At 49.1% G+C, this 140,243-nt stretch overlaps 5 protein-coding genes and 2 long non-coding RNA genes across 16 annotated transcripts in view; 3 read left to right on the forward strand and 4 right to left on the reverse strand.

Annotated features, from left to right (window-relative positions):
- Positions 1-4,789: 4,789 nt before the first annotated feature.
- Positions 4,790-60,730, forward strand: PTPN5 (protein tyrosine phosphatase non-receptor type 5). 3 transcript variants are annotated; one of them, XM_060606187.3, is made up of 15 exons: positions 4,790-4,920; positions 22,109-22,199; positions 28,064-28,140; positions 46,533-46,726; positions 47,283-47,390; positions 47,638-47,715; positions 48,199-48,440; positions 49,628-49,817; positions 52,183-52,267; positions 55,974-56,053; positions 56,238-56,375; positions 56,867-56,977; positions 58,802-58,962; positions 59,054-59,167; positions 59,577-60,730. In XM_060606187.3, the coding sequence occupies exons 1-15, from the start codon at positions 4,893-4,895 to the stop codon at positions 59,668-59,670; spliced, it is 1,791 nt and encodes a 596-aa protein (XP_060462170.2). In that variant the 5' UTR covers positions 4,790-4,892; the 3' UTR covers positions 59,671-60,730. The 3 variants fall into 3 exon arrangements, with proteins under 3 accessions (XP_060462170.2, XP_060462171.1, XP_060462172.1); XM_060606188.3 differs by lacking the exon at positions 4,790-4,920 and adding an exon at positions 5,644-6,138; XM_060606189.3 differs by lacking the exons at positions 4,790-4,920; positions 22,109-22,199 and adding an exon at positions 5,644-6,138.
- A 3,623-nt stretch (positions 60,731-64,353) lies between these two features.
- IGSF22 (immunoglobulin superfamily member 22) lies at positions 64,354-83,602 on the forward strand. The gene is made up of 22 exons (XM_078433303.2): positions 64,354-64,586; positions 66,655-66,786; positions 67,014-67,150; positions 68,309-68,408; positions 68,490-68,529; positions 68,733-68,907; positions 69,687-69,800; positions 70,292-70,454; positions 71,096-71,368; positions 72,322-72,606; positions 73,353-73,477; positions 73,574-73,715; positions 73,882-74,178; positions 75,267-75,569; positions 76,320-76,493; positions 76,704-76,832; positions 77,680-77,976; positions 78,428-78,516; positions 78,697-78,889; positions 79,631-79,930; positions 80,697-81,026; positions 82,276-83,602. Exons 1-22 carry the CDS (start codon positions 64,478-64,480, stop codon positions 82,344-82,346), a joined length of 3,978 nt encoding a protein of 1,325 aa, XP_078289429.2. The 5' UTR covers positions 64,354-64,477; the 3' UTR covers positions 82,347-83,602.
- LOC144612943 (uncharacterized) lies at positions 67,445-74,002 on the reverse strand. The gene is made up of 4 exons (XR_013550159.2): positions 73,892-74,002; positions 73,333-73,491; positions 67,869-67,981; positions 67,445-67,669 (listed from the first exon to the last, which is right to left on the reverse strand). It is a non-coding gene; the product is annotated as an uncharacterized LOC144612943 (long non-coding RNA).
- Positions 83,603-84,621: 1,019 nt separating the features above from the next.
- Positions 84,622-88,195, reverse strand: TMEM86A (transmembrane protein 86A). Of its 3 annotated transcripts, none has more exons than XM_078433301.2 (3): positions 88,112-88,195; positions 85,607-85,871; positions 84,622-85,244 (listed from the first exon to the last, which is right to left on the reverse strand). In XM_078433301.2, exons 1-3 carry the CDS (start codon positions 88,163-88,165, stop codon positions 84,808-84,810), a joined length of 756 nt encoding a protein of 251 aa, XP_078289427.1. In that variant the 5' UTR covers positions 88,166-88,195; the 3' UTR covers positions 84,622-84,807. The 3 variants fall into 3 exon arrangements, with proteins under 3 accessions (XP_078289427.1, XP_060462168.1, XP_078289428.1); XM_060606185.3 differs by lacking the exon at positions 88,112-88,195 and adding an exon at positions 87,975-88,101; XM_078433302.1 differs by lacking the exon at positions 88,112-88,195 and adding an exon at positions 85,983-87,628.
- Positions 88,196-113,098: 24,903 nt separating this feature from the next.
- LOC132661536 (uncharacterized) lies at positions 113,099-114,172 on the reverse strand. Its single transcript, XR_009602271.3, has 2 exons — positions 114,084-114,172; positions 113,099-113,341 (listed from the first exon to the last, which is right to left on the reverse strand). It is a non-coding gene; the product is annotated as an uncharacterized LOC132661536 (long non-coding RNA).
- On the forward strand, positions 113,926-136,252 carry SPTY2D1 (SPT2 chromatin protein domain containing 1). Of its 2 annotated transcripts, none has more exons than XM_060606170.3 (6): positions 113,926-114,050; positions 125,417-125,531; positions 126,294-127,874; positions 129,570-129,741; positions 131,562-131,639; positions 133,041-136,252. In XM_060606170.3, the coding sequence occupies exons 3-6, from the start codon at positions 126,371-126,373 to the stop codon at positions 133,132-133,134; spliced, it is 1,848 nt and encodes a 615-aa protein (XP_060462153.3). In that variant the 5' UTR covers positions 113,926-114,050; positions 125,417-125,531; positions 126,294-126,370; the 3' UTR covers positions 133,135-136,252. The 2 variants fall into 2 exon arrangements, with proteins under 2 accessions (XP_060462153.3, XP_060462152.3); XM_060606169.3 differs by lacking the exon at positions 113,926-114,050 and adding an exon at positions 114,269-114,564.
- A 1,764-nt stretch (positions 136,253-138,016) lies between these two features.
- The window catches only part of MISFA (mitochondrial sheath formation associated), a 12,741-nt gene continuing 10,514 nt past the window's right edge, over positions 138,017-140,243 (reverse strand). For all 5 annotated transcript variants that reach the window (XR_009602270.3, XM_060606180.3, XM_060606181.3 and 2 more), the window contains exons 4-5: positions 138,775-138,812; positions 138,017-138,128 (exon numbers count right to left, since the gene is read on the reverse strand). The gene's annotated coding sequence lies outside the window, so the exon portion shown is untranslated. The remainder of the gene's footprint in view (positions 138,129-138,774; positions 138,813-140,243) is intronic.

A 140,243-nucleotide genomic window follows, 5' to 3' on the forward strand; every position in this document is an offset into this window, starting at 1 on the left:
CCGCATGGTCAGCTCCTTCTTGTGACTCAGGTCTCTGCCCAAATGTGATCTCTTCTGAGCAGCCTTCCCTGAACACCCAGTCAGAAGTGGCCCTCCCCCTGCCTTCACTCTCCATCACCTCGTCTCTTTTTCTTTTCCTTCATTGCTCTTACCACTATCCGAAATCATCCTTTTATTTGTTATTTCAACCCGGTCCATAGGCAGTGTGCTGCCACTAGAATGTACATTCCATGAGAGCAGGGAAGCTAACTGTCTTGTTTTCTAACAGGGACGCAGCCTCTAGAATAGTGGCCAGCTCAGAGGCGGCCCTCTGTAAAACATTTGGCGAATGAATCTGCGTCGTAGGATCCCAGAGAGAGACAAAGTTCTGACTCCCACTCTTCCTGACACAAGTGTTTCTGATGTTTCTTCCTGGGATTGGCAGCCAGGTGTCCTTGGCCTTCACCTTGAGCTGACAGGCTGGTGTCTGCGGCTCCCAGAGGCTCGGCCCGGATCTGAGGCCAGCTCCTACAGCAAGATCACATCACACCCCAACCCGCATCCACCCCAGCAATTGGTCTCGGCTCAGCTTCTCCTCTGACAAACCTTGTTAACGTCCTTGGCTTTTCACTCTTCAGGCTTGCAGCCAGGAAATATGACTCCGGAGGTGAGCTCTTAGGAACACAAAGATGTCCTCTCCTTTTAAATCAATTATTTCACACAAATGCTCCGCTTTTAATTTGCCCATCATCTCCGTCCCCACAGCATCTGCTCCAAACCCCAAGTCCTTGGGAATGCTACTTGGAAACTATTCCCAGACCCCTAAATGAATTACCTTTACCAATTTAGCTGTGGGATGATGCCCAGCTTTTGTCAAGAGACCTCATCAAAATCAGCTCCATGAATCTCATGTATGCATTTGCTTAACAATGACACTAAGGTCATTGGCCATGGGGTCCGTAAGAGTCTACCACCAGGAAAAGCTTCCTGAAGACTTGTTCTGAGAGCTTAGTGCTAGAGTTACCTTGAATTCTGTATGGAAACGAACAGGAGAAAAATAAAGAAGAAAAGAAAGGAGGAAGGAAGGAAAGAAAATATGAGCTAGAAAAAAAAAGTGACCTACTTTGCCACTTTAGACATCTTGGTCTCTTTTTTCCTCTCTGAAATAGTCATTCAAGCATTCAACAAAAATCTATCTATATAGCAGGCATTGTCTGTGATCCTTGGGAATCTATCAAGTGTTCCAAACAGTCAACAGTGTCTGCCCATGTGGACCTTGTATTCTAGTGGAAGAAGATGGACGATGAAACAGTGAGTATATAAACAGTTAATCTGTCTAATTTAAAATTAAAATAAATAAAATTCTTAAATACAGGTATTAATGAAGAGTATATTAAAGAATACCTTATGGCATATCAAACATACGATTCAGTTTACAGATTACCCAGTATGTTAGAAGGTAAAATGTGCCATCCTTGAAGGAAAAGGTAAAGGAGTATGGGGGCAGCTGAAGCGGGAGGAAGAATCAGGCTCTGCTATTAAGGAGAGTGGTCAGGGTGAACCTCATCAAGGAGGTACGCCTGAGCTAAGACTTGAAGGCTGGGAGGGCATTAGTTCCATGTGCTAACTATTTCCCTCTCTTTTTGACATCCAAGAAGATCAGAACAGGCTTTGAGGCTCCATCCCAGTACTCTAGAAGCCCCTATGGTCTGCACATTGGTGGTCTTTTGCCCCTTGGAGAGGCAGGGCAGGACAGGGGTGAAGGGCATGAGTTCCAAAATCCAGCTAGATTCAAATATTGGTTCTATTGCTCACTAGCTATGTAGCTTGGAGCTTCATAGCTGATCTCCCTCGCCCTCAGTCTCCTATGCCTCAAAATGAAGATAATAGTAACACTGAGCTGACAGGGCTCTTTTAAGGATTAAATAAAATAATGTACACAAATTCCTTTGCACTCAGGAAGAGCTCGATAAGAATCAGCTGTAATTACCAAGGCTTGGTCTTCTCTCTCAAAGTTTATTTACATTTTCCTTGGTCCTGATTCTCCGTCCTTATTGATATTTTAACATTGTTTTATGGTTTCTGCTCCTGTGGTAAGCTACCTCAAATCCTTTGTGGATTGGGGTGGGTTATAAATAAGTAAGTAAATAAATAAAATCTGGATAGGGGAACATTTTCACTGAAGCAAAACATTTCATTATCAGTAGAGTGAATTCCAAGTGAGACCAAAAGCAAGAAATATTGACTCTAATCTCTAAGAGCCCATCAAAAACCACCAGGAAGACACTCTCTGGTTACTCAGACCATCTTTCTTTCCTCCTTCCCCTCCTCTTTCGCAAACCTTTCTTCCTCCCTTCCTCCAGAGAGGGTAAATGAGTCACACAAAATGACCCAATAAGCCTAAATCCTCCCAATGCCCCATCGACTTCATTGCCGTGGGACTCACAGAATTCTCCTTCTTCTCCATCAGAGAAGAGAAAGGAAATAGGTGGTCTCACTCTCCACGCCGATAGGGTTAAGACACAGACAGGTGCTGCTCAGGGCACAGAGTCAGATATCGGCCAGAATCTCACTCCGGCCATTAATTAGGGAGTACTGAGGCCATGGGGAAGCCCCTGGACCTCTCTGGGTCTGTTTCCCAGTTGGTAATAACAGTGCCTCCCTCCTAATGTACTCATGCAGATGAAAAGGGTGAACACAGGGACATAACATGGAATATCTTGTTTTTAAAGCCTTTAATAAAAGTTAGACTTTCCTTCCTTAACTGCACCCTAGGGTACCCCTCGCTGGACAGTGGGAGTCTGAAACTCTACAACAGGAAGAGAATGCACAAGACAGAAACAAGGTAAGAAGACTAGTTTAGCTCTGTCCCTATGTGATAGAAATGCCCTACAAGGAGCAAAAGAGATCATTTTTTGAGCCTCTACTAATTCGTAGGTATATTCATATAGGTATATATCATGCAAGTATATTATCATATATATCATCACAGTTCCTCACAGCAACCCTTTGAGATGAACATTGTTTTCTTTTTTTTTTAATCTTCATTTATTTTTGAGAGAGAGACAGAGTGTGAGCAGGGGAGGAGCGGGGGGGGGGGGGGGGGGGAGACACAGAATCTGAAACAGGCTCCAGGCCCCGAGCCATCAGCACAGAGCCTGACGCAGGGCTCGAACTCACGAACCGTGAGATAATGACCTGAGCCGAAGTCGGACGCTCAACCGACTGAGCCACCCAGGCGCCCCGAGATGAACATTATTAATCACATCTGAAGCTAGGGCTGGGCTCGGAACCTAGAGCAGCCAGCTGCAAATGTCTGGGAAGCAGCACTGGCCTTCTGGAGTTGTCTTTCTGAAGGGCAACGACTAGCCTCCACCACAGGACATCCCAAGCACCATTGACAGAAACCTGTGAGGTCCTGGCCCTGCTGGACTGCCAAGCTTCTGTGACTTCTGAGCTGGGTTCAAAAAGAATCTGGGCCAGGCTGATCTTGCAGAGGCTCTCTGAGCCCTTTTCTTCCCCCATCCCCTCCATCAGCCCCCAGGGCCTTCACTGTTAAGGCACCCCTGCTCTATGAACTAGGGCTTTGGAATTAGCTAGATCTGAATTTGAAATACACACGCCCTCACATATCAACTGTGGGACCTTAAGTCACTTATTCATTCTGGTTCCTCTTCTGAAAATGGGGATATCAAAATGCCTGCCTCCCAAAGTTACCATGAAGATTAAATAGAGCAGCGCACTGAAAATACACAAAATGGTGCCTAGAGCATACTAAGTGTTCGTTTACGGTCGCTGCTATTGTTCCATGGACGCCATCAGGGAGAATCAGCCTTATGCTGAAGGACAGAGAAGATGCTCTTGGAGGGAGAGCAAGTCCTTGAGCAGCAACTGACATGTCTACCCACGCTTCCATACAGACCAACCATCACAGCCTGGTTATCAGACATTTGACCCTTCCCCTCACGCCACAGGCAACTACTTAAGGATAAGAAGGAGACCTAGCCTGCCTCTGTGCCCCTCCTAGGGAAAAAGACTAATCAAGATCCAGGCCTTCCAATCAATGCCTTTGTACACAAATATGTACTGATGGGAGAGATAAGAGACCCAGCCCTTTCCCAGGAGTTTCTAGTGTGCTTGGGGGGTGGGAGGTGGGGGGGGGGGAAGACAAGGAACTGCTGTCACAGCAGACAGGAATGAGTACTGAGTATCCCTGGGGATATGAGTGAAGGCCCCATAGAGAAGGAGGTATTTGAACTGGACCTTATAAACTAGGTAAAATACAGGGGCATGGCTTTCCAGGCTGAAAGCACAGCATGAACAAAGGTTAGAAATGGGAAAAATATAGTTTGTTTAGAGAACAGAATTTCGGTGAGCCTGGATGACTGAAACGCCAAAGGACTGAGGTGAGAGCTGGAAATGAAGGGCCAGGGAGCCACAGGAAACACACAACAAAGGTCATGACTACCATGGAGAAAATAGGGGGAGTAGGCCTACAATTTAAAATAGGATGGTCACAGAAGGCCTCTTTGAGGCGACACATTGAAGAGGTAAAGGATCAAGCCATGTGACTACCTTAGAGGAAGTTTCCAGGCAGAGAAAATAGCCGTTCAAATGTCCAGAGGCCACAGAGTGGGTGCCATGTTGGTGATGCATTTAAAAAAGCCGGTGTGACTGGAATGGTGGGAAGTGAAGTTAGAGCTCAAAGGGAGCCAGATCTTGAGAAGCCTTGCAGGCTGTTATAGGGGCTTTAGTTTTCGCCTGGATGAAATGAAGAGCCACTGTAGGATTTCCAGTGAAGGAGTAGACTTACGTTTGAAAAGGATGGCTCTGACTGCTGTGTAGAGAATCAACTGCAGGGGGCCAAGGGTGGAAGCAGGGAGACCAGTCAGGAGGCTATTGCAGAAATCCAGATGAAAGAGGATGGTGGCTGGAACCAGGGTAAGACCTGTGTGGTGGTGCGCCTCGGTTTCCCCATGTAGAAATGGAGCTTAGGATCCCGCTCTGCGTGCAGCCTGACGCCTCAAAAAGCCCCCATCTGGGTGGAACATCTGGAACCTCCGGCCAGCAGGGTGCCAGCCTGAGGAATATGTAGGATTGTGGGGTGCGTGGGCAGCTCCTTGCGCATCCCGGCCCATGGTGCCCCTGAGAAAGCCAAGACAGGTGCGCGCCCAGCGGCGAGCGTCAGGCGGGAGAGACCTGGTGGAGGACGGTCTTGCTCCCTAGAGACTGAAGAGGGAAGAGTGGGAAGGCAGGTGCCTCCTCCGAGCCCTGAAGCAGGTCCTGGGCACCCGGCGCCGTGTGCGCCCGGGTATGCAACCACTCTGTGCAGGTGTTGGCATCGTGCGGGCAACATCGGGGAGCGCCACCGCACCCTTTCCATGCATGCCCCCCCACCCCCCACGGCACTGACCCCTTTGTCTCGCTTTCCTCTACCCCCATCTGTCTGTACGTCCCGCATTGGGTTCGGTGCGCACGGCCCCGCTGGGGTCCCTCTGGCGGTCGCCGAATAGGCGCAGCCCGGGCCCGGGGCTCCCGTGAAGAGAAAATCATGAATGAAATGCATGCGGTTCTCCAGCTCCCCCGCCCTCCCTGTCCAGGCAACCTCCGCGCGGGGGCGGCGCGCGCGGGGACTCCGAGCGGAGTAGGGGGGGAGGGGGCTCCAGAGATCAGGGTCGGGGACTAGGGGTCCAAGATCCCGCCCCGCTTGGGCCCTGGGCGCTGCCGGAGCTCCCGCGCCCCGCCCGCCAGCCCCGCGGGCCCTGCGCAATTCCCGGGGAGAGGCGCCAGGCCGCCCGGGGGCGGGGCGGAGCCGGGGCTGGGGGGTGCCGAGCCGACCCGGCGGCTGCGCCGGCGACTCCGCAGCCCAAGCGCATTTGGTGGGGCGGCCGGGCTAGGGAGCGCGCACGGAGCGCGGGACGGAGCGCCGGGCGGACGGACCGACGGACGGACGCCCCCGCACACGCAGACGCACAGAGCTCGGCGCGGCCCCCGTCACACACACACAGACACACACACACACACACACACACACACACACACACACTCGCGCAGACACACACAGGAACACACGCAGACACACGCACACTCGCGCGCGCACATCCTCCCGCCAGCCTGCCCGCCCGCCCGCTCGCCGGCGCCCGGAGCCCGCTCTGGCCGGTAAGTGCGGCGCCTCCGTGGGCGCCTTTGTGTGGGGAGCCGGTAGGTGGAGGGCGTGGGGTCCCTCCCGGGCGGCCCCACGACCGAGACCTCCTCCAGCCCCCGGGGCTGAGAAGCCGGCGCCCGCCACCGCCACGCCCCCATGGGGCTCCCTGCGCCCCCGGACTGGGGGAGGGGGCCCCGCGCCGGGGAGGGGTCCCGCCGCTGGGTACCGGGGAGAGAGCAGCAGCCACTCCCCACGAAGCTCGTGCACGGCTCCCGGGAAGGATCGAGACGGTGGTCCCGGGTCCGAGCCTCGGCAACCGAGGCTGGTGCGCGGCTCTTGGCTGCATTGCCTCTCCAGGGTCTGAAGCCCCGGAGGGAGGCTGGAGATCGCAGCTAGCCTGCTGGCCTGTAAAACGCGGCTCCCAGCCTTCCCTTCGTTTCGCCTCCCCCGGACCAACCGTGTAGCTTAAACAACCCGCTCCCCACCCACCCCCAAAATAAGCGCCCAGCGCATTCCCCTCCCCCAGCATGCCCCTTTTTCCTAGATGAGGCCCAGGCTCCTGCAAAACCCGAGACTGTCCGAATCAGAGCCCTGAGGGGCTTACCTTAGTAAGGATCACTGGCTTAGAGGGTCGGGATCAGATGAACCTTTGGAACTCATTTAATCCCCTCACTTTACAAATGGGGAAACTGAGGTCCAGTGAGGTGGCTTGACCAAGGTCACCAGAGAGTTAGTGACAAAGCCTGCATTCGAATCTAGGGTCTCTGGCTTTCATACTCATTTTCTTCCTACATAATTCAATCCTATACCCATTGAAGCCCCTGAACCCCAAAATTCATCTGAGCTTCTTTGTAATTCCAGCCCTGTCTCTACTTGGAGCGGTAGGTGCCATTCATTTGCTACCATCCTTACTGGGGGGACGGGGGTGGGGGGGTGGGGGGGGAGGGTTGGCCTTTAGTTTGCCTCAGTCAGCCCCAAAGGAGAGCTCTCTCATGCAAGCAAACACTCCAGGTTTGGGATTTAATTTGGGAGAATGAAGCAGCTCCAGGCCAGAGATCAGATTCCATAGTGTTGGGTTCTCCCAGGGGTCACTGAGCTTGTGTCCTCAGTTGGACCGGTTGACGTGGCATTCAGGAGTCCACCCCTTCCCCCACCTTGACCTGACTCTATGCCATCCCAGTCACTCTCTCCTCCTCCTTAAGGGCCTGGGTCTTCTACTCCAGCCGGGCCCTTTTCATCATCTCTTTGCAGAGGTCCCCAAGTCCTTGATGTCGGGCCACCCCTTCCTCCTTCGTGTCTGTTCAATATGGCCCTTGGTGTTGCTGACAAAGCTTTGGTGGAAGCTTGAGCTACAGCCTCACCAGGCTCAGGTGGTAACTCAGGGCAAGTCTCCCCTCAAGGGCAGCTGGGTGTCCCCAGAGCTGAGCCCGGTGCCTGGCGCAGACAGGGTGCCCCGAGAGGTACGTTGAAGGAGTGCAAGCTGGATGGTGAATGGATGAAGTCAGTCACTTTTGAGGAGATTTCGTTGAATGAGATGGTTGGCAAGGAGGGCAGTGTTCGGCTTCTGGGGGCCTGAGGCTCTCGTCTCAAGAGCTGCCTTCCTGAGTGGGGTGAGCAGCCTGGCACGGAGCAGAACCAGGATGACTAGGTGGCATAACTCCAAGGACCACCACCCACATTGTGGTCCACATAAATGGCTTTGTCCTCCAGAGCCGCCATTGACATATACTCTAAAATGAGTGGTACCCCTGGATTTTTGCCGAGCAGTGACTCCCACCCTGGGAGTGAGGAGATCTCGGTTCCAGGCCCAGGTTCTTCCTCACTGGCTGGACAGTTTCGGTAAATGCTCATCACCTCTCTGAGGGTCTCAGTTTCCCCATCTGAAAAATAAGATCATTGGCTTGGAAATTTTCAGGCTATCTTTTAGGTCTGAACTGTTGAAAGGGTGGGGTGGGGGAGGGGAGCACTTATTTATATAACTGCTGTGGGCCTGACTTTCCTCTTCTATTACTCTGTGAGGGAATAAAATGAGATGAGATAATTTATGTAGGGTACTTAGCGCAGTGCCTGGGGCACAGGAAAAGCTCCAGAATCGGTAGCTATTAATACCATTAGGGCCCCAGCTTTGTGGATATACCCTCTGCTTCTTCCCTCTTCGGATTGCCTGAGGATATGGGATTTTAGGGCCTCAGAGTCCCTCTGCCTCAGAAAATCCCTTCCCCACTGACCTATTCCTGGATTTAGGGCTCATCCAGCAAGAGACCTCCATGAAACCTCCCCGGGACAAGTCACACTTTTGTTTACCCGTTGTTTAGCTGCTGATCATGACCGAATTTAGTCATTTATTAGTGCCAAAGCTTTTTTTACGCTGTCACTTACATTTAATTCCCCTAACACACCCATGATAGTCATAGTGTGATTGTTCCCATTGCACGAATGGGGAAGTTAAGACTCCAGAGTTTAATTTATCTAAGGGTGCATACTTTGTAAGTCTCAGACCCAGAGAGCTGTGGGTTCAGCTCAGATCATCTGAATCTGGGTTCTGAACTCTTTCTTCTACATCTCATGTTGCCGGTGCTTTCTGACACCTGCCCCAAAAGAGAAACAGATGACCTTTGGGAAAGAGTTGAGAAGGATGGACTTTATATTCTTCCGGAAAATCGGGAACCGCTTCTTGGAGAAGCTGTGTAGCGTTTGAGTTGGGTCTAAATGATGAGTACACTAGAAGAAAGAAGGGAAAGTATTTCAAGTATTGGAAGCAGCATGAGCAGGAAACAGGCAGTGGGGCTTCTAAGGCACATGTAGAAACCAAAAGCAGTTCGTTCCAACTGGAGCAAAAAGGAGAACCGAGGGGTTGTGAGACGGAAAGCTAGGTAGGAAGGTGGAGGCAGTTTCTGGGAGGATTGAATGCTGACCTAAGGGATTGGTCTTTAGTTTCTTTTTTTCTTAATTTTTTAAAATGTTTTTTTATTTTTGAGAGAGTGCAAGCAGGGCAGGGGCAGACAGAGAGAGGGAGACAGAGAACCCGAAGTAGGCTCTGTGCTGTCAGCGCAAAGCCCGATGTTGGGCTCGAACCCACGAACCGTGAGATCATGACCTGAGCTGCATTTGCCACCCAGGCATCCGGTCTTTAGTTTCTGGGTAGGGGAGAGATGTGATCAAGCCTGGCCATGAGGAAACTCATCCTGGCTGCCCTGTGGAGAACAGACTGGAGGGGAGGACTTGCTGGGAGGCAGCCCAAGTAGGAAATAATGACCGTGGTCTAGGTGAGAGATGGGGGGGGGGGGGGGCGTTGTAAGAATGAAGAGAGAAAGGAGTTGATGCAGGAGGCCAGAGGGTCACCAAAATTGGCAGTTATGGGTGCTGGAGGGACGGAGGAATGAGAAGTGGTGGCAAGGTTTTGAGCCTGAGTGGGTAGGAATGTCATTCACAGAGCGAGCCCAGCAGGAGGAGGAATGGGGAAGCCTGAGTGGGGGCCATGGATCTGACGGGGAGCCATAATGACTCCTGCAAAGCTGGCTCACTGAGCACCCCAGACTGTCAAGAGCCAGTTTGTTCATTCATTCATTCATTCAGTCTCCAGATACATATAAACATCTGTTATGTGCCAGGTTGTTCTGGGCTCTGGGGATACATTGCTGGAAAAGATGAACTTCCTGCCCAAGCTCTACCAAGGGAGACAGAAAATAAAACATAAGTAAAGATATGACATTTCAGGGGGTGAGCAGTGCTCTGGAGAAAAATAAAACAGGGTGGGGAGGAGGAAGAGTGAAGGAAGACTTTTGCCTTTAGATAGAATTGCCTTGGAGAAGGTGATAGTTGACCAAAGACCTAAAGGATGTGGGGAGACCAGGGGGAATAGCATTCTAAGAAGAGAAGACTGCAAGTGCAAAGGCCCTGGGGTAAGAATACCTTGGTGTTTTGAGGGGCTATAAGAGATAGGTGGAGAGGAAGTTTGGTAAGGGAAGAGGTAGGAGAGAGGGGCAGGGCCAGATCCTGTAGATGTTTACAGGCCTGAGGAATAAGAAATCACAGTGTTAATGAGTCCCAAGAGAACCAGAGTCCTGTTATTGTTGTATTCTTGATGACTAGCAGGCCGAGCCTGACACGCAGCAGTGGCTTACTAAATAGTTGTTGAATGAATGAATATTAGAAATGACCATTTGTGTATGAAGCTTCATACCTCGGAACCATACGAACCCCTAAATAAAGATATTATGGGATAGTAAGCTGCAGTATGATCAAAATGATAACACTCAGATGATTTGAATGTGCTGTCATTCAAGTATGAGAAGCCCTCAGTTTGCAGATTTGTTCAAGAGCAAGCATCTTGGTGAGAATTTCTAACTTTGGGCTAATGTAGGGGATAAACTGTTCATGGCCAAATCTCCTTGTCACTGTGATGGCAAAAATAAAGACCCTAAATTTGTCCTTCCTTTGCATGGTGAGGTGGTTGTTGAACTCATTAGAGAGGCTTCCACATGTCTGTCTTAAGAGTGGAAGTGTTCGTTCCCCTCTCCTGGAACTCTCTGGAAGCCACTCAGGGGGATTTGTGGATTTCATGTGGGTGTCAGTTCCAAAGATTGTATGTTTCATCATCTGCCTAAGGGTGTTGCCTGGCCTTAAAAAATGAATTGTATTGTAAAAATAACATGACCATACTATAAAGCAAATGTAAGGTTAGCCATGGGTTTAGATGTCCCATTCTGTTTCTTCTAAAGATCAGTATTTTTTTTTTCTTCCTGCAGTTTGTTTTACATATTTTTTTAATTTAAATTCTGGCTAGTTAACATAGTTTGAGTTTCAGGTGTACCATATAGTGATGCAGCACGTCCATACAATGCCAGGTGCTCCTCGTGACAAGTGCAATCCTTAACCCCCCTCACCTGTTTCACCCACACCCCACGCCCCGCCCCTCCATTAACCGTCAGTTTGTTCTCTATCGTTAAGAGTCTGTTTCTTGGTTTGCCTCTCTCTAAAGGTCTGTATTTTTTAATAGATGAAATCAGCCCACATCTAATTGTAGTACATTGCAGTTTTCACTTAACATTGTATCATAACTTCTGTGTTCCATCAGGATCTTCTTTTTAGCCTCAGTGGCTTTACTGTATTTTGCTTAACCATTTCCTCATCGGTCGATATAGAAGTGAACATCCTCAACCACAACTTTTCTGTCTCTGATTCTCAAGGCATCCGTTTTAAGCATCCTCAAGAGGGTAGATGATGGGACCAAGGGGGGTCTAAAGAGGGGCCCAAGGATAGGGGAAGGGGTGACTGTGGGAAAATGTGAGTTGATTTCATGGACACCAATGATGTGGCCCTGAGTCCTGGGGCAGAAAGAGAACAGGGGACACCAGAGCAAGAGCCAAGGAAAGGATGGATAGGGAGGTCATGAGTCAGGAGGCCAAAGTCAGTAGAGCATTGAGGGCATGGCAGAGTGGTACCCAGCACCCTCCGGTTCGAGACGGAGTCCCTCCAGCATTTTGTTGATTCAGTTCGGGGTGCTTTTTTAAAATTATGAAGTCCATAAAGTTGGCTCTTTTAACCATTTGTGAGCATACGGTTCCGTGGGGTTACGTACATTCACAGTGTTGCACAGCCATCACCACCATCCATCTATAGAACTCTTTTCATCTTGCAAAACTGAAACTCTGTTCATGAAATAATAATTCCTCATTCCTTCCCAGCCTCTGGTAACCTGTACTCTACTTTCTTTCTCTGTGGATTCACCTGTTCTCGGTCCCTCATACAAGTGGAATCACGCAGTATTTTGCCCTTTTGTGTCTGGCTTATTTCACTTGGCGTGATGTTGTCAAGATTCCTCCATGTTGTGGCATGTGTCAGAATTTCCTTCTTTGTTAGGACTGAGTAATATTCCATTGTACGTATATACCACATTTTGCGTATCCATTCATCATCCGTTGATGGGCACTGAGGTGGCCTCCAGCTTTCGGTTACCATGGACAGTGCTCCTATGACTGTTGATGAACACGCACCTGAGCCCCTGCTTTCAGTTTTTTGGCTATGGACCTAGAAGTGGAGGTTTAACTTTTTGAGAAGCCATGGGGGCTTTTATTAAAAAGGATTCTTGTGGGCCCACCATAAAAAAGGTCACTGACTGAAGTCTTAGGAGTTTGGAGTCTGGGAAGAAGCCATGAACGTTTAAAAAGTAGATTTTTGGGGGCACCTGGGTGGCTCAGTTGTTGGGTGTCTGACTCTTGATTTTGGCTCAGGTCAGGATCTCATGGTTTGTGGGATAGAGCCCTGCATCCGGCTCTGTGCTGATAGCGTGGAGCCTGCTTGGGATTCTCTCTCTCTTTCTCTCTGCCCCTCCCTTGCTCCCAATCTCTTTCTCTCTCTCTCTCTCAAAAATAAATAAATAAACACTTGGGGCGCCTGGGTGACTCAGTCAGTTAGGCATCCGATTTTGGCTCAGGTCATGATCTCACAGTTCGTGAGTTTGAGCCCAGCGTCGGGCTCTGTGCTGACAGCTGGGAGCCTGGAGCTTGCTTTGGATTCTGTGTCTCCGTCTCTCTCCCCCCATCCCCCACTTGCACTCTGTCTCTCTAAAAATAAGTAAACGTTAAAAAAAGTTTCTTAATAAAATAAATTAAAAAGTAGATTTTTATGGATTCTGCGTGGCCTTAGAGATAGCAGAGAGGAAAGAAGGCAAGAATGGAGTACAAATGAATCCAGCCTCCATTTCTGAAGAATTACTGTGATGTGGAGACATCATGGGTGGAAAAGAAAGCTCTCAGGAGAGGTCTTAGTGGATGCAGTTCATTCATGCATGCAAGTATTTACTGTGCCAGGGAATCCACACGGCCACAAGGACCCTGCCCACAAGGAGCTTACAGCTCTTAGGTGTGCCAGAGAAGTAACCCGGTGATCGTGCTCCATACTGCTGTGTGCTATGATGATAATGATAAACACTGACTTTTTCTGAGTGCTCATTATATTATCTCACCTAATCCTCATAACGGTTCAGTACAGAAGGTCTTTATTTCCCTCGGCTTACAGACTCCGAAGGCTTAAGGAACTTGCCAGGAACACACAGCACGTCAGTGGCAGAGCCAGAATTCAGACCAAGGCAGTCGCTGTCCTCTCGTGTAGGGCCAGTGGCTGTGGGATCACAGGAGAGATACCTGCCCGGCATGGAGATCAGAGAAGGCTTCCTGAGGGAAGGGGTGAGGCAAGCATTTGAGTGTAAGTCAGCTGTGTCCTTCTTTTGCCCATGATGTCAGGAAATGGTTTTTTGTGGCAGCAGTGTCCCGTCCCACTGCCGGTGACCTGATCTCCCAGGGCGCCCCTCCTCCCTGAGACTCCATTTCAGGGGAAGATGATCATTCATCATCCGTGGTGCTTATCATGAGGCCTGGAGGCCAGACGGGGGGCATTTCCTTTTCCCTCTGACATCAACTGTCTCTGACCACTCAGGCTAGCCTCCTTTCAGCCTCTTCTGGGGGGCCTCAGAGGGACGTGCAGGGCCCCTCCTGGGCCTGAGCAGCTTCAGGACAGCAGGCTGAAGTTGACCAAACACAAAGCCCCAGAGTGGCAGTGCCGGTCATAGGTCATTCTCCGCCATTTCACTGCCCTGAGATGCCTGGATCTCATGGGCTCCCATCATGGCCAAAGCCCCATCTTCCCCAAACCCAGAAATGGGCAGTTCTCTCTGCTCTGTAAACCCCTGGTGCTGCCTGTGGCCTGCACCAATACTTCCCAGTAGGGCCCCTCTTGGCCTTTGAGTGGGAGAGCTCTTCATTGTGAAAGCATCCCTGGCCCCGTCCTCTAAATGTTGCCAGCGGCACCCTCAGTCGTTGTGACAACCAAGAGTGCTCACACGCATTTGTGAGATATATTTTATGGGGGGACCTTGGGTGGCTTGGTCGGTTAAGCGACCAACTCTTGGTTTCCTCTCAGGTCATGATTTCACGGTTCTTGGGTTCAAGCCCCACATCGGGCTCTGCGCTGACGGTGCAGAGCCTGCCTGGGATTCCCTTTCTTTCCCTCTCTCTCTCTCCCTCCTGTGTACTGTCTCTCTCAGAATAAATGAATAAACTTAAAAAAAAAAAAAGAGGGGCGCCTGGGTGGCTCAGTCGGTTAAGTGTCCGACTTCGGCTCAGGTCATGATCTCACGATCAGGGAGTTCGAGCCCTGCGTCGGGCTCTGGGCTGACGGCTCAGAGCCTGGAGCCTGCTTCCGATTCTGTGTCTCCCTCTCTCTCTGCCCCTCCCCCGTTCATGTTCTGTCTCTCTGTCTGTCTCAAAAACAAACGTTAAAAAAAAAAATTTTTTTTTAAAAAGATATATTTTATGAACAGGGAGACATACAGACCCTAAATGTTGCCTTCAGTGAGTCTTGGCAAGTGAATGAAGTTATGGAACCATCACCAGGATTAAGATGTGGCACATTTCCAGCAGCCCTGAAAGTTCCCTCTTTCTCCCTTCCAGTCAGTACCTGCCCTCGGAGGTTAACTGTTGCTCCTGGTTTTGTCATTCTGGATGTTTTACCTGTTCTTTTTTTTTTTTTTTTTTTAATTTTTAATGTTTGTTTATTTTTGAGAGAGAGAGAGAGCTGGGGAGGGGCAGAGAGGGAGACAGAGGATCTGAAGCGGGCTCTGCACTGACAGCTGCGAGCCCGATGCGGGGCTTGAACTCACGAACCGTGAAATCATGTCCTGAGCTGAAATTGGACACTCAGCCTATTGAGCCAACCAGAACGGTTGTGTCTGTTCTCGATCTTCATATGAATCGTATCATAGATGTGGTCTTTGGTGGAATACAGCAGTTTGGGGGATCCACCCATGGCGTTGCACCCCCAGCATCACTGACACGGATTTCTAAATGCCAGCTCCAGTGGCGATACCTGCCTTCATCCTACTGAGAATAAGCGACCTCCGGGTTTAAGTCCGTACGCCCTAGCCTGCTGCACACAGCCGTCTGCCGTGGCGTGTGAGTCCCCTCTGCTGCCCACTCTCCAGCTGCACCAAGGTGCCCTCTTTCTCCTGCCGCCCTGCTCTTTTCATCTCTCCTGGTCTTTGCCCCAGCAGTGTTCTCTGCCTGGAATGCCTTCCCTGCTGTTTGCCAAACTCCCACTTGTCTTGAAGATGCTCGTCGTCTTTCTGTGCAGCTTCCCAGACCCTCCCATTGTGCCCTCCTAGGCACTCCTGTAAGACAGCCTCAGTTGACATTTAGCACATTAAAAAGAATTTTTTTTTAATGTTTGTTTTTGAGAGAGAGAGAGAGAGAGAGAGACAGAGTGTGAGCAGGCAAGGGATAGAGAGCAAGGGAGACACAGAATCCAAAGCAGGCTCCAGGCTCCGAGCTGTCAGCACAGGGCCCGACGTGGGGCCTGAACTCACAAACTGTGAGATCATGACCTGAGCCGTAGTTGGACGCTTAAGTGACTGAGCCACCCAGGTGCTCCTGACATTAGCTCCTGACTTTTGATTCGATGCTCTAGGCTGGCAGCTGGCTGAGGGCAGGGACTGAGTCTTAGACCCAACAGAACCTGAGAGTAAAGAAATGGGTATAAAATCATAGCAGGCCTTGTCTCAAGATTGTGTTGGAGGCAAACTGGATTCACAACAACTGTGCAAAACAAATCTCAGCCACCCTCTGAAGCTGATAAAAGAGACACGGTGAGACATCTCTGATTATAGATTATAAATGTAGAGTGAAACTCACCGCCAGTGAGGCAGAAACCTCCAGCCCTTCCGCAGAGGATCTAGCATCATGGGAAATGGCATCAGTGGGTTCAAAGCAGTGTAGCTCAGGGAGCCAGGGAAGAGACCAGAGTCAATCAGGGAAGGCTGCCTGGAGGAGATCAAGTTCCAGCAGTTTTCAAAGAGTTACATGATCAGGGGATAATTCACCGAGAGCCTTAAAACATGATCCAAAGCCGCCTAGATCCATCCTCTTGTGACCCTGGTCCTGAGTCTCACATGGCTGCCCTTCCCTTTCCTTTCACTTTTCACTCACTTTCTTCTTTTTCTCCCACTTAGTCCCCCCTCTCTGTCTTCCTTTCAAATCTGAGTGTACAAGGAAATGCTGGATGCACATTGCCCTGCCTCCCATCCCTCTTCCTCTGCTCTGGGCTCCGTGTCGTGGGCCAGATAGGAGGAAGCCTGTCCTTTGCCCCTTCTTAGCCTGGGCAACTCACGGAAGCCCAAGTTAAGGGCAGGAGAGCCAGGGAGCAGCCCAGGGTGGGGTGCAGGCTGTTGCCAGATTCTGAGTCACAAATCAAATCCTGGGAGAAGAATTTAGCCAGAGGAGAGGTCAGCGGGCCCTGGACTCACTGGAGAGGCTTCCTGAAGGAGGCATGGTGCTGAAGCAGGCCTTGGAAGGGCCCGAGGCCACAGCTCAGACAGGAGGAGCAGGGAGGCCTATGCAGGAAGGAGGAACAGGAGAGACAAAGGCTGAGAATCAAGAGTGAGCGTGGGAGGTGGGGCAGTTTTCCTGGTGAAGGAGGATTTGGGGAATCCTGTGAAGTCAGCCTTCCAGCCCCAAGGGTTTCCGGGGCTGACGAGGGGGACCTGGAAACAGCCCGGGGCTCTCCAGAGGGAAAAGGAGTCTGTTCTGCTGGGGAGGCCCTGCGTTGTTCTCATTAGCTCCAGAAACACCTGACAGAGCCCGAAGAGAAAGGAAACCGACCTTTGTAGCTGATGGCACTGCCTGGTACAAAGAGCTGGAGCGTCTCCTGTGCGGAGTTGACTTAGAGGGAGCCAGGAAATGAAGCTTTGAGCCAGGTCAGCTGTGATAACGAGGAGGCTGTCTGCCTCGGGTGGCCTGGTACTTTCTGTACTTCAGTCACTTGCACTTTACCACCACCCTGCAGCAGGCAGCTCTGTTGTTCCTGCGGCCCAGAGGAAGAAACTGAGGTTCAGAGAGGTTCAGACATTGGCCAGGGATCCCATGGGGAGAGGGTGGCAAAGCGCACAGCGTTTTCAGCCGGGTGTCTCTGCCTCTCAATCCATCCTTCTTCCGAGTGCCATGATTGCTCTAAGGTGTGTGACCTCAGAATGGCCAGCTGTCATGTTTCAAGGGATTCTACCCATAACTGAGGACATTTGTGGACAACCTGTCCTGGGCCCCAGGTCTCCAGCTGTGCAGTAGCACGAGGCACTGAGAGGACTAACTATCCTTGGCCCAGGACCAGGCTCTGTCCCGTCTTCTCTGTTGGCCATCTGAGCAGGACTAGAGTGACACTTACCTGCGCCTGTGCCGGTCCCTAACCCTTCCAGGTGCCGATTAGCTCCTATACGAAGTGAGGTAACGATACCTCTTTCACCAGGTGGCTGCGAGGGTCCAATGAAAGAAAGCATTGGAAAGCGCTTGGCGCATAGTAGGTGTGCGGCTGAGGTTTATTACATCTGAATTCAGGAGGTCAGACCCGCTTCCATTTAAACCTTGACTCCTGGTTCCATCTGGTCTCTTTCTTTCCCATTCCATTATACCCTCTGTAGTCTCTCCCGGCAAAGGAGCCTCAGACCTACCTGTTTCCAGATGCCGCCTCTGCCTCCCCTCTCTCAGGCCCTGCATCTGACTCTGTTTTCCTGAATCTTTCACCAAATCCTAAAGTACCAGGGTCTTCCCAGCCTGTGCTGTCACTGCTGGGGCCAGGCCTGAGCACAGTAGGGTTAAATCAGAGGCAGAGGTGGGGGGACTCTGGCCCTCACTGTGGGGTGTGGCAGGAACTGGAGTCCTCACTAGCTGCAGCGGGTGGGTGGGCGACGGGGGAAGCGAGGGACAACTCTCCCTCACTCTGAACTCCGGCTCTCCCCTCTGGAAGTGCATACAGGCCCTCCGAGAAGTGGTTTTGTAAGTGATGAAGAACAAAGCAGATAACACATGGGACCATCGTGGACGATCCAGAGCAAGGCAGAGGCACAGCTAGTCCGGGCCAGGGGTGGGCATCAGGGACACCTAGGGCTGAAACCAGAGGTAGGTTAGATACCAGCAGCACGAAACCGTTTGTGATCAGGGTAGATGTGGTGACCCGACACAGGCTAAGTGAGAATGCTGGTTCCAGGTGGGTTGGGGAGAGAGTCACAAGAGTGGACAAGGCCTCAGTCCTAGAAGGCAAGCGACCAAGGCAGAGACTGCCTGCCAGGGCATCAGGCGAAAGGCCAGGTGCTGGGACCAGGCCAGGGTCAGAACCAGACAAGCAGCAGTGAGTGTGGTTAACAGCTCCCAACAACCGTTATATCTGCTAACTCTTCCAGAGGATACAGTGTGCCAGGCATTCCTCCAGGAGCTTTAGCGATGCTATTTCAAAGGTGAGAAAACTGAGGCACAGAGAGTTGGAGTAAAACTCCTGACCTCCTCCAAGACTGGCAGCGTGACCCCTCACATTCATAGCTTGAAATCAGCCACCGTGGGATCATTTACACCAGGGAAATTGGCGAATGCCACTCATCAGGGCTCTGAAAATTCATTTATTTATTTACTTTCCTGAGAACCAATTTATCAGCATAACACAAGACTTATTCTAGAGTCTCCGTGGACCTCAGCTATGTGGGGAAAGAGGGCTGTATTAACCGAGAAACAGGCAACACCTGACGTACAAGATGGTGGCAGCTAACGGTTTTGGGAGTTTACTGGGCCCCGTTCTAAGCATTTTCCGTGTATCTTGTATCAAAACTTCTGGGAGGATCAAAATTCACTTAATCTCCTTAAGAATCCTTTGAAGTACACTGGTTATTCCCATTTTACAGGTGAGAAGACTGAGGGCATAGGAAATTCAAGGATCTTGCCCAAGACTGGGCAGCTACTGAGGGATCTGGAGTTCATACTTGGGCAGTCCAATCCCAACGCCTGTATTTGTGTGTGTGTGTTTTGTAAGTTTATGTGTTTATTTTGAGAGAGACGGAGCACTAGCAGGGGAGGGACAGGAAGGGAGAGAGAGAACCCCAAGCAGGCTCCACGCTGTTGATGCGGGGCTCCAACTCATGAACTGTGAGATCATGACCTGAACTGAAACCAAGAGTCAGGCGGTTAACTGACTGAGCCATCCAGGAGCCCCTGTACTTTGTGTTTTTTAGTGAGCCATTTATTCATGCTCGGGGTCTAACCTGCTTTTAATTTAGTTTTTCAAGAAACAGATCTTGAATATCTGCCTGGTGTCAGATAGAGTACAGGCACGGGAGACAGGGAGGTCCGTGTCCGAGGCCCTACACTTAGTGGTTTAAATAAACCCTGGGCCTCGGGTTGAGGCAAAGTGAGTTTGAAGCCTGGTTCTGCCACTTACCAACTGTGTGACCTTGAGCAATGACTCAGTCTCTCCAAGTCCCAGTCTCTCCGTGTGTAGGAGGAGGACGAGAACTGTGTCTAGTTGGTTGGGTTATACTGAGGAATCTGCACTCGTTGTAAAGCACAGGTTTGTGCACAGATACCCCGAGTGGGTTGGGGATGCGGGCACCAACAGATCAATTCTGAACAGAGACGTGAGAACCGAAGACGGAGTGCCCAGTTCTTCCTAAGGGACTCAGGGACAGTTCTGCTGAAGAGATGACGTTTGAACAGGATCTTAGAAGGGGCTTACAGAGCTTTCCAAGCAGGGAAGGGAAAAGGGAGCTTTTCTAGTGAAGGGAAAAGTATATTCCAAGGTGTTACAGGTAGGCGTGAGCATATAACTGAATGGAGATGCCAGAACACCATCACAAGAGGTACGATCATGCCTTCGCGCTGCTGATTGCCAGTTTTCCCCTTTAGTTTACAGCTAAACTCTGTAGCTGGGGCTTGGGAGGTGTCGAGAGAGGGCACAGAATGAGTGTTTTTCAGAGTGCTGGAAAACATGGTTAAACCAGATGACCTTTGAACTCTGAAATCTTCAACTGATTTTGGTGGGGGGGGGGGGGTGACTCACCACACAAATAGGGCCACCCACAGCAGATACTAATCACCAGAACTGGACGTGGCCTCTGTCAGTAACTGGCTAGGGTGGGAATCCCCCCACACACCTGGAGATTGGGCGGCCTTTGCCAGGCTCCATGGACCAAGGCCTTGTTTCCCTGCTGCTGGGAGCGCCCTCTGCTGGTCCCTTGTCACTCCCCTCCATCCGCCTCATTAAATCCACCTTGACAGCCCTGAAATTGAACTCGACCTTAACGCCCTTCAAAGCCATTAAATTTGATTCTCTTGATTTTCAGTTGGCACTCCTGAGACTCAGAGGAAAAGACTGGCCCAAAGTCACAAGGTGGTCTTGGGCAAGAGCCCAGGGCTGCTGGGTCCTTGGCCAGTGAGTGCATTTGTCGCTTCCGTAATGGAACACGGCTGCCACCATCACCTACACTCTTCACCCAAACCAGTCTCTCTGGGCTGCTTCTTCACACGGGGAAACCTGAGGCCACAGGCCAGGGCAGGACTTCCGGTCACTCCCATCATGGGGAAGGCACACAAAGCTAATGGCCCCTCAGAGTGAGCTCCTTCAGGGCCCTGGGCAGGAAGACAGGCACGCTAGCATCCACCCCTCTGGGTCCTTCACTAATTTGCCCACTGTGTGAGCCTGGAAGTCACTTGGCCCCCAAGCCTTAGTTTCTTCATCTGTAAAATGGGTTGCAGCCACATAGACCTATAGTGAGGATTTTTTTTTTTTAAAGAAAGTCTGCTGATGCGTTCGTGTCCGCTCTCTTCCTATTTTCAGAGCATTGTTTTCAACAAAGGCTGAAAGCCAGAAGAGAAGAGAGCTTAGGAATATGGGTGGCGAGGGGCAGATCTGTCATTACTAGCTGTGTGGCCTGGGGCTGGTCACTTCACTTCTCTGAATCTCCATTTTTTTCATCTAGAAAACATGGGTAATGAAAGTATGTTCCTCCTAGGGCTGTTTGAAGAATTAAGGTCTGTCTCACCTCCCTAGAAAGAAGAGGAGGGAGATGGAAAACAAGAAGGAAGTGTTTCACAAATGAGCATCTCAGTCAGTGTCCCCATCCCATGTCACACTCCATTTTCACTCTCCCCTCGTCAGACAGATTTTCTCTCCATCTCTTGTATGTGCCCTGATTTCTCTTAACTCCAGGCCTGTTCCCATGCCCTCCTTCTGCCTAGAACAGCCCATGTGCCCCTCTCACATTCCGTAGCCATTGACCCCAGCTCCTCCTTCACATCCTAAATCCCTTCCCGGGAACCTCTCCTGATATCCCCGCCTCATTAAGGGCCTCACTGGTGCCCCCACAGCACCCTGCACTTCTCCATCGGACTGGCCACCTATGTCACCATTGCCTTTGCTGACCTGCAGTCCCCCATTGTGCCTTGAGCTACGGTTCACGCCATGGCCTGCACAGAGAAGCTGTTTAATAAACACTTGTTGAGCAAGCGAATGTTCTAGTCCCTGAATCTGTCTCACAGGAAAGATGGAAAACTTCGTGTTGCCCGAGCCCCTCCACAGGCTGGACCTCTCCAGCATCCACCTTCCCTTCGCTTCTGCCACACCTACACCCCAGTCTCCCACCAACAGAGCAGGATGGAGAAGTCATCATTTATCTGGGCACATCCCAAGCAGAGAACACTCAGACCCTGTGTTTGGGATCCAGAACACTCCAAGTTTGCAGTCTGCTCAGACGTAGGGACAGATGGCTGGACAGTGGACAGCTGGGCAGGGAGGGTAGGCAGCTTGGCAGGATGGAAATAGCAGTGAACTAAGCATTGGGAGCCCAGGGCTCAGAGCCTATCTGTTCCCCAAGTTCTCTGCACACATCAGTCTGAGTTCTTTGGTAACCAGCAACAGAAACTGACTCAGACATTTAGGCAGAAAGGTCTAACACAGAATAACAGGTAACAGACCTCTGGTCTTGGGCCCTCCTGTGGCAACGGATAAGCAGGGCACCAGGAGAAGAGAGTGGTGACTCCCGAGAGGACATTTGGACTTTCTAACTCTCTGAAAACAGCTGTCCATGCTGTGTGATGTGCCGTCAGGCACTTACCCTCTCTCGCCTCAGTCCCCCATCTGGGTGTTCTAAAGCTGGCTTCTCTCCGTTCACATCTCCAGTGTGCTTTTCTGCGGAGGAACTTCCTGCCCTGGCCCCCGATGGCGCCTTTCCCCATCCAGACACCTTGGGAATGAATTATGAGGAAGCCAGGTGAGTAATGTGTGTGGGCTTCCCTGCAGCTCAACCCGTTGAGGAGGACAAGCCCTCTCCATGTGCATGCGCTGGGACGTGTGACTCATTTGCATGAAGCAGTCAGCCCGATCATTTGTCTTCCATGAAAGCAGCATGTCCTTGGCCCATGCGTGCTGAACACGCTGATGAACATCTCGATGGCATTATGGGCCACTTTATGATCCTGGTCTGGCTGTCTTCTTCAGGCCGGGAAGATCCTAGCTAGAGTCTGTCTTCCCAGAGCCCCCAAAGCCACTAACCCTAAGACACTGCCTTCCACTTGACCTCTAATGTGTCCAGCAATAGGCTCAGGCCCTGAACACCTGGGATGCAGAGGTGGCTGAGGGGGTGGGGATGCTCTTAAGTGACTGGAAAGCTGGTGGGGGGAGCAGGTGCATAAACAGCTAACTATAGCAACAGAACAAAGTAAGAGGCAGAGAGAAGTAGTGAGCCAGGAGTGTGGGGGGGGGGGGACCCCGAGATGGGAGAGCTTGATTCTCCCCAGGAGATCAGGGACTGCTCCATGAAAGAGGTCATGTTGAGGATGAGTAAGACCTGGCAGGAGGGGAGAAGGAAACTTCAGGCTGAGGGAAGAGTGGGAACAAAGGCCTAGAAGTCGGAGTGTACGGGGAATAGCGAGGTCTGGCGGTATCAGAGCTCTGGGAGGGTCATAGGAACTCCATGTTAACAGTGATGGGTGTCCCGGGGGCCCCGGAGTCCCAGGAGCATGAAGCCCAGGGTAGAGGCACATCTGCCTGCGTTGGGTCCGGAGGTTGCTGGGGGCCCAGGAATCAGGCTTTACCACCCTAGCGCCGCCTGGCCCCTCACCCACCCAGGAAGAGGATGCAGCTCTGCCTCCCTCCCCAAACCTGTCAGCTATTTCTCTACACTAGTCCTGGGCAATGCTGGCATTTATTCCATGATACCTCCCATCGGCACCCACCCATCCCCCATCCCACCCCCACCCCCCCAGGCAGAGGTGAGGTGCGCCTGGCCCATCCCAGACAGGCCTCTGTTAGAATGCTGACTCACCCATCCCGCAGCAGGTACCTGTCCCGTGTCTCCCCCACCAGCCATGAGTTCCAGGAAGATGAGGTGGGCTGGTCCAGGTCCCATCTCCAGCATCCAGCAGTGGTAGAATAGCTGTGGGGCACACGTTACCTTCACACACACGCGCACACACACACGTAAACAGAGGGCGGTGTTGCCACACAGGCTGCGAGGGGTCTGACCACCTGACGTTATAGATGAGGCTTCAGGGGCCCAGGGTGAGAGAAGATTCCCCAAAGTCATAAGTGTGTTGGAGGCAGAGTTTAAAGGAGATGTTGGGTTCACAGCAGACTGTTTGTAATAGCCAGAAGGTGGAAACAACCCTGATGTCGATTGCTTGATGGACAGATAAATAAAAGGTAGTGTATCCACACAGTCGCATGTTATTCAGCCATAAAAAGGAATGAAGTATTGATATGTGCTGCAACCTGGATGACCCTAGAAAACATCATGCTGAGTAAGAGAAGCCAGACACAAAAGACCACGTATTATATGATTCCGTTTATATAAAATACCCAGAACAGGCTAATCTATAGGGACAGGAAGCAGATTAATGGGTGCCAGAGGCTGGGGTGGGGAGGATGGGCAGGGGGGCTCCCTAATGGGTACGAGGTTTCCTTTTGGGGTGATGAGATTGCTCTGGAACTAGATAGCTGTGGTGGTTGTGCAACATTGTGAATATATTAAGTGCCACTGAATTGTACACTTCCAAATCGGCTAAAAGAGTGAATTTTATCTTATGTGTGTTTTACCATAATTTTAAAAAGGAGTGGATTGGGACTGGATCAGATACTACCGGCCAGGTCTGATGTCCCTTCCTCAAACACATGCTACTGGTCCCCTGTCCTATTATAGACCTCCCCTGCCCAGGCGAGGGGTGGGGAGCCCATGGCACCTCTCGGGTCAAGGGAAGCCCCATGGTCAAGTGGAAGGCTGCCTCACCAGGAAGGCAGGATTCCTGGTGGTGAGGCCTGCTCCTTACGTGCCTCTGCCTGGGGCCTAGCCCCCATCACCTACCCATCCCGCTGACCATCCTGCTCCCAGCTAGTGCCCGATGTTTCTTACGTCTCAGACCTCTGTGTCTTGCTCTTGCCGTCTGTGCCATGAAAGAAGTTCTTTCCCTCGTGACCCCTCATCCATGTAGAAACATCCTTTAAAAAGAAAAAAAAAGTCTTATTTATTTGAGGGAGAGAGAACATGAGGAGGGGAGGGACAGAGAGAGGGAGGCAGAGAATCTGAAACAGGCTCTGTGCTGACAGCAGAGAGCCCGATGCAGGGCTGGAACTCGTGAACAGTGAGCTCGTGACCTGAGCCGAAGTCAGACACTCAATCGACTGAGCCACCCAGGTGCCTCTAGAAGCATCCTTTAAGAACCTGCTCCTATCTTCCCCTTGCAGAAGACTGCCCCACACATAGCCTGCCCCCTCACCGCAGGCTGAGCTCCCCAAGGTATCTAGTGAATAGGTCATCCTCGATTAAAGCAGGTGTGGGTGCAGTCGGTCGTATTTGTGTGTGTGTCTTCCAGAGATGACTGGGAGCTCTGTTGGGAGGGGCCTGGCTTGTTTGTCACTGTATTCCTAGGACAGCTCTGGTGCCTTGCTCACAGGCCACGCTTGTTGAATGAGGCAGTGGCTTTGGGAAGGTTCTGTCCCCACCCAGATACTCTCCATCAATGAAGGAAGAACAGGCTGGGTAATCTCCAAGTCCTTTTCTCTCTGGGGCTGTCTGGCTGTAAGAGCAGCGGTGCGGGGCCAGCCCAGCAAGTTGCTGCCTGTTGTCGCAGGAGGCCAGTTTTCTGCTCCTTTTGCCCAGCTCCTAGAAATGGAAAAGGAGAGAGAAGGAGCCTGCAGTAATCTTACTGCAAGCAGCTATTTCTGCTCTTGGCAGGGGGGGAGAGAGGGCAGTGTCCAGAGACTGGGCTTCTCCATCCTCCCTGAATGGACCATCTCTTCTCTTCAGAAATCTCATTAAAACCCTTCCCCGAACAGCCTAGCCACGCAGGCTCTGGCCGGGGTCGCCTGGAGTCCTTCAACGACAAGGCCAAGCAGCGGGCTTTTGCTCCATTTTCCTCTACAGATGAGAGGTGCTACTCTTTCTGCTTTTCTGATTATGAAATTAGTCATTTTCTAGGAAGCTTATTTATAGAGTCCGCTGCATACATGCAGCCCTGAGCTATTCTGAACACGGCTTGGGGCCTGGGAGGCTTAAGGTGTGAAAACAGCTGTGAGTCACACATGGGTCCCCTTCCAGAGGTTTCTGGATACCTTGGTTACCTTTCTGCACCCAGCCGGGAGCCAACCCTCATGCTCCTGGTGCTCTTTAAAGAGAGAAAAGCCTCAGGATCCCAATCCCCCTGGCCACCAGCTTGATATATTACCCGGACCGAGTCAGACCCGGATTCTGTGCTCCATTTTCCTTCTCTTCTGAATGAGGGGCTTTCTGGATGTGTGATTCTGTGCCTGCTCTGGACGACAGCTGTGGAGGGGGGTTCCAGGTGGCTTCACAAAGACCTGCCCACAAGGCAGCTCAGATAATGGCCGTGTTTGAGGTTCCTGATGCTTTTTCCAAGAAGGTCAGGGCAACATTCACTTATTCAACAAGTGATTATTTACTTATTTATTGAATGCCTATGATGAGCCAGGCACTGTGCAAGACTTTGAAGACACAGTGGTGATTAAAACAGAAATGGTGGCCCCTGTCCTCATATAGCTTACAGTCTAACTAATGTTAATCTCATAATGGCATAAATTAAAATGAAATTTCAAACAGTGTCAAGTTCTAGGAGTGAAAAGTACCAGGAAGTAGAGCCGGGGCAGCTCTCTAGGCAGAGAGAAAAGCATGTGCAGAGGCCCTGTGGAGAAAAGAGCCTGTCCAGTGCAGCTTAAGTGCAGAGGACAAAGGGAAAAAGGGGGTATAAAATAAGGCTGGAGGGATAAATAGGGGTCAAATCATGCAAGACCTAGTAAAGCATGTTAAAGGATTTCTGTATTTTTTCTAAGTACAATAGGATGCCATTAATGTATTTTTTAAAAAGAAGCTTAGATGATAAAAGGTTGAGTTTTAAAACAGTTGATTCTAGCTCAGGCCTGCCCCATCCAGTTGTGCAGATTGTAAACTGCACAAACTATGAAGCCATATGTATTGGAACCATGTGGAGAATGTTTTAGGGGCCAGCTTGAATGAATGCCAGAGACCAGTTAAAAGACTGCCAAAGTAATCTAGGCAAGAGAGGCTGGCTTGGACCAAGATGTAGGTGGTGGAGAGGAAGAAAAGTGAGAGATTCAGGAGACATGTAAAGGGCCTTGAAGATAGCCGCCTTCTCTCTGCAGGAGGGCCAGGCTCCGAGATTTGAGAATCTCAGAGTCCCTGCCGGTCAGAATGAGAAGATAAAACAATGCAATGCCAGTTGAGAGCAGAAGAAGTCAGAATGAAAGGGGTCACCCTTAACCCTGTCTGTCTATCCTTAATTGTTTCAGATCTGCAGCTGGGCCTGAAACTGGCCTCAGGACCAGTCCGAGAGTCAGGATTGCAGAAACAGTGGGCAGAGAGGCAGCTGACCTCTTGGACTTCATGGAAGTATTATACCGGCAGTGCTGTATTAAAGTTTCTTTTGGCTGCCAATTTCAGAAATCAGTTCACACTGGCTTAAGCTAAAATGTTGGAATTTATTGGAAGGATCCTGGGGCATCAAGACTCAGGATGGGCAGAAATGGAGCGGCCCCAAGGCCCGCAGCATTAGCGGTTTTTAGGACTTTCTCTCCAGGGCACTGTAGCTGCCATGATTTAGAGCCAGCACCTGCAGACTCCAGGCCCCCCACCCCCCGGAATGCATTTGAAAAACACAGGGGAGAGGATCTGATCGACCCAACCTAGTTGGTGTGTCTAGCCTTGATAAATCAGCTGCTGCCAGGGATCAGAACATGAAGGGCAGACAGCCGCTGGAGCCCATAGTTGATTTCAGGCCATCCCCAGAGTAGGGGAACCCCTGCGAGCTGCACAGTTGCCCTCGGGGTATGTCTGCTCTGCAGACACTTGATGAGGTCTAGCTGATCTCCAGCAACCTTTTCCCAGGTCACGGGTTAAAGGAGAAAAGCTAGGCCCCATGATAGTCTTGGAAAGTGCCCCGGGTAGGCTAGAAAGAGGGCTCTCTGATGTCAGAAAGAAATAGAACATTTAGAATATGCAAAAAAAAAATACGTATAGCTACGTTTTCTAACGATTTCTGAAGAGTTCTGCGGGCCACTGAGGCAGAAGGTCTTTGCAGGCCTCGAGGAGCTGGACGTAGACCGTGTGTTACCCACACCCCCCTTCTTGCTCACGCATGGTTCAAACCCACAGGAGCTAGGAGGCACAGCAGCACAACAGTGAGAGCCTAGCCTAGAGTCGTAGACTGTAATCTCATGCCCCACTCCGCCCTAGTGAGCTGTTGTGACCTTAGGCAAGTTACTGAACTTCTCTGAGCCTGTTGGTTGATCCCTCATCCATGCTGGAGATTTAGTGTGATAAATTTTATAAGTGCCTGGCACATAGCAAGCCCTCCCTCCATGGCAGAGGTGATGGTGGTGGTGACAGTTGTAGGGAATGCTACTGCTGATTATTCCACAGGGAAAATGCCTGCAGAATTCTGCTCCTGCCTCTGCAGCTTGTCCCTTCTGTAGGTCGGTCCTTCTGTTCGGGTCCCCCGCTGGGGTAGAGTTATTCAGAGGGACGCAGGGCAAGCAAGAAGCCTTTTTTGTCTTTGTTCAGGGTTTTGCCTTGATCCCTGCTCATCTCCCCTTCTCCATCTGCTGCAGGAGTGAGAGAGAGAAGCACCCTGCTGATGACTCCGAGGGAGGGGCCCTGGACATGTGCTGCAGCGAGAAGCTGCCGGGTGAGTCTTCCTGGCACCCAGGTGCCCCCAGAGTTCCGAATGCAGGGAGAGAGCCCCGGATGACACGGGCTGGAGAAGAGCCCGCTTAGCTGTGAACTTGCTCGAGAGGAGTGACTCAGCTGTTCACAAGGTCTCCGTTTAAATGAGGATTTGTTTTTCTAATCCCTGATGTCTTTCTGACCTGTTGTCATATGAAGCTGCTCTGGGCTCCCGTGGAGGGAAGAGCAGGCACCGAGGGTGTGCCGGGAGGGGTGGAGGGAAGGGTGAAGAGCTGGGGGGGCCAGGGCTGCTGGGGACGTGACCGCCGGCCGGCGGTGTGCGGGGCAGACTTCCGGAGGTAAGGTTAGGAAACACAGACAGGCTGGGTCTGGCGTGAGCTGACGGTGGGGCAGGTAATGTGGAGAAACCACCCAGCGGCCCTGTTGACAGAGCTGCCTGCGAGTGTCAGCTTTGTGCCGCCTGAGTCTGGTTGATCGTGCTTGTGGGGAACCTGGGCGGCTGAACCACAGGCCCTTGCAGTCACCGCGGAGACAGGACCGAGGCACTCTTGCCTGTGGGGTGGCAGCATGAGGACCAAGTACCCAGGCCATGGAAGGAATAAAGGAAAGGAGAATAGGAGGAGTTTTCAACATATTGTTTTTTCTTTTTACGGAAGTCTTTTTTTTTTCTTACTTACAACAAATATCCGTTGTAGGAATAATAGAAAATCTGACAAGTGAAAAAAGTTATCATCATCCCATAACACAGTACGTTTTCATCTTTTTTCCAAACCAAACCTGTAGCTTGTCAGAAACCTCATGATCGGTGAGGAACCTTAGAGTAGAGTCTTCAGTGATACTCTTTAGGATGGACATTGAGAACAAGGAGGTATGACTCTGAAGCGATGATTCTTTACAATAGGTAGTTATTTTACTCACACCTTGAGCCAGTGGCCCAGCTACTAGGGAAGCTTTCTCAGGCCTCCAGGTAAGGATTGAGCCCTTTGGTGCAGTTCATGCCGTGCCCAGGAGGGGGTGCCATTGCTCAAAACACTTTGTAAGGCCTGTTGAGATGGTCTACGATGGGTGTCATCTTATAGGTGCCCTTGTGGGGACCCGAAACAGCTAGCTTGAAGAACAGAATTCTCCAGAGGGATATGAGAGCTGTCTGTGATTATATGAAAGGTTGTCTTTGTGGAGGGGGCAGCAGATTCGTACTGCGTGTCTTAAGCTTCTGGCATAAACCAGATACGGAGAAATTAAAGAGAGGCCTGCTGGCCCACGGGATGCAGAACTTTCTTCCTGACTCTGAAAGTGGTCCGGTCGTAGAGCTGGATAATTCAAGAGGAGGAAAATGAGTGTTCCATCACTGGAGGCATTCAAGTATTGTCTGGATAGACAGTGGAGAGGAAATTTCCACAATGGGTGGGAGGTCGAGATGACATCAAAAGTCCCTTTCAACTATTAAGCGTTCTGTGATTCAGATATGAGTCATAGAATTCAGAGATGATTGTACGACCGGGGATGGCCCGCTGGCTAGAAAAAATCCACGGAAAATAGGACATGATGTATAGGAGTCCAGAAAGGAGCACAGTGTGAAGGGAAGGGCAGCGGCTTTGGCATTTGAGTCTGGCTTTAGGCTGTTTATGGACAAGTCCCTTACCCTTTGCTGGGCCTCTAGTCCTCATTTGCAAATGGAAACAACAGCAATACAAGTGTTTATCATCACAGCGGTATATTTATCCTTACAGGGATTAAATAAACATAATCACACAAACATTCATTCCACAAATGCTTTTTGAGCACCTACTATGTGTCAGGTATTATCCTAGGTGCTAGGAATACAGTGGTGAATAAAACAGACTTGTCCTTGCCTGGCTGTGAGCCGCTTCTGGAAAATGGGGTGGAACCACAGGAGAGAGACTACAGTAATAAGAATAATAGGGTAAATTCCAATCTTCCCCAAAAGCCAGCAGCCGACTCAGAATGGAAGAGGAGTATTGGTCATCTCCTTTGGAGCCGGCACATTGCCTTCCTTATGACAGGCACTGTTCTAAATACTCTCACATACACATCGCACGTGATCCTGTCCACTGCCCTAAGTTGTTCATATCATTTCCTGTCCCAACTTAGAGATGAGAGGACCAAGGCCCAGGGAGGTGAGAGTCTGTCCAACGTCACATAGCTAGTGTTTGGTAGAGTGAGGGTTCACTTCGTGCAGTCTCTTTCCAGAGCCCATGCCCCTGGCCACTTCCCCATTCTGCCTCCATTGTCACTGTGGACACCCATCATTTTCTGGCACCCTGTGAACTGAAGCAGGAAGAGCTAAGGTGTGTCTGTCCCCAGGGAGGAGCCTGCAAGAGATGGACAGTGTCACTGTGCCTGCCTCATCTGCATTCTTCTTCTGGAAAGCACTGCCTTCCAAGGGCTAGGCAAGTCATAGGCCCCTCTAGACTCTCTCATGATGCCATTGTGATAGGATTTTGCAATGATGTTTTGCAATGATGTTTTGCAATGATGTTCTACCCTGCTTCCTCCATGGGACCATGAGTTCTTTGAAAGCAAATGCCTATCTGTTTCATCCTCCATGACCAGCCTTCATTCACTCATTTCTTCATTCATTGAATGACTGTTCGTTGAGCACCTGCCTGCACAGGGCACTCCTGTAAGCAGTAAAGATTCAAACAGAAAATCTCCACACTCATAGGGCAGTGTTGTGTGCTGAGTAAGAGCAGGGACTCTGGACCTAGGCTTGATTCCACCACTTGCCCCTGGGATGATCATGGGCAAGCTATTTAACCTTTCTGTGCCTTGATTTTACAAAATATAATCAAGAATACTGGGGTACCTGGGTGGCTCAGTCGGTTGAGCGACTGACTTTGGGGCTCAGGTCATGATCTCACAATTCACAGGTTCAAGCCCCGCATCGGGCTCTGTGCTGACAGCTCAGAGCCTGCTTCAGATTCTGTGTCTCCCTCTCTCTCGGCCCCTCCCCCGCTCACACTCTTATTCTCTCAAAAATAAACATTAAGAAAAATAAAATTAAAAAAAAGAATACTATTTACTACCATGCAGAGTTGTTGTAAGATCACATGAGTTAATGAAAAGCTCAGAACAGTACCTGGCACATAGCAAGTGAGCTATAGGCATCGCTATTTAGAGAAAGATAGACACTGAGTAACATAAATAAAATATTTAGCATGGCAGATAGTGGTAAGTGCTGTGGAGAAAATTAAAGCCAAGAAGGAGGCATGAGAAAGGACCTGGGGGGTGGTTTGGCATTGTAAGTAGGATGGTCCCAGAACCTGGTAAGAAGCAGATTTCCGTAAATGCTCATCAGTCAGAACCACTGACCTGAGCAGCAACCTGGACATAAAAGGAGAGGGGCGGTTATAAAGGCTGAGAGAATCGGGGTGCAAGGCCTTCAGAGAATGAGCTCACGGGCATTGCAAGCAATTGCATAATGATGGGGTAAAAATACAGCCCTCCAGTAATCTGTTCCCCTCCCAGCTGGCTTCCTGCGGGGCGAGACGAGGTGGAGTGAGGGCTAGCCATGCCTGCGTGACTCACGTGTTCCCACACGCACCGCCAGCAAGGGGCGGCATGGCCAACACGCCCGGCCACGGTCACCCGGACCTGAATCAGCACCAAGCAGGTCACGGAGTCCTCCCAGATTGAGATTTCTGGGTGGAAACATCCTCAGGCATCACCAGCACCCCCAGGCAGCCCGCAGCTGCCTCGGGACAGGCTCGCTCACCCACACCCCCCAGGGCACTGCCCGCCTGTGCTCACACGCTTGTCTTAGTGCTCACTTGTCCCAGCCCCGTGCTCGTGTGTGCACGTGCACATACCCACACGCAGCTCCCCGGGCACACGCCCCACCTCTCTCTGCCTCATGCAGCCCCACGGGCGCACACCCACTTGAAGCTCCCGCACCTGCGAGCCTCCTTCCTCTTGTGCACTCGGGATCTCTTGGCTCCATGGGGCCATCATCCAGACTGATCTGCCTGCTCCGTCATTCCCGCTTTAGGTCTCTTTTTCTTCCGCAGCCATGCCCCTTCTCATGTACACTTATAGACGAGCGGGCACACTCCTTCCCTACCATTCTCTACCCTTTGCCCAGGCCCTCAGCTGTGCACAGTCCCAGGCACTGGTGTCCCCTCTCTGCTCCTCTGTGCGTGCGTGCACACACACACGCGCATGCGCTTTCTTCTTCTCCCTCATGCACACAGTCTTGCATACATGGTCACTCTCCTTTTCTTCTCTCTCACTCCCCCTTCCTTGCTCATTTACTTGCTCACATTCACCCAAACACATTTATACATTCAAACTCACACTATCCCCACCCCCCCAACCATGTGTAGGTGTTCATATTTGCAAGAAACCAGCCAGCCCCGCTGATGCTGAGGCCTCCACTCCTTCCCCAGCCGGCACCACTGCAGTCCCAGCCTGTCACCAGCAGCTTCCTTTGGGGTACGGGCTGGAGGAAGGAGGTGGATAAGGCCACCGTAGGTGCTAGTGATGGCATGACATCACCAGGTGTTGCTCGCACTGTCTCCAGGGGGCGGCCCCAGGGCTGGCCTGCTCCTGACATTTGTAGGGACCAAGGCCACACTGCAGAAGAGGCCCCTGGTAGCACACCACCCTCTGCTGAGTCCTGCTCTGCAAGAGCCCTTGTGTGGCATGTGGGCACATCAGTCTGTGGGTCCAAACATGGTCCACATGCCACCCCGATGCAGCCCTTCAGCCACCCCTCAAACCTAAAGGTACCCAGGCAGGAGGCCACGTCCACCCACAGGAGGGTCTACCGCACCTGTACAGGCTTCAGGATGTTTGGTTAGAGAGTTCTAGTAGCCAGAGCATGGCCTGGAAGGGAAAGAGTGGGCACACCCACTGGGCCCTGTGGACTCCTTGCCCCATGGGGACTGGCATGGCCAGAGGGGAAGGGGCTCAGCCTGGGTCTGAGGACAGCTCTGCTTTTAGAAATAAGGTGCTCCCACAGCATCCCACAGCCGACAGCTGGCTGGAGCCATGACAGTCACCGCCACCCTGGGATTTAAGTGTGCCATGATTAACCGATTCTGTGCAAGGTTGTGAGTAGACCCTGAAGGCCTGAGTAGGCCATTGCCCAGCTGGCCTCTTGGTGACTTGTACTGACTCCCACCTGAGTGCCAGTGCCTTAAAGGCTACCTTCTTCCCAGCCCTAGGTTCTAAATCATCACGGGTATCAAGCTGACCCTCTTTGGAAGGGGACAATGTCTAGGTGTCAGCTAGAGGCCCACTGCCCATCCTGGGTGGCGTTTTATACAGTAAAGGGGATATCATTATTGAGGAAATCTTCATTACCCTAACCTGCAGTGACTGCCCCTGGCCATCACAGAGGGTCACATTATAGTTTTCACAGCTGTCCCATCATGACACAGACAAGGCCTTGGGCCAGAAACCAGGAAGAAGGGCCAATTGAAAAACCCTTTTATCGGGGCACCTTGGTGGCTCAGTCAATTAAGCATCCAACTTCAGCTCAGGTCATGATCTCATGGTTGGTGGGTTCGAGCCCCGCGTCAGGCTCTGTGCTGACGGCTCAGATCCTGGAGCCTGCTGCAGATTCTGTGTGCCTCCCTCTCTCTCTGCCCTCCCCCACTCACTCTGTCTCTCTCTCAAAAATAAATACACATTTAAAAAAAATTTTTTTTTTAAAAGAAAAGCCCTTTTATCAATTTGACAAACTTTTATTGAGCATCCACTCCATACCCAAGGCTGTGCCAGGCCTTGGTGACCCAGTGAAGAGTGAGACAGACCCTGGTTCCTGCTTTCAAGGAGGAGGGCACCATGGAAGGGTGTACCAATAATGTAACCTTATCTTGGGGCGTCACGGAAGTCTTCCCAGAAGAAATGGCCTTTAAATTGTCACCTGAAGGATGAGTAGGGGCCTGGTCCTGGTTCGTGTCTTTTGGGACCAGCTATCAAAGCATTTTAAGGAACAGATTAACCTCATAATGTCTCCCATCTACTCACCCTTTTTCTCAGCAAAACCCCTCCGACTGGTACCTAGTATTGGTTCACACTGGTCTAGTAGGAAGTGCAGGAGCCCAGATAGACAAACATAGAGAAGACAGGCCTGGGGGGATATAATTGTACTGCTGAGGGGTCTTGTGCCTGTCGACAGCAGCCTAGGTTCTGTTGACTTTTATTTCTTTGTATAATTGGGGTTCTGTTTTCATCCAAAGTTTTTAATGCATTTGGGATTGTTTACTGGCTAGCGGTACAGTGAATCGTCTTTGTCTTGAGTCTTCAGAATGGAAACTAAAGAAGAAAAAAAAAAACAACAACAACAACAGCATTTGGATGTGCTAAGAACCCTAATTGGAGAGCATTGTGTAATGATACCATTGTATTGGGAAAAGAAGTACCAACCCAGGTACTACTGATTAGTGATGGTATAGGGTAACTCGTCTCAGATACCAGGGCAGATATGGAGGGACGAACCCATGTAGCTGCGTCTTGGGATGCTGTGGGGAGGCAGACCAATCTGGGTTCGAATCCCAGCTCTGCCACTGACCAGCAGCGTCACCTCGGGTAAGTTATCTGACTGCTTCGGGTTCCATACCCTTTACTCTAAAAGGAGATAGTACTGTGATGAGATCTTTACAGAGATCTTGTGAGGGTTAAATAAGCTGATGCATGCTGAGTGCCCTGTAGATGCTAGCTTATAATGGTGGTGAGGATTGTTCCGGGATATGGAGTGTGAACAGAAAACCCTCCGCATATTCCCAAGGGCCCGGGCATCAAGTCTCCCGCCAGTCCTTCAGCCCTGGAATGGACAGTATAGCTTTGTGGGTCTTTCTTGACTCCCCGCCGCAGGCCTGAACCAGCACAGACACATGGGGGAGCGTTGTCTACTTGCAGAGTCAGGTGGGGAAAGGGGCCAGGGTTGCAGGGAGGGACAATCACCCATTTTCCTCCATCAGTATAGAAATGGTTCTGATATTCTAGAGAGTTATCTGGATGTGTGATGTGACTGGAGTCTTCACAATGGGAAGAAAGGCTATCTGTCTCCACATGGATTATTGCTAAAGACCTTTCAAACAAATGGACATCCGTGGCATCCCTAAGATATGCATTGACAGATGCTGGCCTCTTTCTCCTGGGCCTGGCCCAGGGACTCATCACTCCAGCTCCCAGGAAGTTCTTTATGCCTTAAAAAAAAAAATCTTGCCTTTTCATTTGAGCCCATTTCTTCTTTTCAAGTCCCAGCCTCTTGTTTTGCTTAATCTATTGCTATAGATTAATCTATAGCTATTTGCTATAATCTATTGCTATTTGCTTAATCTATAACAAATGGTCTCAAAGCTTTGTGGCTTAAAACCACAACCTCTTATTTGCTCATGATTCAAGGGGTCTTGGAGGTCCCAGCTGGGTGATTCTTCTGCTCATGTGTCTTCAACTGAGGTCACTCCCTCAGCTGTATTCACCTGGTGCTGGGCTGGGATAGAAGGGCCAAGAAAGCTTTTCTTACATGTCTGGCATCTCAGCGTGAATACCAGGAGGTAGGGATCGTTAGGGCACCTTGGAGGCTGTCTGCTATACTGCTTAAAAGTTGAACCCTTGAAATCCAAAGAGGCATATTCTAAGGATACGCCTCTATACAGAATGACTTATGAGGGAAAAAAATCCACCCACAAAGAAAGAAAAAATACCAGAAAATATGTCAAAAGGAAACCAGTGCCTGTCTCGGCGTGGTAGGATTATGAGTGACTTGAGTTTCCTTTATGTTCTTATTAGGGTTCCCCCCCCCCATATATTCCAAAATCATTTAAAAAATGATTAGCCACTCAAGAATATTAATTAATCCTTGCCAGGCAAGAGTGGTAGTTGGGGGTAGCGGAGGTTGTCTGGGGTGAGTCACCTCCCTCTAGGTTGGGTCGCTCAGCCTGGCGGGACCAGAATCTCAGGCTGACCCAACCCCAAGGGTCTTAATGGGGGCCAGTTAATCCTCTGGGGGCATCTGTGGAGACAGCCACTAGGCCCCAAAATCCCCCCTCCCTGGAGACATCCAACAAAATGATTCAGATAATATGTTGGTGAATGAGCTCAGAGAGAAAGAGGCTCAGGGGTCTCCTTGGCAGTTGGCTTTGCTTCAGCCAAGTCCGTGAGCCCTGCCCCCTAAAGAGGGCATCGATTCCCCGGCAGCCAGAACCTGCCATGGGGCCAGAAGAGCAGTGTCCCTCTCTTCAGCCCTCCCAGGTCCAGGACCCAGACAAGATGACAGGCCTTCCTTTCTTCGGCTACTGTTCTTTCCCCGTTGGGCCTTGATCCAACTTACAACTCGGTGGTGGGTTTGTTTCATGTTTCCTTGGGGGAAGCAGGCAATGATCGCTTTAGGTATTAGCGTGTTGTCAGTCATACTTGTGGGTGCACAGTCCCGTTATCCTCAGTGGTCTACAGGAGGCTCCTGTCTGGTTTTCTCCACTTATTCATTCTCTTTTTTCTCCCACTGCCATACTCCTCCCCGTAGTTAATGTGTTCTAAGGGATTCAGCGTATGTTTTCCACGTGTCTCTCTGTGTGCTCTTGCAGAATGGGCGGTGATATTTTGCGTGCGTGTGTTTTTAATCTGTATTCACTGGGTTGTGTTAGATCTCGTTCTGTCCACTCTGACTGCGCTGTTCCCGAGATCCATCGTGTGGTGCTGCCTGTACTCTGACTCTTTGCCTCTAAGGACTGCAAAGTACTCCCCAGCGTGTCCCCGGACACGGCCTGCCAGCTCCTCCAAGCGAAGGACATGGAGATCCTCCCACCTCTCCCACCCCTACCACAGAGAGTATGAGCGTACATGCCCCCTTAGGGACTGGGTGAGAATTTCTTGGAGCAGAACCACTGGTTTCCAGAACTGGCTTCCCAGGCCAGTTCCAGCAGAGGATCTGGAAGAAGCTAGAGAGGGAGAGCTAGGAATAAGGTGGTATGAGTGGAGGCTGGGGAGGTAAGCAGGGGCCAGCGCGTGCCGGACCTTTATTGTTGACCATGATAGAGTTTGGTCTTTATCCTAAGAACAAGGGGAAACCATTGAATTAAATTAAAGCAGGGACTCAGATTTGTTTTTTTAAAATGGGTGTGTGCCTTTAGCACTGGAAGGGCCCTTGAAGGCCCCTGGTCACACTCTTTGAATTTATAGAAGGCCTCAGAGGCCCTGGAGGCAGTGAGAAGCCCTGGGCCACGTAGCTCGCTAGAGGCAGAGGTAGGACTGCCGTCGCGGCCTCTCGACACTTTACCAACATTGTGAGGCTCCCCGGTTGCAGGGGGCCTCCCCAGGATGGCAGCCTCTAGAGGCTTGGGATTTGTGGACGCGGCTATCCTGAGAGTCTCCCTTCCTGCCACCTGGACTTTCCTGTACTTGCCAAAGAACCCCAAGCCAGGGCTCAGGCCTCTGTGGCCATAGGGCCTTAGGCCTCTGCCCTTCAGATAACCCACTGGCAGTGCCTGTGAAACTTCCCATGCTGGCTTCGCCAGCGAGCACAGAGTTAGAGGGTTAGAGACACACGTGCCAATCCTGGTTCTGCCTCTGACTCTCTGAACCTCAGTTTTCCTCAGCTGTGAAATGGGCGGTAGACTGACTCTCAAGCCTGTCCCTTCCTTGCCATGCGTTTGTGTTTAAGCCTCAGGCACTTAGGACCTCTGGCACCCCGTCACCCCAGGGCCTCTCTGTCAGTTCTTTCAGTTCTCAGCGTGGGCAGCGGGGGGTGGCCCGCACCCACAGAGTTTCATTGACCCTTTTCACCCTTGTCCTTCCGGGCCCCCGCTCCAGAGAGGCACAAAGAACTGAGGCTTTGTTTGTAGCAACAAAGCTGTTTGCAATTTCAGATAGAACCATTTTATTATATCCCATCGAAAGATTACTTGAGTTGTGTTTTGTTTTGAAAGCTTGTTAGCATTCTGGATTTAATGCACTGGCAGAGACAAAGATGCCCCCCTCCCTTCTGCCACCCTCAGTCCATGCCCACTCTCTCCACCAACCCCAGTTGCAGGCCGACAGCCTCACAGCTCCTGCCCTGGAGGGAGCAAGGCATCTATTGTCCTCCTGGGGGGCCCAGCAGGCAGATGAAAAGGAAGTCCTTACTGCTGCCCCTCCCTCCCTCTCCCTTCCCTTTCCCCTCTTCCTCCTCCTCCTCTCTAAATTCTGCTACTATTTATTGAACATTCACCATGTGCCGGGGCACCAGACTAAGCACTTGGCATGTTTTACCTTGTGGTATCCTCAAACTCCCAACAGGCAAGTCTTACTATATCTGTTGTCCAGAGGAGAGATTAAGTCACTTACCCGAGGTCACAGAGGTAGCAAATGGCAAAGCCAGGCATCAAACCTAAGTTGGTGTGGCTCCAAAGCTTTTGCCACAAGCCTCTAGAAAAGCTGCCTCCCCAGAAACAAAGCCACTTTTGGGGGATGGGAGGAACTACAAGGTCAGGTCCTGGAGATATTTTTTGTTACTTAAATCTGCCTACTGAGAGCATCCACTCATGGGTCCTATTCTCGCCTCTAAACACGCGCACTCCCCTAGCACAGTCTCTCAGGTGTCCGCAGACAGTCCTCAGCATCCCTGCCCACCCCACCCCTGCCTCCCCTGCTCCAAACTGAATGTCAAGGGAGACCTGAGTTCCCAGACCTCTGCCTCTCATCTACATCCCGATCCTGCTTTTCTCTGCCCACCCCGCCCTTAGAGCCCCTCCCACTCCCGACCCTGCCCCCATGCTGGGGTGTGATGGTGCTAATCTCCCCTCCATCCTGGGGTGGTCCCTGTCCCCTTCTGTCCTAGAATGGGCTGGAGCTCTTTCCCAGGCTGACTTCCCCTGACAGGCAGGAGGAAGAAACAGTGGAGGCCCAGGCAGAGGGCGGGCAACATGGGGTCTGGTCAGGAAGACAGATGTTGAAACACAGCCGCCTGGGTCTGAGGTCTGGCTCGGCTGTTCACCAGCTGCGATGGCCTTGGGCAAGTCACTTGGCCTCCTGAACTCCTGGTGTCCTGTCTGTGAAAAGAGGACAGTCCTCTCATCTATCTCATATGTTGGTCATAAGGCCTGAACGGGTTGGTATTTGTAAAGCAGTCAGGGGGTGCTAGACGCTGTGCTTTGCTAGGCTGGTTAAGAGGAAGGACAAAATCAGGGCGCCTGGGTGGCTCAGTCAGTTGAGCGACCGACTTCAGCTCAGGTCATGATCTCGCGGTCTGTGAGTTCGAGCCCCGCGTCGGGCTCTGGGCTGATGGTTCAGAGCCTGGAGCCTGCTTCTGATTCTGTGTCTCCCTCTCTCTCTGACCCTCCCCCATTCATGCTCTGTCTCTCTCTGTCTCAAAAATAAATAAACATTAAAAAAAAAAAAAAGAGGAAGGACAAAATTGAATTCTGTGGCTTGGAGGAAGCAGAGCTTGTATAGCCCAAACCTCACACCCACAGGCTTGCACTTTGTATTGATCTGAGAACCAGGGTCCCTAGCTTGAAGCAAGTCACTGAGGAAGGTTCTGGAGAATTCGGCATCAGACAGGAAGGAGAATAGTATAGCTGTCCACCCCCTCCTTTGTGGTACAGATTTCTCATCTTGTTTGAGGTGAGTTCTCAGAACGTCAGCTTTAAAACCAAAGTCCCATACATAGGGTAGTTTGATTATCAAACTCTAGGGGGCCTAAGGTGCGGTACCCTCTTGCTGCATTGGCCTGTGTGCTGAAGGTCAAGGTGGATGGTTTCTTTTCAGTATTCAAATTTTCCAGAGCACCTAATGCGTCTTAATGCATTCACCGTCTCATTCTCAAGTTTCCCTCTCTCTCTCTCTCCCCCCCGCCTCTCTTTCTCCCCTTGCAAGGCCTCAGGGTAGCTACTTTTTTTTTTTACATGACTGCTGAAGGTTTCCAGAGCAAGCGTCCAGAGAGAAGCAGCAAAGCTGTGAGAACTTTTCTAACCTAGCCTCAACAGCCACTCATCACCTTCTGCCACATTCCCATCTTCAAGGCCCTCATCTAGTTCAGGAGGAAGGGACATAGACTCCACTCCCATCGATGGGAAGAATGTTGAGGAACTCACAGACACATTTGAAAACCACTACAGGAATCAAGTTACACGGAGGTTAAATGGCCTGCCTAAGTCACGTAGCTGATAAATGGTGAGCACCCATGTCCTATTCCAGAATCTTCTTAGGCCAAAATTGGTTTCCTTTTCCCATCCTGCTTGCACTGCTGGGGAATGCAGCAGTGAACAAGACTTGGCCTTACCCTCGGCCAGCTTCCCATCTGGAGTACTTAACTCACTGCCAGCCCCAGTTCTTGTCATCTCACTACCTCCTTCTAAGGGTATGTCTGCCTTCTTGCTTGCTGATCAGCAGGACTTGTGCGGTAGACGTGTTGTAGGGAGCCAGTGCAGACTTCCAGAACCCCACGCCCACCATCAGTCTGCCTTTGCCCAGAGAGGCTAGAATTTTTTTTTTCTTTTTTGCCAGGGCTCTTCTCACGCCCAGGAGTCCTGCTGGTCAGTGTTAGGATTGAGACATAAAACAGCCTCAAGAGCCTAGGACAGGTGCTTGGTGAATGTCAAATGAAAATGTTGTTTTGGGGAATCTTCTCACCCTCCACCACATGCCCTCTGACTCCTAGTTTGCCTTTCACACCCACCCCTCCAAAAGGCAGAAAACGGAGACCACCACTCTAGCCTCTCCCAGGGGGGATAGAGTCCATGGCAGTGCCCATGCCCTTTGAGGCCAGGCTGTCCCTCTCCTAGCCCAGGACGTCGCTGAGGAGTGTGATAGTTATGGTGGCAGAAATAGCTGATTGGGCCTCTTCCTTCTAGACTCTTCCACCCCTTCTCTGTTCCCCTGGCAGCACCTACCTCCCTTGGTTCTACATTCAGGGCTTCCCCAAACAAAACCTCAGAATAGGCCTGAGTGGCCTGCCATGCCTCATCCTCTCATGGTTTCCAGATCTTTCTGGGAAATAGCAGAAAGATCATGGGTCGCGGAGGTCTACAGACCTGGGTTCAAACCCCAGTTCTGCCACTTCCTGGCCCTGAGTGAGCCACTCCCCTTCTCTGTCCTGAGCTTCCTTGTCTGAAACTAGCAGACGAGACCAGATGCCCCTTGGGGGCTGTCAGGCTCTGACTGTCAGCAATTCCAAGAGCCTGGTCGGGACTGAGCGTGATGTTCTGTTGGTCAGGGCCCCCTGTGAGTATGTGGGCATGGCTGAGAAGTCACTCGTGGCCATGTTTGGGGAAGGAAGAAAAGCTGAATGGGACAGAACCTCCTTCGTCATGTAAACAGGAACAGGCTGAGCCAGCCTCCTGTTCCAGTTCCGGTGGGCTGGCAGCCGGAGCGCTGGAAGGATGAGTCACTGACAGCAGCAGCCTCGGGTTCTGGAGCTCAGGCGGCGCCAGCCCCAGGGCACATGGTAGCTGCAGAGTTGAATGGTGGGATTCAGGTGCTAGGTGACAGGAGAGCGATCAGAGGGCTTCCATAAGCCCGGGGTAAAATCCGAAGGCTGTTTGCTTGCAAGCCTTACCCAGGGGCCCCAGAGCTTTGGCCTGGGATCCCGTGCTTCTTCCCTCCATACCGTGTGGCCGTTGAGGATCCGTCAGGGGGGCTTGGGCACAAATGCTGCACCCCATCCCCTCCCCCATGCAGCTGGTTAGGGTTCAGGATTTTCCCCAGACGCAGGGACTCCCTCCCAGGCTCTCACCGCCTCTCTCTCCTTTGCTGCAGTGACCCTTCCTGATAAGCAGTGTGGCAAAACGGAAGGCTCGGTCTGTGTCAGGAGGCCCTGGGTTGGAATCTCAGGTCTTCACTGACTTGGGCAAGCCATTTGACCTCTGTAAGCCTTGATTTCCATGCCTGGAAAATCCCCTTCACCCTGTGCAAGAGGCAAGCCCGTGAGGAGCCCGATGTTAAATCACTGTCAGCAAGCTGCCTCTGAGTCAGGGTTTCATGCGTGGCAGAGCAGCTACCTCGCTGTGAACTGTTGAAAAGCCAGCCCTTGACACAAGCGGCCGCCTCTCACCGACAAAACGGGGCCGATGATGAGAATGTCTACCTCACGGGGCTGCCGAGGGAAGCAAGCCTGCCTGGTGAGGTGACGGTGTCGTGCCCAGAGCGGGATAGTGACTGGAAGGTGGGCAGGGCAAGAACAAGAGTGACCTCATCTCTAGGAGAGGGACCAGGAGCCGAAAAGACAAATGGGGCCAGGACCACGGTGGTCCTTGTTGGCCGGCGACTGCTTTTTGTTCACTGTTGTGTCCCCCGGAGCCTGGCCCGAGGCTTGGCAAAGTATACAGTTGGTGCTCAATAAGTGTGTGTGTTGGACTCATGGCTGAATGAACAGAGACTAAAAGAGAGATGAGTTCCCAGACCTGTTCTACACCTCCCCTATTTCCACTACTTTCTATCACAGACCTCTACTCCAACCCCAAGATCAGAGGTTCTTTACGTGAAGTCTATGGATCCTCTCCAAAATTATATGCAGAGTATTCTGTGTGATTGGAAATGTACCTTCCTGGGGCGTCTGGGTGGCTCAGTTAAGCATCCGACTCTTGATTTCAGCTCAGGTCACTTCATGGGATCGAGCCCCACTCGAGTCTAAGCCTGCTTGCAATTCTCTCTCTATGCGCCTCCCCCACTCTCGTTCTCTCTCTCTCTCTCTCTCTCTCTGTCTCAAAATAAACTTAAAAAACTGTATCTTCCTGAATTAAACATCCGCTTTCTGCCCAGAAAAACTTCTCAGTAAACTCTGCTCTGAAAGGTGAACGTCTCCCAGGTGCTGAGTGAATGAATACCCATCAGTTGGATTCATCTGGCCCCCAGGACTGCCAGGTGCTCTCTGGATCTCAAAACAAAACAAAACAAAATAAAAACCAGCCTCACTTTTTCTCTTTGAGATGTGCATAGAGGGCCCAACCAGCCTGCAATTTTTTTTTAATGCTCCCCCCCTCCCCCCCGCAAGGTGCAAGGCAGTTAACCTGCCATCTTTCGTATGGAAAAGTGATGATCACGCGTCATCAGGGGGTTTGTCTTCTGAGTGCCTCTTACATGCTGGGTGGGTCACAGAGCTGTGTATATACTCTCTCACTCTCTTGTATCCCACCTTGTGCATTTAGGTGTGACAGTCAGGGCCCAGAACCTAGGAGTATTAACTAGGCCTCATGGTATCTGAACTCAGAGCAGTGATCTCTTTTTTAAAATGTCTCTTTCTCTATAAATAAATACATGTATCTGTGTACATGTATGTTTGTGTATGTATGTACATATATGTAGCTACATATCATTGCATGTATCTATTGGAAGAAATTTGTAATACGTAAACAATGAAAAAAATCACCTTGTCACCTCCCCCCTCCTCCAATGGACTGTTGTTAACACCTGGCTTCGGTTGGTCCCACTTACTGCGTACAACATTTATTGAGCACTTACTGTGTGCCAGGGGTTTGCTGGGCCGCATGCTCCCCAAGCACTGTCACATGTCAATGTCTCATCTTACGGTGGGTATTTGCCACCTTCTTACACGCACGTTTATACTTGCTTAATTTTTAAGGCCAAGGAGATCATACTGTTTTGTCACCTTGCCTTTCTCCATGCCATCGAAATTTCTTTCCGTGATATTAAATATTCATTTACAGAATCTTTTGTAACAGCAGCATGATGTTTTATTGCAGGCGGGTTCCGTGCTTCCCAGACTGGGGTGCGTGTACCCCTGAGGGCAGAGCCACAGGATAAATTGTAGCACATTTTCCTGAAGGAGAAATTTGATTCGAAGCTTTGGGAGGGGAAAAAGCCCATTATTTTAATATCAAAACAAGTACGATATACCGTAGTATAGAACACAGAGCACCCATGAATTTTAAAACAGCAAAAGCCCAACATTGCGTGTTCCTCTTATTCCACAAAGACCCATGGCCCCTCTCTGAGGATGGCAGAAACACCTGAGAAGCACCAAGTTCTAGGTCGAGCCCCTCTTTTTTGCAGAGAAGCAAACTGAGACACAGGGAGAAGGGACTGCCCGAGGTCCACGGAGTGTGATTGCAGAGCCTAGCCAGGTGACCCTGTACCCCTCCCACCCTTCCGTATGTGGCATCACACTTCGACTGCATTTTCTGAGGGTGTGAAGGGAGACCTTGCCACTTGAGTCATCCAGCCTCTGCTTCTCAACAGAGGAAACTCTCGGCTTCCTGCATGATCCGATCTCTTAGCAGCAGCTTTTCCTTTTTCACCTTGCTGGTCAGGATCTGAGCTGTCTGCTCATGTAGGTGGCCTCCATGGGCAAAAGTGGATAACCTTCAAAAGTGACTCCACCAGCACTTTGATTTTCCACGAAACGCACTGGATGAGAGGCACGTATCCCTTGTCTGTTTCACCCGTGAGACTGGGAGCCTGGCGACGGCAGGGGTTATGTGCTAACATTGTTGCCATCATCTGACATTTACTGAACACTGGCTGGACGCCAGGTGCCATGCGGAGTGTTTCATTTATAGTCTTGACTCTTTTCATCATAGCTTTTCAAAGAAATACGTGGTTATCCCCATTTATCTGGTAAGAAAACTGAGTGGAAGCTTAGCACTTGCCTACCATCATTCGCTCATTTGGTAAATATTTATTACAGACTTACATGCCAGGGCTTTGCTAGATGCTGTGGGCAGTCGTGATGAACAAAACTGACACCACTCCCACCCTCACGGAACTTACAGACAAGTGGGAGAGAGGATATTCAACAAATAATTTTACAAACCAAGGCCAGTGCCGTGTAGCCCAGAGCCCATCTATATGCCTCAGTTTGAACCCACCTCAGCCACTTATTAGCTAAGTGACCTGGGGAGAGTCTTGGACCCTCTCTGGACCTCCTCTTCCTCGTCTATAAAATGAGGACAGCTGGCATACTGACTTCATACGAGTGCTGTGCAGAGTGAACGAATCCACATGTCTAAAGCACCCACAGCAGGGCCTTGCACATTCCAGATGTGTCCTTGCTGGTGGTGGTTATGGAGAGGCACGTGGTGCTAGGTAAATGTGACAGAGGAGGACCTACTGTGGGTGACATCTGATTGAGTTCTATAAGGTGAATAGGAGTTAACTTGGCAGCGTGTGGGGAGTGGGCAGGGGAGGGAAGCAGGATGCTGGAGGGATGTTCCGGGCAGAGGGAATAGCGTTGGCAAAGCACAGGGGGAGGCGTGGGGAGCGGGGCAGGTAGGTGAGCTCACCTGAGGCACTGCAAGGAGTGTGGCTGGAACACATACGTGGGGGGCCATACCAGGTCAGCATCTAGGAGGAGGGGCCTGTGATAGACACAAATACAGCCGCCACCAGGACCTGGGCCCTTGGCACCATACCGTTGATCCGGGCCATGGAAGACGCTCAGGACGTGTCCAGTGAGCGAGCAAGCACACGGCCAGAAAAACCATTGGCCTCACGTGATCTTGGCTGTGGGTGTTCTATTAATCACCCAACTAGAAAAGGGGTCCATCGTCCTATTGACGCAGGGCTGTATGGACAGCCCCATCCCCACCGCCAAGCTGTCACACACCCACCTTGCTAGTCCCTCTCTTCTTGGCAGTAGATTAAAGCAGGTGGGTTCAAAGGAGGGCGTCCAACATCTGGGACTCCCTAACGTGGGTGCTGACAGAATCCCAAACTTCAGCCGGCGCCTCAGATGTAAGCCAGTGGTGACCACACGTTCATAGTAGCGGAGCCCCGTGTTGAAATTACCTGAGAGGAAACACCAGGGCTTCCTAAAGCAGGAGGAAATCCAAGGGTTGAGCTGAACCTTCGTCTCCCGGGTGTGGAAACAAAGCCCAGAGAGGGGGTGACTCTCCAAGGGTCACACAGCCAGGGACGGACCCAGGACTAGACCTTTGATACCAATTCTGCTACACCAAGATTTTCCTCCACACCCCACGGTGTGGCCTTGAGGTGGCGAAGGGCCGCGTGGCTGTGATCTTGCCCGGGGTCCAGCCTCCAGCCTCAGCCAGGGGGCACGGGCCACAAGAGACACAAATCCGGAGGGCGGGCATGGGAGGGCTGTTCAGGGTCACAGCCTGGTTACGCCGTGTCTTTTTTTTCCTCTCTCTCTCTCTCTTTTAATTGAGTGTGAGGTGGTTGTTTTTTGTTTCCTTAAGAAATGGAAAAGAATGGAGCTGTGTAAACACGGCGATGCTAACTCCCTGAAAAACCTCCTGCCATTTTAACTCTGTTACTGGAGAAATAAAAGAGAAATAATTTGTCCACCCACACTTAGCTCTTTCTGACGAAGGTAGGTGAATATTGCTTTGCTAATCGAGGGTGACGGCTGGAAGTGGAGCCACGCTGACTGATCCCAGATTGAGCGGAAGCCACAGCAACCCCAGAAGGAGCGGCCCGCCGTGGGTCGGCAGGACCCGAGTCACCGGGCGCGTGTCCCGCCTTCCACAGGTCTCCCCCAGCCGGTAGTGATGGAGGCGCTGGACCAGGCCGAAGGGCTCGCGGACTCTCCGAGAGAAATGCCACCGCCCCCACCGCCTTCACAGCCCTCAGAGCCAGCTCAGAAGCCACCACCTCGAGGCGTCGGGAGCCACTCCCTCCCTGTCAGGAACAGCCTGTGCCTGTTGGCCGCCTCCCAGTTCCTGGTAAGGATATCACAGGCCTTACAAGGGCCTGACTGAGGGCAGGTGGAGGGACGGCCCCCAGCGTCCTCCCCAGGATGGCCACCTGGGGATCGTGGGAGGTGAGGGGCCTTCTCGGTGTCCCACAGTGACTCCAAGCCCTCGGGCTGGTGTGTACAGGAGGCTGGAGTTCTCAGCTACAGCCTCAGCAGCTAAGACCCTCACAGCCTGCCTTCCCTAACCCGAGAAGCAGGACTTGAGGCCTCCCCAGCAGCCAGGCCTGCAGGGGTCTCTCTGAGAATTTCCCGTCTATGGAGATACATCTCTGGGAAACTTTTTACGTGGGTACCTGGTGGGGGTCCCTTCTGGGAAGGGTTTTATCTTGGCTCCCTCCAGTCAGCTTTTCTCCAGGGAGAGTCCTGAGGCCTGCTCTGCGCACACAGTACCTGGGCTCTTCCCTGAGCTCTGCAGTCTGGACCTTGGGGGGGCCGGGTTGAGGCTGCAGGTGAGCTCTGCAGGGGGACTATGGGGGCCAGGAGCCCAGGGTCCAAACTCAGTCCGCTCCCCCTGGCTGCCCCAGCTTGCCTGCGGGGTGCTCTGGCTCAGCGGCTATGGCCCCATCTGGTCACAGAATGCCACAGACCTCATCTCCTCCTTGCTCACACTCCCGGAACAGCTGGGACCCATGGTGAGTAAGCTCCAGGGAGCTCCAAGGTAGGAGGGAGCGACTGGGGACCTCCAGCCCCCCCAACCCCTGGATGGGGCTTCTCTGAGTTCAGAAGATACTTCCATGCCCCTGAAACCCATCTCCCTGCTCCCCACCCAGACCTGGTCGGCAGCTTTCAGAGCCTCAGTTCTGTCGCTGCCGGAATGAATGAGAACTTGGCCCCCCGCCACCACCACCCTGTGGTGACTGTCTGTCTCATGTTCCCCAGGCCTGGCTGGGCATTGGGACCTGGGAAGTCCCCAATCTGCTGCTGGTTACTCTGTCTGTGATCCTCATTACCACCCTGGTAAGGTACCTCCTGGCCTGACCTCCGTGCACCCCTCCTCTGACCCTGAGGCCCAGTCCCCCCCAGCTCCCACTTGATTTCTGAGCTAGATGTTTCAGGTCGGGGCAAGGACAGGGTATCTGTGCCCTTCCACTGGTGAGCCCAACCTGGGTTGAGGGACACCTTCTTTTCGAAGATGGGTTTGCAATGTTCTAAGCTGAGGGAAGGACTAAAGCCAGAGAAGACTGGTGTAGGTGCCCCACACCCCACCGAGAAGACCTCAGTCCACAAGAGACTGAGGGTTGGGGGAGGGTGGGGGCAGGGAGTCGGGTGGGGACTGGAAACTCCCATCTAGGTGAAGGGCGGTGCTATGCAGACGGCTCCCAGGAGAGCAGGGCTGCTCTAGACTCATTGAGGGCAGGGAACTCCATCTCATGGACACCCCGTCACTCAGGGGCCAGCTGACACGGCCCCAGGTCCACGATGCTGTGTCTTCCCAACTAGGTGTGGCACCTCCTGAGGGCTCCCCCAGAGCCACCCGCCCCACCGCGCCCTGAGGATAGACGCCAGTCCGTGAGCCGCCAGCCTTCCTTCACCTACTCCGAGTGGATGGAAGAGAAGGTCGAGGATGACTTCCTAGACCTGGACCCTGTCCCTGAGACTCCTGTGTTTGACTTCGTGATGGACATCAAGCCGGAGGCCGACCCTGCCTCACTCACCGTCAAGTCCATGGGTCTACAGGAAAGGTGGGAGGGGTGGAGAAGGGGTGGGCTCTATGGGCTTTTGAGCTCTCAGCTCCCCATCAGAAGGGCAGACGCCTGACATTGACTCCCAGGGCCCAGGAGAGAGCTGGCCTCTTAGTTTAGCCAGTGTAGACACATGCTCGTCAGGTCTGATTCCTATAGATCAGAGTGCCCCAAGGTAAATGCTGAGAAGTGCCGTTAGTGCACACGAGCGCATAGGCATATACAGGTGTATGTGTGTGCACACTCACACATACGCTGCTGTGCTCAAGTAAGTTCGGGTAGGTTTCCTTATTACAGGACTCGTCTGGGCCTGTAACATGCTTGCGTTCATTGTAAATCAGCAAGCAGGTAGCGTGTGGCATTCCTCAAAGTCTGCTGACCACTCTGCTTTTATAGAATGTCCCGGAGTATTCCCCAGAACATACTTTGGGAGGTGTCAGCACCTTTTCAGAGCCTCGTTGGGTAAGCTGGATCACACCAGGTTTGAGTTCTCCACATGATATCTTGGAAGAAGCCCTGGACGAGGAGTCAGAAAACCTAGCTTGTAGTTTCGGCTCTGCGATTCCCTTACTGTGTGAGCTTGGGCAGTTCTTGTCCCCTCTCTGGGACTCGCTTTCCCTTTCTATGTGGTCAGCGCCCTTCAACTGTTCTGTTGACGCTTTAGACACCGAATGGGGTAGAGCCTGTCCAGTGCAGACATCTTTGCTGCTGCTATGCAGCCCCGGGACTCCGTCTTCCCCTGACAGCCAAGGGGCCTGGCCTCTCCTGGATGAGATTTCCATGACTCATGGCCAGCGTCAGCCAGGACTGGCGGGACCGAGGCCATGATGCGGAGGGGTAGAGCGTCGCTTTCCTGCTCTAGTCAGGTGCCCTCTCTCATGAGCTTCCTGGGGCCACAGGGCTGGGCACTGCCTCTGGGCAGTGACAGAAGAGAGTCCAGGGAGGGCTGTGTTGAGGCCGCCTTGGATGGAACCTCTGGAACCGGGGCCCCAAGCCCCCCACCTCAGTTAGCATCTCCATTGCAGGAGGCAGGAGAAGGGGAATCAGGCCTAAGCCCCGGAGCTGAGACTCATGCTGCTCCCGTCAGGGGTGCTGTCACCCTCCCACTCCTCCCGCTGCCACCCTTGATCTCTCCCTCCCCACCTCCCCACCCCTGAGACTCACCCCCCCTTTCCCGGTCCTTCCAGGAGGGGCTCCAATGTCTCCCTGACCCTGGACATGTGCACACCAGGCTGCAATGAGGAGGGCTTCGGCTATCTCATGTCCCCACGTGAGGAGTCAGCCCGCGAGTACCTGCTCAGCGCCTCCCGTGTCCTGCAGGCCAAGGAGCTTCATGAGAAGGCCCTGGACCCCTTCCTGCTGCAGGCAGAATTCTTTGTGAGTCCTCCCGTGCCAGTCACGCCGCTCTGGGTAGACCTTTCTGCTCACACCGATCACGCACCTAGCAAGGCAGTGGTGGGGGTGCCCAGAACCCAGCATCTGATGGATTTGTTATTTCCTTATCCGCTCTCCCACCATCTTGGGCGAGCTGCTTCCCCTCTGAGCCTCCGTTTCCTCACCTGGAAAATGGGGGTAGAAATCATAGGAATGTTGCAAGGATGAAAGACATGGCTAATGTGTGCAGAGGGCTCCGCTGGGTGACGGGTGCTCGGTGGCGTCCCCAAGTCCTCACTGCCCACTGCGGTGCTTTGAAAGTCAAAGAATGCCTTCCTTCTGACTTCCTGTTTTCCCTCCCTTCACCCGGCTGACATCACCGAGCGTCGTTCATCCTCTGACATCCCTCCAGTCACCCCGTCCCCCTCTAGACCCCTTGCAGCAGCCTGGTCCAGCTGCCTCCTGTGGGATTTTGAGGGGCCCGATAAATGACATTTACCTGCTTTACCTGCCTGAGCCCTCAACCAGTCATCAGCTAAGACGTAATGACAGTGTCTCCTTTGTTTTCGTTGATGAAGGCAAAGTGTGAAATGAGGCTTAGGTGCGTCGTGATAGTGAGCTTTCTAATACTGAGCCCCAGAATTTGCAGATTTTCTACCCCCCCCCCCAGGTGGTGCACCCCACACCCCATGGGGGCCATCCCTATGTTTGTTTCTCTGCAGGAGGGTCCCCAAAGGAGGAGGAAGGAAGGGGCTTGGGTCCAAAAGCTGATTCCTCACTCAAACCTACCCATCCGGTAACTCACCAGTATGGGCAGGAATGGGAAAGAGGCCTTGAGTATTCGGGGAGAGGCCAGAGGGATGGGGAAGCCATGAACCTCCCTCAGCTCCCCTTGCCCAGGCCACCTTGTCTCCTACCTGGACTGGATGGCCATTCCCTCTGTGAAAACCGCAGTCACTCTCCGACCCACTGCTCCACATTCTCCAGGGCTGGGCATCGCCTGTCTTACCCGAGTTGGGCTAGCCCAGCCTCTTTGTTCAGCCCTATGCCCCCCACCCCTACAGCGACTGTCCACTTCAAACTGGACCACCACCTCCCCCTACCCCCGGGCCTCTCCTCCCATGCCTGTACTCACATCATTGTCCCACTGGATGCTTCCAGAAAGCCTTCCTTAACCACCCGAGCCTCAGTTCTGCTCTGTGTCCCCCATCATCACCTCCCCTTGAAGAAGGGGTTTGAATCCTCTCTGGTGTTTCCTGTTCAGTAGATTGTTGTTAAATTTGCCCAGAGAGAAAAGAACATGGCCTGCACACTCACTCCGTGGGCACTTTTGGACACGTTGGTTTTGGTTTTGGTTGTTTTTTTGTTTTTTTCAATTCTCACAGTAACCCAAGAAAGTGAATCTTTCTCAGTACTTAAAGCCCATACTTACTATGTCCAAAAACTGTGGACACTGTGAAACTACGTGTAGTCAGGCGCTGAGCAGCGGGGTCAGATGGAAGGGGGGGTGGTGAAGAAGCCCAAGGCACTGGGGAGTCATCCCGGAGAACAGTGGAGAGGGGCCAAGAGGTGAACTTACAGCCTAGGAACTGTTTGGACAGGTGGAGAGGGGTGGGATCAGGGCTCCCGACTAGCAGAGTCAGAAGGCACGCTGGGAGCTCAGACCTGGAGCGGGATGGGGAGGGGCGTATTTGCAGCACAGAAGAGACCTGCCTGTAACTAGAGAGCGGGTCACTGAGAACAACCCACGGTAAACAAAGACCAGATCCAAGGCGACCTCACATGCCAGGTGGAGAAGTGTGAACTTGGGGCTCTCGACACAGAGCATGATTGGGAGGTGCAAACATATCCTTGGGAGCTCAGAAGGAGGCTCTTTTCCCGGGGAGAATCGGGGAAGGCTTCTTGGAGGAGATGGCATTTAAGGTGGACAGGACAGAGGATGGGGTGGATGTTAACCACAAGGAGTATGGCACTGCCTGAGCTCCTGCGGTGGGGATGCCCTGGGTGGGAACCCGGATCCGTGAAGCCATTCAGGTTGGCTGCAGCGCAGGGAGTGTGATTGGCCAGGTCCCTGGTTCTCTCCTTGTTCTTTGTTCAGCAGCCATTAATTGAGTGTCTACTATGTGCCAGGTTGGCCCTTGATCGACTATAATAATAGTAACATTTATTATTTACTCACTACATGCCAGGTGCTATTCTAAATGCTTTTTATGTGCAGTGACTCATTTAATACTAAATGTTTACTGAAAGAAGGCATGCACTCAAGCAAACGTCTGGACTAGAAGTTAGGGGCACACCGGTGCCTGGATTCAAACGTCTGTGAGAGCCAGCCCACAGCTGCTAACTCCCCCGTGTCCTCATCTTGCAGGAAATCCCCATGAACTTTGTGGATCCGAAGGAGTATGACATCCCTGGGCTGGTGCGGAAGAACCGGTACAAAACCATCCTTCCCAGTGAGTACTCGCTGCCCCAGAAGGTGAGGGCAGGCTCACCCTCACCTGGGTGCCCCTTGCCCTGAGCTAGGCCTTCAGGGTCACGAGAAGGAGGGAAGGAGGGTTAGGGGGTACCGAGTGCCGGGAAAGTCTCCCTGCTCAGGGCAGAGGTTAGTTCTTTCCTTTTCCCTTGCCCTGGCTGTGCCTGGCTCTGGAAACCCAGAGAGAAAGAGGGAAGGTCGTAAGAGCTCCTAGACGGTGCGTGGTGACTAGAGAGTATTTTCACTCTCTTTTATCTCTTCAGAGTGGGCAGATTTTGAAGGGAGGAAATGAGGGCTCCGAGAGGTTAATTGGCTCATCCACAGTCACGCAGCCAGGAAGTTTCAAACTGGGCCTCCTTGACCCCCGGAACTGGGCTCTTTGGTCTACCTTGAGTTGACTTTGTTCTGGTTGTGAGTCCTCTCCCAGGAAGAGCCGCCCCACAAGGGAATGAGCTGCCTGTCAGAGAGCGAGCTCCACGTCACTCAGGGTGTGCAAGTGAAGCTGCATGGTCAGTCCCCTGGCGGGTCTGAGAGGGACAGTTAGACCAGGTGACCGAACGTTCCTCTTTCAGCCTGGGGTGTCATTTTCGGATAACTTTCATCAAGCCCCTGTCTGCCTGTCACCCCTGCCAAGTTCAGGCCCCAGGCCCCAAGGCTGGCTTAGGGGGTGACGTGTTGGAAGTGAGTCCCCACCAACCTACTCCGCTCGGTTGGTGGAGTAACGAGGCTTTAAAAAAGCAGTTTTCCCATCAGCATCTCCAACAACATGTAAGATGTCATGACTTATTTTTAACTTTTAAAATATCGACTTGTGGTTGCTATGGTTACACAGTCTCTAGGTAGTTCCGGTTAAACAAAGCACCATTTAAGGCCAGGATGCATTATTCAGGGCTGCTCACCTCGTCCCTCATCTTGCCACCCTCCAACCAGGCAGCCCCGCGTGAAGGGAGGGGCTTGGGTCCCCCAGAACCGGGGGCTTTGCTGGCCACTCGGAATGACCCCTGGGGGAGGCTGGGAGCCAGGCCATCGCTCCAGCGGTCCCCACTGGACTGCTGAGAGGCCCTGGGCCACTTCCACCATGCTCTGAGCCTGCAGGCCCTGGAGCTCAACAGAGAATCCTCTGTGGCCAGCAAGAATTGACCCTGTGCCTCAGAGCCCGGGATCCGCGCGGGGGTGTGTGTGACAGAGGACACGTCAGGCTTGGCAGAGGCCCACCAGATCCAAGACACCCCGAGGCTTGTTCTCTCATTCGCTTGGCCCACATTTGCTGAGCCCCTACCCCAGGGGATGAGAATTCAGGCATGAATGAGACACAGGGAGTTCACAGTCTAATGGAAGAAACAGATCCGTGGACAGTTACTAGGACAAAGTGACCAGTAACCCAGCTGGCAGCACTGAGGACAAGATACAGGGGAGTGCTTTCTGTCCATTTGCCACTGTGTCCCAAGTACCAAAATAGTGCCTGACACATAGCAGACATTCTGCTCCTGTTTGAATGAGGGAGGGAGGGAGGGGTGGGAAGGATAGAAGGAAGGGAGGGAGGAAGGGAGGAAGAGAGGGAGGGAGGAAGGAAGGAAATCTCGTATCAGCTCTCCCTCGCCATCCTCACTGCCAAATGACTTTTTGGGGTTCAGGGCTTGTATGTTGCCCAATTCCAGGGGTGCCATTTACATGGACTGCACTGACATAATGCCCCTGGAGTTGGGCTGGGCAATAATCTCCTGGCTGGTCTCCCCTCCTGTCCGTCATCTACCATTGTCCCCGAAATGGTGCAAAGCAGACATCCAGTCATGTCATTCTTCTCCTTTACCCTGTCATTGCCACCTTTATAATCCTCCGGTTTAGGTCCAGCCTTATAAGCATGGTTTATAAGACCCTTTGTCATTTGGTTCCTCACCACCTCATGTCACCACCCCCCGGCTGGCCCCGTGCACTGGCATCAGACAGAATGGTGTTCCCTACCCCTGCTCCTACAGGGCCTTCAGACCCAGCCTGGGTGCTTTCAGACCACACGCTGCTTGTCTGCCTGCCTGGCACTTGGGGGCAGGGACCGTGTCCTGTTTGCCGTGGAGTCCCTACCCTCCAGCACAGTGCCAGGCACGGAGGCAGTATTCAGTGGGGTCAGTAGAACCATTCCCGTTCCCACAGTGGTTCTTCTTCAACGCCAGAGGCCCTGGTGGCTGGTCAAAGAGGGGTGTGCCCACTTCTAGCACCTAATTTGGGCAGGCAGGGAGGTGGCCCCTCAGCACTCCCCGCTCCTCTCTTCTGCTGGCCACCCAGAGTCTCCTTCATGGACCCTCCCTCCTCCACCCCTAACCTCTCTGTGCCCCTGTCCACAAGGGGGCCCCACCCCCAGATCACCTGCCAGGACTTCCGGGCATGGGAGGGAGGAGAACTCGCCTCCCCATAAAACGTCCGGAGAACGGAGGCTTGTGAGGGTCACCTCCTGTTTCTCCTACCAGGTCTGGGATCCTCTCGACCTGTTAACCTACAGGGAAACTTGTAATAATGGCAGCGATCACAGCTACGTGCTGTGCGATACAGTGCGTGCTGGGCTAAGTTACTGGCCTGAGGACACCTGGATACCATTCACTCCTTTTATTTTTACAAGACCAGCAGGGCCATGATGGAAGGGATGTCTCCGGTTCACAGACGCGGCACAGGGGAACTAAGGCAATCGTGCCCGTTGGCACTCGTAGCAAGTCACAGAGCCAGGACTTGAACCCTGCCCTCTGGCTCCCCTGTGCTGCCTCAGAGAGCCCCAGACTGTATGCCAGATGTGCCTGTAGTTCAGCCTGTAGTTTCTCGGGAGAGAAACCGAAGCCCGGAGAAGGGCTAAGACCGTGAGCTGGTGACAGAGCCAGACCAGAGGCCAGGGCCGCGGGCCCCCAGCCAACTCCCTGCCCGCCTCACATGGCCTCCCCGTCCCAGTCCCAGCCTCTGCTGGCTGACAGAATAGTCAGTTCAGGGAGGCTGTAGCTGGAACAAAACAGATTCTACTCCAAGAAGAGGAGCAGGAGGTTGTGAGAATCTGCGGCTGTGGGATTTGACACGGGAATAGACTGGGAGAAAAAGGAAAAAGCCCTCTGTGCACACGTGCACCTGCTGCTAAGACCCTACCATTTCATCCATCCCTGGGCTCTCCCTTGGCTCTCTACCCCCAGATCTTAATAGCTCTTTATAAAGCACTTGACGGTTTACCTCGCGCTTTCACAGCTGTTTTCTCGTTTAGCTTCCCAGTAACGCTGGGAAGTGGGCGTGTCTACCCCCCGTATTACAGATAGGAAAGTCGAGGCTTAGGAAGGACATGTGCTTTTCAAGTGTGCACAGCACGTCAGTGACAGTGCGTACCCAAACTCTGCCACCCCTGCCGACCAGGATGTGCACTGTAGGTAATTCCTTTTCTGGACTTAGCCCACTCCTCTCCAGAACATGACGCACAGTGAGCCCGGGGCAGCTTAAGGGACACAGACAGGGGGCAGGCAATGATGCTATGGAAGTGGAGACCCAGGGTCACGGAGACGGGCCTGTGTTTTGCTAGTGGGTAGGCGAAGGAGGAACTTCAGGAGTCCCAGGAAAAATGTGGGTGCCCGGAAGCGGGCCAGATAAGGTGAGCCCTGCACTAGAAGGGTGCTGCTTCTGTCAAATACCAGCCTCACCTGTCTCCCCCCCACCCCGCACCCCAGACCCCCACAGCAGAGTATGTCTGACCTCGCCAGACCCCGATGACCCTCTGAGTTCCTACATCAACGCCAACTACATCCGGGTACGTAGCCCCATCCCAGCGACCTCTCCCTGAAAGGGAGGCCCAAGCCAACAGGATCTGACCTCCAGGCTTGCTCTTAAGCCAGCGTGGCTCCTGCCAGCCCCCCGGGAAGGGCCTGAGAGTGGGGACTGGGCCCAGGGAGCGCTGCGTCCGACCCTGATAGCCTGGACTTGGCTGGCCACAGGGCTACGGTGGGGAGGAGAAGGTGTACATTGCCACGCAGGGACCCATCGTCAGCACGGTCAGCGACTTCTGGCGCATGGTGTGGCAGGAGCAGACACCCATCATCGTCATGATCACCAACATCGAGGAGATGAATGAGGTAGGCACCCCATGCCGCTGCCAGGCGTCTGCTGCTTTGTGCCCTCGGCTAAGCATCTTGTTTCCGTATGAATCCTTACAACAGTCTCGTGAGGGTGGTAGTGTTCACGCCACTGCCAAGGGGAGGAAATGGGAGGCTGAGCGAGGTTAAGTCCAGGCCCTGCCCTCTCCACCTGCCCGGCTTATGCTCTGATCGGGTCCTGCCTCCCTGCCCGCTGGGGCCCACTCCGGCTACTTCTTTACCCATAGTAGCCCATTTAATCGAATCCCCACTAGAGTGCTTCAGAGTAGGCATCACTTCCGGTTTCCAGATGAGGAAACTGAGGCTCAAAAAAGGGAAGTAACGTACAGGTTATGAAGCTGAGGTTTGAACTGCCGTCTAACTGCGAACCTGTTGTCCTTTTATATCTTGCCCTGCTGGCCCTGGTGGGGCACTGGGGAAACCGGGTGGGGAACTGGGAGTGTATTGCAGCCTGGTCTGGGCCCCTGCAGAAGTGCACTGAGTATTGGCCGGAGGAGCAGGTGATGTACGACGGAGTGGAGATCACTGTGCAGAAAGTCATTCATACCGAGGATTACCGGCTGCGACTCATCTCCCTCAGGGTGAGGCCAGGGACTGGGCTGGGCCGGACTGGGCCGGACTGGGAGGATGGGGGACAGGGCCATGACCGGGGGCCTCCACAGATAACGGGGTCTGTAGCTGAAATCCAGGCCTCTGTCACTCTCAGGATGTACTGATAAACAGGGATGAGGGAGGGGTGAATGGACTTGGGGGCCAGAGGCAGGACCAGATATCAGTTGTATTTTATGCTCTTGGGCTGTCTCTCTGTCTACACTGTCATTCATGATGCCTTCCAACTCTGCTTCAGATACACTCAAGTCCAGAACTGCCTGGGTAAGAGATCTCCAAACAACCTCCAGTCCTTAGAATTGAAGGGTCCGTTAGAACTTTGAGATCCTGTAGTATTCAATCTGTCCACCAGAGGGCAGACACTTCTTGCTGCGTTTGGGTTGCACAGGAAAGTCATGGTTACACAAAAAGGGAAAAAAAAAAAAAAAGGAAGACGTACTAAATATGAGCAATACAAAACAGCCCAAAAGAGGGGGGAGGTATCCTCCCACTCTGAAGTGGTGCTTCTTCTAGGCTCAGCATAAGAGAGGAGATTGTTCCTTAGGAATCCTCTGGATTGGGTAGAGCCCAATGTAATAACCCCAAAGGCTGGGAGAGGTGAGCCAAGTACCAGGAAGCTTTCTGCTTCCCCAGAAAGAGAGGCTGAGGTGAGGTGAGGGCCGCCTCATTGTCACACTGCCATGGGAAGTATTTACTTTTGTCCATGAGTCCATGAGTCTCTACAAGAAGCCTCCCTACGCCTGGTTCTGGGTGGGTATTGGGAACACAGACTGTCCAAAGCCTGGACTCTGCCCTAAAGGAGCACCCCTAATGGTAAGTACCAGGCTAGAGATTGGCAAGAACATAGAAGAAGGCCACTCCATTAGCCAAGGTGTTCAGGGAGGGCTTCCTGGAAGTGGTGGTGCTGAATGGAGTTTGCAGGATGAGTAGGAGTTGACTAGGGGCAAACAAGGGAGAAAACATTCCAGGCAGAGAAAAAAGTTAAAAAGAAAGGCACGGAAGATGAAATAGCTGTGTGTGTGTGTGTGTGTGTGTGTGTGTGTGTGTGCACGCGCACAGCAGAGGTTTTATGTACAAACCATCTGGAGTGCAGGAGCACTCCAGATTGAGTACTACTCGTGTTCAGGGATAGGAGACGGGCTTGGAGGGCTAGATCCTATACGGTGTGTCTCATTTGCCAGACTGAAGACTAAGGAGAGTGGGTTTTATTCGGAGAGCAACAAGGGCTGTTGGAGAGTTCTGAGCAGGAGAGCAGCGTGTCCAGATCTGTGCTGCACACGGACCACGTTTGGCCACTGTGGGGATAAAGCAGTCAGGGGGGAGGGAGAGACGGTGGAGACACGATAAAGGGCAAAGTGGAGGTGGAGCTGGTGGAGAGGCAAGAACACTGACAAGACTTGGGGGTGGTGGCAGGCGAAGCATAGTGACGTGAGCAGGAGAGCCCCCAGGCTCCTGGTCATGAGACTGAGGGGTGACCCGGCTGTTTAAGATAAGGGAGCAGAGGACAGGAGCAGATCGGAGAGGGACTCTCTGCCTCTCTTGGAGGACCCTGGAGTTGTTGGGGCAGAACGGACGAGGGAAGACCAGTTGTCACTGAGCAGCTTCCACTACCAAGCTGGCTGTGGGTCTCTGATGCCACTGAGCAGTACGAGCAGCACGGTGTAGGTGGCAGAGGCCGTGGGTCCCACGCCGGGGTCTCCCCACTGTGTTCTCGCTGCTCCCTTCCCAACTTTGGGCTGCGTTGGGGACTCTAAGAGTTCACATGTATCTGGGGTGGGTCTCTGTCTCCTGGACAGAGCGGGACCGAAGAGCGAGGCCTGAAGCATTACTGGTTCACATCCTGGCCCGACCAGAAGACCCCAGACCGGGCCCCCCCACTCCTGCACCTGGTGCGGGAGGTGGAGGAGGCCGCCCGGCAGGAGGGGCCCCGCTGCGCCCCCATCGTCGTCCACTGCAGGTGGGTCCTCCCAGCCACCCACCAGGGCAGCGCAGCATCCCTGCTCCCCACGCCGGTCCGTTCCTTACCCCAGCGTCCCCTCTGCCCTCAGTGCAGGGATTGGGAGGACGGGCTGCTTCATCGCCACCAGCATCTGCTGCCAGCAGCTGCGGCAGGAGGGAGTGGTGGACATTCTTAAGACCACGTGCCAGCTCCGTCAGGACAGGTCAGCCCGTGCATGGGGGTGGGGGCGCATGGGGAGAGACTGAGGCACCCGTGGGGTGCAGGGCAGGAGGACCCACGGCACATGGACATGCTGGCGGATGGGGAGTGGAGGACACAGATGGGGAGAGGAGCTGGATCCAGACAGCTGCTGGCCGGATGAGGAGGGGAAAGGAACCCAGCTGGGGAGGGGGGAGGGGTGGTGGGGCATGTCCTCTCTGTCCCTGCTGTGTGCGCCAGAGCTGGGCGGGACAGGAAGGAGCAGAGGGACGTGGCTGGCAAGGGTTGACCCCTCCGCGCTACACAAAGACCAGGCCCCTCGCGAATGATAGGCAGTCATGGGTTTGGGGGCACCCTCCCGCAGCCCGTCGTCTCTCAACCATCCTGTCTCCGCTGTGCATCTCTGCCCGCAGGGGCGGCATGATCCAGACATGTGAGCAATACCAGTTTGTACACCATGTCATGAGCCTCTACGAGAAGCAGCTGTCACGCCAGTCCCCAGAGTGACTGCGCTCCTGCCCCGAGGTTCCTCTGGGCACCGCCCAACCTGAGTCTGGGCCCTCCGCCCCGGTTCCATGTGGGGCCCTGCCTCGGGTCCCCGCCTGCCCCCTGTCCCTGCCCCTCCTGCTTCCTTCTCTCTAGTCTGTTCCTTCCTCCTCCCTCCTCCGGCAGCCTTGGCCTGGCCCCTGCTCCCGAACATAGCTCTTCCTACTGTACATACTGGGGACTGGGGCAGGGTGGGAGAGGGATGTGCCAGGCCAGGCCTGGGGTCCCGGGGCCTGACCCATGCCATGCAGACCTGGGGCCTCAGTTTTTAATGATAGTTCCATTGCTACTTGATCCAAAACGTTTCTGTGCCGCAAGCGTCCCGCTGTAGCGTGTCTGTCTGTCCGTCCATCTCTGCTGTCTGTACCGGACACTGTGTCTCCTCGGCCCGGGGAAAGGGGTGATGAGCTCCAGCCCCACAGTAGCCCAGGCAGAGGCGCCTGCCCTGGGCCCCCACCCCCACTTCCCACCCGGCAGATTGCATTTTGCCCCAGTTACTGAGCTCGGGATGGGGAGCGCCTGAGGAATGGGCCGAGAGATCTCAGCTGGGCGAGAGGTCTCTGGGTTGGGGTGGGGTGAGTATCACAGCCAGGATGACCTCTTGGTGTCAGATGCCTTCAGGAGGCAGTGACCAGCCTGTGAGGCATTGAGGAAGCAGGGGACGGAGGGGGGCTGTGAACCCAGAGGACCTGAGCCCTGGTGGGTGGTGGGAGAAGGGGGAGCTCTGAGGGTGGGGTGGGGTCTGGGCCCCAGATCCGTGTGGAACACTTTTCTGTGTCACCGTGGGAAAGCCTTCCCAGAAGTCTCGCTGCGTGTAGCTCTGCGTGTGTTCCTGTGTCCATGCGTGTGTTGAGAGCCCGTCAGTCGGGCGTGCATGACTCTTGGCAACATGTGTTATCTTGGAGCCACGTGTTTTTATTGCTGACTTTAAATATTTATTCCACGGCAGACAGAGACATTTGGTGTCTTTTTATAATTTGCTCGTGGTCATTGAATAGAGCAATAAACGGAGCATTTTGAGCAAAACTAGCCTCCTGCGTCCGTATAATTGCCTCTCCCCTCCCTGCCTCTCTGTAATCCGGTCTTTGTGCATCCTCTACACACACACACACACACACACACACACACACACACACACACACTCAAGGTCCCTAGCGCCTGGTCTCTGTGCACCCTCTACACACACGCTCACACAACACACACACACACACACACACACACACACACACACACACGCAGAGGCACACCCTCCAGCTCCCTAGTGCCCCCCGTGGAGATTGGAAGTATGGGCCAAATCCATTTGATTTTGGCAGGGTCTCCTGCACCCTCACCTCCAACCCATCCAGGAGGCCTGGACCATGAGGAGCCTCAAGGGCAGGTATGGGAGGCTTCCAGAGAAGGCAAAGTGTCTGGAAGACCACCAGCTCCGACAGATGGGCCAGAGAGGCCAAGGCTCGAGCAGGGAGACTTTCAGGTCACACCCAGGCTCCTCCCTGTTGGCCAGCCCACTTATCCCATCAGCCCTACAGGTCCCAATAGCAGCTGCAACCTGGACGTTTCCCTTATAAGGCCTGGGCTGACAGTAACCTCCCCCCCAAAGCACCCAGGGACTCTGCCCCAGGGCTCAGATCCTGAGCCACCCGGACACTCCTGCTCTATTCTTACCCCTGCCCTCAGGGATGCAGCAAAAGTAGCCGTGATGCTGCTGCTGGCAGGCGGGGGTCACTCCAGGGCATGGGAGGATCCAGGGCAGGGCTACTGACCGATCAGTGAGTCCTTACAAAGCACCAGAACCTCATGTGGTGGTAGACTGTCCCAAGCGTGCAGACAATAAGGAAAGAACAGGGAGGGGCTTTGAACAGCTGGGATGCAGGTCCCAGAGCGGGGGATGGGCATGCTCTCCAGCCACCCTCCAACAGGAGGGTAGGCCCTCTTACCCTCTACCTGGATTAGAGAAGGATTGAGCTATAGGAGTGGGAAGGGGGAGGGGAGCTAACGTGTCTATCTCCTCTTCCAGGGTGGCCCTGTGAGGCCACTTAAAGCCATGCAGGCACCACACATAGAGTCTAACATGAACGGTGCCCCCTGGATGTATGCGAAGTGGCAGACTTCCCTGACTCCGGCCCCACTGGACTGTTCACACATGTACATATGTGTATGTATGTGCGTGTGCGCACACACACGCTACCCTGAGCCCCTCAGCTCAGCGAGGTCCCGCCCACCAGCAGTGAGAACCAAAACCTCTGGCGAAAGAGAACAGGAAAAGTAAGCCTGGACCACCACCCTCAGTCTCCTGCCCACACGCCTGGTCCCCAGCATTTCCTCCAGCCTTGGCTCCAGCCTTACTTCCCCCCTCCCCTCCCCCAGCAGAGCAGCGTGCCAATCTAGCTGGGGCAGCTGTGGAGGCTCAGTAAGGGATCGCCCCCAAGGGGCCAGACATTTAAGGGACCGGTGACTCCACTGTTGGGACAAAAGAAGGAGACTTGCCCGCCTACAGCCCAGGAGTAGCTGCACCCCCAAAGCCCTGGACACAGCATTCAAGGGTTAAGAGGGACAGGTCACGCAAAGGTAAGGCTCCCCTCTTTCCTCAAGGTAAGGCTCCCCTCTTTCTTCAAGAAGGGTGCAGAACCTGCTACCTTTGGAGCCCAGAGCAGGACAGCCAGAGTAAGCTAACTCGTGTGAGTTCGCTCCTTGGGGCGGGAGGGGGAGGAAGGGGGGGTCCCAGGTAGAAACTACAGGTGGGTAATCGCACGAAGGAAACTTTATTTGCAGCAAATGAGATCGTGGGGAAAATCTTCCAAAGTCATGACTCCCTGAACGAGGGTGAGTAGGTTTCTTTTATTTAGAATGAACATTTAGATGGGGAGCCATGTTGCATGCACAGGCGAGCAGAAGGTCAACGCCTGTTCCTTAAGGAAACATGCCCATACGTACATTGTATGTTACGTAAATGAGGCTGAGGCTCATTGGGTGGAGATTTTAGTATCATGAGGAGGTAAAGGTAACTGTAGGCCACGCCAGGGTCCATCTGCACAGGTGTGAGTCAGGGTAGGTGTTAAGCTTAAACTGGTCTGGGTGGTCTGGGCCACCAGAGCTCCTGTCCAGGCAGTTGTTACTGCTTGGGGTTGTTTCAGTTTCCATCACAGGATATTTTGCCCTGCAGGTCTTTTGCCTGAGTTAAGAGATAAGCTGGAAATAAGTCATACAGAGAAAGATACCATATGTTTTCACCCTTATGTGGATCCTGAGAAACTTAACAGAAGACCATGGGGGAAGGGGAGAAAAAAAAAAGAGAGAGGGAGGGAGGCAAACCATAAGAGACTCTTAAAAACAGAATAAACTGAGGGTTGATGGGGGGTGGGAGGGAGGAGAGGGTGGGTGGGTGATGGGCATTGAGGAGGGCACCTGTTGGGATGAACACTGGGTGTTGTATGGAAACCAATTTGACAATAAATTTCGTATTAAAAATAAAGAAAGAGTTTAAGGAAGAATGTGGGACAAAGGTCAGTGGAACCAAGCAGGTGAGCAGTAAAGGTCAGCTCTTGGGGTCTAGCTGGTGACAGTCTCAGAACTCAGAGGTGGAAATAGGCCAGGCAGAGATACGGGGGGTGGGGGAGATAAAGTTTAGCCTCAAACTTCCTGCCCAGAACAAGGCCCTTTTCAGAAGGGCAGTGGACTGGGAATCAGGAGGCCGGAATTCCAGGCTGAGTGACCTTGGACAGGTTATTTCTCGCAGACATCAGTTTCCTCACACACAAAGTGTAGGTGGAAAACTGCCGTGCTGGTTAAACAAAAATGGTAGGAACATCCATTCTTGGAAATACTGTGTAGTTGTTAGAACGAGGAAAGCCCTCATGAACCGATACGGAGAGATCTCCAAGATGGATTCAGTGAAAGAGAAAGGGCGGAATAGTGAATAGTGTGTACCTGAAGTGTAAAGAGGGGACGAGGACAAAAACATACGTGTCTCTGCATGAAGGAGCTCCAGAAGGAGCTGAGCGACCACGGGTGGTTCGTGTTGGGGGAGGGCCGGGAGATGGGGGCTCGGGAGGGAGCCTCTTCATATGGATGTGGATGTTGTTTCACTTATTAATGATGAGATCGAATTACTCATTTTTTTAAAGAAAAAAAAAATGAAAGAAAACCTCAGCCTCTGTCTTTATGGAGTCACAAGTGAAAGCAGGGCTGCAGACACACACTCTCATCTATCCGTCTTAGCATTCCAATGATGCCAGGGGTCCCCAGGGCACAGGAGGAAAATCCCCAGCTTCCTTCCAAGGCCCACTGTAGTATGGCTTAGTCAGGAAGTTCCTTCTTAGGTCTGACTTCATTGCCTCCTGATGAGACAGCTAGCACTGCCTCCCTAGTTCCATGTAGCTATGAATACGAATCCCCAGCTCCCCCTGGGTAAATCTCAGCCCTACATTCTCTCCCCCTGAGAACTTGGAATGGTTTGCGATTACTCGGTGGGTGACAGGCCCACTGGTCCTTGTAACCAGCCTGGGAAGGTGAGATACAATGGGAAGAAAAGAGAGGCCGGAGAGAAGCTTGCTGCCCTACTTCTCCTCATTCTCTCCTGTGCACAGTCGTCTCCCCTTGTGTTCACCTGCCCCGTGTCTTCCCCCTGCCACACACACACACACACACACACACACACACACACACACACACACAGAAGAGCAACTCTGGATCTCCTTCCTAGGCCCTTCCTTCATGGCCTCATCCTCTCCCTGGTCCTCCCAGGTGAGTGCCCACGCCTGCTGTCACCATGACGACCATTCACCACAAGCAGATGCTGCAGGAGCACGTGTCCATGGAGTTCTCCAGCTCCACCACCCACGTGCAGACCTTCTCCCAGACAACCAGGATCGTGGGAGGCAAGTAGAGTGGATGGGAGCAGAAATCGGGAAAGGGCAGCCTTTCTTTCTCCACATCCAGCCTCTGGGCGGCAACGGGGTGAGGGGCGGGGGTGGGCACTCAGCCGTTATGAGTTCTGGGCCCCTCGGGAGCCTAATATACAAAGGACAACCCTCTCCTAACCTGTGCTTCTAATCTGTACTTTGATAAAGCTTCAGCCAGTGGGATGCTTACCCATAGATCCGATCTCCAGGAAAACAGCTTAGGAAAGTCAGTCACATGCATGTGTGTGAGTGATTGATGAACTTAATTGCTTGAGGAGATCAGAGCCCGAAGCAAATGGATGTATCTCTGATGGCAGAATTTCAGACATGGGGGAAGCTAGGGAAGTAGCTACCTTATCTAGATGTGAGTAATGCTGACCCTGCTCCACTTCAGAAATAGGAGATTTAGAGCTGCCAGTGGAGAGGATGAAGACATAAACAAGTGACCTAAGCTTCCAGGCTCTCAACCCTTGGGGACCGGACTTGGGGGAAAACAGATCTAAGGGAAAGCTGAGAAATGGTCTCAGAGCAGAACAGATTGTTTCAGTCATGTCTCTAGTGAAAAGAGATTAAAAGATGGCCAGAGGCCAAAGTATCCAATATCCCCTCCCAGTCACTGCCCCCTCCCTCAAAGTCCTGGAGGGACAGAGTCCCTCAAAGTCCTCGTGCACAGAGGTCAGGGCCAGATGAACACTCTATCCCAACCCCTCCTGGTCAGTGAGGCCAGGCAAGTGGAACAGCTGGGCTCAAGACCAGAAGTTGCAAACTTACGTGATGATAGCAGTGATTCTCAACCCCGGCTTAGTGTAGCGGGGAGCAAGGAAGGGGAATGAAAAAAAAATAGTGATACATAAGTCTCACCCAGCTGCTAAATCAGGTGTATGGGTGTGTGTGTGTGTGTGTGTGTGTGTGTGTGTGTGTGTCTGTTTTTCAAGCTCTCCAGAGATTCTAGCATGTAGCCAGAGTTTAAAACCACTGGCCAGCAGTGTCCAGGCACGGAATATAAATGCAGAAAAAAAGACCGAAGTGAACTGCCGAGGACATCCCCCACCTCAAGGGGCAGCCGCGATTCACTGCCCCCGATCGTTGCCATATGGGGGGTATGAGCTCCATATTGAGAATCCAGAAATGTGAATTTTTATGTGAAATCTCTCATTTTTTAGATGTAGGGCTATTTTTTGTTTGACCATTGTAGACATTAAACATCTGCAGGTTATGGGCAGCCTGCACCCTGCTTGTTTGACCCTTCTGATGGCTACTTAAAAGTGCGTCGGAACACGTTTTTCTCATCTCAGTCCTTCAGGCCAGTGGGGATAATAAAAGCACCTACTTTGCTGGAGTATTGTGAGGATTAAATAACATAACCTCCGAACTGTGTTTAGCACGGTTCCTGACAAAAGGAACGCGCTCTGTGAATCAGAGAAATTGTTTTTAACTGTCAGCTCACTAGCCACCAAGACGGTCTGTAGTTTATACTGAAAAAACTTTTCATTTTCCAAACATAAAATGACATTACTGCATTGAATATGCTCTCTCAGATAAGGTGATTCCCACCCATAGCCCCTCTGGGCTGGGAATGTTTCCTGTCCCTCGCTCAAGAATCACTGCTGCTCCCATAGCAATGAATGCTAAACCGCAGAAGGGCTAGGGGAAGGCAGGCAGCAGAATTCAACTAAGCCACCGGGCCCCTCTTAAGGCTGCTGGGGGACTAGGATTTCCAGGAGAGAAGCCCAAGAGGCCAAGAAACCCCCATCAAAATAAATCTCCTTTTTAAAAAAGAAAAAGGTTGGGAAAAAAGAAAAAGAAAAAGAAAACAATTGGGACCCGGTAACGTGGCCCGATAAACGTGATTGACCAGAGGCCTGGAAGAGGAGGTCGCTCCCCCTGGTGGCTGAAACGTGCCATAACACAACGACCGACTGACGAAAGGTCCTCCTTTTCTGGCCAAAGTCCCCGCGCGGCCCTAAAATGCTCCACCGTCCCCTCAAGAAAAGGTCAATCCTCCAGTCTCGGGCCCATTCTGACCTCTCGCCTGTCACCACAGAGGAAGTCGTGACAAGGAAGTCCTCGAGCACTGTAGAGTTCTTCAGCTTGGTGACTCGGAATACTGACATCCCTGCAGGCGAGAGCGTCCCCGAGTTTGTGGAGAAGCCTCACCCGGTCACCGCGCCCGAGGGTGTGTCGCTCCCCGTGTGTCCCCAAGCCCCTGGCTGCTTTCTGTTCTTCTCCCGGTGCCCCAATCAGCACCACGACCCCACTGTCCCCCAGTAATGCAAACACTGGTGGCCCCAGGCCCAGGGGCGCTCCCCTGCCGGGGTGGACATGAGACCCCTGGGAGGAGGCAGGGTCCCAAGGTCCGACCTGGAGGCTAAGAGGTGAACTTGTGTCCCGTGCCCACTGCAGGGGATAAAGCTGTGTTCCGAGCCCGGGTGCAGGGGAACCCCAAACCCAACATCTCCTGGAAAAGAGAGAGCGGCATCCCCATCAAGGAGTCGGCCAAGATGTTCTATGACAGCATCAACAAGGAGCACGTGCTGAAGGTGCGGGGACCCGAGCCAGAGAGCCAGTTAGGCCGAGGCCAGAGGCAGGGACCCCAGGGCATGCCGCCGGCCCCATCACGGACAAGAGAGCCACAACTGAACGAACCAAGAAGGGCCATGGGGAAAGAAGCTGTCATTGCCCTAGAGGAGGGGCAGGATAAGAGAGGCCGAATCAGGAGCTGGGGCGTTGCTAGAGTGGGCAGGAGACCAAAATTAGGGGTGAGGCGAAGCAGAGCTAGGGCAAAGCCAAGGAGGGGCAGGAGACCCATCTCTTCCAGAAGGTGAGAGAGCCAAAAGGGAAGGGAGGCCAAGGCTATGGGCGTGGCTAGAAGGGGACGTGGCCGTAGTGGGTGGAACCAGGTTAAATCGGGGTGGCCAGGCACCAAGGGAGGAACTGATCCTAGCGAAGGGGTGAAGGTCAGGGTTCCTGGGCTCTTCAGGGGACACTTCTAGAAGACTCTGGCCAAGGGCTGATCATCCTTAGATCTAACCGGCTTCTGCAACCTCTGGTTCCAGACCCTTGAGGAAAAGGAGAGATGGGTCATGGGGAAACGTGTCCCAATTGGTCCTGCGAGGACATACCATTGTGAAGGGCAAAAAGCCTCCCCTCTCCCCACCATACAGAACGTTCCTTCTCCCAGTGGCCCCATTACTGGACCCTTAGCCCCACATAGTACACACAGGCTGCCCCAAGGTCCCCCTACTGGCCACCCCTGACACAAATTCTTTCATTCTGAGACCCCACTGGGCTGTGAGTGCCATGTTGCAGATACCACCATTCACCGGTTTCCTCAGCCTAATTCACCGGTTTCCTCAGGCTCAGTCCGGCACCTGTACCAAGGAGTAAATATGTGTTAAAGGAAGGAACACTCAGCCTAGTGGCAGAAACTGCACACAGTTACAACTCAGAGGAAATCCCTGTCGTCTAGCTCACAGCCAAGAGGGAGAATCCTGTGAAGAATCAGGCTACAAACACACACACTCACACTGATGGCTACCTGGAACCTCCACATCATAGAGGCTGCTCAGTCCTCCACACATATACCCACACTCAGTCCCACTCCCCCTCCCCCCCAAAAATGCCCTCCTTTCCCTCCTCACAGAAAGTCTCCCTGGGGTCCTCCTCACTCCCCCACTAATGGCTTGACTCTGATCCAGCTGGAGCCACTGACCTCCGATGACTCTGACAACTACAAGTGCATTGCAAGCAATGACCATGCAGATGCCATCTACACTGTGTCCTTGCTGGTGACAGAAGGTGAGCCAGCTCCCTCTTCCTGGTCTTTCTTCGTAGGGATCAGACTCCTCTGCCTGACCCTGTCCCCTTTTCTGTCTTCAGGTCATGAAAAAATGGATTTCAAAAAGATGTTGAAGAAGAGGTGAGGCTGGGAGGCTCCTCTCCCCAGGGTACTGTCCCTCCACCCTCCAGGCCAGAACTTCTCAAAGGCCTTTGGGGCCCTGAGTTAATGGCCCAGGCTCCAAGAACCCATGAATTAGGGAAGGGAATCTCAAGGTTAGGAGGGCCTCCCTCTGCCTTCAGAGGGAGGTGCTGAGCCCATGCTTGGTACCCACCCCCTCCCAGGGGACTCCCTGCTCCCAAGAAGAAGCAGAAGAAGGGGATAGGTGAGAAAGAGATGCTGGAGATTTTGTCCAAGGTACCCAAGAAGGACTTTGAGAAGGTCTGCATGGAGTATGGTTTCACTGATTTCCGGGGGCTGCTCAAGAAGCTCAAAGAGATGAAGAAAGTGGAGGTGGAGGTCAGTGACCATAGAGGGGCAGGGGTCTGCAGGCAGGGGTCTGGGTCTCTCCGAAAGTGCTGGTGCCTGTGTGTCTCCCAGTGGCAAGGTCTCTCCACCCTGTCCACACATGCTCAAAGGCAAGAGCAAGAAAGGATCTCTACTTCTCTCCCCACTACCCCCAAATGTGTTTGCATAGACTTTGGAGTAGGATAGACCTGGGTTCAAGTCCCAGTTCTACTGCCTTATTAACTGTGTGAACTGCCCCTCAGTTTCTCATTTGCAAAATGAAATTTCTACTTTCCTCTTTCATATGTTTTTGTGTTGTCATCATGCATTCACTCAACCGACTCACAATTATTGAGCATCTACACTGGAAATAGAGGACTTAGGTAATGGGTCCAGGTACATGGTGACTATTCCATGAATGGAGTTCCTTTCTCATGGTCCATGGTGACTATTCCATGAATGGAGTTCCTTTCTCATGGTCCATGGTGACTATTCCATGAATGGAGTTCCTTTCTCATGGTCCATGGTGACTATTCCATGAATGGAGTTCCTTTCTCATGGTCCATGGTGACTATTCCATGAATGGAGTTCCTTTCTCATGGTCCATCATATCTGTCTGCCCCTAAATCTTGCAGGCAGGCAGTGACAGGAGGTTGGGGGAGGCACAGCTGTCCAATCAGCCTAGTCATTTCTCCCCAAAACTTTAAGGAGCTCCTCCAGAATTGGGTTAACAGACTGGGCAGGCCCCAGATGTCCCTGACACCCGCCATTTTATTATCACAATCTCACAGACCATCCGGATTCTGAAGCCCCTGGAAGACATAGAGACCAAGATTGACACCACTGTGGTCTTTGACTGCATCATGGAGCTGAAGGACCCCAATGTCAAGATGATATGGATGAAGGTGGGGAGGGGACACCTCGGCAGGGCTTGCCCTTGCAATATCATTTCCTCTCTGCACCTCCTCCCTTCACAGACACTCTCATTATCTGTCAACCAGGTCCCTCTTCTATTCCAGCAAGAGGATGATGCCTCCTGGGATGACTGAAACTGACTGGGAGCTGGGCTCTATTCTTAGCTGTTTCATCACTTTGCTATTTGATTTGAGATACTTACTTTCCTTTCTCCATGCCTCAGTCTACCCATCTGAAAAGGATGAGTTAGGTAGTCCTGAAGATAACATTAAGAGTTCAGGTCTCAAGGGAGGCAGGGACCCAGGGTCCCGCTTAGCTAGATGATGTGGCTAAAGAGATCTCGGGGGCCTCTGGTGTGTCTGAGGATCTTAGAGAGGCAGACATCGTACCCTCCAGCTCAGGCTGGCCTTGGGGAATGGGGACCTCTGGAAGCCTCCTCCTAAACTCCTCCCTCAGCTTTTCTACCCATTTCATGAGACAGGATAATGAGCCACTGAGGATCCAGTACTCCCTAGGCAAGTATGATGCGAAGCAGATAGGCACCAAGTACATGCTGGTTATTACCAATGTGAACATGAACGACGCAGGAACCTACAGCCTGTCCGTGGGTGACAAGAAGATGAGAGCAGAGCTCACAGTGCTGGGTATGAATGTGGGCATGAGGGGGAACAAGGAGGATGCAGTCAGATCAGGGGAGGAATTGCCAGGGATGTGGGAGAGAGGACGGTGGGGCCATGCAGGAGAGGACTGCATGGGGATGGACATTAACGGAGGAGGGAGACATGGGGCACAAGGGAGAGAATGAGACAGTAAGTGCCATGGGGCAGTGTAGCATCATGGTTAAGTACACAGTCTCCAGAGTTAGACTGCTGGGGTTCAGATCCCAGCTTCTGTCGCTTAGAAGCTTGTGATTTGGGACAAGTTATTTCACTTCTGCTTGCCTCAGTTTCCCCATATGTAAAATGAGAAATCATAGTAAAATCTATCTATATGGGAATTAGATGCATCCTATGTGCACACTGGCTGGAAGAGTGCCTGGCACATATCTGAAACTACATAGGTACCTTTTAAAATTGCTGTGTTAACGTTACTGGGGAGGAGACCATATGACCATCATGGGAGGGGACTCCAGGATTCACAAGCAGACCAAAAGGAAGGATGCTTTCCCCAGTTGTGGGCTACAGGAGGCCAGTGACCCCTGAGTCTTCATGTCCCCTCCGTCACCCCACCCCTCAGGAGGGACCAGGGCTGCAGCCCAACGACTGCCCCTCCAACTCTTCCACAGATGAGCCGCTGAAGTTCTTGGGAGAGATGACACCAATGAAGGTGACAGAGCGCCAGACAGCTGTTTTTGAGATCCGCCTCTCCAAGAAAGTGCCCAACTTTGTGTGGAAGTTCAATGGGAAGGAGCTGAAGAGGGATGAAAAGTATGAAATCACAGTGTCTGAGGATGGTCTGACCCACACACTTAAAATTAAGGATGCCAGACTCAGCGATGCCGGCGAGTTCTCTGCTGAGGCGGGGGACCTGGTACAGAAAGCCCAGCTCACTATTGACCGTGAGTGGTTGGGCCAGAGCTTGAGGGGTGGGCCTCATGCCACAGCCACCTCCATGCGGGCAGTCATCCATCTATCCACCCATCCACCCATCCATCCATCCATCCATCCATCCATCCATCTCTCCTTGCAAAGCCCTGTGATGGGTTCTAGAAAGACAGAGGGTTCTCTCCTCCACTAACTCCTAGTGTAGTGGGGGAGGCACCAAATGGACTTGGAACATAAGTTCTTAAGCAAGGAGTCAAGACTGGGGTCTTATTACCAGCTGGGAGATCATGGGTCAGGAAATTATTAGCCTTTCCGGCTCTAACCTTATGTGTTATAGCACATCACTGTTAACCACTTGCATTCCTACATTAGAATTCGTTTGGAGAGTTACACGTGAGGCATGTCACACATGGGAACCGCACTTGACTCCTGTAACGTGGAATCATCATGGCTGTGGTGATGGGAGACACAGAGGCTGTGGGCACCCAAAGAAGGAGCACCACTTAGTGATGTCAGAAAGGATGTGATGAGGTGATGGCCAAGTTTTACCAAGAACCAAAAGGAGTTCATATTTCAGCAAATGGGGATGAAGACAGGAAATTCTCAGCAGAGGGAACAGCAGGTGTATAAAGGCCCAGACACCAGAAAGACAATGCAATTATGGCTGGAGTTCCAAAGGGCCACTAGAGATACTGACTGCAGTGCTGTGAGGGGGTAAACTGTTATCCCATTTTACATATGAAGAAACTGAGACTCAGAGAGTGAATGCATTGCATACAGTCAGCAAGTAAGGGGCAGAGCTGGGACTCTCTCTGCCGGTTACCTCTGTGGGTCACGTGTTGCACACAAACACATTCAATGCCACAAGTCCCTGTGTTTCTGGGACCAAAAAGAGGAGTAGGGCAGCATGTAGCTGCAGAAAGGGATGTAGGGGGTTGGATGCAGATCCCAGTCTATCTGTCCACAGGCATCCCCATCAAGTTTGTGAGAACCCTAAAGAACGTACGTGTGAAAGAGAGGAGCCGTGCATGCCTTGAGTGTGAGCTGACCTCCAAGGACGTGACGTTGTACTGGAAGAAGGATGGGCAGCTGCTGGAGCGCAGCACCAAGTACAGCATGAGCCATGAGGGCAAGCGAGCAGAGCTGGTCATTGAGGACGCACAGCTCAGTGACAGTGGCGAGTACACCGTGGTGGCCATGCAGGACGGAGACCCCACTGAATACTACAGTACTGCCTTGGTCACCGTGGAGGGTACGTGCTCACCCTGTCAGCTCCCACTGACCAATCCCCCCAGTCCTGGCGGTTCCCTGCCATGGACACTGATCAGCCCCCTACTGACTCCAGCCTCCTCAAATCATGGTCAGTTTCTACTTCCCAGTCTAATCACCCCCATCTACCAAATTCTGACCCTCTCTGACCTCCCAGGCCCTGAACATCTTTACCTCCTAGACCCTGGTCATACCCCATGTCTGGAACCCTATCCAAAATCCCTTGACTTTATCCATCCTTCACTTCCAGACTCTGACCATCCCCAGCAGCCCTGATCATCCGATCCTCCTTGACCTTGACCAGCCCCTGCTCACTAATCCTGATCGGTCCCCACTGACCCTGACCACCCTCAACTCCTAAAAACCCTGGGCATCCCACAGTCTAGCATAACCCCAACTAACCATCCCAACTCCTCTACCCATCTACATTCCCACCATCTATTCTCCTTCTTCAACTGAGCATCTCAAGTCCCCAGTGACCATCTTCCGATGAGCAGGCCCCCATTACCCATTTCCCAATGCTAATTGGACTTTTCCCCAACCTCCCACCTACTTGCTCCAGTTCCCTCCCTGACCATTCTCCTATCGCCCATTGACCATTTCCAAATCTCCTGCTCATCATAAATTATTTTGACAGACATGGCACCCCAGCCCCTTCCCATGGCCATCACCACCAGCCATTTTCACGTGAGTTCCTTTCACCCAGCACCTACTCCCTTTCTCCCCCAGAGCGTCTGGCCACGGTGAAGAGCGGGATGTCCGACGTGCATGCGGCCACCGGGAGCCCAGCTGAACTGTGCGTGGTGCTGAACGACGAGAAGGTGGAGGGTGTGTGGCTGAAGGATGGCAAGGAGGTCCGAGGCAAGGGCTAGAGAAGAGGGCCAAGGAGGAAGGGGTGGACTGGCCATACATTCGAACTCATGGCCGCCCCTTGCCCCTCGCCCCCCCAGATCACGGACTTGCCCGGCGTGCAGATCGTGAAGCAGGGTGCAGTGCACAAGCTCATCTTCCCCAATATGGGCCCGGAGCACGAGGGCAAGTACACCTTCCGGGCCAAGGGCGCAGAGAGCGAGGCCTCCGTATTCATTGCAGGTAAGGTCGCTGCCCTCAGTAGGCAAGACTCAACCCCTCCGGGCCAGCCCACGTGCTCAGGGCTCCTCCCCCACCCCCATGGGATCTCCTCCACCCCTCATCGCCCCACCCCCCACTCCTTCCGGGCGAGCCTGCCCTACCGCCGCCCCCCCCCCCCCCCCCGCAGATCCACCTACCATCGACCCGTTGGTGCTGGAGGCGCTGGCCGCGCACCCCGTGACTGTGAAGGTGGGCCACACGGCAAACATCAAGGTGCCCTTCCGGGCGAAGCCACTGCCCAAAGTGACGTGGTACAAGGACGGCATGGAGGTGACAGAAGAGGAACGTGTGTCCATGGAGCGCGGGGAAGACCAGGCGCTGCTCACCATCTCCAACTGCGTGCGTGAGGACAGTGGCCTCGTTCTGCTCAAGCTCAAGAATGACTACGGCACAGCCACAGCCACTCTGCACCTCAGCGTGCTGGGTGAGGGCTGGCCCCCCGCTGGGCTGAGCTGAGGTCATCTGCTGCTCTGTGCTCAGGGCGGGAGGCAGGCTGGGGATGGCAGCTGGAGTTGGCGGTTGAGAATGGCATCTGAGTGCTGGCTTTGCACCAGAAGCCCGCTTTCTAAGTTCCTCACTAGGTGGCCTTGGGCAAGCGGATGAACCTATTGAAGCCTCCGTTTCTCATTTGCCATGCGGTGATTTGGGGCTGGTTTTGGTTTTTGTTGTTGTGTCAGGAGTTTTGTTTTTAGTATCTATTTCAAGTGAATTTAAAGCACATAGCAGGGCGCACAGCACATAGCAGACCTTCCAGTGTTACTGACTTGGAGATGAGGACATGGTTGGAAATAAGGTAGAAATGAAGTGAAAGAGGGGCATTTAGGGATAGAAGCGGGGTTGGTGCGGGAGTTTTGGGGTTGGAAGTGACATGAAGTGAGGGTGGGTGAATGGGGTTGAGGACAAAATGAAGCTGGAAAGATGGAATCGGGTAGGAATGGGGTTGGGGATGGGTTGGAATACAAGAGATGAGGAGCTGACCTTAGTGAGCTCCTGGTCAACATGCAACACACACACACACACACACACACACACACACACACACGCCCATGCCATCAAGCTGTGGAGTGAGAAGGTTTGGGTTTTGACTCAATTCAGCAGCATGACTGAACCCCTCTTCTGTGTTCTCGGCTCTGAGGATACAGGGATGGAAGTATTCCAGCTGTTTCTCAACCCAAAAGGGATGAAAACTGGCCAACGTGTAATAACATAAGATAAACTATAATATCACAAAGCACTGGAGTTCTGGAAGCTGCGAGGAGGGGGAGATCTTGTGTGGAAGGGGACAAGGGGTGAATCAGCTGAGACAGGGGCTCCCCAGGTCCCCAGTCCACCTATTCCTAGGCAAGTGAGAGTCTCAGGTGGCCAAAGATCAAACCCTTTGGGCAAGTCTTACAAGGAGGCACAGCGAACACAGAGAAGGGTGAGGGAAATCTATGCCCCAGTTTGGTGGACCTCTGGCAAGTGGGATAAAGCCTTCCTGGTCCCTGTTGTGATGCTCTCTTCTGTCCTCAGACCGTCCGAAACCTCCCCAGGGCCGGGTGGAATTTCTGGAACTCTCGGGTAATTGTGTGCACATGAAGTGGAAGGCCCCCAAAGACAATGGTGGGCGGCCTGTGACCCAGTTCATAGTGGAACGGAGGATGGTCGGCAAGAAGTCCTGGATTAAGATAGGCGAAGTGGACAGCAAACTCACGAAATTTGCCACCAACAAGGTAGAAGAGGGAAAAGCCTACCAGTTTCGTATCCTGGCGGTTAATTCAGAAGGAGTGAGCGACCCTCTGGAAACAGATGAAGTGTTTGCAGGAAATCCCATTGGTCAGTGAGATAGCCCTGTGCTTAGTGGGAAACTCAAGGGTCGGGATGGAGGCCTTCGGCCAGTGAGGGAGGCTAGTCTGTGGGGAATTCTGTGGGGTCATCTCTGTGGCTATCCGATGAGACAGATGGAATCCAGAGTATGAGCAGAACATTATCTTGGGTAGGAATTCTCTACTTTTCCCAGTCAGATCACATGCACAAGACACCCCCCGTGTGTATGTCCAGAACTGCATTCAATTGCAGGGAAATGACTCCACTTGTTTCTCCATTCCAGAAATCACCCCAAATTCAAGTGAGAGTAGTGTTACTTTAGAGATAACCTTGAATCTGTTCTAACTTTTCCCCCAAAGAAGCCCCTTGACAACATGGGTATTTGAATTATGAAAGATAATTAACCTCTGGCAACACCCCTCCCAACTAGTCTCCATGTGTCCATGTGTCAAGACAGTACATTAGGAACTGTGGCTTTGGGGATGACAAGGGTCGAAAGAACCAAGTTGGCGATTCTCAATCTGGGCTCCACAGAATCACCTGATGTCTTTAAAAACATGCTCATGCCTGGCTTCCACTCCCCAGGCCAATTACATTAAACTCTCTGGAGGTAAAACCCAGACATTAGTTAAGAATCATTGGTTTAAGGTGTTTTGTTTTGTTTTGTTTTGTTTTTTTAAGGAGGGAGCCAGAGATCAACATGGGGTGGGAAATGTCTACATGCTCCCCCTCCTAACCTCTGCCCTCTGTCTCCCACAGAGCCCCCTGGTCTTGCCTCCCAGCCTCAAGTGACTGATGTAACCAAAGACAGCATGACCATCACATGGAATGCCCCTACCCAGGATGGGGGAGCCCCAGTGCTCGGCTACATTGTGGAGCGGAGGAAGAAAGGCAGTAGCCTCTGGGTGCCGGTCAACAAGGACCCCATCCAAGGTGAGGTCCTAGGGAGAGAGGCCCAGGAGGACCAAGAGAGGCTCTGCTGGGTGGACCTGTGTACTTCTACTGCCCTGAACATACTCTGTTCCCCAACTCCTTTGAGGATTTTCATAGCATCCCGCCACCCCCTAATCCATGCCCTCTCACCCTATGGTCTCCCATCTCATGGACCCCCTGGCCTCAGGACCCCTCAAACTCCCATTTCAGATACCAAGTGCACTGTGGATGGTCTCCTGGAAGACACAGAATATGAATTCCGAGTTATAGCTGTGAATAAGGCAGGCCCTGGACAGCCCAGTATGGCATCCAACTCAGTGGTAGCCAAGGACCCCGTCAGTGAGTATGGGGTGCCAAACCCCAGCACGTAGTAGAATTATCTGATGCAAGGTAGACAGCTGACTTCTTCTCTGGGAAAGCCTAACAGGATGACCCCTCCACACAGTCTCCACTCTGTGGGAGCTGCCAGCCTAATAGAGGGACAGGATTCACACATAAGAGAAAACCAACAAATAAAGATTGGGCAGGGTGGGAAAAAAGTTATCAAACTTTGAGCATTTCTGGTTAGGCGAGGTGATAGAGGCAGGTCTGAGGATTGGGTAGGGGGATAGTATAGTGTGGATGGTCGGGAGGGGGCTGAGTTTGGGAGATGAGATGGGGGTACCGCACACAAATGGAGGCGGTGGAGATGGTTGGGCTAAATTAGGGCGGAGTTTAGAACACAAGGAAACTGATGGGGTGCCTGGGTGGCTCCGTCAGTTGAGTGACTGACTCTCGGTTTGGGCTCGGGTCATGATCTCACGGTTCATGAGTTCGAGCCCCGCGTGGGGTCCCACGGCTGACAGCGCGGGGCCTGTTTGGGATTCTCTCTCTCTGCCTCCCCCCTGCTCTCGCTGTCTCTGTCTCTCTCAAAATAAATAACCTTAAAAAAAATAGAATAGAAGGAAATTGAGGCTGTAGGGTATGTTGAATTTGGAGGGTAGTGACTTCAAGGGTGAAAGTGTTGAGCCGGCGAGAGAATTGAACTTGGAGGTTGTTGAGTGCGCAAGGTTGGCCTTGAAGGTGTGAACTGGGTGTCAGAGGAAGAAGTGCTGACAGCTAGGTTTTAGGGGTACCGGGTGTGGGAAGGGGCACGGGGATGAGTACGGATGAGTTGGGAGGCCGACTCGATGTCTCTGCCACCCAGAGCCCCCAGGCCTGGTGCAGGGTCTGCACGTGTCTGATTCCTCCAACTCCAGTATCTCCCTGGCCTGGCGGGAGCCTGCAGAGGGAGACCCACCTTCTGGCTACATCCTTGAGATGCGGGCTGAAGACACTAAGGAGTGGTCCAAGTGCACAAAGATCCCCATCTCAGGCACCTGCTACACAGTGGGAGGCCTCACCGAGAGGCAGAAATACTTCTTCCGAATCCGGGCTGTGAATGAGGCTGGGGTTGGGGAGCCTGTGGAACTGGATGAGGGGGTTCGTGCCATGCCACCACCAGGTGAGGACGCAGAGAGAGCTGGGGTTTAGGCCTCAACATCCCAGCTCCATACCTTCTTCCCTAGGACCTCATCCCACAGGGGAAAACTGGGTGATGCTATGGGCAAGAAGTCGTCCATACTTGTGCCTGGACAGAGCCAGGCGTGACCCGCCCCCACCAAAAAAACCCCACTCATTGTATGCTAAATAGTATCTACTGTGTGCCAAGAGGGGTGTTGGAAATACAGAAACAACTAAGACACAGGACCTGCCCTAGAGTCCTACATACTAATAGGGGAAGACAGACGAGGGACAAATAAATGCTTCACAGTGTTGGGGCTGCTAATGGTCTGTATGGGCTCTAACAAGAGCATGGAGGAGAGGTTGGGAAAGGCTCTGGATGGGGAGGTTTAAAGCTGAGTCTTCCAGAGAGAGAGAGGTCCACGGCCCCACCTTGGTCTCTTCCCTCTCAGCTGCCCCCAAGTTTGACCTCAGTGCCCGACTGAAGAGTCACATGGTGGTTCGTGCTGGGACAGCCCTCTGCATCCATGCTGCCTTCTCTGTGAGTTGTTCCAGATCCTGGCCCCCAGATGCCCACCAAGATGGCTGCTGTAGCTATCAGAGTCTCTGTCTCGGCCCCTCGCCAGAACCCTGGCACTAGAGCCTGGCAGGAGACTTCTCAACAGTGGGAGCCCCAAATATCACCTGGGTGACCCCAGTGCCATCTCCTGTCACCACACAGGGCTCACCACCACCTAACGTGATCTGGCAGAAAGACGGCATCCCCACCAAGGGCAGGGAAACCATCACCAAGGGCAAAAACCATTCTCAGTTCCTCATCAACAGCACCAAGCGCTCTGATTCAGGGGTGTACCGCATCTTGCTCCAGAATGAGTTTGGAGAGGCATCCTATGACATCCACGTGCGTGTGGCAGGTATGACAGTAGGCAGAGGCCTTGGGGAGGTATCCTTGCACACACTCCAAAATATAACTCCCCACTGCTGCTCGAGTTCCTATCACTGCCAAGCCAGGCCTTAAGGTAGTGAAGTCTTGTCTGGCACCACAAAACAAGACTTTATTGGCCTTTGCCTTAATGGGGAGGTTTCTTTCCGCTTTTTCTCAATGCCCTGAAGCCCTAGAGGCATTGAACTAGGACCAAATCCTTGTTTCAGTTTCCACACGCATATCTGATGAGCTTTGAGGCATTTGCAGAGGATGGATGGCAGAGAGAGAGCAGAAAATGAGTGGGAATCAGGAGGGATAGATGGAAATAAGTCCATTAATAATTGCAGTGGCCTCATAGTAGTGAGGGCTAGAAGCTTTATAATAAAGCCTTAAACTCCCAAGGGATGAAGGGATAAACTTTTATTGAATAGTTACTATGTGCCAAGCACTTTACTCAGCATTTCTGTGATAGTTATTGTAAGCCCTATTCTGCAAACGAGGAAACAGGTCTCAAAAAAAGATAAGTAACTTGCCCAAGTTCACAGGGCTGGTAAATGGCAGAGCTATGCCTCAGAAATAGTTCTTTCTGACTCCAAAAAATACCAGCGGCCTGAGACTCAAAGAAGGGACATTCCCCGTCTCATCTTACATGGGGCTTGGCAGGTGGCTGTGGTGGGGCATAATTCTTCAGGCCCCCAAGGGTGGCTGTTGGACCTTGTGGTTGTTCCAGATTTTCCGCGGCCGCCCACAAACCTACAGTTGTTTGAGGAGGTCCCCAACACAGTGACTCTGACCTGGAACCACAGCCCTGACGTGCAGGAGGATAGTGAGGCCCACTATGTCATCATGAAGCGGGATGCCAGCAGCCCCACCTGGTTCACAGCAGCGGAGCGCGTCTTCAGCAACAAGTACACGGTGACTGGGTTACTCCCTGGCAGGAAGTACTACTTCCGAGTAGTGGCCCGGAACGAAATTGGTGACAGTGACCCACTCGACTCCAAGGATACCTGGCTCATCGTCAAGGACAAGAGTGAGTCAGGAAACTCCGGGGTTTGGGTTATATCCCTGATGGCAGGGATGACATGGGGATTGCCAGGGGTACCCGGGGTTTGAGGTAAAATCTGAGAACCACTGAGGCAGAAAAGGCTAACGTCAGGGATGCTGGGAAGAGAAGTAGTGATCCAGAAGCCTAGAGGAGGAACTACCTTGTACGTACTCTGAGGGGGTGGAGGTGGGGGGCGCCCTTGGGGGTGGGGATGACAGTGGAGGTGGGGGTGCCCTTGGGGACGGGGATGACAGGGGCGGGCTGGCTGTTTAGAGCTGAGACGTGGTCCCCTGAGCCAATGGGTCACGGGGATGAGGGCTGGGGATGATGTCCAGGAACCCTGGAGGGAAGGGGCTAGGGGTGGGGATAGCGTCAGGAAACTGGAAATGAAGAGCTAAATGGAGACTAGCAGAGACCACGGAGGCTGACCTGATGCTGGAAAAGCTCGGATGGGAGTGAACAGCTCGGTCAGGAAGCTGGCAGCTGGAAAGAAGTTAGGACCCCTGGGTCTGGAAAAGCGTGAAATCCCACGCCCTGGGTTTTGATAGTGGAGCCCTGGAATGACAAGGGAGTGGGAGGGTGGCCAAATGGAACCTCGGGTGCTGGCGTAAGGTGGGGGCCCCAAAGTTGAGAGCGCGTGGGAATGTAGCCCGGGCCAGGGGGGGCTCCGGGGAGCCTTTGAGCTCTCAGCGGGTGGGCATCGGCCGGGGTCCCAGGCGCGCTCACAGCCCACCGCGTCCCGCCCGCGCAGTCGAGGACCTGAGCGCCAAGCTGAAGCCGTATGAGCAGAAGGACTGGCGCCACGCACCGCGCTTCCTGATCCCGCTCAAGCCGCACACGGTGCTGCGCGGCCAGGACTGCACCATGACGTGCGCCTTCCTTGGGAACCCGCGGCCCACGGTGACCCTCTACAAGGGCGACGTCAACATCACGGCCAACTCCAAGTTCTGGTACAACTCCACCAGCGGGGTGTGCACGATCGTCATCCCCACCTGCACACTCAAGGACAGCGGGGAGTACAGCGTGCTGGTGGAGAACGAGCTGGGCAAGGACCGCAGCAGCTGCGCGCTCACGGTCTACGGTGAGGGCACCCGCAGAGCCCGCCTGGGGGCGGGGAGGCGGCCCTGCGTCCCATCTGGGCCAGAGGCGCAAGATGGCCATCTTGTGGTGCATTTTTTCATTTACTCTGCCAACAGGTGGTGTAAACATTTCACCAACGGGCCGTACTCGGTGCCTCTCCCCCATCCTCTCGATGTCATTTGTTACATGTCTGGAGCCTCCAGGCTTGGGAGTTTGCAATCCCTCGGTAGACTGTAGTTTGCAACCCTTAGTGGGCCTAGACTTGCCTTTGAAAAAGATACTGGTGATCGGGCCTAACCCAGACTGGCCAGGCACAATCTCCGTGGCGGGGTTCTGGAAGGAATTTTTATGTTTACGAGATTTTACAAGTGATTCTGATGTGCGACCAAGATTGAAAGCTCCTGGTGTAGGATAAGGACAGGTGGGAAGCACCGGGAGGACGGAACCTAGTGGAGACCCTTCCTCTGCACAGGTGTGCCACACCTCTACCCAACGTGTGTACGTGCAGGGGAAGTGTTTTCTCTTCCTACACACTCTTTTCACAACCACACAGCTAGTAGCAGGACTTCTCCCAATGCAGAGCTGACCTGCCCTGCTCCCTTTTACTTAAACTCCCTAACTCTCCCATGATCTTCTGGAGGAAACCCCAAGCAGCAAGGCTCCCCGCACTGTCTCCCCTGTCCCCCACATCTACTTTTCCGGCCTCATCCTCTGCCGCTCCCTGAACTCTCCGCGGTGGTCCTCTGGTGTCCTGCTGTAAGTCCCGTTCCTCGGGGAAAGACCACATCCTGTCGCTCTGTCTCTCAAGTACTCGGCTAGGTATCTGGCCCTGAGATGATGCCTCCAGGGCGGCTGCTGAACTGTGTGACAGAACTGGGCCAGGGAAGGCACTGTGGGAGACATCCAGCTTTCATTCCACAGCTAGAGAAATCCCTGACAGCTTAATTCTGGTTGTAAGCACGTGGGCCCACGGCCCTGGCTCCACCACCGTCCAGCCATGTGACCTTGGCAAACCACTCTGAGCCTGTTTTCTCATCTACTTCTTGGGGGCTGTCTTGAGGCTTAAATGAGATAGCGCACAGAAGTGACTGGCACAATGCCTGGCAAATATTGAGTTCTGAATAACTGGCAGCTCTCGGCCCCACACGCCCAGCTGACCTTGGGAGACGGGGGCCTTAACTGCAAGTCCAATAATTTGAAGTTTCCCTTCCCCCTAGCAACACTGACAAATACTTGCTTTGCTCTTTCAGACAAGGATGACAAGTCAATTCTGGCGTCAGTCACCGAGAGTCTGCAGAAGAAGTCCAAGCACCTTATGTGATCTCCGGCCCAGCCCAGGCATCAGGAGGATGTTGTTATAGGTGGTTTCTGGGCCTATCCTGTGTGTGTCCCCAGTGACGGCGGCCCAGTTCGCTCCCTGGTGCTTGTCAGTGAAGTCATGGGACAATAAACTGACTAAGCTCACCCCTGCCTGTTCCTGAGGTTGGCATGGAGCAGGGACCAAGGATATGGGCTTGGGAGTGGATGGGGATACAGAGGACACGCACCCCCAGAGCTTAGTCCAAACCCACCCGCATTGGGGGTGACCAGCCGCTTTTTGACTGGGCCTTGGCTTGCCTTCCCCTCCTCTGCAGCGACATTGCACCCTCCCCTCCCCTCAGGGCAGGGGAGGACGCATCTTATAGGCTTCATTCTTCTCCCTATCCTCCCCCCTTCACCCCCCCCCCCCCCAGCACTTCTTCACCAGGTAGATCTGCCCTCAAGAGTTCTGGGGTTTGAAGGGATCAGGGCCTTGCTTCTTTAGTGTCTAGAGTTCCTGGTATTTGGGAATTAATGCTTCTCAAAGCTAGAAACGATTGGTCATCCAGCTCACTAGGTCTCATACTTAGGTTTTACTGCAGAATCTTCCCCATTAAAAAAAAATTGTAAGAAACTACTGGACTCCAAACAAGGATGGGGGGGTGGGGGGTTGTCTCTGGGCCACTCTCTTCTACTTATCCTTTTCCTGTCTCCCACCAGGTATCTCTGTAAAAATCCTAGTCTGAAAATCACTAATTCACCCACCACCCAGACAGGGCTGAACCTTCTCTATCCTGTCCCCACGACTCTACAACCCTTTTACTAATGGCATATTCACCACCACCCAGGGCTTTCCTCTCTGCTTCTGGGTCAGAGCATTGCCCATTAAGATGCAAATGCCCCTGGAACAGGGTGACACATTATTTTGCCAGAGCTTCCCATCTAAAGTACAAATCAGCTAATCTAATCTTACTCCTCCCCACTGTTTAATGGAGCCCAGAGTTCAAGGAGAGAGGAAACACTTGAAGGGAATCTGGATCATTTTGGAACAGGCAGTAGGTCTGGGAGGAGGCGGGCAGCAGTAGAGGGCACTGGGTCACTAAGAGTCAGCAAAGGTGCTAGGTGTCCGTGCACAGGGGAATGCATCAAAGACAAAATCGGATGGTGGCAAATACTGCCCATCCCCCACCCTCCTGAATTATATCCACACCCATACACGTGACCAGGGAAGGGAGACCCACTCCAGCAGGCACCATGTCACCAGAGCCAGGGAGCCAGCCTGGCGCCAAGATGCACTGGCCAGCACTGTGACCCAGGCTGTAAGGACATCCAGGGCCCCTGGCACCATGCCCCCACCCCTTTCTCTCCAGGACAGGCACACGCCACACAAGCAGACAAGCAGAGCAGCCAGTGGCCCTTGGTTTTTATTTTTTTCACATGAACAGCAAAGGATGGCGTTGTCCCATCCTTGCTCCTTTTGCATTGAATGTGCCTTAGGTCTTATGACCCTAGAATGTCATTGGAGCCCTCTCCTCTTGCTCCCAGTGCAGAAGGGGCAGAGAAGAAAGCACTGATGGTGGTGGGATGGGGTCCCAGCTCTCTAAGCCAGGCTCAGCACCCCCTCAGCAACTCCCTGAGGCCTTCTCCCTATAAGACTTAGACAGCAGGACAGAGACAGATGGCACAGAAAGACCCAGACAGTCTGGGAGACAGACCACACACACACACAAATTCACACGCACAGACACACATACAGGCTGGCCCCTTCCTTTGGTATAGTTCACCCTAACCCTGGGGATAGGGTCTAAAGGTGGCAGTGGTGGTGGTGGGCCTGAGCTCTGGACTGGCCTCTGAGAGAGATGGGGCCAACTTGAATCATTGGTAGCCCAAGCTCCTAGGCCAGTGAAGTCCCCAGTCTTCCCTACCTGGGCAGACACCCCTTCACCTTCCCACCCACCACTTAGAAATGGAGATAGTTCAAGTAACAAGGATAGATGAGGGAAAGGAAGATTCCATTCTCATCCAGTCTTCTCACCTAGGGGCCTGTGAAACAGGTTTCAAGCCCTGGGTTTGGGTCATCTCAGGTCAGGTTTTTCCCCTCTTCACTCGACTCTTGTGCAGATCAGAAAGAATGGGAGTGGGGTGAGTCAGACTCTTCCATCTAGAAGCGGGGGGAGGTCAAGACGCTGAGCACCATTGCCCTCTGGAGGGGCTTTGACGGCCCCTATGGGGTTAGAGGTGGGGAGATGTCTAATTCTGGCTCCAGCAAGGAGAATTAGGCTGGCTCTTTTTAACTGTAAGCATTGTTCTGGAACACCAACTTTGCTAGAGAGATCCTTTTCCTGCTTACCCCCCTTCAAATGTGTACATTTCCCAAGTGGTATCTACTGCCCCAGGTCAGTCCTGCAGCCATCCTGACTCAGTTCTTGCAGGTTCTGGACCCCTCCCCCAGGAGGAGAGAGGGGTAACCACACCCTGGCTTCTCAATTGGCCTTGCTCAGTCTGTAGTCTTCCACTGGCTCCCGGCTCTCAACAGCTGACAAGGCGATGAGCATCTGGGCAGCATAGTAGGTGGACATGATGAGTGCCCGCGAGTAGGGCACAGGGAAGCAGAACTTGTTGAGGGCGATGGTCAGGTCTGAGATGATAAAGAGCAGTGCACCACTGCCTGCTGCCAGCTCAGTCCAGCGCCAGGCTGCCCCAACCAGCCGTAGTCCTGCCATAGCCCGCCAGCCCATGAAACTGATAAGGGCCACATAGACCCCCACCAGGTAGGTGAAGGCACCTGAGAGGCCTGGGTAGAGAAGAGCATAGCACAGGCCCGACAGCACTGCCATCACCAGACCTGTCCGAAGAGCCAGTGGCCGCATGCCAAAGGCCGAGGCGTAGAGCATGTGGGTCACGGCAAACATCAGCAGACCTGGGAGTGAGAGGGGATGAGGGGATGCTGAGGGCAGGCTCGGATGAGTAATGAGGAACATGGGGTGGGGGGGGGAGGGGAGTGCTTGGGATAACCCAGGAACTTTGTTTGGGGAGTATCAGGGGTGGGAAGAAATCCACAAAGGTAAAGATACCACCCCCTCCCCTGAGGAACTCCAGAGCCGATCACCAGATCCTCTGTCAGGCAATCCTCCAATAAGGGTCCCACGGTCTTTGGCCTCACAACCCCTCAGATGCCCCATATTCTTGTTCAAAAGCTCCCTCTCCCAAATCCTTGGCCACCTAAGACCCTCTAGCACCCAGCCCCAGGATTCCTCCCAAACAGCTACTGTGGCAACTGACCGTGCACAAAGTAGCCCTGGTCTTGCCAGATGAGGAAGGCATCACCAAGAGCGGAGAAGACGAGCCCCACAAAGATGCGGGTGGCACTGGGGTGGGTCAGCAGGAATCCTAGGCCATGGGCCAGAAGGAAGAGCCAGAGGCAGAAGATGGGCAGGCACTTGATGAGGGCGCTGACCCACGATGGGCTGGACGAGGGCAGCCAGAGCACAAAATACACGCAGGTGGCCTTGAAGAAGGGCACCAGCTTGGGTCCCTCACTCTTCACCTGGAGGACATAGGACAAGGGCAGCACTCAACACTTACGAGCTCAGAAGATCACAAAGGTGTTCGGAGCCAGCACCCTCAGCCCAGACGTATACCCCAGAGCCAGGCCCACCTTCCAAGTAGGGAGGGTTGACATGCAGAAATTCAGTCTGGCCTGTCCCAACTAGCCAGCAGAGTGTGAACATGCCCATCATCACCCTGAGGCTTAATTGATTAGGAAGGGGAGGGGCTCCGCTTTCCTGCTGCCCACATCCACTCTTGGCCCTAGGGCAGGACCAGAATGGTCACTCACTGAGCAGAAAACAGGTCTTGGGACAAAGTCCCCTCCCGCAGGCCAATGCTTCTCCTTTCCTGGCCCCTCCCTGTCCCTCCAAAACCCCTTTAACCCGTCTCTGCCACCATCAGCCACCAGCTGTCTGGAATGGAGTGAAGTCAGCAGGAAACCACAGAGACGCCACAACTAGCCACCTTGTGATCTTCAGTGGGGCCAGTGCACAGGCTTAGGGCCCTGGCAACACCGGGTGAGTGCCAGGAATGTGTGAGGGTGGGCACCTCAGCCCCCACAGGCTCTTTCCTTGGCCAGTCTGCTCCTCAGCCTCCACTCCAGCTGCCCCTAAAGGTACCAGCCTAAAGGTGCCAAGAAGGGCAAGGAGAGGAGATACGGATGCTGGCTAGAGAAGGATTTCAGGGATTGGGGAGTTGCAAGGGGTTGTCTGTCGGTCAGTCTCATTTCTCTGAGAACAAGAGCAACTCAAGAGCTCATCAGAAAGAGGCAGGAAGCGGGGGAGGAGTTCTCTTTCCAGCTTTTGCGCTGGAGCCAGCAGACTGGCTGGGAGGAGATGTGGAACTGAGAGGGGGGAAGTAACAGCAGCTGACTTGGCCTCAGACGGATCAGGGGGGAGGGCCACTAAAGAAAGGTGTGTCTAAGGCCACTGCAGGTACTCTCCAAGCTAGGGAGGGGGGCAGATATCCTCAATCTGTGACACCCTGAAGCTCCTTTGCTTGGGCTTCTGGTACAGGGTCTCTATGGATGGTTCAGAACGGTTGAGGTTCCCTGTATACCCACATTCTGCCCAAAATGATTGTGCCTCTGGCTGGGTGAGCTGTCCAGCACAAGGCTCTGGGAGCACACTGACTTCCAGACTGCCAGTTACCTGACGGCTGATCGGACTGTGATGAAGGAGGTTGGGAAGAGGCAGATGGGTAGGTCCAAGGTCCAAGCCTGCCCTTGCTCCGACGGGAGTGAGAGCAGGGAGAAAAGATGACTAAGTCCCTTCCTATGGAGATCTCCCCCCATCCAGGCTCGTCAGGGCAGGGGCATGGGCGGAGGAGGAGACTGAAGGAGATGGACGGCCACACAGTCCCCAGTTCTCCCCATCAACCACCAGCCTGCCCTTGGAAGCATCAAGGTCTGCTCCATACCCGTCCCCCAGCCCCATGTGTCCTATGAGGAGAAACAGGCAGTAGTAGCTGGCGAGACTTTGACAATCATAGAGAATCCAACACTAGAAGTGGAAGGGTGGAGAAAAGAGACAAACGTTCGAGTTGAGAAAGTCTGAATGGGAAGCAATGTCAAGAGAGAATGACCCCTCTTCCTCCAGCACATTACCAATGCTGCTTGGACTCAGGGACATCCCCTCCCCCGCCCCAGACTTGTTTATGAGATAAGGAACCGAGGGAAAAGATTTGGGCCAGGATTCCCAGGAGGGCCCAGTCACCCTCCTGCCCTCCCCGCCCTCTCCCACGCCTCCCTGTGGTCTGCCCACGCAGGACCGCCGGCCAGCTGCTGTCCTCTACCTCTTCCCGGCAACCAGCCCGCCGACCCGCGTCGGACACACAGACATCAACAAAGTCACGCTTCCGAGTCACATGCCCACTGTTTTCCTCCCTCCGGCGGGCGGGCAGGGGCTGCGTGGAGGAGGGGCGCCGCGGGTCCGGGGAGCGGTGGGTGGGGGGGGGCCTTGACAGCGCCCACCTCCCTCCCGGGGACGCCGACCGCCGCGAGATCCCTGCCCCTTCCACGGCCCCCGGCGGCCTGGCCTGCCGCAGCCCAGTCCCCAGGCCGGTGGGCGCCGGACACTGGCTCGCTCGCTCGCGCACTCACCACAGTGACTGGGGACACCATGGCGGCGGCGGCGGCGGCAGCGGCTAGCACTCCGCTCCGGGCTGCAGCGGCCAGGACGCGCCCGCGGCCAGGTGAGTAGGCGAAGACGTAACAAAGCCCGGGGTGACGGACAGTACCTCCCGCTCGCCGCCAGGCGCTGGGGTTTCTGTCTGCGATCCCCACGACGTCATAGCACCCACGGCCAATGAGCGGCCTGGAGTCGGGGGGCGGGGCGCTAGAGACCCCGCCCCTCTGGGAACCTGTGCCAGGGCATCCCAGAACGTGACCGTGACCCCCCCCCAGGCCCTGGACGAGGACCGAGCTTGACTGAGAGACAAACACATTCCTGTAGTGTACACGAGGCCACACACATCTCCTAACCCTGGGGATACAAGGCGATTCCCTCCTGTCTTTAAACATGCAGCACACACGGACATAGTTACGATTAGACCCACAACCTTCACTGTGTACCCACACACGTCTAAAGGACACACAATGGGCAGGGTACACACAATCTTCAAGCTGAAAAGAGGCACTCAAATAGGTACACAGCAGCCCATAGACTCGTGGTCCTAACATATATACAAACATGTACAGAATCACAATTACCTTTAGGCATCATACAAGTACTCAGACACAAACCCAGAAACCGCATTTGGACTCCCATCCCTCATGGTAAAAACAGGGACACATATACAGGCACGCAGCAGCCTCCGGAGCACCGATACTTAATTGCTCTTGGGCACACGCCTCTCATAGCTCAGAGAAGACAGTAACACGAGAACATACCAGAATGACTGACAGGCAGACCTGAGCATACTTACGGACCCGAAGGAGTATACTAACTTTCTCAAAAATCCAGCTTAAGCAAATTTAATGTCTGTATTGCACAGACTAAAGGTACACAGGCACATTTGGAACAAAGTCTCATCAGAATCATGGGAATTACATGGGTGGACAGGTATGCAAATGGACTGAAATCTAGTCCCAGTTTTGCCACTTGCATGCTGTGTGATTGGTAAATCACTTCCCCTCTCTGGCTTTGATTTCCTTATATATAAGATGAATGCATAATCTGTAAGATGAATGCATAATCTGTTGTGTAGGATGGGGACGAGCGGGCTGTTGGTGTCAGGAAATACAAGTCCAAGAGGCTTCCTGAAGACAGAGATTTCAGATACTTCTTAAAGTATGACCGGTGGTCTTTGATCTGCAGTAGGAGGGAAGTAGCTGTGTGCCAGGCTTTGGGGACTCGGGTTGGATGGGAGGGAATAAGCGGCCCTAATTAGCCCTAATTAGTAGCCAACAAGGAGTTTTAAACATCCTGGGATGACACTAAGGCCCTAGTGCTGGACCCCAACCTCATGCTGGGCCAGGAGAAGCCTATAGGCTACCTTCTGTGAGCCTCCCACAATGGGCCTCTTTTTCCTTTGGGAACCCTGCCCAGCTTTCCCCAAAGCCTGTGCTGACCTGACACCCACTTGGAGTGGGGAGGAGCCCTCTTTCAGTGATGGAATTGACAACCAGAGATTCAGAGCCAGGGGCAATAGGGTGAGAATCAAGACTTGAGATTGGGGGTCACCCACAGCCTTCCCCCATCCCCTCCAGGCCCCTTCTGCATAGAGCCTCAGTGGGCAGTGAACTCTGCCTGCCCTGCTTTATCCCCAGTCAGGGTCTGTGGGGAGACCTACCTTACCAGATGCGATGCTAGAATTGCTGCCCTGGGGACTTGGTGCTATGCGTGCGCGCACACACACACACACACACACACACACACACTCCTTCCTGCAGTGTCCTGCCTAGGAAAAAGATTGGATTGAGAGTTACCAATACTGTACTTAGTGCTAGTGATTTACTAGCTATGTAAATCTCTGTGACTCCCTAGCTGTGTAACTGGGCACATCACTCCATCTTTGGAGCCTGTGTTTCCTCATCAGAAAATGGAGAAATAGGGCTAGAAGATATGTGCAGACATTTCAGTTTTCCAGCCAGACCCTTTATTGTCACCTAAGGGATAGTTCTCAGAGCATGGCTGAGTCAGGGCACTTTTCATTTTTCTTCATGTTAGTTTCCCTGTGATAAAAATGAGAGAATGGGACTATAAAAGTGGTTCTTAACGAGCGAGACGTGTCAAAATTACTTGGGAAACTTTTTAAAAACGTACATACCCTTGTCCTACCCCAGACCTACTAATTAAGTGGCACAGATCTTAATAAGCTTGGATACCCAAATACCCAATTACATAAGACCTAGAAATGTCATCTGCAGGGCCTGAGCCAATGCTTGATTACTCAATAGGCAATAATCATATATATGGGTCACATGCAAAGCAGGGGCATGTCCCCCAGTGCTGGTTATTCTCTGTCCTCTCACTACCCAGTTCCATTCTCGGCTCTTCTCTACCCTACCCCTGGAAACTGACCTCTATGAACTGTATTTCCAGGTCTCACTTGCCCTCTGGCTTCTGACTGAGCTTGGCTCATGAGAGTCAGAGGCAGATCTGAAGGTGGAAGGAAAGTGTGGGTGGGGTTCCCCCTCACCAGCTTGCTGGGCTGAGCTGAAGTTCTGGCAATGGCTGTGCTTCTCCATGGCTACACCTCCAGGCTCCTGCGCTGGACCTCAGACTTAGGGATGGCAACCTCTCCCTGCTGTTGCTGGTCTTTAGGTAGGTGCCTCTCCAGCCTTAACTGTTTTCCTTAACCCTGCCCACATCTCTGCTAAGAGTCATTACATTCTCTTCTGTTGTATTTTTTTTAATGTTTATTTTTGAGAAAGAGAGAGACAGACCATGAGCGGGGGAAGGGAAGAGAGAGAGGGAGACACAGAATTCAAAGCAGGTTCCAGGCTCTGAGCTATCAGTGTAGAATCCAAGGCAGGGCTTTAACTCATGAACTGCGAGATCATGACCTGAGCTGAAGTTGGACACTTAACTGACTGAGCCACCCAGGCACCCCTCTTCTGTTGTATTCTTGAGTGTACAAGCACCTGGACTGATACAGTTGCCAACAAAGCAAAGGTGATGCCCCCTTCCCAAAAAGAAGGAGCTTATGCAATTTCATGTCTATGGATAAGACTTCTTGTTTGTTTCAAAAATAAAAGTTTAGGGGCACCTGGGTGGCTCAGTCGGTTAAGCATCTGACTTTTTAAAAAAATTTTTAAACGTTTTTATTTATTTTTGGGACAGAGAGAGACAGAGCATGAGCAGGGGAGGGGCAAAGAGAGAGGAAGACACAGAATCTGAAGTGGGCTCCAGGCTCTGAGCTGTCAGCACAGAGCCTGATGTGGGCTTGAACCCACGGACCGTGAGATCATGACCTGAGCCGAAGTCGGACGCTTAACCGACTGAGCCACCCAGGCGCCCCAAGAATCTGACTCTTGATCTCAGCTCAGGTCTTGATCTTCAGGCCACGAGTTGGGCTCTGCACTGGGCATGAAGCCTACTTAAGGAAATAAATTAATTGGGGCGCCTGGGTGGCTCAGTCGTTTGAGTGTCCAACTTCGGCTCAGGTCATGATCTCTCAGTCTGTGAGTTCGGGCCCCACGCCAGGCTCTGTGCTGACAGCTCAGAGCCTGGAGCCTGCTTCGGATTCTGTGTCTCCCTCTCTCTCTGCCCCTCCCCCATTCATGCTCTGTCTCTCTCTGTCAAAAATAAATAAACATTAAAAAAATTTTTAAAGAAAATAAATTAAATAAAATTTTATTTTACCGTTTAGTGTTTTTGTGTTGAATTGCATATTACAGGGAACAGAAAGTGGGATAGGGGCCTGAAATCAGGCATCCCTTCCTTTCTGTACCCAAAATGACCTGTTAGCATGGTCTTTTCCTCACAATTTTGTAATTTTTTTCTTTACTTGTCTATCTCCCCTGTAAGAGTGTAAGTCCATTCACCCATTCATTCATCCATCCAACAAATGTTTGCTGGGCTGCAAGTATGTACGAGCCACTATTTAGATGCTGGGGGCTAAAAACTGCAGTAACATATAGGCTCTGTTCTTGTAGAGCACACAGTTCAGTTCAGGCAGGCAAGTAAATGATTATTATGTAGTGTGGCAATTGAAATAATTTAGGTATAAAGGTATGTTTTAGGTGACATTAGAAGGATGTCAGAATCACTCGTTGTGCCTGGAGGCATTGAGGAACTGGGGCTAACTCCAAAAGGTTGAATTGGTCTTTACTGAGTAAACATCAATGGAAATAACGTTCTAGGCAAAGGCAATGGCACATGAACATAGGAGCCCAAAAGACACACTGAACTCTAGGAAATGCCTGTAGTACTGGCATAAGCTGGAAAAGTGGAAAGAGTGAGCCTGTAGAAGTAAGCATGATCCAGGTCACAAAGGATAGGGATATTCTGCAGAAGAGTTTGGTCTCGATCTATAGATGACAGTAAGCTAGGTGTCTTCTGTCCCTTAGCTTCTCTGATTGTTCCCAGCTCTTACACACCAGAAACATGGATAACGCGTAGAAATGGTGACCAACCATCATTCTGGGCTAGCCTCGCTTTCTCCTGTGGGGCTTAGCTAACCCAGTAGCTCTGATTCCTGTGGTTTTGCAACAGGATACTTTGTTCTCACCTGGCTGACTCCACGTGGCATTGTCATCCAGCTCTAAATTGTTTACCTTTTAGCCAACTCTCAGAGCCACCCTACCAAATCCCATCCCACTCCTGTCCCACCTGTAAATCTAGGGAAGAAAATTAGATACCAGTGAAGAGGTGTTCAGGAGAGTGTGACAAGTTCAGAAGTTCTGATAACACTGTGGGGTCATTGGTGAGTTGTTAGAAGCAAGTTGAATGTGTGTCAGCCAAGTGCATATTTGGGAGGACCTGAATACAAATCTGGGGCTCAGGACCAAGGTGAAGATAGGGATATAGATTTGGAATTCATAGCCATACTGAAGATATGTGGATGTGATTAACCAGGGAGGGGTCTTGAGAGAGTAGAGAAGATGGACCAGACCAAGCCCCGAGGGACCTGATATTTAAGAGGGGAAAAGAAGGAGAACCAGAAAAGAAACAAACACGCAGGTGAAAAGATATGCTGAGGATGTATCTGGCTGCACCCAGATACACCCATGGCCAAGTACACTCACAAGGAAAGAGACAGACACACCCAGACACAGATGATATGCGGATTTGTGTTTGGACGCCTCCTTCTAGGACACATGGCAGATGGTAGTTCTGCTTCCCCATTGTGGTAGGTCAAAAACTTTGAAGACAGAGCACAATGACTCATCTCCATTCCTGACTGTGTGGTTCATCAACTCATGGTCTGTATGAGGTTCAACTCCCCCAATCCCAGCCCAGGGCGTTCGTACAGGTCCTTCTCTGCTTACAGGAGCCAGCCTAGGAATACAAAATCCCAGTGTTGGGGCGCCTGGGTGGCTCAGTCGGTTGGGCATCCGACTTCAGCTCAGGTCAAAATCTCGCGGTCTGTGAGTGCGAGCCCCGCGTCGGGCTCTGGGCTGATGGTTCAGAGCCTGGAGCCTGCTTCCGATTCTGTGTCTCCCTCTCTCTCTGCCCCTCCCCCGTTCATGCTCTGTCTCTCTCTGTCTCAAAAATAAATAAATGTTAAAAAAATTTAAAAAACAAAACAAAACAAAACAAAATCCTGGTGTCACCCTTCCTGTGAAGACATCCTTTCCAGAATGCCTCTGTCATGCTGGAGCCCACTTGGGCCTGGCAGGTGAGCCCTGCCATGATGCAGGGTCTGCTCCTGGAGCCTTTAGAAAAAAGACAAAGATTTTAGCAGGACTCATCTTTCCAGTCACTCAAGGCTAAATTTTTTTTTACATTTATTTATTTTTGAGAGACAGAGAGAGACAGTGTGAGCAGGGGAGGGGCAGAGAGAGAGGGAGACACAGAATCAGAAGCAGGGTCCAGGCTCCGAGCTGTCAGCACAGAGCCTGATGTGGGGCCCGAACTCACAGACTGCGAGATCATGACCTGAGCCGAAGTCTGAAGCCCAACTGACTGAGCCACCCAGGTGCCCCACTCAGGGCTAAATCTTAATGCTGTCTTGAGATAGTATGTGGGTCAGTGTCCCTAAGGACATTCTGAGCTCTTTGGTTGACTTCTGGTCTTGGGGACAGACACACCTGGGTTTTTACTCCTCTTTCCTTTTCTTTGTTGACAAGGGCATCATGAGGCCTTGACACCTAAGTGGATTTCTGACTATAAAGCTACCAAACCAAGGGTCTCCTAATGTGGTTCAATACCAGAGATGCCCCAGGAGGGATCCCTGATTTCAATTGGGTGTATGGGATTGGATAACCTCTAACACCCAAGCTTCTAGAGTCCCTAGCTCTGTGAAGTTCAAATGTTTTAGTCAGTCCTACGTTGGGGTCACCCAAGTTCAGCTGTCTCACCAACCTCAGTCCATCACCTTCCCTCTCCATCCAGACCCTACGCTCTCAGGGTTGTTTTTTTGTGTCGTTCCTTCTTCCTTGTTGGGATGTTAATATGAGGAAGTAGAAACAAGAAAGGAGAACTATCTGGGGTTTGAGCAAGAGGATAGTCTTTGAAAAAAAAACACAAAAACCCTAGATGATCCCACTCATTAAGCCCCAGAACCCTGAATGAGTAATTATCCCCTTAACACCAGTGCCTGAGGAACAGTCTTAGGGTAACAGGCCAGAGCAGACCCTCCTGTCTCTTCCTCTCAAAGACCCCATCTTCCCAAACAGATGATGTCCCCTGCCCAGGCCCTTCTTCTGTTACCCCACTCAGATACAACCATTCATTCATGTAACTGGTATTTATTAACCACTTACAATGGGCCAGGCTGTATCTGGGACACAGACATGAACAAAACAGACCTTCCCTGTCCTCATGGAGTTCACAGTCTAGGGGGAATGGCCAACGTAATGACCATGGCCTCAGCTTCCCACTTGCATGCTGCCTCCTCTCCTCATATCTCCCTAGGCCAGAAAATTGGGCAGGGACAACAGTGACTGGTTGGACTTTCTCCAGGGGATTCCTCCTAATGGGACCAGGGCAAAGGCAGCGAGGTTGAGGCACCCCGTGCAGGGGCCAGGAGAATTATTTGTGTTACCTCAGCCCTCTCCAAACCCTTTCCTATTCCAGCTCGGCTTCCTGCCCCCCATCAGGACAAGAGAGGGCTTTGGGAGCATGTTGTGCTCATATATTATAATAGGATTTAGACTGCAAAACAAAAGAGCTGGAATTGTGACCATGCCCCTCTTCCCACCCCGGACCGTAATGCTCCCCACCCCCACCCCCCACCCCACTTAGCCAGGCTCAGAAAGGGAGGGAAGGCAGCAGTCAAGTGGGGATGCTGAGCAGTTCTCCCATCCCTGAAAAATCTGCCCATTCTTCTCCGTTACTAACACAGACACACACGGACACATACATATCCCACTGGGCAACAATATCCAAAACTCCATTGTGCAGAGAAGCGTTATGAGTGATCTCCACTTGCTGCAGGATGAGCCAGGGAAACAGGCTCACACTGTAGAAGGAAGACTGCATTAAAATCAGCGGTGCCACATTTAAGGATTTCCAGAACAAGTCTAATTTAAGAAAAAAGGACACTGAACCAGGGTTGCCAATTTTTTATTTTGCCGCATAAAGACTAAAAAAGGGAAAACAAATGCTATCACCATCACTTTGTAAAGGAAAAAAAAAAAACATTTTAACCCTAAAATAAGAAAAAGAAAATCTCAGAATTGAGGCCAATCCTTTAAATAGACGTCAGCTTAGTGAAAAGGGCCATATTACTTATATTTTTCCCATTTCTTCTAGGCCAGCAGCAGGCATTTGGGCACCATGAAAAATGAGGCACAGAGAGAGAGAGAGAGAGAGAGAGAGAGAGGCACTGGCCACGGCAGTGTGGATGTCATAGGAGCAGCTCTGGAGGGCAGCAGCACCACCCGGTTTCTCTTGGGCACATGGTTTAATCTTTCTGAGTCTCCATTTCCTTTGGAGAAATGAGTAGCTCCCTTAGAGAGTTTTTGTGGGAGTTTAATGAGAAAAGTAAATAAGGTACCTGATCTGAATAAGTGCTCAGTATATAGTGCTTACCCTCCTCTGGGGGGCGGGGTGGGGGCATTTATCTGCCCGCAGTGACTTAGGCAACAGTCTTTTCCGAAGAGAAGTGGGACTTCTCAACATTCCCAAGCTTTGCAGTGCATCAGAGTCACTTGGGAAGCTTATTAAACATACAGATGATGGAACTTCACGCAGGAGTTCTGCCTCAGTAGCTTTGGGGTGGGGCTCCGGCATCCGTGTTTTAATGAGCTCCCCAAAGGATTCAAATGCACACTGAAGTTTGAGCACCTCTGTGCTGGATACAAGCATAGGAATCAATAAATAGCCGCGGGGACTCGTGATGAAAGAGGCACCAAAGAAAGGGTTAACTGAAGGGTAACTTACACTACCCTCAGCCGCAGCCGCAGCCACAGATGTCTGAGAAGGTTTCCCAGGGCTTGAAGACTAAGCCAGGTCTACCAGGCAGAATAGTGGATATGTGCAAAGACATAAAGGTGGGACAGAGTGTGACTAGGTACGTCTGGGGCATAGGGTGCCAGGGCTGGTGGTGGGAAATGACGCAGGAAGAGGTGTGTGTCTGGGCACTGGATTGTGGCGGGCCTGCACTGCCAAGAAGTTTCAAATCATGATCAAGTCCAGGGAGAGCCGTGAAGATTTGCAGATGGGGGTGAGCAAACAGATTTTCACTGTAGAAAGCTCATTTTTTGAAAGCAACCAGTATGGAGAGTGGGATGGCACCGTCAATACTGGGGGCAAAGAGAACAATCAGGAAGCTGTCCTAGTAGCTCAGGAGAAAGTTGGGAAAGATGTAAGTCGGAGTAGTGGCAGTAGAGGGTTGAGAGACAATCGTTTTAAATGTTTGTTTATATTTGAGAGAGGGAGGAGGGAGAGAGAGAATGAGGGAGAGCGCACGTGCACATGAGCGAGTGAGGGGCAGAGAGAGGGAGAGTCAGAGGATCCAAATCAGGCTCTGTGCTGAGAGCAGAGAGCCCGATGACAGGCTCAGACTCATGAACCATGAGACCATGACCTGAGCTGAAGTCAGATGCTTAACCAACTGAGCCACCCAGGTGCCCCAATGAGGAATCTTATAAGACTGTGGACATAGGCGCTTGGAGATAAAGTGCTTAGCTGGCCTTACATCTTGGATAATGAAAAGCATGGGGAATACTGATGTATCAGTTACCGTAAAGTTTCTGTTAAACCTATATTTATTTATATCCTGTCATTATAAACTTAGGTTTTTTGTCTACTATCAAATGACTTCCTTATAATAGGACAGGTTGGTTTTAATGGTTTCAAGGATTGCTGACTAACAACCTTGAGACCATAAATATATTTATAGGAGACTACTTTTGTTACTATGTTTGTGCTGTGAAACTGGGTTATTTACTCAAAGTTATATACTGTGTTTATCCTAAGACTTTGAATTCACCCCCCAACTTGTGATAATTATCTCCCTATGACTTCTCTACCTTATGATTCTGTAACTTTATGAATAAAGGTGACCGAACTTGTTTATTAGCAGCCTTTGGTATTTGCCCTTTTCACACCTGTATCAATTTGTTGTTTGCTTGTTTGTAATAATATTCCATTTACGGCTGCACTACCATTTGTTTATCCACTCACTTATGGAGAGATGATTTGTTGTTGTTGTTGTCATTTTTAAAATTAATTTATGTTTGAGAGAAAGAGAGTGTGTGTGAGCAGGAGAAGGGCAGAGAGAGAGAGAGAGAGGAACAGGGGCTGATCTGAAACAGGGGCTCCGTGCTGAGATCATGACCTGAGCTGAAGTCAGACGCTCAACCCACTGAACCACCCAGGCGCCCCTCAATTTGTCCTTTCGTAAATGTCATCTCAATTTAAAATCATGAGCGTAATTAATTGGATCTGCTGATCTTCTCCCCGACTAGACTAGAAGTCCCATAAGACTTGAGACCATGCCTGGTTCTGGCCATCGTTGTACCATCAGTTTTTAACATAGAGCCTGGCACATAAGTAGGTTCTCAAAAATACTTGCTGAATAAATGAATGAATGAATGTCTGAGTATACATGCCATATAGCCCGTCGGGGTCCCATGGAGGGAGGAGAATTAGAAATGATGAAGGTCAGGGGGAAATGATGAAGAGAGAGAAGGGGAAGGACTGGATATTGTGGCCAGAGGGGAAAAGTCCACAGTTAATGAGGCGGTGACGTTGTTGACAAGAATGGAGATGATTAGGGGCACCCGGGTGGCTCAGTCAGTCAAGCGTCCAACTTCTGCTCAGGTCATGATCTCACAGTTTGTGAGTTCGAGCCCCACATCGGGCTCTGTGCCAACAGCTCAGAGCCTGGAGCCTGCTTCGGATTCTGTGTCTCCCTCTCTCTTTGCCTTTCCCCAACTCCTGCTCTGTCTCTGTCTCTCTCTCTCTCTCAAAAATAAATAAACATTAAAAAAAAAAAAAGAATAGAGATGATTATAAAGTAGTGGTTCTCAAACAGTGTCCCTGCAGGACTCCAGGGATTCCTAAATGTTCTGTGAGCTGGCCTGAAAGTGGTTTCGTACCACTAAAATAAAATCATCCTGGGCTTGTTCTTAACTGTAATTTTCTCAAATTAAAATTTCAGGTATTTTTCTTAAGTTTTAAGTCCTGCTGTCTATTATCATACAAAGACCTAGTATATAGTGGCACATTATGTAACACATAGTTAAAAATTAATACGTCCACACTTCGGAAAGTCGACAAATAATAAGCTGACAGTCTGTTTGAAAATACCTGGGGAAGAGGTTTGCAGATAGAAGGATTTGTTTTGAGGTGCTAGGGGTAGGGAGACCCCATACTACAGCTCTTCCTAAAACATCTCAGGACTGTGTTGTAGGAGTGCCCAAATATAATGTTGTCCCAAGAATGTCTGCATCTGGCCAGAGGAGAAAAGTCAGCTCTTTTGGTGGCCACATTGCCCTACCTGCTTGGGCTGAACTTGTTAATTAAATCCAAAATATTTTCTTCCAGTCTTTGACTTTGCAACTTTTTGCCTCAAATCCAGGGCTTGGCCTTTTTCCTATTATGTTTAATCTCTGTTAGATTCCTGCCCGTGAAAGCTTTGTGGATCTAGATTCTGGCAATAAGTTCCACAGGTCCTGTCCATCCCCTCTGCCATGGGCGGAATTGTATGCCTCTCCAAGTTTTTCTAATGAAGCCCTAACCCCCAATATGATGATATTTGGAGATGGGGCCTTTGGGAGGTAATTAGGGTTGGGTGAGGTCATGAGGGTAAGGCTATCATGGTGGGATTAGTGCCCTCATAAGAGACGCCAGAGAGGTTGTCCTCTGTCTCTGCCATGTTGAAGACACAGCTAGAAGACAACAGTCTGCAAGCCAGGAAGAGAGTACTCAGCAGAACCCAACTGTGCCGGCGCCCTAACCTCAGACTTCCAGCCTCCAGAACTGCGAGAAACGAAACATCTATTGTTTACGTGACCTAGTCTATGGTATTGTGTGACAGCAGCCTGAGCTAATTAAGCACCCTCTTCGTCCCAGTATCTCATGACTTCATTATCCTCAGCTGTCAACTTCTTTGTCATCTAGTTGCATCACCGGGTCACATGGCTACTCACTCTCCAGATGCCCTTGCATTTGCTCCACAAGCTGCCCTAGGTCCCACCTGGCCTCCTGCCCCCCACCTCCAACAACATTGAATATGCCCCACTCTGGGTCCCTCCATCTTCCATAAATCAAGTTATAGAAGGCAGAGAGAACCACTGACGGTTAGCAAATCCATTGAAAACATAGGCTCTGAGGTCGGAATGTTAGGGTTCATGTTCCAACTCTACCATCTGTTTACTACCTGACCTTAGGAAAGTAATGCAACATAGCTGTGCCTTAGCTCATCCCTAAAACCAGGTGATTACATGAGTTAATATAGCTGTACTACTGGGGCGCCTGGGTGGCGCAGTCGGTTAAGCGTCCGACTTCAGCCAGGTCACGATCTCGCGGTCCGTGAGTTCGAGCCCCGCATCGGGCTCTGGGCTGATGGCTCGGAGCCTGAAGCCTGTTTCCGATTCTGTGTCTCCCTCTCTCTCTGCCCCTCCCCGTTCATGCTCTGTCTCTCTCTGTCCCAAAAATAAATAAAAAACGTTGAAAAAAAAAATATAGCTGTACTACTTGGAACAGTGTCTATTACATAACAAGGACTCAATAATTGTTACCATTATAGTACTCTGTCTCAGGCACAACACCAAGCGCTTCATATGTTACATCTTATGTAATCGTTATATCAACCCTGTAAAGTAGGAATTACCATCTCCTTTTACAGATAAGCAGCACCCCAGTCACTCTATCACGTTACCCTCTTTTTATTGTCTTTAATGACACCTACAACCATCCCCACGCGACATAATTTATGAGTTTTCCTGTTGTCTGCCTCCCCAACGACCCTCCACATCTGCTGGAATGAAAGCTCTTGAAGATAAGGGACTTTGTTTTGTCCACTACGTAATTCTATGCCTAGTAAGTTCTCAATAAATATTTTTAACTAAACGTGTCATTGCATGAATGCATTAATTAATTAGTGAAAATAAGGAGCTCGGGTAGAGAAAGGCCACGTTGCTAGTCTAAGATCACACGGCAAGAAACTGGGAGAGCCAGGATTTGATGTCAGGTGTAGATGGTTCTCACACTCCCTGCTTGTTCTACCGCTGCTTCCCAGCGCAGCAGAAATGAGCACAGACGGAGGAGCTGGTGGGAGGGGTCCAATAACATTCAGCCCCTTGAGCCACAGCTTCCCTCTCTCCTCCCAAAGGTCACGTCATGCAGCTGGTCAAGTCTACACTGACATCCAAGGCGCCTTCGGGACCTGCAGCCCAGCCCCACCTTGTGTATATGACTGGAATGCATGGAACCGGATAGGAGCTCACCGAGTAAAGAAAGAAAACCTCAAGCTAGTCATTGGCCCCAGTGCAGGTGTCTAAAGGCCCAGGCTCCATTCCGGGCTTAGCAAGTCAACTAACCACTGTGAGAATCCATGTAAGTCATTTAAATTCTCTTGGCCTTTTTTTTTTTTCCTTTCGGTCATTCATGCTGATGGCGTGATTTTATTGACGCAAATAAGTAAACAAACTCACAAAAGAGGGAAACTGCTTTAATGGCAATTAATTGTCAGAAAGGCTGCCTTAGTGTTAGTTGTGCCTAAATTTTAAAACGCAGCATTTGGCAGGAATGCTCCAAAATTTAAATGGAAAACATTATGCTTTATGGTCAACTAATTCAGCTCCTCTGAGGACATTTGGGAGTGCATTTTTTGCAAGAAATACAAATTTTTTTCTGATAATTATTGCACCCAAGCACGGTTCTGGTAAATATATATATATATATATTTTATAAGCTAGAGTACTAGTTTGTGATATTTGCCCTTAACATTTTGGATATTCTCTTTTGAGCTTTATATACACAATTGTGGTATGTCAGCCCTGGTGTTGAACTTTAGTTTCTTCCCCTGTAAAATGGGTCTGATAATTCCTACCTCACAAATGTGTTGAGAAATTCATGTGGAATAAAGTTTGTTGAACACTTGGAAGGAACATGATACATAGTAAGCTTTCAACAAATGGTACTTGTATTAGTTATCTATTTCTGCTTAACAAATTATCCCTAAACTTAGCAGCTGAAAAAGAATAGACCTGGATTATCTCACTGTTTCTAAGGATCAGGAATCCAGAAGTGGCTTAGCAGAGATAAAGAAATCTGGCTCAGAGTCTCTCATGAGGTTTTTGCCAAGATGTCAGCTGGTGGCCTGGGACAATAGTCATCGCCATACTCATCACACACTCCCATCCTGTCACCTGGTTGCTGGCAAGTTTCAGTTCTTGGTGGGACAGAGGCTCCTTTTTTTTCTAGTTTTTTAAATTTACATCCAAGTTAGATATAGTGCAATAATGATTTCAGGAGTAGATCCCAGGGATTCATCCCCTACGTATCATACCCAGTGCTCACCCCAACAAGTGCCCTCCTTAATGCCCCTCACCCATTTAGCCCATCCCCCCACCCACAACTCCTCCAGCAACCCTCAGTTTGTTCTCTTATGTTTTGTTCCCCTCCCTATTTTCATATTATTTTTGCTTCCTTTCCCTTATGTTCATCTGTTTTGTATCTTAAATTCCATGAGTGAAGTCATATGATACTTGTCTTTCTCTGACTAATTTCACTCAGCGTAACACCCTCTGGTTCCATCCACGTAGTTGCAAATGGCAAGATTTCGTTCTTTTTGAGTGCCGAGTAATACTCCAGTGTGTGTGTGTGTGTGTGTGTGTGTGTGTGTGTGTGTATCTCACATCTTCCTTATCCATTCATCGCAGGACAGAGGCTTCTTATCCTTGCTATTTGGGCCTCTCCGCAGGGCTGCTCACAACACAGAAATTGGGTTCTCCAGAGTGACAGATCCAAGAAAGAGAAGGAAAGTGGACACTCCAGATGGAAGCCTAAATCATTCATAACCTAATCTCAGAAGTGACATGGCTTCACTTTTGCCATATGCTGGCCCCAGTACAATGTGGGAGGAAACTAGACAAGGGTGTGAATTATCAGGAGGCGAAAGTCATGGAGGCACCTTGGAGACCAGCTATGACCATATTTATTATTGCTCTTATTTCTTCATCTGGTGAAAATTCACTTTCCTGGACCCACCTCTAGAGCTTCCCATTTAGTAGCACTGACGTAGCCATCAAAAAGCCAGATGATTTAAATACCAGTAGTCTGCAGACAGTGAGGAGTTATCCAGTGGAGAGACTAAAGCACAAGTTCAGCAAATAAGGGAAGCAGAAACGTTAGAAGAATTTTATGTTTGGTATTTAAAAGATCAGAGTCATCACAATGGGAAAATTCAGAACTTTGCTGGACTTCCACACCTGTTTAAAAAAATTTTTTTTTAACATTTATTCATTTCTGAGAGAGAGAGAGAGAGAGAGAGAGAGAGAGAGAGAGAGAGACAAAGTGTGACCAGAGGAGGGGCAGAGAGAGGGAGACACAGAATCCAAAGCAGGCTCCAGGCTCTGAGCTGTCAGCACAGAGCCCAACACGGGGCTCGAACCCATGAACCATGAGATGATGACATGAGCTGAAGTTAGATTCTTAACCAACTGAGCCACCCAGGTGCCCTGTATACCTTTTTATTTCTCAATTACTTAAGTGGTAGGAGGTAGAGTCTATGTTTTTCCATGTTTAGGGCCCTGTCTGGAGTATGCACTTTGAGACCCACTGTTCTCATTCTAAACTCTGTCTCCTGGACTAAACTTCTTCCTGTTTCCCTCCCTTAGCACTGCCCATACCTCAGGCCCCCCTGCATTTCTTGCTACTGTTCATCTTCTAGCCTGAGTGGCTAAGCTGACCGAGAACTCTTCGTGAAATTTAAAATGTAAGTGATGTCCAAGATTGTGTTAGTTGAAGAAAGGTACTCAGGTGAAAAGAGGTTTCAGGGCCTGCCCTGTGCTGGCCTCACTCACCTACAGTTTTTATGAATGTCATCTTATCCTTGAGCTGCCCAAGAAGGGGCCAGTGGGCAAGTCCACCCCCCAGCAGCTTCTTGAGTCCTGAAACTGTGAGCATCTTCCCAGCTTACGCCAAGGGAGGCCAGGCCAGGCGTCCTGGAAACCAAAGGTTTTTTTCTAGGTGTTCTGGACAGACCTGCCCAGCTTGCTACTGCCTGATGACTCACTCCAACCCCAGAGGCTGAGTCCATTTCTTTTTTTTTTAATTTTTTTTAACGTTTATTTATTATTGAGAGACAGAGAGAGAGCATGAGCATGAGAGGGACAGAGAGAGAGGAGGAGACCCAGAACCCAAAGCAGTCTCCAGGCTCCGAGCTGTCAGCACAGAGCTCGACATGGGGCTCGAACTCACGAACCGTGAGATCATGACCTGAGCCAAAGTCTGACGCCCAACCGACTGAGCCACACAGGCACCCCAAGGCTGAGTCCATTTCTTTCTCCATCTTATTTTTTTGGATATTTTTCCTTCTTTCTGTTAGTCTAACACTGACATTCTCTGTTTTTTCAAACTTCTTTTTTATTTTAAATTTCTAAGGTAACACCTGTCTGTGGTAAAGAAGAAGAAGGAGGAGGAGAAGGAGAAGAAGAAGTAAAACCTACACGGTGCACAGTAAGTTTCCTTCCCATCCTTCACCCCCTGCCTCCCTCCCCAGGGAGAACCATTGTGGATGGTTTCTTGGATATCCTTACAAAATGTTCAATGAATTTATAAATCGGTCTCCTCCCTCCCCTCTCCGTTACACACAAACTGGAAAAACTATGTATGATGATGTTCATCTTGCTTTATTCACTTGGCAGAATATCCTGGAATTCTTTCCTCATCAGTGTATGTGTGCTGCTCACCAACAGATGTATACACCACAGACCTACACCATTCATTAAATGGCTGCATGGTATCCCATTACCTGGATATGTTACCACGTGTTAATCAGTCCCCATTGGGTAGATATTTAGGCTGTACTAGGTTTTGGCTAGTACAACAATGAATGTCTGCGTATGAGCAAATCTGTTTGATAAAACCCTAAGAAAGAGCTAAATCACTGGCTAAAGGCAGCATGCATTTTTGATTTTGATATTAATCCAAAGATGATGCATCAGTCTCCACTCACATAGTATTTCCTCACACTTTCACAACACTGAGTGTTACTAATCCTTTTGCTATTTTTATTTTTGCCAATTTGAGAAGTGGGAAACATCTCATGAGGTTTACTCATTTAATTATGAATGGGATTCAGCCTCTTCTCACGTTTATTAGTCATGCATAAGCTGTTCTTTCTGTGACCTGCCTGTTTCTTCTTTTGTGGTTTGATTTGAGATCCTTGGCAGTCACAAGGCCCTTCCCTAGACCTGCTCTGCACACACCTGTAGTCCCTCCCCCTGTCCTGCTTGGTTCTCTACTGCCGCCTAGTGACAGGGGTTGGATTTACCACAGTTCCTCGCAGATGCTCCAGTTGCAGGCTCCGTGCTGGGGGTTTAACTCCCAGTTGGAATCATGCCCTTAGTTCCCAAATAAAAAAATCAGAACCTCTAGTTAAATATGAATTTCATATAAACGACCAATAACTTTTTGGTTGGTACCTACTTATTACTAAAAACTATGCATGGTTTATCTGAGATCCAAATTTAACTAGGTGTCAGGTAATTGATCAGGCAACCCTATTCTAAGGCCTCCCGCTAAATCTGGGTCCCCATCGTCACCACGCCTTACCTCCTTTATTCTTAGCAAGTTCTACTATGCCACATTCCAACCCGGCAGTTTTCAAAACTATGGTTGCAGGTGATACATAAATCACTGTGGTTAAGACCTTGGCTCTGGATTTGAATCCTGACTCCGGCCAGTACAAGGTGTGAAATCTCGTGAAAGTAACATCTTCTCTGGAGCTCAGGTTTCCTCATCAAGAGAATAATAATATTTTCCTCATTGGGTTGCTTTGATGATTTCTGACATTAAAGCTACCATTTATTAAGCACTTTACATGTGTCAGTTCCTGTTTTTATAATTAGAGTAAAAACAAAAACAGCAATTATAAAGACACATGAATACTGTGGAAGCATCCAGAAGAGATGAGGGAGGTTGCCACTGGGGGGGGGGGGGGGGAGGGGGATGGAAAGGGGTAGAATAAAAGACTGCTTTTTTAAAAGTTTTTTGGTTTTTTTTGTTTTTTTTTTTTTTTTTTGAGAGAGAGAGAAGGAGGAGGGAGTGCGAGCAGGGGAGGGGCAGAGAGAGAGGGGGAGAGAGAATCCCAAGCAGGCTCCACTCTCAGCACAGAGCCCCACACACGGACTCAATCTTAAGACCGTGAAATCATGACCTGAGCTGAAATCAAGGGTCAGGTGTTTGAGCCACCAAGGACTACTTTTATTAAAAATAAATTTTCTAGGGGCGCCTGGGTGGCGCAGTCGGTTAAGCGTCCGACTTCAGCCAGGTCACGATCTCGCGGTCCGTGAGTTCGAGCCCCGCGTCAGGCTCTGGGCTGATGGCTCGGAGCCTGGAGCCTGTTTCCGATTCTGTGTCTCCCTCTCTCTCTGCCCCTCCCCCATTCATGCTCTGTCTCTCTCTGTCCCAAAAATAAATTAAAAAAAAAAAAAAAATTTTCTAGGGGCGCCTGGGTGGCTTGGTCGGTTGGGCGGCCGACTTCGGCTCAGGTCATGATCTCGCGGTCCCTGAGTTCGAGCCCCGCGTCGGGCTCTGGGCTGACAGCTCAGAGCCTGGAGCCTGTTTCGGATTCTGTGTCTCCCTCTCCCTCTGCCCCTCCCCTGTTCATGCTCTGTCTCTCTCTGTCTCAAAAGTAAATAAACGTTAAAAAAAAATTTAAAAAAAAATAAATAAATTTTCTATTTAACTTTTAAAATGGAATGCATGTTTGTATTACTTGGTAAAGAAAAATTTTTTTCTTAATTTTTTTAGGTATGAAGGCTCAGAGCTCTGACTGCATTTTCTGTGACCTTTATCTTCTTCAGTATGTCAGCTTCCCTTGTAATAGCAAAGTGGCTACAGCCGGGCCAAGCCTCACATTAGCACACTTAACAACCCAGAGCAGTCTTCTTTCCCTGTCATTACTCTAAAGGCCTGTTCCAAGAGAATGCCAAGGCCCGACTGCAGGGCCCATCAGTTAGTGTCTAGTAAGACCTCTCTTCCTGGCTTTCACATGGCCTTTCTTCTGTGTGGACGTGGAGAGAGAGAACTTTTGATTATCCTTTTTTCTCCTTAGAAGGACACCGGTCCTGTGGGATTAGGGTCTCACTCTTATGACTTCATTTAGCCTTAATTACCTCTGTAAAGGCCCTATTTATAAATATAGGCACACTATATTACACTGGGGACTAGGATTTCAACATATGAATTTGGGGGGAACACAATTCAGTCCATAACAAATACTGAAGCTTCTTCTTTAACCTAAAAGTTCATTTTTTTCCTTTTAATTCTAGGAAAAAAAATGAAGACATTTTCTTAAGTCTTTTTTTTTTTTATGTTTATTTATTTTTAAGACAGAGAAAGAACACAAGCAGGGGAGGGGCAGAGAGAGAGAGAGGAAAACACAGAGTCCGAAGCAGGCTCCAGACTGAGCTGTCAGGGGCTCGAACCCATGAACTGTGACATCATGACATGAGCCTGAGTGGGATGCTTAACTGACTGAGCCACCCAGGTGCCCCAAGACATTTTCTTAAGTCTTAAAAAGACTGTGGGCCCTAGGCACTGTGCCTAGTATACTTGATGAATACATACATGTTCCTGCCTGATTGGTCTAAGCCTGGATACACAGGGCTTTTGATTCAATCACATGGGAAATGAAGGCAAGGTTGTACTGATTGGATTATGGCACTCACTAGAGCTGGGAATAGGGTCTGTCCCACCCAGATGGAATTTCTGCTATACAATCGTAGAGGGAAAGGGGCAGATGCCAGTGAAATAATGGAAATATCCATTGCAGATGTGAACAATTTACAGAAGAAGAAAGAGAACAACAAATTATCAATTAGCATATGAAAAGATGCTGGCTAGTAATTGAGGACAGGAAAAATAAAAAACAACAATGAGATATTTTTCACTCGTCACACTGGCAAAAATTTAAGGTTGATTATGTCCAGAGCTGATATATAGGGAAAAGAATGCTCCAGTATATTGCTGGTGGAAATCTAAGTTGGTATGCACATTCTGGAGGACAATTAGGTAGTAGCCATCAAAATTTTAATTGTGCATACCCTTCATCCCAGCAATCCAATTTCTCGGTATCTAACTAACATAGAAAAACATGAGGAATGTTTGCACATAAAAGCATGCACAAGGATATTCACCGCAGCATTGTTCATGTTGGTAAAAATGTATAAGAAGCCTTACAATTCATTAACAGTAGTGTGGTTAAATAAGCTATGCTAAATACATTTTATGGAATATGATGCAGCAGCTATAAAAAAATAAAGTACATCAATATGGACTGACATGAAAATAGCCCCAAGACATATTTTAAACCAAAAAAAAAAAAAATTACATGTACATATGCACATATATAAGCACATACGTAGAATGATCTCATTTCTGTAAACCAAACTGTGTTTCCAAATACACATATTGGAGATTTATATAGATATGTAGATATTATATACGTTGTGCCATATATATATATATATAATATATATTATATACAATATATATATTACATATATACTATACCTTAGGCATAATTGTGCATATAAAAACATCTCAGAAAAACCCACAGCAATGTGATATGGTAGGTTCCTTTGGTAAGGAACGTGAAACTGAGTGGGGCTGATGGGGCTTTTGTGTTATTCACATTGCATGAAGTTTTTTTACATCAAGACTTGTATTCAAATATTGTGCAATACTTACATTAAAAACAAAAAAAGTAACTTGCCTAAGGACACATGGTTTTCCCTCCAGCAGAGCTAAGATAAAAGACTAGACCTGTGATTGGCAAAGACCCAGCTCATCCCATTACTGACTGGTCACACAATCTCTCTGAGTTTGCCTTTCTCCACCCTCATGTCTCTCTCCTTTTCCTCACCAAATTTCTTCAAAGACCATAGTCAGCAGTCCTTTCTCCCCACCTGCCTCCATTAACCCCTAGTCACTCTGTTCTCCCCAAACCACATTGCAGAAGCTGCTTATAAAAGCCTTGCAGTCAGGTTTGGGGTTGCTTAATTACTGGGGGGAGCTCTGCGTGCTGAGGCAGCTAACCCCACAGGCCTCTGCCTCTCACTAAGGATAACAAAAGCACCACTGCAGCAGCTCTGCTGGTCCAGAGAGGCCATTCCAGAAGGATGTCTCCGATTGGAGTTTTTCATGTCTGTAAAACGACTCTCCAGAAAGGAGTAAATCAGGCTTTCCTCAAAGACTGAGGATCCAAAAAAAATCATGCATGTGAGTGCACATTATAAAGTGGGGAGAGCTACAAGACCACTGGCTGCCAGGATCCCTTTTTTAAAACCTAAAAAACTTGGCTTGTTTTGAAAAGGCAGTGCATGCACAAGGAGAAAAATTCAAATAGCCCCAAAGGGAATGAGGTGAAAGTAAGCCTCCTTCCCTCCCACTTGTCCCTGACTACTCTCTTCCACGGAATCAACTGTTTTCTGGATCGCCTCGGCACACATCTGTTCAAAGTAATCTTTGTATGTACAAGCATAGATGTGTGTGCGTATACATCTATATTCATTTTTTTGACTGCCTTAGTAACCCACGTTGCTCAACAGCTTGCTTTTTTCACCTAACCATGTATCTCAGAGACTGATATTGATTGGTTGATAACTGTGTATCTCAGAAATACACATATGTATAGATCTACTTCATTCTTTGTAAGAGCTGCATAGTTTTCCACTGTAAGGCTGTACCAATATGGTTTATTTTTTATTCTTTTTATTTTACAGAGAGAGATAGAGAGCAGGAGGGAGGGGCAGGGGAGAGGGAGAGAATCTTAAGCAGGATCCACTCTCAGTGCAGAGCCCAACACAGGGCTCGATCCCACCACCCTGGGATCATGACCTGAGCGGAATCAAGAGTTGGACGTTCAACCAACTAAGCCACCCAGGTGCTCCCAGTATGCATTTAATTAGTCTCTTACTAATGGACATTCAGATTGTTTTTCAAACCATGCTGTAATTAATAACTTTGTTCAGTTGCCGTTGCACACATGTGCAAATATTCTGGTAGAACATATTCTTAGGGAATTTCTGTGTTAGAGTAGCTATATTTTAGACTTTTGACGGAGTGTAGTATAGTAGAACACCGCCTGGAGCCAAGTGTTGGCTCTGCCACTACCAGTTGGGTGAACGTGGACAAGTCCCTTAGCCACTCTGGGCAAGAGTTTTCCCCATCTGTCGTAGTATCTTCCTCATAGGGTTGCTGTGAAAATTGAATGAGTTAATACACATAAAACTGCTTAGAAGAGCACCTGGTGTGCAATATACACATAGCACTGGCCTTTAGTATATTACACTGATTATTTAGTCAAATTGCCTTCAAAGAGGCTAAGAATTTTTATTCCCACCATCATGTCTTATTTCCCTCACCCTCACTCCCCAACATTGCTTCTTTTCAAACTTTTTGAAGTTTGTTAACCCGATGGGTAAAACCCTTTTACCCATCCTCGTGATTTTAATTTTTATCTGATAAGCTCAGTTGCTGAATTCAGTGAGCTTCATGGTTCTTATTCCTACTGAACCTCCTTGGAGCATGTGACATTTGCATTTGAAGACCAGACCTGTTAGGTTGTCCCTTTCTCCTTGGCAAGTCGTCTCTACTGCTTCCCAGAACACTGCACTCTACTCCTTTGGTTCTCCACCTGCCTTTCTAACTGGTCTTTTACTGGTTCCTCTTCCTCCTTCTCTCCTGCCATGGCTCTCAAGATCTTCTCAACATGGCTTCACCTACTTTTCTGGCCTTATTTCCTATCCTTATTTCTTTTAAATACATCACCTACTTATTCTCTGAACCCTTTTATAAGCTCTCCTGCCTCTGTCTCTGCTTATGTTCAGACTGGAATTCTGTCACTTCTTGGCTTGCCACGTGAAATGCAGGACACCCTGTTAAATTTGAATTTCAGATAAGCGACTGTTTCTAGTCATCTTGTTGTTTATCTGAAATTCAAATTCAACTGGGTATCTTATTTTGTTGCTAAATCTGGCAAGCCTATCCCCAGTACTTTGTACCCTAATGCGGTTAATACATCATTGTTACTTGTGTTCATACAAGAATGAAAGCCCTAACCAGGCGAGGGTTGGGTCTTTCCTTTGTATTGTGTGTAGGGCTGAGCACACGGTAGTTCCTCAGGAAATATTTGCTGAATTCAGTGAGACACATTTTCTTTTATTTGGGTATGGGAAAACTCCTTCCTCTCATTCCTTATTTCACTCCCACTTCCAGCTGCTGTTCTTGAAGATTCTGAGTAACTATATATTAGTTACCTAATCCAAACCCTCTTAGTTTATCTATAATTTTATCTGTATATATTGACAGAAGTTTAAATGGATTAATTGAAATATGAAAAGGTGGTCTAGCATGGTAGTCAATGTCTCAACAGATTTAAGCCTTGGCTTCCCCGCTGACTAAGCGTACAATATTAATCCACTTTTTTCCATTTATAAAATAGTAACAAGAATTGCCTTACTATAGGCACTTGTGATTTAATCAGATGATATGCAGGCCAGGCACTTAGTATATAGCTAGGGCTCAATATATGTTAGCTATTATGACATTGAATACTGAAGACTTTTCATTTAAAGACTCATTCATTTGGTCCCAAAATGTGGAGGTCTTTTGACAGTAGGTCTTTTTGCTTTATTTATTGAGGTATAATTGACATATAACATTCGTTTCAGGTATACAACACAATGATTCAATATTTGTAGATACTGTGAAAGAATCACAATAAGTCTAGTTAACATCTGTCACCATAGTTACAAAAATTTTTTTCTTGTGATAAGACCTTTTAAGATCTACTCTTTTAACAATTTTCAAATATGCATCGTGTTTTTATGTGCATGAGCAGGGGACTGTGCCAATGATGGGAATAGAAATGGGTAAAATGGGTGTGGTCCCTGTTCTCACAGATCTTACAGTCTAGCATGAGCAATAACCACAGAGTTAGAAAAAAACAACAACCCCACAAATATGTAATTACAATCCATGAACGATTCCACAAAGGAAAACACTGGGGGCTATAAGAATTTACAAAAGGGGTCCTGACCTAGTTCAAAGAAAGCTTCTTTGAAACTTTGAAACTGACATTTAACGAATACTCAGCATACACCAGTGTATTTGATTGCTGGGGCTACCGTAACAAAGTACCACAAACTGAGTGGCTTAAACAACAGAAACCTATTTTCTCACCATTTTTGAGGCTAGAGGTCTGAGATCAAGTATAGGCGGGGTTGGTTTCTCCTGAGACCTTTCTCCTTGAGTTATAGCCATCTTCTCCCTGTGTTTTCACAAAGTTTTCCTCTGTACCTGTCTACATCCATATTTCCTCTTTTTAAAAAAAAAAAAAATTTTTTTTTTAACGTTTATTTATTTTTGAGACAGAGAGAGACAGAGCATGAACGGGGGAGGGTCAGAGAGAGAGGGAGACACAGAATCTGAAACAGGCTTCAGGCTCTGAGCAGTCAGCACATAGCCCGACGCGGGGCTCGAACTCACATACCGCGAGATCGTGACCTGAGCCGAAGTCCCGCCGCTCAACCGACTGAGCCACCCAGGCGCCCCCATATTTCCTCTTCTTATAAGGACACTCATCGTGTCAGATTAGGGCCCACTCTAATGACTTCATTTTAACTTAATTATCTTTTCAAAGACCCTATCTCTAGGGGCGCCTGGGTGGCGCAGTCGGTTAAGCCTCCGACTTCAGCCAGGTCACGATCTCACGGTCCGTGAGTTCGAGCCCCGCGTCGGGCTCTGGGCTGATGGCTCGGAGCCTGGAGCCTGTTTCCGATTCTGTGTCTCCCTCTCTCTCTGTCCCTCCCCCGTTCATGCTCTGTCTCTCTCTGTCCCAAAAATAAAAAAAAAATAAACGTTGAAAAAAAAAAATTAAAAAAAAATCAAAGACCCTATCTCTAAATATGATCACATTCTGACATCTTGGGGATTTGGACTTCAACATATGAATTTTGGGGGGCACACAATTGAGCCCATAACAGCCAGGTACTAATCTATAGTCCTTACTTGAGTTATTTTACAGCCATCTTATCCTTGTTATTTTCTACATTAAACTGATGTACAGAGAGGCTAAACCTTGCCTAAGGTCATACGATACCTAGAAATCGACAGAACTGGGGCTTAAACCCTGATAACCACTCACTAAAGGCTTATGATGCTGAAGGATGAGTTAGAGCTGGCCCAGCAGTTTAGAGGGAACATACTAGGCAGAGGGAGAAAGGGGGAAAGGACCTGGAGTGGAAGAGAGCCTGGTACATACGAAGAAGTGAAAAAGTACAGCTGATGATGTTACAGAAGTGGGCTAGGGCAAATCATGGCAGTCCTTACAAGCCACAGTTAGGATTCAAATTTTGGTCTTTATCCCAAGAACAATCAGAAAACACTGCAAGAGGATTCTACCTGTTGAACAGAGAAAAATCACTTGAAGGAAGTTCAAAAATCTTATTTAATTTTTTACACTTGAGGCCCCTGAGGGCTGCTAGTTTTTTTCAGTACATTACAAGCAAGTTTCTACCTAACCTACTTAAAGTAGGTGGGCATGTATTTGAAAGGAATGCATAGCATAGGTGAGCTGTATGCTATGCTGGGCTCCCCAGAGGGAATACGGGAATTGAAAATTCCAGGTCTGTCATCAGAGGAAGACTTCATCTTGGTCTGTTGTTTGGGCAGCCTTAAACGGAAAAACGTAGTCAGGGCCACAACTCAGCATTAAAACTTCAGTTGTAAAGAATAAGACCAGCTTTGCCTAATATTTTTAAACATCTGTATTGATATATAATTGGAAAATTCACCTGTTCTGAGTGTACAGTGACTTTCAGTAAACTTACAATCATCACCACAATCCAGTTTTGGAACGGGCTTTCCATCACACTGAAAATATCTGCCCTGTTAGCTGGCAGCCAGTCGTGGCCTGTTCCCACCCCAGGTCTAATTAGCGTTATTTTACTGAATGAGACTTTACAGGCCCCAGATACTCTTAAAAGGAACCCACGACTGGACTCCAAATTAATATGAATATGGGCCATGTATGTTTCGTTAGTGCGCAAGTATGTTCAGACTGGGACTGTATGTAAAGAGTTCCTTCATTTATCCACTACATGGAGCTTATTATCTAGATGGGGCAAAAGCACCAAGCCTGTGTCTCTATACACGAACGACATGCATGCATCTGCGCAGGTGAGCACACACCATGTGCCAGGATGTGATGAGTAATGTGTACACGAGAGGACTAGTCGGTGCCATGTGCGCCTGCGCAATTTCGCGAGCGCCTAGAAACCGGTAACTGAAACCCCCTGCCCGAGATCCGTCGGTTCAGCTGCTGGGGCCCTGCCGTTTCGGACCTGAGAGCCCACCCGTGACACCCAGCGAACCCAGGCCTGGTAGGTAACCCCCCACCCCCTCGCCTTCCCTACTCAGAGGTCACAAGAAACACCAAGATGGTCAGGTCGCGAGCCCCGGCCTCCAGGGAAGTGGATCTTTCCCTTGGCCACACCCCTCACTTTACTAGGCCGCGTCTCCTTGGTCCGTGAAGGGCCTAGTCCCGCCCCTTCGAGCCGACGCCAGCAGCCACGTACCACGTTTCTACGTGTCTGGAGCCTAAAGGCGGAAGTTACGCCAGGGACTCGAGAGCTGAGCGGCGGACCTAAAAGAATATAGGCCGCAAGAGGAAAGGGGGCGGGCAGACGACATTGGAAGGCGCCGGAAGTGGTCGTGCTGAGGAGGGGTGGGAGAGGGGTGGGCCAGGCAGTTCACTTGGCTGTAGCTGGGCGCCTCGGTAAGGCGTACTTTCACTTCTTTCCGAGAGCCTGGCCCAGTGTCTCCGCCTCTGTCAACATGGATTTCAGGGAAATTCTCCTGATAGCTTCCAAAGGACAAGGTGTCAACAACGTGCCGGTAAGTACCAGCCGGGCACCAGTGTAGGAGACCCTAATCTTCAAGTTTGGAATTTCTGGCCCGTGGAACTTCAAGGCATCCGCCTATCGACTCCGGGAGAGGGAAGACCTGGACGCCTTGCTTGCTTTTCTTGGGCGTGCATTCTTGGGGAATGGGTGAAAAGGGGCTTGAGGTGCGAAGTGGCAGCCTTCCGGCGAGTAGGTTTCTCCGGCTTAGTCACCCCTGCAACGTGGACTTTGCAGTGCGGGTGTTTTAGAGTTGTGTGAAGGCTGGTGAGTGAAACCGTGCCTGGTACATGGTGGAATCCAGCGTTAGTAATTTCTGGCTTTGGCATAAACTTCAGCCCAAAGGATGGAAAGAAAGCGTGTACGTTGGGGAGTTTCAGGGGTTTTCGGGATGTGGTCTGATAGCCTTTTGGGTGAGTTCCCGCCTAAGATGGGGTCAAACATTGTGTGATTTCTCGAACAAGTTCTCTGATGAGATGACTAAATTAAAACCTCCCAAAGATTTAATAATACCTTATGTATTGGGAAGAGAAGTTGAGCAGATTCCACGAAATCCTTGGCCAACAGAATGGGTAGGTTATTCAACTTCCGCTTACTTGTGGCCTTCCAGGTTTGCCTTTGTTTGAAATCTATGTCCCATTTGCTCAGTAATTTTGCGAATTCGCCCGTATTCGCAGAGCGATGTAAGACTTTTAAAATCTACACGCTGAAGTGGTGGAGAGTGCCTAGTCTGCGGGGTGTAGCTGTTTTGCATAAACTAATCATTTCTGGATCCTCAGATGGTACCCACAGCACAGCTGTAAACCGACAAATTGCATTGTGATACTTGCGGTTTGAGCAGTGAGGTATAGACCTCGAACAGCTCTCTGTCAAAGTCAGTTCAACTGGAATTTATTGAGCTCTCACTATGCGTTCTGCATTTCTTAGATTTTTGTGTATTTGCAGTGTTGTGTTTTGTTTTTCCTACTTCTACACTTTTCTTGTCTTCTGAGTCTGGCCCATCTTTTACCCTTTGAAAATATTGATTTGAAGATAGTAAAATAATTGGTAAATGAAACTGATATCTGTCAGTTTAATATTTATTAAATTCCCATATATTCATCTTTCATCCCAAGTACGCTGAATAATCATTCCCCCTAAGCCATGAGCCCGAAGATCTGTATGTTGAACTTACGGGCTTAAACCACTGAAACCTTGAACAACCAAATTTATTTTCTGCAAATTATGTAAATTTCATAGGGAGGTCAATATTGGATCCCATAACCATTCATCTTTGCATAATTAGGTCCATATTTTATTCTAGATCTTCCTGAATTTCAGTGGAGGTCAAAAATAGGTAGTACTAGCTTTGATACCCAGTAATATTCTGAGGGAGAATCAGAACCAAGTTATTCTAAAAACCAGATATTACTAGAGCAGAAAATTTCAAAATCTGTGTATGTTTTAGAATATGTACATTATCAACAAATCTATTAAATAACAAAGATTGGAAGCAGAAAAAAAGGTGAATTGGTGAGATCATTTAAAATTTAATAAATGAATATAGGCATATATTTTATGAAAGCATACTTTCCCCTCCCCACCCTCAACCCCCACAAAAAGCTAGAAAGCCTAGAAGTTTGATTTAGTTAGCATTATAATCCTTTTCTTTTTACATCAGATGAATGTGTCACAAAAGAAACTATTGAGAAACAGAGCGAGACAGTTAAATTTAATCCATGATCTTGCTTTCACTGGGTTTATCTAATTATTCTGTTACTTTGCTTTATCAGCTCAAAGTAAATAAAGCCTCTGAGAGCACACCATCAATTGTGAAATATATATTGTACAGTGTAATAAACTGTGGCAAAGCAGGTATCCTTGTAAACCATCATCCAAGTCAAGAAACAACAATTCAGTCATACACATGCACCCCATGTTTGACATAAGCTGTATTGACTGAATGATGGTCTGAGAACCACAGAGGTTTTGCATCCCACTCTGGTGCTTGGTTCATATTTTCCTTTTAGCCATCTTCTTCCCCACCTTCCATTTCCATCTTATCAGAGCTGATGTTGAGATTTCAGTCTTCATTGTTCCTATGTCAGACTTTGCTACAGAAAGGAGCTATGGTGACTAGCACTGATTAACTCCAAGGAAGGCTAAAATATAAAACACCTGGACAGCCACTTTGAATTTTTGTTTTTTAAGTTTATTTTTGAGAGAGAGAGAAAACAGAGAGAGAGAGAGAGAGAGAGAGAGAGAGAGAGAATCCCAAGCAGGCTCTGCACTCGCAGTGCAGAGCCCGACGCGGGGCTCATCTCAAAACTGTGAGATCGTGACCTGACCCAACATCAGGAGTTGACACTTAACCAGCTGACCCCAGGTGCCCCTCCAGGGCTTCAGTTTTAAGAGGTATCTATTGTGTCTGGTTTGAGAAGCAATGAACATTTCTGTAATGGAAACTCTTTTCTGTTGTTTCTTTTCAGGAGAAATAGTTATTTTTATAATGTTTTATTAAAACAAAGGAAGGATTGCATCATGCCTAGCAATATTAGGCATGCTATCATTTCCCAGTGGAAAACTGAATTTAAAAAACAGCTGATCAAGGTGATGTAACCAGTTATCGTCGCAAGCTCTGTTTATATTTAAAGGAGAAAAGATATTTTTGGCAACCTTGCACTTGTACTTAAAATTTTTCTCCCTGGTTCCTCTAGCGAAAACCAAGTATCTTGATTTGATAGAATGGTAGAGCTTAGAATATTGGTTCTTGTAGGTTGTAAGTAACTAATTGATGACTTATGTGGCTTTCTCACAGTCATACTGTGAAAATCATCCCGGAGAAGATACTGTCGCTCTGGTGTGATCCTCAAATCAAAAAGTAAAGACGAAGCATTTATGTGGTACTAAACACATGGGGATTTGGGGGCTATAGCCCCTTGAGGATAAGAATGTCGGTACTGGAAAAGGAGCTCAGGGACTCTAACTGGGGTGGCGAGTTCAGATGTCCTGAGGGCCAGGTAGATAATGTAAGTTCTTAAAGTAGCCTGGATATAAAATGATAATAATGGAAGCTCTTGAAGTAGTCTAGATATAAAATAGTAGGTGTCAAGCTCTGCATTCAAGAGAAGCCTACTGTGTGCTACAGTAGTTATATTTCCTTTGAAAGAACAGTATGGGGCAACAAAAACGTTTCTGCAATCACTTTGCAACTTTTGATTTATTGGCTATAACTGGATTGCTCCCATGCTTGGATCTGAAGAGGAGTTTGCCAGGGCCTGAAGTAGCTCTGAATTGCTAGCCTGGGGTGGGGGGTGGGGGGGGGGTAGTACTATTTAACCAGTGTTGGAAGGAGAGGATCTTTTAGAAACTCTACCACCACAGAGATTGTTATTTTTCTTCCCGTCACTACCTAAGAGAATCTCTTTCTGAATGATAATGATAACAACAACTGCCGTTTATAATGCTTACTTGGTGCCAGGCACTGTTCTAACCACTTTATGTACATTGATTAATTCAATCACTGTGATGACCATATAGGGAAGGTTGTTTCATGGATAAGGAAACTGAGGCCTAGAGAGATGAGGAAACTTGTCTGAAGTCATTCAGCCAAAAAGTGACAGGGCTAGTAACGGTAGAGCAGAGAATTTTATACAGGCTAACTGGCTCCGGAGTTCTTGCTCTTAATCATGACCCTGTGCTAAGTGAAGAGTGTATTGGATATGAGGACGGTTGTTCATTTAATAAAGCCTGAACCCATCCAGCTTCCTACCCTCAACTCCAGCCCAATATAATATAGCCTTAGGCAATAACTGTTGGCTTTTATGGCACTTGTCAATGTACAGTAAAGTCTGATGGGAGAGAAATTTAAAGGGCAAACCAACAGCATTTGGAAATTGGTGGGTAGAGAGAGACTTACAGCCTGTGGTGGGAGAGTGCCAGTATGGTTGACAGAAATAGTCTGAGGGTGAGGGTGGATAAGATAGAAAGTTAAGTGGTGGACCTATTGGAGGTCATGGCACCATCCAAGAGGCAGATGGAAATTTGGGAAGGGTGTTTAAGATTGAGGTTAGAGGGGCACCTGGGTGGCTCAGTCAGTTAAGCGTTTGACTCTTGGTTTCGGCTCAGGCCATGATCTCACAGTTCATGCGTTCGGCCCTGTGTCTGTCTCTGGGCTGACAGTGCAGAGCCTGCCTGGGATTCTGTCTGCACCCCCTCCCCCCCCATCCCCCTACTCGCTCGCTCTCTCAAAGTAAACATAAAAATTGAGGTTAGAGCTGGATGAAAGTGTTGGGATTAACGTAGAAGTGAGACATGTAGTGGGAATACTCTTGGACCTGAGTCAGGAGACTTAGATTCTAATTCACACTCTGTTACAAATTGTGAGTGACAACCAGTTAATACACACTTGTGCTTTTTGGGCCACTTCTAACATAGAGGTTGGGCTAGGGACTCTGAGGTACCTATCTGATACTACATTTTATAATCAGGTATATTTTTATAAACACAATAATAGTAAATTTACATTTGACCCTATAGCAATCCTGAATAGCGTGCTTTTTGACTGTTTTATTTTCATTCTCTTAACCACCCAGCTAAGCAAGCCTAATGCAAACCATTCATTTTCCAGGCCTGCATTTATTCCCTATGATGTTTTGTGAAATTGTGTAGTATTATTAAACTCAAAGATATATTCTTTGAATATTCCTAACTCTAATAATAAGTCTCTAATATGTATAAAGCCATCAGGAAATTTATATTTTCTACAATTACAACAATATGTTGTTCTCTCCTGAGTAAAGAACAACTTTCAAGAAGGGATTGACTATTGATTCCAACGTAACGTATTTGGTTAACACATATTTCCAGAACAGAAAACTCCTCATTTTCCTAATCTGACCATGACAGTATTAATTCCAGTGCAAGGAACACATATGTCTTAAAGTGAGTTAATGTTTTCTAGGTCTGTTGGCTTCAGAATTACAAATCTTGGCAAAATCTCTGATACTGTATTTAAATGGCATAAGCTTCACTGCTGTGGATCATTCATTGGGGTCCAGCAGAATGACTGAGTTGGCTTGCAGTATAATAAAATGGATACACTTAGGATAAAAGAAACTCTTGTCCAGCTGCTTTTCATGAAGCTCAAACAATGAAGCAGCCTGGTGCCTTGAATCAGATTCAGAATTGGTGGGTGCATCTCAATGTGCTGCTGCTAGAGCTAAATGTGACCATCTGATGCAGGAGAAAGTGCCAAATAGTTCTTCTGCTTTATTAAATAGAATATAATGTAATCCCGGCCTGAGGCTTTTTATTTTTATGTTTTTAAAAAAGCATTGTTCTCTACGGGGCTACCCCTTTGGGCGTAGGGGATTATCTATTACAATATTCTGTTACAACAAATCTCAGATCTTTCAACTGAACAGAGTGTGACTGCAACCCCTTTTATAAAGGTCTGGCTAGCTCAAGGTTAAGAAGATCTATAGCCGTGTACCCAAGAGAAATGATGTTCACACACACAAAAACTTGTACACAAGTGTTCATGGCAGCATTATTCATAATAGCCAAGAAGTAAAAACAAATACCCATCAACTGGTGAATAGATAACATGTGGTAAATCAGCACAGCGAAATATTCAGCCATAGAAAGAAATGAAGTAGTGATCCATGTTACAACATGGATCTTAAGAACATTGTACTAAGGGAAACTACCAAGATACAAATGGCCACTGTATCAGTCAGGGCTCCCCAGAGAAGCAGAACCAGGAGGATTTATTTTAGGAAATTGGTTCATGTCATTGTGGGGCTGGCAAGTCTGAAATTTGTAGGGCCAATACCTTCTTCTCTGAGAAAACTCAGTTTTTGCTCTTAAGGCCTTCAACTGATTGGATGAGTACCATCCACATTATGGAGGGTAATCTGCTTTACCTCAAGTTAGCTGATTGTAGATGTTAGCCACACCTGCAAAATACCTTCACGGCCACACTAGATTAGTGTTTGATTTAAATAACTGAGTGCTATAGCCTAGCTGAGCTGGCATGTAAAACTGACCATGGCAGCCACACATATTGTAGGATTTCATTTTGTTTCTTTGAAAGTTTTTGTTTGAGGAAAAAAAAAAAAATAGAAAAGCCAACACTGACATCAAAGTAAAATTACATTATCTCCATTTAAATTTACTTAGGTATTACATAATTGTCATTTTAAAGTTCTAGGTATATTCTATTTTTACTCCAAAAGAGTTAAAATGATACCTTTGCTGAAACTGAAACACTTAATGGTCATAGAAACTAATCGTTTCTTAATTTTCCATAAGCCAGGGAAATAATTATAATTTCTCAGTTCAGTGATGTAAGGAACTAACTGACAGAGCATTCTCTCAAGGATATTTTCTAGGCCTTTGAAGGGGTCTATTTTCAAACTTAATAATAGAGTCAAGTGAAAATTAACAAGTGTTTTCAAAATTGAAAAATCTTAATATTTTGTATAATCACTCATATATAGCCATTTGTCTATGGCCTGTAAATGTTCCCTTATATTGTGATAAATATTATTGTATAATGGTACACTGGGTACATGATTTCATTTATATGAAATGTCCAGAATTGGCAAATCCACAGCAACAGAAAGTAGGTTGCCAGGGGCAGAGGGGAGAGAGAGAGGGAATGGGGAATGACTGCTGAAGGGTATTTCTTTTTGGGATAATGTAAATGTTCTGCAATCCAATAGTAGTGATGGTTGTACAACTCTGAATGTACTAAAAACCAATGAATTGTACACATTAAATGTGTGGATTTTACATGCCTGGGTGATTTGGTCAGTTGAGCATCTGACTCTTGGTTTCAGCTCAGGTCATGATCCCATGGGATTGAGCTCCATTGGGCTCCAGACTGACAGAGCGAAGAGCCTGCTTAAGATATTTTCCCTCTCTCTCTCTCCCTCCCTCCCCCTCCCTCCCTCCCTCCCTCACTTCCTCCCTCCCACCCACCCACCACCTCTGCCCCTCTCCCCTGTACACTCACTCTCTCTAAAATTAAAAAAAAAAATTTTTTTTAAAGGATGGATTTTATGGTATGTGAATTGTATCTCAAAACAGTTAAGAAAGAAGAATATTTCCTATGGAGATACAGGACCCCCCCTTTTTTTTTTCTAACCCCAGATTTCTAGGTTTTGACCTAAAGTTTACCTAAGAGAATATAGTAATATTTTCCTGGTATCTGCTTTTGAGTGCATCAAGCTACAGCGGATGTAAGAAACTGTTAATTATGACTCAGCTCATGTCAGTGAATAAGATTAAGCCTCATCAAGTTAGGACCTTGCCCTTCTTGTTTCCTAGCAGACCCATGAAATGAGACTTTTAATAGATTTATTGAATCCCTTCTACATCATAGGACAGAACAAAAAGTACTGCAGAGTTGTTGGGGTAAAAGTAAAGTCAGCTTGATAAATACCCTTGAGTATTAAAGGTGCTAAAACAAAAAAAGCTGAATTTAAAATTGGCAGTGTGAGTGGTTGAAAATAGGTGGATGCTTTGAAAAAAGCTAAAGTGAACAAATCAGGACTATAGATGCTGGAGAGGATGTGGAGAAACGGGAACCCTCTTACACTGTTGGTGGGAATGAAAACTGGTGCAGCCGCTCTGGAAGACAGTGTGGAGGTTCCTCAAAGAATTAAAGATAGAACTACCCTATGACCCAGCAATAGCCCCGCTAGGAATTTACCCAAGGGATACAGGAGTGCCGATGCATAGGGCCACTTGTACCCCAACGTTTATAGCAGCACTTTCAACAACAGCCAAATTATGGAAAGAGCCTAAATGTCCATCAACTGATGAATGGATAAAGAAATTGTGGTTTATATACACAATGGAATACTACTTGGCAATGAGAAAGAATGAAATCTGGCCATTTGCAGCAACGTGGATGGGACTGGAGAGTATTATGCTAAGTGAAATAAGTCAGGCAGAGAAAGACAGATACCATATGTTTTCACTCATATGTGGATCCTGAGAAACTTAACAGAAGACCATAGGGGAGGGGAAGGGAGAAAAAAAAAGTTACAGAGAGGGAGGGAAGCAAACCATAAGAGAGTCTTAAATACTGAGAACAAGCTGAGGGTTGATGGGGGGAGGGGGAGAGGGGAAAGTGGGTGATGGGCATTGAGGAGAGCACCTGTTGGGATGAGCACTGGGTGTTGTATGGAAACCAGTTTGACAAAAAATTATATTTAATATGAAAAAAAGAAAAAGCTAAAAGTAATCTTTGCAGTTCTTTTCTGAGTAAATCTGAGAGCCTGAACACCCCACTCCCTTGTTTCTTCTTTGTGTTCTGCCTTTCCTGTATTTTTATGTTCCTTTTTGGCATTTTCCAAAATGCTGTATGTGTGTGTGTGTGTGTGTGTGTGTGTGTGTGTGTGTGTGTGTTTAATGGTTATATTTTAACATGATTTGCAGAAATGTAACTAGCCCTCAAGCCAATCATTTCATGGATATTATTGCTTGAAGTAAAGCTATAATAGTAAGTCATAGTGTTAGGTCTATGTATTTTCTTAAAATTAGTAAATAATAATGCAGATGGTATACTAAAAGGGCAAAAATCATGCAGGTGTTATGCCAATGACTGAAGCTTAGTAAACTGTACTCCACTGACGCTGTTAGTGCCTGTATGCAGTCGTGAGTAGCTTTTCAGCTAGTCATATCCCATTACCTATCCCTTGAAGTCTCAGGTTAGGAAGAAATATGTCTATCCTGAAGTCAAATTAGGAAGTGCTTGTTGCTGTAATATGTAGATAATGAACCAGTGCTGTTCAAGGTAACACTAATATGTATATTGGCATTTGAGGCTGGGCGGGATTGGGGGGGGGGGTGCTTTGTATAAGCTTTGATTTGGCAGGTGAACATATGGACTAGGTTGTTGGCGGGGACAGGAAAATCTTAAGTCTTGGCAAAAAAAAAAAAAAAAAATCCATCTTTCCTCTTACAAATCTCACTAACTGGATAGGGTGAAGTGAGTATATGTCTCTGCTTATGAGTCTGTGTATATCTTATGCAACTTGAGTCCTATTCATGGTGGCTCTTCCATTAAGAAAATATAAACTTTTTGTAGATAAAGCTTATGTTTGAGGTTCTTGAAAATGAGGACAATTTATATATAGGCAGTTAGGTAAAGCAGTATTCTCTTTCTCCTCAGTGTGCCCTCCCTCTCCTTTTCTTCTTTAAATATTGGGCTCCAATCCACAATGGAAAGCATCTACAACTAAATTTACAAAGATAGGGACTTATTACTGGGTTTTATGGTGATTCAACCAAGCTGACTGGGAGAGGAATCTGGGGGTGCTCTCTTTTGGGATTTCTGTCAGGGATGTGTCAGGTCACAGCACTGCTATCGTGCAGGATTTTCATGCTGGATTAGGGCCTGCTTCACTGGTGAACTAACTTAGCTGGAACTTCCAGTCTGTTTCGGATGTCTTGTATTTGGCTAGCCACATAGTAAGCATGGATCCTTTGGCTTTCCTCCCAAGAATTTCATGCACATTTGGGGAGTCTGTTTTTTTTTGGTTTTTAAGTAGCTGGATTTGTGCTCAGGGGGGTTAGTGTTTCCTTTTTAACTAGCACAATAACAGGTGTAGTGGATAAGAATGTCATCAGCCTAACAAAAGAGGGAGAGCATTTAAAAACTTACTTGCTATCCATAGATTGATTGATTTATTTAATTTTTTTTAGATGAAATTTATTGTCAAATTGGTTTCCATACAACACCCAGTGCTCATCTCAACAGGTGCCCTCAATACCCATCACCCACCCACCCCTCCCTCCCTAAGGAGTCTCCCTCCTCCCATAAGGAGTCTCTTATGTTTTGGCTCCCTCCCTCCCTAACCTTGTTTTTTTTTCCTTCCCCTCCCCCATGGCCTTCTGTTAAGTTTCTCAGGATCAACATAAGAGTGAAAACATATTCTATCCATATATTTAATGTGCAATAGTCCTTGAGATGAATCATCCTGGTCTGAGTTATTCTGTTTATCATACTTCTCTTATGATACATACTTATACAATGGAAATGTTTTTCCTGTTGTAGTTCAAATTAACATTACTACGGTTTTAGTCATTTCCCAGTGTAGTTACATAAAAATCAAAACCCAGAGAAATATCATCTGCGCCAGGATAATATTAGTATTTTTTGGTTGATATGGAAACCTTTCTAAAACAGTTTATGTAACAAATTAATATTTAATGAACATAAGAGCTGTGGTTAAAAGTACAGGGAATTGGGCACTTCTTGCTGCTTAGATTTCCTTGAAATGCTTTTTAGCTTTGGTTTGCCACCAGCTTTGCCTATGGTCAAAGTAAAATCTCAGTGTTTTATACTGTAGCAAAATAACCTGTGTAGCTGTGAGTCTTACTAGAAAATAGTCTGGAATAAGGTATTCAGGAGAGAAAACATTTTATGAGTAGTTTTTTCTGTTTGTTTGAAAAGTTACACTTTGAAATGCTTAGTTCTAAAGTTCGATTTTTTTTTTTTATTCAGAATTTTTAAACAGTCCATTCTAAGTGATGATTTCTTTTTAAAAGTCCCCCAGTCCAAGTACCTATTTGGGAAAATAACATAAAAATAGCATTTCTCTGAATTCTTCACGTGTGCATTATTTAGGATGTTACAAAGAAATTCTGTACCTAAAAACAGTCATGCATAATCCTATTTAGACCAAAATTTTATAGCTAAGCTTCCATGTTAGTTATATGATCTCTTATTCAGAATCCGTTTTTCAGTCAGTATGTAAACCTCTCTATTGCTTGGTACAATGCCTTACACCTAATAGCAAATACATTTTTAAAGTTGAATTGCTTTTAACTTTTACTTTTTTTATTTTTAGAAAAGGTATAGTTTGGCAGTGGGGCCTCCCAAAAAAGACCCAAAAGTCAAGGGTGTCCAATCTGCAGCTGTTCAGGCTTTTCTCAGACGAAAAGAAGAGGAGCTCAGGCAAAAAGGTACATATCTATAGCTTTATTGTCAATTTTAAAGTCTTCTACCTTCACAACTAGCTTGTACTTAACTAGCGGATGCTTGTAGTAACATAATAGGCTAAGGGATTTGTGTGTCTGAGTCCGCTGTATTTAGAGCATATTACATGTGTTCTCATGCCGATCATTTGTATGGATGTTATCTTTTATTTCTTCTTAGTGCTTTTGGGGATAGCGGCCATATCTTGCAATTGGCCACACTAGGTCCCAATAAGAACTCCATTCTTTGACCTTCATTCTGAATCTGCTTCTACATATTTTGTATTTTAATTTTTTTAATTATTAAGAATGCTATCTTAAAGGTTAAAAATAGGGACAATTTTTGAAGACCAGCAAACTTAAACAGTAGTTTTACCTCATGCAAATGACAAGGAAACTGATTTAATACATTTAAGTATTCATTTATTCACAGTTAATAATGACGGTGAAGTGGTTCCTACTGTTTCCTTAACTTGGTATCTTTATTTGGTATGAATTATTTTCTATATTTAAAGCTAAAACCCCAGTCTCTCGCTTGCTTTGTCATATTGAAAACCCCATATGTAACCCACTCATTATGTAAAGATGACTCAACTGATACTTGTTCAAAGGACTTCCTCCTTTGATTCCTAGATGTCTTCAAACTGTAACTTGAATGTTGCCTGTGTTTTGGCCACCCACTGATTTCGGATGAACATACTTGAGACCTCCAGACCTTGAAATACTTTGTTCTTGTTTTCTCCATTTTAGCTTTAGAGGAGAAAAGGAGAAAAGAAGAACTAGTGAAAAAGCGAATTGAGCTAAAACATGATAAGAAGGCAAGAGCTATGGCCAAGAGGACAAAGGATAATTTCCATGGTTACAACGGGATTCCCGTTGAGGAAAAGTCAAAGAAGAGGCAGGTGATGGAAAGCCACACTAGCCAGGGAACAGAACAAGAGTATGGGATGGAAGAAGAAGATGAATTCTTAGAGTACAATCAAGCAGAGTCAGAGCAGGAGTATGAGGAGGAGCAAGAACCTCCCAAAGTTGAAAGCAAACCAAAGGTCCCCCTTAAAAGTGCCCCGCCACTCATGAACTTCACCGATCTACTCAGGCTGGCCGAGAAAAAGCAGTATGAACCAGTGGAGATCAAGGTAGTGAAGAAAACAGAAGAGCGGCCTATGACTGCAGAAGAACTTAGGGAGCGAGAATTCCTTGAACGGAAACAGAGGAAAAAGAGAGCTGAGACAGATGCAAGACTACCTCCGGCCAAAAAGGCACCTTCTCAGAAAGAAAGTGTGGGCACAAAACTTGGCAAGCACCCTTCCTCCAGGGGTACACCCCTCCCTCATGCTGAGAAGAAATCCAGACCCAGTACAGCCAATGAAAAACACTTAAGTGTGTCTTCATCCAAATCCATGCCAGGAGAGAGGACCAAAGCAGGATCTGGCAATTGCTCCCAGCCCTTACTTCGAGAGGGCCATGACAGACCTGTTTTCAATGGGGCTGGAAAGCCCCACTCCAGCACCTATTCACCAAGTGTCCCAAAGACTTCTGCTAAAGGGCCTCAGAAATCTGCTACTGAGCACAAAGCCAAAAAATCTCCTCCCCATCCTAGCCATTCCAGGCCTGGGCCTGTGGTTACCCCACACAATAAAGCCAAGAGTCCAGGTGTCGTCAGGCAGCCAGGCAGCAGCTCCAGCTCAGCTCCCGGGCGGCCCAGCACAGGGACTGCTCGGCCCACAGTTAGTTCTGGCCCCATGCCCAGGCGCCAGAATGGCAGCCCCAGCTCAGGACCTGAGCGATCAGTCAGTGGGACCAAGAGGCCAGCCAGTGACTTAAATCTCTCTGGACGGACACTCAGTGGTACAAGTGGCCCTGGGCATCCTGCAAATAGCTCAAGTGGACCTGGACGACCCACCACTGGCTCAGGTGATTCTAGGAAGTCTTTGGGCAGCTCTGGTGGCCCTGGGCGGCCTGTGAGCAGTCCGCATGACCTCCGACGACCAGTGAGTGGCTCTGGCCCCCCTGGGCGGCCAGTCAGTGGCCCTGGGCGGCCAGTCAGTGGCCCTGGGCGGCCAGTCAATGGCCCTGGGCGGCCAGTCGGTGGCCCTGGGCGGCCAGTCGGTGGCTCAGTTCCAGCCGGACGGACGGTCAGTAGTTCAGGCCCTGGAAGACCAGTGAGCAGCTTGGGACCTGGGCGAACAGTTAGTAGCTCCGGTCTCCCCCTAAAACCCAAGTGTACCGTTGTCTCAGAAACCATTTCTTCCAAGAATATAATTAGCCGATCCAGCAATGGACAGATGAATGGAATGAAGCCTTCCTTATCTGGCTACAGATCTGCCCAAGGTAAAACTGTCCTTCACCCTAAGGATATTGACTTGTTACTAGGAAATTGGAAAGAGTACTTTGTTTTACATAAACCGAGACCCTGTGAACCCTTCCATGTGCCCTTTAATGTACTCCTGTATTGATAGAATCCTGATGCTCTGTCTCTCTTTATGCCTGAGAGTCCCTTTAGTGATCATAACTTGGAAAAGGCTTTAGAAAGAGAGTTATCTAGGACCCTCTGTGTTCACCCCTGTAACGTCTCCAAGTGCATGAAACTTGGCTATGTGATTTGTGAGACAGGATGAGTGAATATGCCTTATATGGTTCAATGAATTAATTCATCTTTACCTTTTCATGAGAACTAGAGAGACCTTTCTTCAAAAGTTGGAGTATATTTGTAAGCTTGAAGTCTTAGGTGCATTATTTATTCATCAGATACTTTTTTGGGCGCCTGGGTGGCGCAGTCGGTTAAGCGTCCGACTTCAGCCAGGTCACGATCTCGCGGTCCGTGAGTTCGAGCCCCGCGTCAGGCTCTGGGCTGATGGCTCGGAGCCTGGAGCCTGTTTCCGATTCTGTGTCTCCCTCTCTCTCTGCCCCTCCCCCGTTCATGCTCTGTCTCTCTCTGTCCCAAAAATAAATAAAAAACGTTGAAAAACAAAAAATTAAAAAAAAACAAAAACAAAAAAACAAAAAACATCAGATACTTTTTAAGTATCCACAATGTACCAGGAACTGCCCTTGTGTTTCTGCTCCTTGTAGTGGGCAGCACATCAAAGCCCTAGCTACTGGTCCTTTATGAATCTACTTACTTAGGTAAGATTCCATGCTTTAACTTCTTAGTTCAGCTAGAACATTGGTTCTCAACCAAGGATGATTTTGATGCCCAGTGAACATTTGGCAGTGTCTGGAGACATTTTTGACTGACACCACTGGGCCCAGGGGATGCTACTGGTATCTAGTAGATAGAGGCCAGGGATGCTGCTATTATACTATAGGACACAGGAGAGTCTGCTCACAAAGAATTATCTGGCCCAAAATGTCAACAGTGCAGAAGTTGAGCCGAGCTAAGGAGACAAGCCATGCGTATTAAAAACAACTGTAGATCAATAAAAGGAGTGTCTGTAATCAAGGACTAGAAAGCAGTTGTTCCCAGATGCTGTTCTATTGATCATTGCCTGTCTTTTGCAAAGTTTTATTCAGTCTTTTGGCAAAATGACAAAATAATGATAATGTAGTGATTTTCTTTTAAAGTCAGACTTACTCATTTCAATAATTATCCATAATTCTGGGAATTTTTCATACTTTGTTGGACTTCTAAAAAAAAAGGAATGAAATTGTGATAATAGACGGTAGGTTGTTACTTTTGGTGTCTTTTTCATGGCAGAATTAAAAGTTAGAGATCCTGTAAGCTATTTGTAATTTTCTTTTTAATTTTATCAGTCTTTTAAATCCAGAAGGAAGGCAGCTGTTAGGCTACAAGATGTGACAGATGCTTCTGGTAAGCCCTGGGATAAACAGAAATTCTACTCCTTGTAGACAACATGAAGCAGCAGGGATGATTTCGTAATGAGTCCATGCTATGGGTCAGTTTTCTGGCTCTGGTTTTTGAGGATATTGTCTTAATGAATTCTTAAAATCTCAGTTTATGTAAAACTTTGTTGGGACTATTTTCAGTGTTCATGCTCCTATAAATAATGACTTTTCTATTCTTAGGTCCTCAAAGGCTTCCCTTCCCTAGTGGTTACAAAAGGCAACGAGAATATGAAGAGGAGGAAGATGATGATGAATATGACTCTGAAATGGAAGATTTTATCGAAGATGAAGGAGAACCTCAGGAAGAAATATCCAAGCACATTCGAGAAATCTTTGGCTATGACCGAAAAAAGTAAGGCTATAGATGGTTTAGATAAATGATATACTCATTTTGAATGACTCGTGCTATGGGGAAAAAGCAAACATTAATAGCAGAGGCATTGAATAAAATTCTTCATTAGGAACCATTGTATGATTGTTTAAGATTTACTCTTTTGGCACCACCTAACGGTTAACTCAGAATTTTTTGTGTGGTTGCATGCCAAAATATACCTTTTTAAACTGTTGCCCTTGTAAGATGTATATTTAATGAGAGTGAAGCAGCTTACTGGAATAGAACTAGATTGGCTTTGAACTCAGAAAGCCATCCACAGACCCATGTTGAAAGCTAGTCTGATCTGACATCACAGACCTGTGTTGAAAGCTGGTCTGATCTGACATCTGCTTTTCTTTGATGTAAAAAGCTTTACTGCTCAAAAGTGTGGTCCCTGGACAGCAGTCAGTATGGGACCAACGTCACTGACATCACCTGACAACAGCGTTAAGAAATGTAGGCTCTCAGGCCCCACTTCAGAGCTACCAAATCTAAATCAGCTTTATACGGTTCCCAGGTAATTCAAATGCACATTAACGTTTGAGAACACTAGTATAGATGAAAGATCAGGGTTTGAATAGAAGTTCTACCACTTCCTAGCTGGATAAACTTGAGTAAATTATTTTCAGAATGACATCTGGAAGGATTAAATGAGATAAAACAGAAGGGACATATGTTTTATATGTAAAACAGAAGGGACATAGTGCATATCGGTTGACAGTTGCCCTCTCCTTTAAAGCCATGGATATGAGAAATTAGAAGGCAATCCTGAGAAAAAGTGTCTTAAAAAAAAAAAATTTTTGGTAAAAAGAGTAGTAAAAAGAATTGGAATAAAAATCAGATTTAAAAATCTAATATTAATGGGGCACCTGGGTGGCTCAGTTGGTTAAGTGTCTGACTTTGGCTCAGGTCATGATCTCCCAGTCTGTGAGTTCAAGCTCCGCATCGGGCTCTGTGCTGACAGCTTAAAGCCTGGAGCCTCCTTCAGATTCTGTGTCTCCCTCTGTCTTTGCCCTTCCCCCACTCACTGTCTGTCTCAAAAGTAAATAAACATTTAAAAAAAATTTTTTTAATAAAAACCTAATGTTAGTAATGTCATTGGCTAGTTTTATGTTCTTGGTCAAACCATTAATCTGCCTGCTTCAGTCTGTGTTCTTTTTTTTTTTTTTTTTAATTTTTTCTTTTTTTTAACGTTTATTTATTTTTGAGACAGAGAGAGACAGAGCATGAACGGGGCAGGGTCAGAGAGAGAGGGAGACACAGAATCTGAAACAGGCTCCAGGCTCTGAGCAGTCAGCACAGAGCCCGACGCGGGGCTCAAACTCACATACCGTGAAATCGTGACCTGAGCCGAAGTCGGACGCTTAACCGACTGAGCCACTCAGGCGCCCCGCTTCAGTCTGTGTTCTAAAGTCCTTTCTCACAAAGCTCAAATGAGATTAATATGTACAAAATGATTTCCATATATAGTGTGCTTTCAGGATTTTAATATAAACTATTCTGTAACTAGAGGCGAGTGAGGTGAGTAAGCATTGTTGGATTGAGTACCTTCATTGACATTAGATTCAGGAATAATTGCCTTCAGGGAGTAGTGAGGGCTCATTTAATTTGCCTTGACTTCAGAAACCCACTGCTACCCGTCCTCTGCCTCTGTCACTCCTTGCCAAAGAAAGAAGAGTAATCCTAACTGTGTTTTTTATTAGTTATAAAGATACTGATTTTTAAAACAGGAGGATGCAGTTCCTAAATATTTGGGAATTTGGGTGTTTTCCCTAACAACATTGATTTCCTCTTATCAGATACAAAGATGAAAGTGATTATGCCTTACGTTACATGGAGAGTAGTTGGAAAGAGCAGCAGAAGGAAGAAGCAAAGAGGTAAGCACAAAACTTAACACATTTGTGTAGAAATGTCCTAATTGTTCCTTTCTGTTTGCTGCTTCAGTTACACCATTGGGAGCAGAGGTTTGGGGCCCCTCGCTTCTGAATTCCCATCCGGGTTACTTGCTGTGGGACTTTAGACAAATTCCTTAGCCTTTCTAAATCTGTCTTCTTGGGGCACCTGGGTGTCTCAGTCAGTTAAATATCCGACTCTTGATTTCGACTCAGGTCATAGTCTCACGGTTCATGGGTTCAAGGCCTGCGTGAAGCTCTGTGCTGGGATTGTGGAGCCTGCCTGGGATTCTCTCTCTCCTCTTTCTCTGCCTCTCCCTCCCCTGCTCTCTCTGTCTCAAAAATAAACAAACTTAAAAAAATTTTTTTTTTCAGTCTGTCTTCTCATGGGTAAAATGAGAATTTACTCTTTTTACCCATTGAGGTATCACATTAAGTATACAAGTTGCTTAGTGCGGTGCCTCACCTATATAGGCACACAGTTAGTGCTGGAGGCCTCCTCTGATCCCATTGTAACAAGTTCCTTGTTTTTCTTTCCCCATCTTTAATTCCCTTTCTACATCAAACACATCTCAGTCTTGCTGACCTGTACCACTGCTGGCCATAGGGACCTGATGAGGAATATGAAATTCTTTCTGTCTAATTCCTATTTGGCTACCTGATAATAAAATTCATGATAAGTTCTTAGGGTAGGGTAACAAGAGATTGCTTTGTTTATAGTCTTAACTTGGTAAGATAATTCCCTTCAGTCTCAACCCAGCATATTAAACCTCTTCCCTCTTGCCTTCCCTTCATGTAACTACATAAAATATCCAACTAAAGTGATGCGAAGGGATAAGAATAGAATGTTATTTATTGAATAAATTTTCTTTTATTTCTAAAAGCCATTGTGATAAACAATTTATATTTTATTACTTATTTACTTTATTTACTTTATTATTTACTTATTTACTTTATTACTTATTTTATGTTGAGGTTTTATGTGAGGTCTTTTTTCTTTCTTTCTTTTTTTTTTTAATATATGAAATTTATTGTCAAATTGGTTTCCATACAACACCCAGTGCTCATCCCAAAAGGTGCCCTCCTCAGTACCCATCACCCACCCTCCCCTCCCTCCCACCCCCCATCAACCCTCAGTTTGTTCTCGGTTTTTAACAGTGTGAGGTCTTTTTTCTACTAGAAGTTGAATCAGTGGCCGAGGCTCCTAGTAAAAAAATATTCCTGCTAGTTTGTTTTCAGTGGTAAAGCCTTGAGGCGTTTTTAATGCCTCAGCACATTCCATATGAGCTCCCAGTTGAAATTTCATTCTTAATTTTTAAAGAGGGTGGTAATGTCATGTATATTGACATGTACTTTTTTTCCTTTTTTTTTTTTTTTTTGTGACAGTTTAAGACTAGGTATGCAGGAGGACTTAGAGGAAATGAGACGTGAAGAAGAAGAAATGAAGCGTCGAAAGGCTAAGAAGCTGAAGAAGCGTTAGCTGCTGCTTTTATTATTTTTGTGAAATTCTGGAGACACTCTGCTGCCAGGAGGTCCTGCCTTCAGAATGAAGAAGCCCCTTTATGATTTTAATTTCTACTTGGGTACTCAAGGAGAAGGAATGCATACTGTTATTTGCAGGCTGTCATTGGAGCATAAAGTATTTTCAAATACTTTCCAGGGTTAAATCTAATGCAGATGATAGAATGCCCAGTGAGCGTGCTTATGAAGTTAACTGTTCACAGGTGCCCGCCTTGATCTTGATGAGCTATGCACTCTAACGGGGGCCGCTCACCTGTCAGCCAATCTTACATTGTTCCTTTGCTATTTTGAAAAGGAAAAAAAAAAAAGATTGCCTCTTCATGTTCTGCTGATGTGTGAGTAGAGCACTGCCCAGCTCCCAATCAAACTTTGTCTTTTAATGAGGAACCTGGCCCTTCCATGAATGTTGCCAGCAATAAAGTGACCTGTCCTAATGTATATGTTTGGATTGAGAACTTGAAAATGTAGAGTAGGCTCTATAATTATCGTATGGATGTCATCTCTGTGACTTTGAAGTAAAAAGTAGAATAAATTATATCGTATTTTACATTATTCATGGATTGGATGCCGAGCATTCTTATTCACTAATTTAGGTGGTAAGGCAATTAACAAATTTTTTTTTCCAGTTAAAATGCAAGTTATGCCATTTAGTTTAAAAATAATCTGTTTCCAGGTTTTCCTTTCAAATTTACTGTTACGTTGGCTTTAGCGTAAAATAGACAAGGTCACTGTGCTAATTGATTTTTATCTAAGAAAAGTCATTTTTATACTGAAGAAAAATGCTTATTTTATTCAAACATTAGATTTGGAAGAGTAATAGTTTAAAAAATAAGGAAGTGACATGTGAGACTCCCCTCCTCCCTCTCTAGAAAGATATTTTGGAAAAAGGTACCTCTTGATGTTAACGACTGCATTTTATCTTAAATTCTTTAGCAATTAATGCCAAAAGCCAAAAACTAAATTCACGTATATTGAGAGCACCACCTTCTCTTTTTGCCCATATTGCACTTTTATTTCAAACTATGCACTGTGAAGAGATTTTTTTCCCAGGTAGAAAAGGACGTTCCCTGCTACTGGTGCTTTACCAGGCTGTGGAACTTTCTTCATGCTCACTTTTTTCCAAGTCCTATTTTTACACTTGAGATCTCTTAAGCCTCAAACCCAGGCAATTCCAATCAGGCTGACCTAGGTTCTGGCTGGAGAGAAGCCAAGTCTCAAGAAAAGTCAGCAACAGAAAATGAGATATGATGACGCTAGAGAGCTTTTGTCCTTAATTCTAAATATGGAGGGCTGGGGACAGTGGGACATAAGCTTGAAGAACAGTTCCAAAAGTTGTTTTGGTGTATTCCTTTTTATCCATAAAGCTTTCTTTATTCTCCAAGTTTGGGTGGTATACATTACTGTTGTTACCTCCCTTAATGGGACAACCATTTGACCTAGTCCCTTAAGACTGACTCATTTTGAATTGAGTTTCACATTTCCAAAGTGCAAGCATTTAACTTTGAAGCTGAATCCTCTGAAAGAGGTCTTCATCACCAGGAGTAACACTCTAACGATCTACATAGAATTGTCACACTGGCAGAAAATCCTGTTGACTGCCTCTCACCCATCTCAAAATATCTTCAGTGAAATTGATTTAAGGGTAGTGTGGTGTTCCACGTAATAAAACAGGTTTGGAACATTATTTCCTTTGCTGTCACTTTTGTGCTTCCTCCCGCCCCACCCCTACAAAAGTTGTTTTCTGGGATATATTTTTTCAGTATTTAGACTCTTTGAAAATCTATTACAATCAAGTGCTTATCATAGCTGAAAGATTTCTGGTGGCTTAACGTTTACTAGCACTTTATTCGACGTGCAGTTATTTGTACAGAAAGGCACCACTGTGCTAGATAAAAGTTCTAGAACTTCACAGGAAGAGTCAGGTCGTGTCCTTAGGCATCTACCACTTTTGAGTGCATTTCTTCTACAGATGTTGATTATATTATTCCTCGGCATCAACATTATAAAAGGGCACTTCTGTAGCTCATTTAAAAAGAAAGTCCTGAGAAAGTCTTTTAAATTAATCTTGGCCTTGTTTCCAAATCCTGTCTTCCGTTTTGTTCTGCAATTCCTGACGGCTCTTACAAAAAGCTCACAAACCTTTGAAGAAACTGGAATAAGCTGTTATTTTATAAAGGTTTACAAATTAAGTGCTTGGTTTTTAATGTATCCTCGACTGTTTTGATTTTCAGATTTTATTAATTCAATATCTGAAGATGTGCCTTTTATTGGGTAATGTTAATTCACGAATGTAGTAATGTTATTTCACGATTGTAATGTTACATGATCATGGGTGTGGCATTCTCTAACAGATGATGTGAAAAGAAAGTAGTTTTCATAAAACTCATATGGCTCTGATTGCACAGTCCCACTTGCTTTTGATATTGCTATATCAAAGCAAGGGGCACTCTTCTTTTAAGGCTACTTTCAAAAACTTGTCTTTGTATTTTCTCTAAACTATAAATGCAATTACGTCCATTTGGAGGCCAGGGTACCACATGTCACAGACAGCCTTACATGTGTGCCATGAGAAGGTTCAAAGACTGTTAACAAAAAAGAAAGTCTATGGGAACTCGAAATATCATTTTTTTAATGTTACCCCAAGATTTTCTCCAAGAAATTACTGTTTTGTATTTTGTAACTTAAAAGCAGCTATTAGTACATTTCTGAGATATAGCAGGAGACCAAAACATGTTTGGAAAGAGAATAAATATATGAAGAGAAACTGGTTGGTTTATTTTCAATGTGCTGAATATATTAGACTACTATTTATTTTGTGAGTGGATGTGATAAAATAAATATTCAGGTGTTTAGTGTATGATTAAGAGTGGGATATAGATTTCTTTGAAGTTATTAAATCCATCATGTCTTTTACATAATGGACAAATCAAGTTTTAAAAAAAAAAAAACATTTACATAGTTTAGCTTGTTTTCTGGTGCTGTTGACCTGCAAGAGAATCTACTTTTGCATATACAGGTGAAAGTTTTGCAATTTATGTATAAAAGAAATTGTAGGCATTAAAAATATTTTATTGATATTTTCACTGGTTGGCATTTATTTACCAAAACTCAGATATTCCTTCTTTCATCACCCTGAACATTTTTCCAGCTAGAAACCCCAGTAGACTCATCAGACTTGACATGGGGTGTGCTTCCTTACACACACACACACACACACACACACCTGTTCATTCCCTCTGACGCATTGACCTCTGCTCAACCCCCACAACTGACCCATCTCCCCGCACCCCACCAGCTTAAGAGAGCTACTCTGAAGGCCGGAGAACTGTTTGGAGGTATATTCAGGGAACCAGAGGGAAGAAGAACTGGGTGTATAGTTCCTCTTGTCAAGAAAACGAACACAGGTTCTGATCCCCTGTAATAAAAGAGCTTGAAATAACTGACAAGATGAGTCCTTTGGGATATTCAGGAGGCAAGTTGGTATAGCCATGAAGCCAGAAAATGTAGGCACTTAGCTCAATGGGATGTGTTGAGTCTAGGTCATATAAGAAGCCTTATAAGAGATAGTATCCTGGATTCAGGATTACAGTGTTGCTAATGGATTTTGAATTCACTTTTCTTTCCATAAAAAAAAAAAAAAAAAACCAGTGCAAAGGGCCACTTAAAAATAGTTTAGCAAATGTGTGCTAAATGGTCCTCAACAAAATGTTATCTACATAACCAAAAAGATCTACTTTGGTGGTAAGGATGCACTTCTGAATGATGGAACTATCAGTCATCCCCAAGTAGCCACAGAATGGGAAAAATTCCATACAGTTTATTTTAGAAGTACTTGTTCTTGTTGGGTTCTTCCCCCCTCCCCCAACCCCGTTAAGGTCAGAAAATTCCAAACCACCCCTAGAGAGGGCTTATGAAGAATATCCTAGGGCTGAAACACCTAGATTAATTGCATGGGTCTTATACTTAAGTTTCCATATTTGGTCTCAAACTCAAACTGCATCATATTGAGGACTGAGCACTTAGCTTTTGTTTCTATGCATGCTGCCCTGTATTAGCAGTGGTTACTGCTAAAAGAATCATCAGGCACCTTCTTGGCTATTCAAATGAAGGGGGCACTTGAGCCAAGAGATAGCCAAGATCTTGGATATTCCAGTCTCTTGTTTGGCTCTTTTCCTTGGCACATAAAAGCATGCCAAGGAGAAGGCATGGATCTTGATCTTGACTCCAACCCAGAGCTGTGCAGCTGGTAAGATACTTGAGTCTCTCAACTTCATTTGTAACATTTTGTTCAATGAGGCTAGTGCCCAGCTCAGAAGCTTATCATAAGAATTAAAGTAATGTTTAATTTAGTATCTAGCACCTCATATTAAAATGACATCCCTTCCCCCACACAGTGTAAGCCTTCGGTTCTTGATAACAGCTGTGAAAAGGCCACAGAAGGTTGTTGGTAACAGCTGTGAAAAGGCCACAGAAGGTTGTTGGTAACAGCTGTGAAAAGGCCACGGAGGAGTATCCCCAAAAGATAGGCTTAAAGTTGCTGCAATCTCTAGCCTTTTCTGAACGTTTTTTCGACCCTGGACCCTGGATTCGGGAGGAAGACTACAGCCGGGAACTAGGTCAAAGGAGCTTTAGAGAATTTCTATCCCTAAGGATTCAGAATAGGGGGCAAACTGAACTAGGTATTTTAGTCTTAATGTCAGTCTTAGAGACTGAAACAGAGGCACCCAATCACGTTCGTCTAAAACCCAACTACCCTCCCCCATCTCCCTGTTTTGAGCTAACAGAATATCAGCTCTTCATCTTAAAAAGTACGGTAACTTTTTACATAAAATGTGACAAAATAATGTGCAATTACTTTATGCGAAACCAACAACAGGAACTCTACAGCAGGCCAGGTGAGCTTCAGAGCTGCATGACTTCACCAGGATCATCTTTGCTTATTTCCACCGGGGTCTGGGGGGACAAAAGTATGTCAGGTGGGCCTTCTCTAGTGTTTGTCAGAGTGTGCGGCTGAGGTAATTGCCTTCCTTGCCAAAGATAGGCAGAAGTGGTTCTGTCCAATTCTGTCTCTTAATGTCTCTGACCTCAACTGCCAGAGGGGCTTAGCCATGTGGGAGGGGACAAGAGGCAGAGAAAGGACACATATCCAAGGTCTAACAGGAAGAGAGAAGATTTCTAGCACCAGAACCATTTTATAGAGCACACTTTACTTGATGAAGGAGAGTTAAGGGGTGGGTTGCTGGTCTGGGCTGATTTAAGAAATGGGACTGAAGACCCCAGCACTCAAAATGGCCCCTGAGCACAAGACTAGGTCACCCATGTCAGACAGCATTGCCTGAGTCTTTACCTCTCTACCTCCAGGTTATATAAAACTGAAAAATGCAAGAGTAAAGACTCTTAGGAAAATATGTATAAAAGAAAGACGTGAAAGACAGAGGGAACTCTCAGCGAGCAACAATAGAGGCAGGTAAGCTACCACCACTTTCTTAATCAAGAAAAGACGATTTGTTTCTAAAGTTGGATTTTGATGCTCAGCTCATGGATCTGGGGGAATACATTTCAAAGAAGGAATAGAGAACAAAGTTGAAAGCACACTTACCCCTCCTGGGGGATACTTATATCCTTTCCACATGGTTCCTGCAATGAGAAGCAACCATAAAACAACAATCATTGTGGGGCTTCTTGCTCACTGGTGGGATGTGCTGGGGAAAAGAGGTGGTTCTGAAAGGTGTGGTGCTCTGTTCCTTGAGTCCTGGGAGCTGGGCTATCTTCATTCCAGACCGGATGGTGGATCGCCCAGCATGATAGCTCCTGGCTGAGGGGCTTCGTGGTCTAGTGTGAACTGAAATGGCTGGCCATGGCCATTTTAGGGGGCAGAGCTCAGACACCAATTGTGACATCAGCTCCTGTGACCTTGGAGGGACCCGTCAGAGTGAGTAACTATGGGACAACTGGCCAGGATGCCTGGTGTGTTGGGGCCAAAGAACCCTTAAAAGAAGGGCCCTGTTCTCTGGTGACTCTACACGGTCAGGATCTAGCTGGCATCAGAACTTTATTGACTCATCACCTGTCAAAATATTAACTGTTGCTTTCATGCAATCAGATGCAAAAAGCAGTGCCATGCAAACAAAACAAAACAGAAAATACCCTGGATTAATTGGGAGGATTGGCTAGGTATGCTACGAGCAATTACTTTATAGACTATCGTTAGGCTATTTGCAAAAAAACAAACAAACGAAAATCTCACATTTCGTGAAATGTCACAATTAAACCCTCATCGTGTAGGGTTCCCTTCCCTGGAAAAGGAAGAGAGGGCATTAGGCTGTCCTGCTCATTTCAAAGCTGGAGAACCTGAGGCACAGAACATTTCCAGTGGCTTGGTCAGGATCAGGGTGGCAGTGCCCCAGCTAAGCAAGTGCCCAGGGCCTCCATCTATGTCCCCACCCCAACAATGATCTGACTGAGCTGGGTCAACACTTGCATGGAAATTCTGGGGCCGATGGAAAAAAACAAACCCTCATGCCCTGCTCTCAGTGTACCTGGGGTTAGGACTTGATACCACTGCTTTCCAGAGTAGCTTCCCAGAAAATCTGCTCCTGTTACCAGTTCATTACTAAGACTCTCAGAGTAAAGTTTCTTTAACAGTGGGAACACCTTTGAAAAACCAGATCTGAGTGAAAGGGAGTGGGAGGGAAGAAAGCCAGGAGACAGTTGTGAAAAGGATACTGCTATTCCTGTCTCCTAAAGGCAGGCTGGTCTAGTGGAACGAGTGCAAGAGGCTGTTAAGTCCAGAGAACTATGCTTGCATCCCAGCTTCTCAAAGGAGTTGATTTGTATGGCCTTGGGTAAATAGTTGAGGTTACTGTCACCACTAAATCTTTGTGGACCCGTTCATTATTTTGCTTAGTTGTTAAGTTGGCATTTAGTAAATGCTTTGCATCAAATGCTTTACATGAATTCCCAGATGCAAGCCTCACAAAAACAGTAAGATACAGAGATATCTCCGTTATACAGATGAAGAAACTGAGGTTTAGAGAGATTAGACTTTCCCAAGGTCACGTAGCTAGT

This window comes from Panthera onca, chromosome D1 (genome assembly GCF_046562875.1).
Source record: "Panthera onca isolate mPanOnc1 chromosome D1, mPanOnc1 haplotype 2, whole genome shotgun sequence".
Classification (NCBI taxonomy): domain Eukaryota; kingdom Metazoa; phylum Chordata; class Mammalia; order Carnivora; family Felidae; genus Panthera; species Panthera onca.

Bases quoted from the DNA above. Each gene is read 5' to 3' on its own strand.
- PTPN5 (XM_060606187.3), top strand. From the start codon at position 4,893: ATGAAAGAGGATGGTGGCTGGAACCAGG. The intron at 4,921-22,108 runs GTAAGACCTGTG...TCACATCTCCAG, and splicing joins GGATGGTGGCTGGAACCAGG to TGTGCTTTTCTGCGGAGGAA. The intron at 46,727-47,282 runs GTAAGGATATCA...TGGCTGCCCCAG, and splicing joins TGGCCGCCTCCCAGTTCCTG to CTTGCCTGCGGGGTGCTCTG.
- IGSF22 (XM_078433303.2), top strand. From the start codon at position 64,478: ATGACGACCATTCACCACAAGCAGATGCTGCAGGAGCACGTGTCCATG. The intron at 72,607-73,352 runs GTACGTGCTCAC...TTTCTCCCCCAG, and splicing joins TGCCTTGGTCACCGTGGAGG to AGCGTCTGGCCACGGTGAAG. The intron at 79,931-80,696 runs GTGAGTCAGGAA...CCGCCCGCGCAG, and splicing joins GCTCATCGTCAAGGACAAGA to TCGAGGACCTGAGCGCCAAG.
- TMEM86A (XM_078433301.2), bottom strand. From the start codon at position 88,165: ATGACGTCGTGGGGATCGCAGACAGAAACCCCAGCGCCTGGCGGCGAG. The intron at 85,872-88,111 runs GTACTGTCCGTC...TATGTCCTCCAG, and splicing joins CGCCTGGCGGCGAGCGGGAG to GTGAAGAGTGAGGGACCCAA. The intron at 85,245-85,606 runs GTCAGTTGCCAC...TCTCACTCCCAG, and splicing joins CCAGGGCTACTTTGTGCACG to GTCTGCTGATGTTTGCCGTG.
- SPTY2D1 (XM_060606169.3), top strand. From the start codon at position 114,505: ATGGATTTCAGGGAAATTCTCCTGATAGCTTCCAAAGGACAAGGTGTC. The intron at 114,565-125,416 runs GTAAGTACCAGC...TTTTATTTTTAG, and splicing joins AAGGTGTCAACAACGTGCCG to AAAAGGTATAGTTTGGCAGT. The intron at 127,875-129,569 runs GTAAAACTGTCC...TTCTATTCTTAG, and splicing joins TGGCTACAGATCTGCCCAAG to GTCCTCAAAGGCTTCCCTTC.